This window comes from Microcaecilia unicolor, chromosome 5, assembly GCF_901765095.1.
Source record: "Microcaecilia unicolor chromosome 5, aMicUni1.1, whole genome shotgun sequence".
Lineage (NCBI taxonomy): Eukaryota > Metazoa > Chordata > Amphibia > Gymnophiona > Siphonopidae > Microcaecilia > Microcaecilia unicolor.
This window is the reverse complement of record NC_044035.1, coordinates 267,266,919-267,411,097: the sequence shown is the minus strand read 5'-3', so window position 1 is coordinate 267,411,097 and position 144,179 is coordinate 267,266,919. Positions and strand designations below refer to the sequence as shown.

Here is a 144,179-nt window from a genome sequence, read left to right as displayed (position 1 = left end):
AGCGACCAGAATTGAACACAATATTCGAGGTGTGGTTACACCATGGAGTGATACAAGGGCATTATGATGTCCTCATTTTTGTTTTCCATTCCTTTCCTAATAATACCTAACATTCTATTTGCTTTCTTAGCTGCAGCACCACACTGAGTGGAAGGTTTCAACATATCATCAACGACAACACCTAGATCCCTTTTGGTCAGTGATTCTTAATGTGGAACCTTGCATGACATAGCTATAATTCGGGTTCCTCTTTCCCACATGCATCACTTTGCGCTTGCTCACATTAAACATCATCTGCCATTTAGATGCCCAGTCTCCCAGCCTCGTAAGTTCCTCTTGTAATTTTTCACAATCCTCCAGTGATTTAACGACTTTGAATAACTTTGTGTTGTCAGCAAATGTAATTACCTCACTAGTTACACCCATCTCTAGGTCATTTATAAATATGTTAAAAAGCAGCGGTCCCAGCACAGACCCCTTGGGAGCCCCACTAACAACCCTTCACCATTGAGAATACTGACCATTTAACCCTACTCTCTGTTTTCTATATTTTAACCCGTTTTTAATCCACAATTGGACAGTACCTCCTATTCCATGACTCTCAATTTACTCTGGAGTCTTTCATGAGGTACTTTGTCAAACGCCTTCTGAAAATCCAGATACACAATATCAACCGGCTCACTTTTATCCATCCCTTCAAAGAAATGTAATAGATTGGTGAGGCATGATTTCCCTTCACTAAATCCATGTTGGCTTTGTCTTATTAATCCATGCTTTTGAATATGCTCTGTAATTTTGTTCTTTATAATAGTCTCGCACTGACATCAGACTCACTAGTCTATAATTTCCTGGATCTCCTCTGGAACTTTTTTAAAAAATTGGCGTTACATTGGCCACCCTCCAATCTTCCGGTACCATGCTTGATTTTAAGGATACATTACATATTATTAACAATAGCTCCGCAAGTTCATTTTTCAGTTCCATCAGTACTCTGGGATAAATACCATCTGGTCCAGGAGATTTGCTACTCTTCAATTTTTAGAACTGCCCCATTACATCCTCCAGGTTTATAGAGAATTCATTCAGTTTCTCCGACTCGTCAGCTTCGAATACCATTTCTGGCACCGGTATCTCTCCCAAATCTTCTTCGGTGAAGACCGAAGCAAAGAATTCATTTAATCTCTCCGTTATGTCTTGTCTTCACTGATCACCCCCTTTACCCCTCGGTCATCTAGCGGTCCAACCAATTCTTTTGTTGGTTTCCTTCTTTTAATATACCTAAAAAAAAATTTTACTATTTGTTTTTGCCTCCAACGCAATCTTTTTTTCGAAGTCCCTCTTAGCTTTCTTTATTAGCGCTTTGCATTTGAGTTGACATTCCTTATGCTGTTTTTAACTATTTTCAGTCGATTCCTTCTTCCATTTTCTGAAGGATTTTCTTTTAGCTCTAATAGCTTCTTTCACCTCACTTTTTAACCACGCCAGTTGTCGTTTGGTCTTCCGTCCTCTTTTTTAACACCCAGAATATATTTGGCCTGGGCTTCTAGGATAGTGTTTTTGAATAGCATCCACTCCAAATGTAAATTTTTGACCCTTGCAGTCGCTCCTCTAATTTATTTTCACCGTTCTTCTCATTTTATCATAGTCTCCTTTTATAAAGTTAAACGCTAACGTATTTGATTTCCTATGTATACTTACTTCAAAGCTAATATCAAATCCGATCATATTATGATCACTGTTATCAAGCGGCCCCAGCACCATTACTTCCCGCACCAGATTATGCACTCCTCTAAGGACTAGGTCTAGAATTTTTCCTTCTCTCGTCGGCTCCTGTACCAGCTGCTCCATAAAGCAGTCCTTGATTTCGTCAAGGAATTTGACCTCCCTAGCATGCCCTGATGTTAAATTTACCCAGTCAATATCTGGGTAATTGAAATTACCCATTATTATTATGTTGCCCAGTTTGTTTGCATCCCTAATTTCCTTTAACATTTCTGCATCCGTCTGTTCATCTTGGCCAGGCGGACGGTAGTACAATTCTATCACTATTCTTTTCCCCTTTACACATGGAACTTCAATCCATAGTGATTCCAAAATGTGTTTTGTTTCCTGCTGAATTTTCAATCTATTTGATTCAAGGCTCTCCTTAATATACAATGCTACCCCTCTACCCATTCAATCCACCCTATCACTAAGATATAATTTGTACCCCGGTATGACAGTGTCCCACTGGTTATTATCCTTCCACCAGGTCTCAGAGATGCCAATTATATCTAATTTTTCATTTAGTGCAATATATTCTTACTGTCCCATCTTATTTCTTAGGATCCTGGCATTCACATATAGGCATTTCAAACTATGTTTGTTGTTCCTATTTACAGCATGCTCAGTACTTGACAATATTAATTTGCAATCTTTTGTCTGATTTTTATTTTTATTTAAGAACACCTGATCTACTATGGTCTCTTTTGCAACCTCACTATCAGGATACCTACCCTATCTTCCCTGTTTTGGTGATATCTTTGAAAGATACCTTATCCCGAACCATGCGCTTTTAAGTGACTGTCGGCCTTCCCCCAGTTTCTAGTTTAAAAGCTGCTTTATCTCCTTTTTAAATGCCGATGCCAGCAACCTGGTCCCAACCTGGTTAAGGTGGAACCCATCCTTTCGGAATAGGCTCTCTCTTCCCCAGAATGTTGCCCAGTTCCTAACAAATCTAAAACCCTCTTCCCTGCACCATCATCTCATCCATGCATTGAGACTTCGGAGCTCTGCCTGTCTCTTGGGCCCTGCGCATGGAATGGGTAGCACTTCAGAAAAGGCTACCCTAGAGGTTTTAGATATGAGCTTTCTAACTAAGAGCCTAAATTTGGCTTCCAGAACCTCTCTCTCACATTTTCCTATGTCATTGGTACTCACATATACCAAGACAGATGGCTCCTCCCCAGCACTATCTAAAATCCTATCTAGGTGATGCTTGAGGTCCGCCATCTTCGCCCCAGGCAGGTAAGTCCCAGGATTCATGGTCGACCTGATTGATCTCCCAACCAGAAACAGAACCAGAGCATCACGTACCTACCTAAATCTCCACTATCCTAGCTGCAAAGGTCTCAGATACAAATTAACCTATGCATCTGTTAGCTAATATATTTCTATTCTCTACCAATTACCTATAAGGTAATAAGATAAGAATAAGAATATGTAAGAAAAGGGGGAATTAAATATTATATTTGTTGAATTACATTAACCTGCACTGCAAGGTTTAAAGACATGTGCTCAGAAGATAAAGACCATATATTAAACTTTAAAAATGTTTATTTACAATACAGATCATGTAATAATGTTACAAGAGAGAGAGGCAGTTTTAAGAATCTTTCACATGGGAAATGTGCTTTTCAAGATTAAAAGGTCTGAATTATAAATCATGCTGGATAATGGTAACTCACTTCGATAGATGCTGCTGGGTGGAGTGATGGAGATCCTTGCTGAAATAGAAGTCTTTTCTTTCAGAGTTGTTGTTGTTGGAGCTTGGAGAAAGTCTCATCAGGACAGGAGGCAGATCCCCAGAGCTGGGTATTTTCTAGACTTTTTGTATTTTCTTGCTGGACCCTAGGCTGAAGTCAGGTGGGGTGTGCTTCATCCAATGAAAACTCAGGGATAGCTGAAAACTGGTTTCCAGTGGCGTAGCAATGGGGGGGGGGGGGGGGGCGGGAGGGGCAGTCTGCCCCGGGTGTCAGATCAGGGGGGGTGCTCCCTGCAAGCTCCCCCCCTGGGTGCAGCACGATGACACCCCCCCCCCGACCCAGTGCCTACCCTCCTCCATCCAGCCAGCTCCCTACCTTTAAAAAAATATCGGAATCTGAGGCGAGGCGCAGCGCCTCGCGCCTGCACGTAAAAGAAATGTGGACCGTCTCATCGGACCTTCCCTCACTCTATCTGTCCCGCCCTCCGCTGACGCAACTTCCTATTTCTGCAAGGGCGGGACAGACAGAGCGAGAGAAGGTCCGATGAGATGGTCCACATTTCTTTTATGTGCAGGTGCAAGGTGCTGCGCCTCACCTCGGATTCCGATTTTTTTTTTTAAAGGTAGGGAGCTGGTTGCACGGAGGAGGGTAGGCACTGGGTTGGGAGGGGGGTGTCGATGCGCCGAGGGGGGGTCATCGTGCTGCACCCGGGGGGGGGGGTTCAACGGCGAACCGCCCTGCCCCGGGTGGCAGCCCCCCTTGCTACGCCACTGCTGGTTTCATCTAGTTTTGAGATGGAGCATGGTAACTGGTCACATGTTTAATGACATCATTTGGACATCTGCTGGTCCATTGTCTGAGAGTAAGTTGGCTTCTTTTGTCTGATTAGATAGGTAGATGGACTTTTCAGTCTGTCATTGTCTGAGAATAGGTGGAGTTTCACTGTCTTTGGTTAACTGTAGTCTCTGTGATTGCAGTCCATTTTCAGAGTTTTTGTTCTTTGGAGATGTGTTGATGGGCTTTTCAGTCTGAGTCATTGTCTGAGAATAGGTGGAGTTTAACTGTCTTTGGTTAACTGTAGTCTCTGTGATTACTGCCCATCTTCAGATTTTTGTTCTTTGGAGATGTGTTGATGGACTTAGGTGTCCACCCAGCTAGTTTTTGTTATCAGTAGTTTCCAGGGGGAAGGGGAAAGTAAAGTCTTTGCAGCTGTATATTTTTTTATATTTGTATCTGATCCAGCAAAATCAATAACTCTTACAATTAAACTCATATCATGCTACATATCCAACTTCTCCTACATAAGCACACAATTGTGGAATACACTGCCAAAGACTGTGAAATCAATTTACTACCATCTAAACTTCAGGAGATCATTAAAGACCTACCTATTCAGAAAAGCATTCCCCACCAACCTAACCTAGATGTCTCCAATCTGCAACATAGCAAACCATAAACTGTATTGGATACTATATATTACTTCCTATCTTCGATCCCTAGGCACCAGAATATACTAACTTTACCCGACCCTAACATCAAATTGTATTTGTTTCCATACTGGTCTAGGCGTTCGCCTTATGGTAAGATATAAGCCACATTGAGCCTGCAAATAGGTAGGAAAATGTGGGATACAAATGTAACAAATAAATAAATAAAATAAGTCACCAGGCGATCCTCATGTCCACCAGCCACCCAGCTATCTATATGCCTAATGATCGAATCACCAACTATAACAGCTGACCTAACCCTTGATATGCATTCTTCTTTACAACCTTTAATAGTGGAGAACTGTAAGGATATTAAGATAATTTCTGAAGCAGTGCTGGTCCAAGCACAAGCAACTGTTCAGCAGTCTTCCAAATTGAATATTCTTGAATCTAAAGTTCAGACTTTAGAGGGTTTGAGTTTGGCCTTGGTGAAAGATAAGAATTTTCTTCATCGTTATTTGGAATACCTGCAGAACCAGGTTAGAAGATATAATCTGAGGTTGCTCAATTTCCCTAAGTCACCTTTAATTGCTTCTTTGGATATGGTAAAAAAAAAATATTTGGTAGAGACACTAGGAATGGCTAGCGATTCTTTACCTCCTATAACACGGGCCCAATACATCATAGCCCCAGGAAGATCATCAGGAGAACCCTCTAGTGTCCTAGAGAGGATAATTTGAATCTGATTGCCTTTCTAGAATCCTTGGTGGAAGTTGTTACCCAGAGGACAACGATGGTGGCTGCTTTTGCATTGGAGCCAGACCAGAATGCTGTATTACAACTTTCTTTTAGACACAAATGTGGCATAAGGCTTTCTTAGTCCTTCGTGCTAGGGTACAAGTCATTGGTGACAATTTTGTTTTGCAATTTCCTTGTTTATGTTTTATAGTTCTTGAGGGTAACTCATATCAGTTTTTTGATCCTAAGCAGTTGGAAGATTTTCCTGTAGCTAAAGAAGAAGTTAATGTCATTGTATAACCTTTACGCTGCTGCTAGTCAGAAACTTGGGATGAGGTTGGATAGGGATGCTAGCTTACCAGTGGTTTTTTAAAAATTTCCTTTTAGTTTATTTCCATTATTTTGGATCTGTATTTTTTTTTTTGGGGGGGGGGGTCTATAATAAGGATTTATTACTGTATTTGATATTTTGGATTATAATTTTTCTGAATTTCTGTTTATCTCTTGATATATTATTTGAAAATGTAATAAAGTTAACATTTAAAAAAATAGTTAAAACAGTTAAAATATCTCATCTAAAATCCCACAGCTGTATACTAAAGTGCTTAACAACTTTCTTATCTTTCAGAAAATTTCCCAAACATAACCACAGGATTATCCAACTGAACTCTGTCCCAATCAGTAATATCAGATAAGTATATCCAAATATATTTCCAAACATTACATTCATTTTTAATCTTAAGGATATGTTTCTTTGTGTGTGAATTCTTTTTCCCTGTTTTGTCTCCACAGGTCTGCTCCACTTCAGATAAGTACACTAGTTTCCCAGAATGTGACCCAGTACTCATGTCCCAAACTGGAGGATCCAAGATGGCGTTGAGGGAGGATGTACTTTAGTTGAGTTCCCGTTTTACACCAGAATACCTGAAGAAGTAGGTGCGCTCCCCAGAGAATGGGGAAGAAGAAAGGCAAAGCCGTGGTGTTGCCCTCCTCGAACATGGCTGGGGTTCCCACCACTTCTCAGTCTACTTTGGAGAGATTCGGGGTCATAACGTCGGGGATATCGGTTCGTGCTTCGGGTAACAGCAAGGCTTTATTGCCGAATCTCAGTGTAGAGGGAGTGACTTTGAGTCCCCCTGTTGGCATGACCTCTCCAAGACCCGGAAACAGTGACGCTTCGCTATGGAGGTCGACAGTGGAAACGCCCGAATTGGGTTAGGATTTTCACGCGATCCGAGGAGGTCCTGGCGCAGCATTGACTCCGGATAATAAACCAACTAGGGGATTGGAGAGTGAGCTCTTCCCACCCACCTCCCCGAAGATATCTGGATCAGTTTCTGTGGAGAAATTGGACCTGGTGAAGCCAAACAATGTCACAATGGACGCACTATGGGAAGTGCTGCAGAGTGTGAATAACTCTCTTCTTCAGATGTCAAAAAATTTTTAGGCATAAATATGTGATTATATCAATACTTATCTAACAAAGTGGAAGTCCAAGATAAAAAAATAAAGACTTTGATTTCGGAAATGGTTTCTCAATGAAAATCAGTTAATCTGGTAATGAAGTACAATTTATGTTTCTTGTAAAAAATTGGAACTTCTGGAGAACCAATTAAGGAAAAATAATTTGAGAAAGATAAATTTTCCTAAAATACCCTGTATATAGAGTTATATTATTAGTGACTTTTGCCTTTGATTTAGATAGGAACAATGTTTTGAAATTGTATTTCCGACATATGGCTGATAGTTTTTTTGGGTTCAAAGATAAATATATTTCCTGACATATCAAAGGAATCGCAGACTAGGAGGTGTGAACTCTTGGCTTTTAAGCCAAGAATCATTGCCCTAGGTGGGACCTTCCTAGAGCGATTCCCTTGTAAGTGTTTTATTTACTGATTACTTATTTGTTGAACCCAGGAAATTACAAGAGTTTGTGGAGTTAAAAGAACAGATGACTAACCCTCTGCAGCAACTTCCTCTGCAGCCGGTACCACTGTACCGGCTGCAATTACCGATTAACCTTCCTCCCTCAGAAAATATGAATTGTAAGATTAGCCATTCTGTGTTTTTCTTATTTTCTTTGAGATTGTTTTTCTGATCTTGGATCCCCCAATTGTAGACAATAATGTGGACTAACAAAGATGATATTTTTCCTTAATGTTTGTTTTAATTGATATTTTCTCTTTTCTTTCCCATTTATGTATTAGACATAAATGTAATATAAAATGAATAAATAAAATAATTAAAAAAATAAAAAAGAATGTGACCCAGTACTCAAATAGTGTGAGACCTCCCTCCAAGTAAGTTTATGTCCCTGCAAAAATACAGTCTAATTCCCAGTTCCCCTGGTTTGAGTACTCAGCCAAAAAGAGTTTAAAACCAGGACTTCCTGAGATGGCTGTTTATACTACTACTACTACTATTTAGCATTTCTATAGCGCTACAAGGCATACGCAGCGCTGCACAAACATAGAAGAAAGACAGTCCCTGCTCAAAGAGCTTACAATCTAATAGACAAAAAATAAATAAAGTAAGCAAATCAAATCAATTAATGTGAACGGGAAGGAAGAGAGGAGGGTAGGTGGAGGCGAGTGGTTACGAGTCAAAAGCAATACCTGACACGTTGAGTTTGCTCTGCAGTTTCTTGAGATTTTGCCTCAGTTATGCTGAAGAAGAGGGGTAAGACAGCAGCATGTTAGTCTCAACGGCTTTCCCTCTGCACTATCGGCCCAATGAATTCTTTTGTGAGAAGGGCCCGGATGCCTTCTGGGTCAGAGAGGAGCCTTTTTGAGATGCAGGGAGATGGAGGAGTGACCTTAGCATCTCTTGGGTTGGATATTACCCTTAGCCCTGAATGGAGAGCCCTTCCTCCACAGCCGCAGGGCAGTAGCTGACTGCTAGCAGTAGTGGTAGCACATTAGCTGGGAAGTGCCGGAGTAGCACCCCTGAGAGAGGAAGTGGATTAGCCTAGTGGTGTTTCATGGCTGCTGGTGGTGGCAGACACCCCAAGTGGATTAGCTGCTGCAGAGGTTTCCATTGCTGGAGAAGAAGCGGTGGCTGAAATGGAGCGTTAACTCCTAAGGTAACTGAAATGCTATGCCTTCTTTCCTTCTGATGAAGTCTGCTGGGGTGACCCTGGATTCAGTCTGGCAAGCAGACTTAGGTAAGAAATTATATCTGCAAATTAGTATTAGTACTTAGGAACAGAAAATTTTGGAAGTGAAGGTGAAAGCTGATAAGAATTCCTCTGAACTAATAACCAGACTACCTGTTTTGGACAACTAGAAAAAGATTTAGAAAAGACTAAACTGACTTAGACAACATTTATAAAATATTTATTGAATATAAGAAGTAGATGTGAAGACTTAGAGAATTATGCATGAAGGAACAACCTTCATTTCCTGAATTTTCCCCACATGTTCTCAGTAACCCCCAGAGATATATTGAAACATTATTTGTTGGAAATTTTGAATGTTCCCGAGGAAACACCTTTCTCACAAGTTTATCATTTGCTGTCTAAATCTTCAGAGCTGCGTCAGGGTATTGATCAAAATGTATCCAATTTGGATGTCTCTGCAATATTAGAATCATTGGAATGCCATTAACTGACATTAACTCCAGATGAAGATTGGTTGTTGTAACTCTTTTTTAAGAATAGGGGAAAAATTGGGGGGCTTTAAGATACAACTGTTTCCAGATGTCTTAAGGAAAACTCAACGTCACTGCAAACAATTTTTGTTAATGAAACCAGCAAGCTCATTTTCAAAGCACTTAGCCTCCCAAAGTTCCATAGAAACCTATGGAACTTAGCCTCCCAAAGTGCTTTGAAAATATGCCTCCAGGTGTCCTTCAAATTGGGATTGCTTTCTTTCTAAGATCTCCCTATAAATGTGTTATCAGATACCAATCAGTTAAATATGTATTTTTGATCCATTACACCTGACAACATATTTGGCCACTAACCCTGGGACTCTATACATTGCTCTGAGATTTCCATGCAGAAATTGAAGCATATTCCATAACAATACACATAACTTAATTAGTTAACAAGCTAATCAGTGCTGATAATTGGATGTTAACAACCAATTATCAGCACTAATTGGCATTAATTAGAATTTACACGCACTACTTGCTAAGAGTATTCTGTAACGTGGTGCACGTAAATATGTCACATAGTTGAAAAGTGATTGTGGTTATGGGCATGGAATGGGTGGGTCAGGGGTGTTTCTGAAATCTAAGCATGTTGTTATAGAATACACCCACTCTACGCCTAATTGAGTTGTTGGGATTTACACCAGGTTTTACTTGGCGTAATTGACATGACTAAATGTAGTCGCATGGATCGGCGCACGACTTATTCTATAAACATAGTAACATAGTAAACATAGTAGATGACGGCAGAAAAAGACCTGCACAGTCCATCCAGTCTGCCCAAGAAGATAAATTCATATGTGCTACTTTTTTATTTGTACTGTCCTCTTCAGTGCACAGACCGTATAAGTCTGGCCAGCCCTATCCCCGCCTCCCAACCACCAACCCCACCTCCCAACCACCAGCTCTGGCACAGACCCTATAAGTCTGCCCAGCAGTATCCCCACCTCCCAACCACCAGCTCTGCCACCCATTCTAGGCTAAGCTCCTGAGGATCCCTTCCTTCTGCACAGGATTCCTTTATGTTTATCCCACGCATGTTTGAATTCCGTTACCGCAAGTACACTTAAATTAAAGCGTATTTTATAGAATACATTTTGATTTCTATGCACAAATGTATATAGAATCTAGTCCTAAATGTAGATCTGGGGAACATTATTTATTTATTTATTTATTCTTCCTATTGGTATTAGCTCTCAGTAAAATGTTTTGTTTGCCGGTTGTGTCAGTGATATAATATTTTTCTTTTGTTTGGTTTATTTTTTCTTATATTTTCTCTCCCTTGTCAGTCTTGGATCCAAAATATGAACTTGAATGATAATTTTCCTTTTTTCAGTGTGAAGAGAGAGCAGTAACTAGCAGAAGAAAGGAGGGGTTGATGCCCCTGTACAAGTTGTTGGTGAGGTCCCACCTGGAGCACTGTGTTCAGTTTTGGAGGTCATATCTTGGTAAGAATGTAAAAGGACTTGAAGCGGTGCAAAGAAAAGTTACAAAAAATGGTATGGAATTGCATTACAAGACATACGACGAGAGACTTACTGACCTGAACATGTACACCATAGAGGAAAGGAGAAATAGGGGTGATATGATACAGACGTTCAAATATTTGAAAGGTATTAATCTGCAAACAAACCTTTTTCCGAGATGGGAAGGCAGTAGAACTAGAGGATATGAATCGAGGTTGAAGAGGGGCAGACTCAGGAAAAATGTCAGGAAGTACTTTTTCACAGAGAGGGTGGTGGATACTTGGAATGCCCTCCCACAGGAGGTGGTGGAGATGAAAACGGTAATGGAATTCAAAGATGCGTGGGATAAGCACAAAGGAATCCTGTTCAGAAGGAATGGATCCACCGAAGCTTAGCAGAGAATAGGTGGAAACACCGGTAATTTGGAAGCAAAGCTAGTGTTGGGCAGACTACTATGACCTGGGCCCTGAAAATGGCAAGGGCAAATCAGTGAGGTATACACATAAAGTAGCACATACAATGAGTTTATCTTGTTGGGCACACTGGATGGATTGTACAGGTCTTTATCTGCTGTCATCTACTATGTTACTATGGGGCTCATTTTCAAAGTGCAACTTTGTAAGTCTAAATGCTTTGAAAATATGCCCTTATGTGTATTATATTTGCCTTCTTTGATCTCTTCTTTTATATTACTTTTCTGTATAAGTACTGATTTGCTTGGTTCTAATTTTGAAATGTTCATACATTGAAAAAAAATAAAATAAAAGAAAAAGAATTTAAAACCAAATGTCCTAAAAATTTAGTAAAATGAAAATGTGCACACACAAATCAAAAAGACCAAAACATGTTCCCAGTGCTTTCTTGCTCATTGGGTACCTCTCCTGGACACAGGAACACCCCAGCCATAGTAGTCAGGAACTGGAATCAGGAATCAGCTGGATCAGGATCAGCAACCTCAGCGTCAGATGAAAGTTGGTATACTGTCCTGCTTATAATCGAAATAGAAAAATGCCTATATTGTGACCCAAATCGGGAGATAGACGTTTATCTCACAAAAACGAATAAAGCGGTATAATCGAAAGCCGAATTTGTACGTTTTCAACTGCACTCCGTCGCGGATGCGGACAAAGTTGATGGGGTCATGTCAAAGGCGTGGTGAAGGCGGAACTGGGGCGTGATTATCGGGCGATCAGAGATGGGCGCCTTTCGCCGATAATGGAAAAAAAATGTGCGTTTTTAGCGAGAATTTAGGGCACTTTACCTGGACCCTGTTTTTCCATGAATATGGCCCCAAAAAGTGCCCTAAATGACCAGATGACCACTGGAGGGAATCGGGGATGACCTCCCCTGACTCCCCCAGTGGTCACAAACCCCCTCCCACCACAAAATATGCCGTTTCACAACTTTTTATTTTCACCCTCAAATGTCATACCCACCTCCCTGGCAGCAGTATGCAGGTCACTGGAGCAGTGATTAGGGGGTGCAGTGGACTTCAGGCAGGTTGACCCAGGCCCATTCCCCCCCCCACCTGTTACACGTGCTGGTAAATGGGAGCCCTCCAAACCGCCCCCCCAAACCCACTGTACCCACATGTAGGTGCCCCCCTTCACCCCTTAGGGCTATAGTAATGGTGTAGACTTGTGGGCAGTGGGTTTTGAGGGGGATTTGGGGGCTCAACACCCAAGGGAAGGGTGCTATGCACCTGGGAGCTGTTTTACCTTTTTTTTTTTGTAAAAGTGCCCCCTAGGGTGCCCGGTTGGTGTCCTGGCATGTGAGGGGGAGCAGTGCACTACGAATCCTGGCCCCTCCCACGAATAAATGTCTTGGAGTTATTCGTTTTTGAGCTGGGCGCTTTCGGTTTCCATTATCGCTGAAAAACAAAAACGCCCAGCTCAAAAAAAGATAAACGTCCATGTTTTTTGAAAATACGGTTCGGTCCGCCCCTTCACGGACCCGTTCTCGGAGATAAACGCCCATGGAAATAGACGTTTCCGTTCGATTATGCCCCTTCACGTGTCCCTGTCCTCTGTCCCTGCAACCTTACTTTATAAGTGCAGTTGTTTTTAGTCAGGGCCAGGACTGTTTACTAGATAGACACTACAGCCTAAATTATAAGTGTTATGTTGGTATAACAGAGAAAAGCCCTCAGAAACCGCTGGCAAAAAAATGTCTGCGGTTTAGTGCAAGGTTAAATATAATTTATAACTCTTGCAGCGTTTCTATCATTGGGCAAAAACTCTGTAACAACAGGGCTATATATTTACAAGCCTCAACTGAGATTATACTGACTGACAGCAATAATTTTTAAATTATCAGGCCCCACTCATGACCCGAATCAAATCAGCAAGAAAAGACTTAGCTTTTGGACTGAAATTAAGCACTCGTCTTTGTCCGTTCGACGGAGATCACCGTTTCACCTAAGACCACGGCTTCATCAGGAACGGAGTGCTAATGTGCTGAAATTGGAAGGCGTGAACTTTTCCAAAATGGGCGCCTTAGGTGAAACGGTGATCTCTGTCGAACGGACAAAGACGAGTGCTTAATTTCAGTCCAAAAGCTAAGTCTTTTCTTGCTGATTTGATTCGGGTCATGAGTGGGGCCTGATAATTTAAAAATTATTGCTGTCAGTCAGTATAATCTCAGTTGAGGCTTGTAAATATATAGCCCTGTTGTTACAGAGTTTTTGCCCAATGATAGAAACGCTGCAAGAGTTATAAATTATATTTAACCTTGCACTAAACCGCAGACATTTTTTTGCCAGCGGTTTCTGAGGGCTTTTCTCTGTTATACCAACATAACACTTATAATTTAGGCTGTAGTGTCTATCTAGTATTGTTTCATACGTTTTTGCTACAGCACACTGCATTCTGTTTTGGTTATTCCAGGACTGTTTACCCCAGATTTGTCAGGTTCCACTGCCCCACAGCTTTGACCTGATGACCTCTTGGCCTAATCACACTTAGGCTGTCAAATGCTCAGCCTTGAAATCCAGGCTTCCCAAAGGCACAGCCCTGCCTTTCCCTGACTAAGCTTGACTCATATAACTCCACAGAGCAACGTGAGCAGTGTTATACTACTCAGCAGAATCAGAGATTCTTAAACCCTTCCCTGAAGGAAAAAACATGGAAGATAGCGTAACCCTCTGGTCAAGAGCCCCACCTGAACTCACTCCTTTGAGATCAGGATCCTGATTCTGAAACTTTCCCTTACAACCAGGCCATCCAAAACTCCAGGTATGCTGGATTCTGAATCTGTGTTTTAAAATCACTAGCACTGCAGATTCATTTTTCCTCTTTAAAATCCTTTCAGAGGCTACCTCTGAGCTCAGCCCATCCAAATTTAAACCTCAGCGAAAATTTGAGACGTTACTTAATCACCACTCCAACTTCTAAAACTCCAAAATCCTAACTTTCCTTCTATTCTGTGCTCTTTTAGTACAAAAGAATCTTCTCTGGTGCCAGTTCTTTCAGCAGTAACCCACCAGACCAGTGCCCAACTCCTTCCAATGCCGTTGATGTAACAACGTGCTCCCTGCTAGCATCATCTGACCACCACCAGCCAATCAGCATCTGGCACATGAAGCTTACAGTTTTTCCGGAAGCATGGGATTCATACTTGTACAGTTTTCTACTCCATTTTGAAACCCTGATTTCCTAAAGACTTTAATGGGAGAAGTACAGTTTCCTCAATTTCTCCATTAGTGTTAATGTAAAATACTGCCCATTCGATGAACAGCCTCAGCATAGGAGCCAACTCTGTGGGTGCTGTGGGTGCTTGAGCACCCCCAATATTGAGAAAAGTCCTTGTAGGTGTCCATGGAGGGGTTATTTTCACTGGGTTTAGCACCCCCAATAATTTTGAAAAGTTGGCTCCTATGAGCCTCAGCACATCTATACCAAAGTTTCTATAATTTTAAATTTCAAAAATAAATATTTTCCTGTCCATCACATATTTTCCACACAAAAATACCCAAACCTTACAATAAAATTCCTTGACAGCCACCTGGAAAAGTACAGAAAAGTCCCTCTAAAAACTATAACCAGTGGAACTCCAAAATGCACTTCCCAAAGTCCACCATCTCTCTGCACCTAAAATTTCCACTTCACAGGTAAAAATACAATTTTCCAAGGTCTAGTCCCCTATGGCCCACCTGAAGGGAATCCCTGGAGACTCCACCAACCAAAAATTAAAATTTTCCCTGGAGCCCCAGCCAAAACTGAATGTTAAAATTAAAATAAACGAACCAGAGGCCCAAAGGATCTCTTACCTGACTCCCAAAGTGCTGGAAAGGCCACCCCCATCTTCAAATAAGGTCTGGTTGGACCTTTCCCAACATTGGGGACCAGCTGCCATTAGACATGAGCTCCTCGGGCCTCAAATCTAATCGAGGCCCTGGCTTCAATTGTGGTCTACTGGAGCGCCGGGCCCCTACCGTGCACGCATGAAAATCTGCCCATGAACTGGAGTTCTGGCAACTAGGCCGTGGCAGGTCATTGTCAAAGCAAACCTATTGTAAAAGGGCCCTTAAGAGAGATATTTCCCTTGATTGAGACAGAAGACAGAAAAGATGGAACTGGTGTTCCAAACCAGAGGAGCCTGGTCTTAGAAGAATTAAGATTCAACCAAAATCTATCAGCCCATGATATTTGAGAGATTAACACATTTCTGTTCAGAAATACGGGAGAAGGACAATCTTGTGTGAAGATGTTAAAAAGGAACATCAATTTTCCAAAATGCAATGTCCAAAATATGAATGCCAAAAAAAATGCCTGTATGGAATCATTTGTATAAAAATAGCCACCCAGATGTCCCTGCAGAGCAGAGGAGCTGCCTAGTGCAATGGACTTTATACTGCAATTTACATTAATGTCAAAGCGGTTTACAATTTTGTAAATAATTCTCAATATACAATATCCGCTGGATTCTATATATCGCGCCTAGCGTTCTGCGCCGAAATCCAAGCATATTGTAGAACAACATGCATAACTTAATTGACTTAACAAGCCAATCTGCAATTTTAACAGCACTTAACAAGCAATAATAAGCACTAATTGAAGGGGTGAACAAACATGTGGATAAAGGTGAGCCAGTTGATATTGTGTATCTGGATTTTCAGAAGGCGTTTGACAAAGTACCTCATGAAAGACCCCAGAGGAAATTGGAGAGTCATGAGATAGGAGATAGTGTCCTATTGTGGATTAAAAACTGGTTAAAATATAGAAAACAGAGAGTAGGGTTAAATGATCAGTATTCTCAATGGAGAAGGGTACTTAGTGGGGTTCCCCAGGGGTCTGTGCTGAACACTGCTTTTTAACATATTTATAAATGACCTAGAGATAAGGGTAACTAGTGAGGTAATTAAATTTGCTGGTAACACAAAGTTATTCAAAGTAGTTAAATCGCGGGAGGATTGTGAAAAATTACAAGAGGACATTACGAGGCTGGGAGACTGGGCATCTAAATGGCAGATGACCTTTAATGTGAGCAAGTGCAAAGTGATGCATGTGAGAAAGAGGAATCCGAATTATAGCTACGTCATGCAAGGTTCCACGTTAGGAGTCACTGACCAAGAAAGGGATCTAGGTGTCGTCGTTGATAATACGTTGAAATCTTCTGCTCAGTGTGTTGTGGCAGCTAAGAAACAAATAGAATGTTAGGTATTATTAGGAAAGGAATGGAAAACAAAAATGAGGATGCTATAATGTCTTTGTATCGCTCCATGGTGCGACCGCATCTCGAATATTGTGTTCAATTCTGGTCGCCGCATCTCAAAAATGATATAGTGGAATTAGAAAAGGTGCAGAGAAGGGCGACAAAAATGATAAATGGAATGGGACGACTTCCCTATGAGGAAAGGCTAAAGCGGCTGGGGCTCTTCAGCTTGGAGAAAAGGCGGCTGAGAGGAGATATGATAGAGGTCCATAAAATAATGAGTGGAGTGGAACAGGTAGACGTGAAGCGTTTGTTTACGTTTTCCAAAAATACTAGGACTAGGGTGCATGCGATGAAGCTACAATGTAGTAAATTTAAAATAAATCAGAGAAAATATTTCTTCACTCAGCGTGTAATTCAACTCTGGAATTCATTGCCAGAAAATGTGGTAAAGGCGGTTAGCTTAGCAGAGTTTAAAAAAGGTTTGGACTGCTTCCTAAAGGAAAAGTCCATAGACCGTTATTAAATTGGACTTGGGGAAGATATTTCTGGGATAAGCAGCATAAAATGTTTTGTAATTTTTTTGGGATCTTCCCAGGTATTTGTGACCTGGATTGGCCACTGTTGGAAACAGGATGCTGGGCTTGATAGACCTTTCGTCTGTCCCAGTATGGCAATACTTATGTACTTGATGGACCTTTGGTCTGTCAAAGTATGGCAATACCTATGCACTTATGTAATAATTAGAACTTACGCGCATAACTCACAAAGCGTATTCTGTAATGCACAGCACCTAAATTCTTATGCACGGAGCTAAAAAGGGGTGTGATTATGTATGGAGAAATGGACAGTTTGTGGGCATTCCAAAATTTACGTGCACCGTTATAGAATATGCCTATCTGTGCCTAAATCTACGCAATGGTATTTATGCCACATTTCCCTTGGTATAAATGGATGTGCATAGTTCTAGGGACTGGGATATTAATTAAGTATATTCTACATACTGCACCTAAACCTAGGCACCGCTTATAGAATACGCTTAGGCAGAAATTTATTCTGTGCAGATTTTTCAGGCATCATATATATAGAATCTAGCCCTATATACTTGGAATATATTTTATCTGGGCTTCCAAAATGGTCATGAAAACCTTTGACCATGGCAACTGTTCCTTGTTTTTTTTTTTTCTAATTTCCTAATTTTATAAGAGTCTCCCTTTTAGAAATGAAGTGCCACACCAGTAGTTATTTTTTAGTATCTTTCTTTCAGTGATGACAAATTTAATGACATTGTGGTCACTATTGTATAGTGGTCTCACCATTATTCCTTGCACCAAGTTCAGTGTGCCAGTAAGGGCTAGATCTAAAGTACTTTCCCCTCTCATCAGTTCTGGGGCCAGCTGTTCCATAAAATAGTTATTTATGATAGCTAGAAACTTTGCTTCCCTAATATGCCCCAGTGAGACATTTACCCAATCAATATTTGGGGTAATTGAAATCTTTGCAAATCTGATGTCTATCCCTGTTTCTAAATTCCTTAGGTTTTTAGAAGTTGGTTCTCTACTCCCATCCTCTTTGTGATAGGGAACCTTTCTATAAACTGCTTAAACTGGGGCTGATGGTTATCCTCAGGAAAGTTTCTGTCCCTTTCTATGGAGGATGCAGAGAAGGTACATGACCTGGGGACTCCCTGTCATTTTCTTCCTTTCTTCTCAGCCTCTGGGGTCACATTCTTCACACTGTGTTAATTTTGGCCTCATTTTAAAAGGGCATTTCTCCCTTAGTCTCATTCATTTGAGTCAACACATCAGCATTTACTGCTAGATGCATTACCTAAAACCTATACATCTGTAATGCCAAACACCAATGAGTCAAGCAGACATTAGTATTTTTCATTTGCCCTAGCCATTTAAGTGGGGCATGATCCATGACCAAAAGGAAGACTTGCCCAGTGAGATTAAGGCCTTTTAGCCTATGTAATGGCTAGGCATTCATTTTCTACTGTGGAGTTTCTAATCTCTTGGGGCAATAACTTTCAACTAAGGTACAGCATAGGATGTTCTTCCACCTGATTGCATTTGCAACAGCACAACACCCAACCCACCCAAGAAGGTATCTGTTTGTAGGATGAAGTTGTTTTTGAAATCTACTCCTTTAACACCAGCTCCTGGCATAAACTGTCCTGTAACTTACTAAAAGCTTTTTTAGTCTCTGATGGGGCCCAACCTAACTGTTTGGTGCAGTTTTTATTTAGCATATCTCTATAGGCTTGTGCCTTTACTTCAAAATTAGGGTTACAATGCCAATAATAGCCCACTAGCCCCAGGAAGCTTCACAACTGTTTCTTTGTCCTGGGAACAGGGAATTCCTTCATACTCTGTACTTTGACAATCAGTAGTTTAACCTTTCCTTTTCCAAATAGATAACCCAGATATTTCTTGTTCTAGGTTGCACATTTCCCTTTCGTTAAATAGCTTGTTGTGTATTATGCAACCCGGCTGTTGCATGAGTATATTCAGTTATTTATGGTACAATATGAACTAAACCCAATTCAGCTTTGTGCTTTTCAACCACTCCTAGTTTTCTAATCCCCACTGTATAGCCTTCTGGGAATTGCAGGCCTGCACAACTTTGCATCCCACAATACTATAATGTGTGTTAGAAAAACAGAAATACCCCATATGTCACTGGTGACCTTTGTTCTATTGGCAGAGCTAAGTATCCATTTCTGGTTTGTGAAGGCCAGTGACTCTAAATGTACATACTTTCCATATCATTAGGGTAAACCGGCATAAAATATGTGAATTTCACATGGCAAATCCTATGTTCACTGTAAAGCCCACCTACCTTTGATCCTCCAACACTGCTTTCACTTTTGGTGTACAGCTCACTCAATCTGAGGAAAATATCACAATATCATTCATATGTGTGACAGTGTAGTTCTTATATGGTGGTGTGGGTCCAGAACAGAGCTTTAAATCCAGATATGCTAACTGTTGTAACCACATTCTCCGGCAACGCGTTCTGGAGCTTATCTATTTGTTGAGTGAAAAAATATTTCCTCCTATTTCTTTTAAAAGTATTACCATGTAACTTCATTGAGTGTCTACTAGTCTTTGTACTTTTTAAAAAGTAACAAATCGATTCACTTTTACCCATTCTACACCACTCAAGGTTTTGTAGAAATCTGTCATATCTTCCCTTACCATCTCTTTGCCAAGCTGAAGAGCCCCTAACCTCTTTAGTCTTTTCTAGTATGAGAGGAATTCCATCCCCTTTATTATTTTGGTCACCTTTCTTTGAACCTAACCTATTCATAAAGGCATACCCGGAATGCCTGATCACTGCGACACACAAAACTAAAGTACGTAATGGACATAACTCTTCCGTTGTACGATCCTCTTATTGTGGCTGTGACACATGAACTTTATCCTACCATATCACTTTGTATTTGTTCTCACTGGAGCCGGCAAACACCTCTCCGGTACTATGTAAGCCACATTGAGCCTACAATATGTGGGGAAATGTGGGATACAAATGTAACAAATAAATAAATAAATACTGCTTTTGTTTGGGTAAGGGGAGCCTGGAAAAGGAATTGCTGCTGTTCAGTGGTGAGGGGGGCACAGTGTTGATTAGGGGTGGCCAGTTTTGTTTATAGTTTCAGCCAAAACCTAGCAATAAAATTCAGTCACAGGTTGTTTCAGTTGAAACTAAAAAAAATGGTTTCAGTTGTCCTCTACAGTTGAAGGAGTCCCTCCAAGTGAAATTTGCTGCCGCATGCAGGGTTGTTTATGTTGATGACTGTGTTGATTTGAGTACTGTGCATCGCTGGGCCAACATCACTGTTCCGTCCAAGCTAAATGGGAGTCCTCTACCTACTGTCTTGCCAGTGTGTGGGTGCGGGCATGCAGTTTCACTATTATATTTTCAATAGTGAGGGACAGATAAGCTCTGGAGGACTCCAGGGAACCTGCCTGTTCCTAGTGATTGAAAAAGCATTGTTGTTAGGGGACTTTCGCTCAGCTTAGAGGGATCAGTGATTCCATGCCCCTGGCTAGCGTTTATCAGATTTAAGATACAGTTCTGATAAGGTGGTTCTATCCTTAGGTATCATGGTGTGGTCCATAAGGAGGGACCTACTACACTAAAAATAGCATTACGAGTAGAATCTAAACTATATGTTGAAAAGATGGTACTGTTAATAAGTTTTTATTGATGAGTGCAATGCATGAGAGGAGGAATGTAGTATGAGATAGCAAGATAATGAGATTGATTGACAGATTTGATGAATTTTATATACAGGGGTTAGTATTTTAAATTGTTCATCTTTATTCACTCCAGCAGTGTCATGGCTTGGGGTAGGTGAGCCCTTGTGCCACAGTTTGGTTTATGTTACCCACCTAGCCTGAACTACCAACAGGTGGCAAGCGAGTCACACCCCGGCAAGGATCTGACTGGTGGATGGCTCTTAGGAGAGTCCTCGGGGGCTGACCTGATGGAGTTGAGGCCAGGGAATAGCCCTTAAGAGGGCCCTTGGGGGCCTGGCCTGATGAAGTCAGAACCAGGGAATGCAGAGTCAGAGGGCCCAGAGGCCAGGAACAACAAGACACAATGAAACACAGGCAGAAACAAGACTAGAACAGGACTGGAACACAGGCAGGAACAGGACTGGAACGCTGGAACACAGGCAGGAAAAGGGCTGGAACACAGGCAGGAACAGGACTGGAACACAAGCTGGACACAGGCAGGAACAGGGCTTAAAGACAGGCATAAACAGGAGACAGTCTGAAATAAAGCTGCAACACATATTAGAAACTCTAGGAGACCTGTTGCAAAGGCACTGGCTGGGAGCCAGGAACGTCCTTTTATACTACCAGACAAGAAGTGATGACATCAGCCAGCGCCCTCTTGCAGGGCTATAAAGGAAGTGCTAGGTTTCCAGGAAGTAAACAGATTCTTCTTGGCATGGAATGATAATGGAGAACAGGTGAGGGGCGTGACAAGCTGTGTGCCAGTGTCTTTCTGTGTTGCTTCACCACAACACTGTAAAACTCTTTGTCCCAGAACAAGTTAGTGCTTGGTATCAGTGTCAGGGAACCCTTCTGTCAATCAGATCACCTGAACACTTGGCATAGAATTATATTTAATTCAATTTAATTTAACATGAACATTTATATTCCACCTTACCTTTCAGGTCAAGGTGTACTATAATAATAGCATAGAAAATATCATATTTCACTTCATTTATACAATTTAGAAATTCCTTAAATATCCAACTACATGTCAATTTCAATGTCAATGTGATACTTTTATACCGCTATATCCCCTCACAGGTTCAACGGAATGTACAAACTAAGACATGCTATAACATACAGTTTATAAATTCAAATACATAACATCAAAATTCCATATAAAATACCCCACCCAATTCAGCTCATTAGCAGTTATCAGATAAAAAGATATTCAATTTCTTATGAAAAATAAGTACAACACGCCAATTAGATTCCTTTCAGTGTCGAAACAACAATGAAAGAACATGCACTAGCAAGTAGCTTTGCAAAGCCGCAAAAATGCTATATAAATACCACAGCATTTTTGCAGTTTTGCAAAGCTACATACTTGTGTTTGATTTATTCTTACTGTACACCGCCTTAAGTGAATTCATTCAAAAAAGTGGTAAATAAATCCTAATAAATAAATAAATACATGCTAGTTCTTTCATTGTTGTTCCAAAATTGAAAGGTATCTAATTGACTATATCTGAACATTGCACCTTTTCAGCAGCTGTTCATGTGATCAGACCCCTGACGCAGGCAATCCTTTTGCCAAAACACGGGTCATCAGCATTTTTACTGTGTCTGCTGGTAGGAATAAAGATCACTGGTTCACCAAAGTTTCTCCATTTCCTCACTGAATCTGTTGTTCTTGATCTTCCTTGTGAGGTTTTGGTCATTCTCTTCTGTTTACATATATCCTGGTGCCATTCCATATAAGATTTTAGAAACAAACATTAAGGCCTCCTTTTACTGAGCCACAGTAGTGATTCCCATGTGGCAAATGCGACAAAGTCCATAGGAATTGAATGGGCTTCGTTGCATTTGCCACATCGAGGATCATTGCTGCGGCTTAGTAAAAAGAGCTCTACGACTTTAAATTCTATTTTAGTTTTTATAGGCAATCAATGAGTTTTAACTAAATACAGAGCAGCATGCTCTGTATAACTCCCTCCCTAGATCAATTTCACTGCCACATTCTGCAATACTTGCAACCTAAGGATATTATAAGAGATCTTGTGAAAAGAAGTGGCACATACCTGCAAAATTATCTGGGAATCAAAAAGTAATCAATATTTTGGTTATCTTTTTTGCTGTATAGTATGTGATGATGTCACTGCATATCTGAGATACAGGCCATTCTGGTCCTTTAACTCCTCTTATACCCTTTTTTCTACATATGCACTCTTTTTTTTTTTTTTACCCATAAGAGGTAATAGTCTTATGCAGTAAGAGGTGACTGGCACAGCTCATACTAATTGGTCTTTCTTAGATGCAACTCATTTTTTTCTGTCTCTTATTAGATTGTAAGCTGCCCAGATTGTTTGTCCGATGGGCGGGAAAGAAAGTTCTAAATAATCTTGAAACTTGAAAAGTAAAAGCTCCTAATCATCTCTCTATATAAAAGGCAACCCCAACGTTCTGAAGCCTCCACGGAAGTTGAGGTGCCCGAGATATAAAAGGCAACCCCAACGTTCTGAAGCCTCCACAGAAGTTGAGGCGCCCGAGATATCCGGTGTGCCCTGGAGTGTCTGCACCGCCCTCTCGTCAAAACGTCATGACGACGAGGGCGGAGCTATGACACTTGAGGGCCGAAACGGAAACGCCACAGGCACGGCCAGGAGGCGCAGCAAAAAAAAAAAACCCTCCCCACACACAGCGACGCGAACCCCGAACAAGGCAAGTAGCTCGGAGGGACGGAGGGAGGGGGCCCCTTGCTAGCGCCCATTTCATTGCGCTCAGAAACGGGCATTTTTTCCTAGTTCTATCATAACTTAAAAGATTTTCATTTTAAATTTAAAAAATGCAATGTGCACATAGTAAAAGTGCCTGCATACTTTACATCCATGCAAGGTTAAAATAACATATGTGCATCTGAAAATCAAATATGCATATGCTGTTTCTCTCCCCCAAATTAAATATGCTCACAGGAGCACTACTTAGAGGAAGGCAGTTTTCAGTCAGGCCATTTTACCCAGGTAGTGCCTATTTACTCAGATAAATAAATGGCTATGAAAGTTGTCCTCCCCATGTAGAAAAATTCTGGTTTATTCACTCTGTTCTTTTAAGTGAAGAGTTTTCCTTTACTAGTGAATCATCCACAGACTAATAAGGTTCAAAGTGAAATAAGGTTTCCTTGTAGGCCTGAATTTCTTCCTCCTAATGTCGGAATTCATTCTATTGTCCTTCACCTACTCTAAATTATCCTTTCAATATCTTAACTGCACCAATACAGATCAGCAGTTTATAACACACGATTGAGGCAATTTCAAACAATTACACTTGGTGCAATGTTAAAATGAAACCCCAATAACCATTAGAACTGTGTGCTTCACCTACCAGCTCAATGGATGGACCTGATACTAGTTCATTTTAAGGCTGCATTATGTAATGATTGGCAAGCCCTTAATTTCAGCAGAAGTAGATTTCATGTACCTTTACCAGAGGCAATCGCAGAGTTTTAACATCTCTCTTTAAAGAAGGCATCAGGGTCTCAATTCTGCAAAAATGTGTATATTAAGGTTATACATTGAACTGGCTCAAAAACATCAACTTTTGCTGTAACATGAGGGGGTACAGGGTGTACCATCAGGCTCATTTTCGAAAGAGGTGGATGTCCAAAAAGTGACATGAATCAGCACTTGGACGTCCATCTCTCAGAGACGTCCAAATCGGTATAATCGAAACCTGATTTTGGACGTCTCTATCAGAAGTCCATCACAAGGATGTGCAAATCTGAAGGGGGCTTATTGGAGGCGTGGTGGAGGCGGAACTTGGGTGTTCCTAAGACTTGGACGTCTTTGAGCCATAATGGAAAAACTTGGACGTTTTCACCCGGACCTGTTTTTATTACGAATAAGGCACAAAAAGGTGCCCAAAATGACCTGATGACCACTGGAGGGAATCGGGGATGACCTCCCGTTACTCTCCCAGTGGTCACTAACCCCCTCCCACCCTCAAAAAACATAATTAAAAATATTACTTGCCAGCCTCTATGCCAGCCTCAGATCTCATACTCAGGTCCATGACAGTGCATGCAGGTCCCTGGAGTAGTTTCGTGGTAGGTGCAGTGCACTTCAGATAGGTGGACCCAGGCCCATACCCCCCCTACCTGTTACATTTGTCTGTTACATTTGTGGAGGAAACAGCGAGCCCTCCAAAACCCACCAGAAACCCTCTGTACCCACGTATAGGTGCCCCCCTTCACCCGTAAGGGCTATGGTAGTGGTGTACAGTTGGGGGTAGTGGGTTTTGGGGGGCTCAGCATAGAAGGTAAGGGAGCTGTGTACCTGGGAGCATTTTATGAAGTGCTCTGCAGTGCCCCTTAGGGTGCCTGATTGCCATCCTGGCATGTTAGGGGGACTAGTGTACTACAAATGCTGTCTCATCCCACATCCAAATGGCTTGCATTTGGACATTTTAGACTTGAACGTCTTTAGTTTTGAAAATCGCCGAAAATCAAAGACGTCCAAATCCAGGGACATCGAAATCTAAGGACGCCAATGGTATTTTTGAAACCAAAGACGGACGTCCATCTTTTTTTGAAAATGACCTTCTCCTTGCCTCTGAATTTGGACGTTTTACAAAGACGTCCAAATTCCAACTTAGACGTTTCTTTCGAGAATGCCCCTCCATATCTTCAAATATTCCACCCTGTTAGGAGTTTTGTAGGATTGTGACCTGTGTCCTTGTCCTTTTTGCTACTACTTTCAAAATCTGTCTGAATCCAGGGGACAGTAGATCTGATTGTTCCTTCCTAGAGCTGCCCTGTTTGTAAACCTTCTGGTGTTAATTACTTTTTAACTTGTTTACAGTAACATTCTAATAACAGATTACTTAAATTAAACATGACTCTTGCATGCCACCTATCAGCACACAAGACCATAATCCTGTATTTGTTTGTTTGTTTTTTTATTGTACCCTGCGCTTTCCCACTCATGACAGGCTCAATGCAGCTTAGGTACTTATTTGTACCTGGGGCAATGGAGGGTTAAGTGACTTGCCTAGTGCCTGTGCCTGCAGTGGGAATCGAACCCAGTTCCCCAGGACCAAAGTCCACCACTCCAACCACTAGGCCACTCCTCCACTCCTTGTTTTTTTTTTACTGTATGAAATAAGTAAAATTGCAATACTTTTTTCTTTATGTTTATCAATATATTCAATGTAATTTAGCAAACATCTAATCATAGATTACAATAAAAACACAGATATAGAAGCTAAGCATAAAACTAAAAACCCACACAAAGATAAATTTATGTACAATTATAAAAGCAATCTACATAGAAATAAAGAACAAAAAAACCAGCAACAGCTATTACAGAATATTTTTACCAAAGTGCAGTAAAGTTTGCATTTACTGCACGTTAACCCCCGGATTCTATATTCAGTGCCCAGATTTGGGCATGCTTCAGAGATGTGCATACAACTTTATTGGCTAATGAGCCATTAACAAGCAATAATTGGATGCTAACAATTATTAATATTAATTGGCACAATTATGATTTGTGTGTGCTTCTGGCTGTGTGCTATTCTTTAATGGTGAGTGCTTAGCGGAGATTGGGTGGCAGAGCCAGTGGTGGGAGGTGGGGCTAGTGGTTGGGAGGCCGGGCTAGTGCTGGGCAGATTTCTACGGTCTGCGCCCTGAAAATGGCAGATACAAATCAAGGTCAGATATACACATAAAGTAGCACATATGAGTTTATCTTGTGGGCAGACTGGATGGACCGTACAGGTCTTTCTCTGCCGTCATCTACTATGTTACTATCTAGCTTATTTTCGAAAGGGAAGGACGCCCATCTTCCGACACAAATCGGGAGATGGGCATCCTTCTCTCGAGTTCACCCAAATCGGCATAATCGAAAGCCGATTTTTTTGTGTCCTCAACTGCTTTCCATCGCGAGGATGACCAAAGTTCATGGGGGTGTGTCGGCAGTGTACCAAAGGCGGGATGGGGGTGTGGTTAAGAGATGGGTGTCCTCGGCCGATAATGGAAAAAAGCAGGACGTCCCTCACGAGCACTTGGTCAACTTTACTTGGTCCCTTTTTTTTCACAACCAAGCCTCGAAAAGGTGCCCGAACTGACCAGATGACCACCGGAGGGAATCGGGGATGACCTCCCATTACTCCCCCAGTGGTCACCAACCCCCTCCCAACCTAAAAAAAAATTAAAAAACATTTTTTCCAGCCTCTATGTCAGCGTCAAATGTCATGCCTAGCTCCATCACAGCAGTATGCAGGTCCCTGGAGCAGTTTTTAGTGGGGGCAGTGCACTTCAGGCAGGCAGACCCAGACCCATCCCCCACCACCTGTTACCCTTGTGGTGGTAAATGTGAGCCCTCCAAAACCCACCAGAAACCCACTGTACCCACATGTAGGTGCCCCCCCTTCATCCCTAAGGGCTATGGTAGTGGTGTACAGTTGTGGGAAGTGGGTTTTGGGGGGGGCTCAGTACCCAAGGTAAGGGAGCTATGCACCTGGGAGCAATTTGTGAAGTCCACTGCAGTGCCCCCTAGGGTGCTCGGTTGGTGTCCTGGCATGTCATGTGGACCAGTGCACTACGAATGCTGGCTCCTCCCATGACCAAATGGCTTGGATTTGGTCATTTCTGAGATGGTCGTCCTCGGTTTCCATTATCACCAAAAGCCAGGGACGACCATCTCTAAGGATGACCTAAATGTTGAGATTTGGGCGTCCCCCACCATATTATCGAAACGAAAGATGGATATCCATCTTGTTTCGACAATACGGGTTTCCCAACCCCTTCGCCGGAACGTCCTTAGAGATGGATGACCTTAGAGACGGCCGTCCCCGTTCGATTATGCCCCTCCAAGTATATATATATATATATATATATATATATATATATATATATATATATATATATATATATATGTTGTGTGTATATATATATATATGTGTGTGTGTGTCAGTGTGCGGTGTATCTATCTATCTATCTATCTATCTATCTATCTATCTATCTATCTATCTATCTATCTATCTATCTATCTATCTAGATAGATAGATGTAGATATAGATATATAGATATCCATATCTATCTATCTGTATAACATCACTAAGATAATCCTTTATTCAGCTGAAAATACATTTCTTGACTCGCTTTAAGAAGTTAACTCTCCCTTTCTTAGGTCCAAATAGACTGAGCATGAATGAAAATCACTGAAAATACAAGTGGTTCTCTGAGGACAAGCAGGACATAGGACATTCTCAGAGATGGGTGACATCATTAATGGAGCACCAGTGCAGAAAACTTCTCAGCAACCTTCTAGAAGCTTTTAGAAGATTGCACTGAACACGCACGTGCACCTTCCCGCCAAAATGAGAATGATTATAATGCCTTTGTATCACTCCATGGTGCAACAGCACCTCGAATACTGTGTGCAATTCTGGTCACAGCATCTCAAAAAAGATATTGCAGAATTAGAAAAGATACAGAGAAGAGTGATGAAAATGATAAAGGGGATGTGATGACTTCCCTATAAGGAAAGGCTAAAGTGGCTAGGGCTCTTCAGCTTCGAGAAGAGGTGGCTGAGGGGAGATATGATGGAGGTCTATAAATATTGAGTGCAGTGAAATGGGTAGATGGGAATCGTTTGTTTGTTTCTGAAAATACTAGGACTAGGGGGCATGCAATGAAGCTGCTAAGTAGCACATTTAAAATAAATTGAAGAACATATTTCTTTACTCAATATGTAACTAAACTCAGGAACTCATTACCAGAGAATGTGGCAAAAGCAGTTAGCTAAGTGGGGTTTAACAAAGGTTTGAATAATTTCCTAAAAGAAATGTCCATAAGCAGTGGTGTGCTGGAGACAGCTCACAAGAGCTGGTTGTAACGTTTTCACCAATTTTACAAGCTGGTTGTTGCGCCCTCCAGTGCTAAGCTTGCATGGCAAGAAGAGGAGGAAAGTGACCCGCTGCACAACGGACCACTTCCTCCTTCTATGCTGGCTTACCGTCATCAGGGACATTCTGACCAATGAGTACCAGAAAGAGCTGAAACTCCTCCTCCCTTCCCTTGCTCCTTCATCCAAGGAGGTTTTATGACAGGAGACGACATCAGCATATCTGTCCCATTCTGTGTGCTGAGGCCAGTGGGTGGAGCTTGTCACTATATTATGTGACTGTCACGGCTGTGGTCATGCCTTTATGTCCAGACCTTCTGATTCTCTGTATCTGGCTCTGTGACCCCTCCAGACTCTTTTCCTGCTGTTGATGTTCCTGCTAGCCAAAACTCGCTTTGGTCTCTCTGCTTCCAAGCCTCATTCCCAGTGTAACATCATCAGCCATCTCCTTTATCAGGACCTGGAAAACTTTCCTGGGTTGCCTTTGCAACAGGTCTATTTCCCTTTTCATGTTATTGTTGTAATTGTGTTTGATTCTGAGGGAACTGGTTGTCTTGTTAGCCATGCCTTAGGGCACAGCCTTGAGCTCTGTGTGTGGTTCTGGTTTAAACCTGAATGGATTCCTTTCCTGTAGCTGTGCTCTCTAGAAAAGCCTTGTTCTGTTTCCCCTGTGTGTGTGCTTCTGGTTTGAATCTGAATGGATTCCTTTCCTGTTAGCTTTGCTCTCAAGCAAGTCCTGTTCTGTTTCCCTGTGTGTGTGTGGTTCTTTTTTGAACCTGAATGGACTACGTTCCTGATAGCTTTGCTCTCGAGCAAAACCCTGTTTGCTTCTCTGTGGGTGTGATTCTTGTTTGTACGTGAAAGAACTACTTTTCAGTAACTTTGCTTTGTCTGTGTTGGTTCTGAGAGTCTGTAGAAGCCAGCCTCGTTCTTGATTACTTTGTTTCTGTGCAGCTGTGTCTACTCTCTCTCTCTCTCTCTGCCTGCCTGCCTTCCTTTTCCCTGCCTGGCTGTGTGTGCTGGCTGAGTTCTGGTAAGAACGTTCTTTCTTTGTTTGTTTCCCCTTTTGCTTTATTTAACCCTTTGTCTGCAGTGTTTGTTTTTGGCTCTTGTGAGCTCTGCTTCCTTCTGACTTATGTATTTAGAAGCAGTCTTTTTCTTTAATGCGTGTAACTTAACAAGGTTAACAAGCTAATGAGTACATATAAGTACATAAGTAATGCCACACTGGGAAAGACCAAGGGTCCATCGAGCCCAGCATCTTGTCCATGACAGTGTCCAATCCAGACCAAGGGCACCTGGCAAGATTCCCAAACATACAAACATTCTATACATGTTATTCCCGAAATTGTGGATTTTTCCCAAGTCCATTTAGTAGTGGTTTATGGACTTGTCCTTTAGGAGACCATCTAACCCCTTTTTAAATTCTGCTTAGCTAACCGCCTTCACCACGTTCTCCTATTTGTTTTAAATTTACTACACTGTAGTTTCATCGCATGTCCCCTAGTCCTAGTATTTTTGGAAAGCGTGAATAGACGCTTCACATCCACCTGTTCCATTCCACTCATTATTTTATATACCTCTATCATGACTCCCCTCAGCCATCTCTTCTCCAAGCTGAAAAGCCCTAGCCTCCTTAGTCTTTCTTCATAGGGAAGTCGTCCCATCCCTGCTATCATTTTAGTTGCCCTTCGCTGCACCTTTTCCAATTCTACTATATCTTTCTTGAGATGCGGCTACCAGAATTGAACACAATACTCAAGGTGCGGTCGCACCATGGAGCGATACAATGGCACTATAACATCCTCACACCTGTTTTCTATACCTTTCCTAATAATACCCAACATTCTATTCGCTTTCCTAGCTGCAGCAGCACACTGAGCAGAAGGTTTCAGTGTATTATCGACGACGACACCCAGATTCCTTTCTTGGTCCGTAACTCCTAATGTGGAACCTTGCATGACGTAGCTATAATTCAGGTTCTTTTTTCCCCACATGCATCACCTTGCACTTGCTCACATTAAATGTCATCTGCCATTTAGCTGGCCAGTCTCCCAGTCTCGTAAGGTCCTCTTGTAATTTTTCACAATCCTGTTGCGAGTTAACGACTTTGAATAACTTTGTGTCATCAGCAAATTTAATTACCTCACTAGTTACTCCCATCTCTAAATCATTTATAAATATATTAAAAAGCAGCGGTCCTAGCACAGACCCCTGAGGAACCCCACTAACTACCCTTCTCCATTGTGAATACTGCCCATTTAAGCCCACTCTCTGTTTCCTATCTTTCAACCAGTTTTTAATCCACAATAGGACATTTCCTCCTATCCCATGACCCTCCAATTTCCTCTGTAGCCGATAACAGCACTTAACAAGCAATAATGAGCGTTAATTTGGTACTGATTAGAATTTAGGTGCACAACTGACTAAGTGTATTCTGTAAGGATGTGCACCGAACTTCTAATGGATGCAGGCAAAAAGGGGCGTGGTTATGGGCAGGGAAATGGATGATTCGTGGGCGTTCTAAAATTTACGTACCTAGTTATAGAATATGGCCCAGTGCACCTAAATCTATGCGCTGGGATTTACACTACATTTTCGTTGGTATAAATGGATGCGCGTAGATTGGAGCTTAAATATCAATTAAGCATATTCTATAATCGGTGCCTAAATCTAGGTACCGATTATAGAATATGCTTAGTCAGCACTGATTTCAGCGTTGATTTTATAGGCACCATATATAGAATCTCCCCCTCTGTGTCTATCCCAGGCATGTTTGAATTTTGCCACTGTTTTGGTGGGAACAATGGTGCCATTTATGTCTGGGAAGATGCGGACACGGAGAATAGCACACTATAAGATCAGGGTGAGGAAATTTCCCTCCAGAGGTCTGAGGAGAAGAAGAAGGGGCCCCTTATAACTGCAGTACCTGGTGTAGACATGCTAGTCAAATGGCTCTAAGAATAATAATTCTATCGCCCTCTCAGTAATGATTTTTTTCCCCACATTTTCTAGAATCTCCACAGTGAGTCATTTCTTGACTGGTCTCGCAGCTCCATGTCGGCAGCTTGATTTGGGTGGGGGTTTTCCTTCTCTCTTTCCTGTCCTATCATTGATGGTGTTCTTTTCTGTTCTATTCCAGATTGTACACCACCTTGTGCACCCCCATGTTAGGCAGTATATCAAGCAAGTTGTAAACAATAAACAATTCTTTGAGCTTTCTTCTTTTCCCTTTTAATTCATGACCCCTTGTTTATGAACTTTTGTTTCTATGGAAAATACAATGTTCTGTTACTTTATTGAAGCCTGGTAAATATTTTTAATGTTTGCATCATACTGTATCTCCCTTTCCCCTTCTGTCTTCTTGAGAGTTTAGCTCCTTCAGTCTCTCTGAGTATGGCTGATAGTGCAGCCAGTGCACCATTTTGGTTATGCGTTATAATAGGGTGGGTCACCGAGGCCTTGGCCTGACCAAATTCTTTAGAGCAGCGGGAGCTTGTTCCTTTGCTTCCACTAGCCAACTCTGCTATCAGCAACACAGGTAAGTTTGAAATACAAGAGCAGATAATTCCTGTATCACAAGATACAGGAAGTACCTGCTCATATTTCAACCTGATGGCACATGCCGGCAGCAAAGCCAGCTGAAGACAAGCAGGGCAGAAGAAACAAGCTCCCACTTCTTTGCAGAGGATTGGGGAAAGGGAAATGGGACTTGATATACCACCTTTCTGAAGTTTTTGCACCTACATTCAAAGTGGTTTACATATATTCAGGTACTTTTTTTGTACCAGGGGCAATGGAGAGTTAAGTGACTTGCCCAGAGTCACAAGGAGCTGCAGTGGGAATTGAACTCAGTTCCCCAGGATCAAAGTCCACTGCACTAACCACTAGGCTACTCCTCCACTAGGCTGGCAATAGGTGGGAGAAAGGGGTTGATGTTGGGGGCAGATGAGAGAAGGGACTGATGCGAGGCCATACCCGGCTATTTTGTGAGCAGTCTGGGGGTGGAGTTAGGGGGTAAAGTAGGCTTTTGATTTTGTCAAGAATAGATTATTGTAACATCATTTATGTAGGTTGTCCCATCACCTTGACTGAGAGATTGCATCTTATGCAGAACATGGCAGCACATTTAGTATATTCAGCTTGTAGGTTTGATTCAGCGACATTACTCTTGAAAGAATTACATTGGCTTCCTATAAAAGCTAGGGCTCACTTTAAACTTTGTGTCACTATTTTCAAAATTATACAGGGAGATGCTCCATTGTTCTTGAGTGATTGCACGGAAGTTCTGTCTATAAGACTCAGAATCAAATGCTTCTAGCTTTTCCCACAGCCAGAAAGATTGAGTGTGGAATTCACTGCCTATTCATATTTGGGTTCTCTCAGATTATTGGGTATTTTGTAAAGCGCTTAAGACCTATTATTTAATAAATATGTTCTACTTACAGATTAGACAATCGTGTTTGTAACTTTGTAATTCATGGATTATTGTTGCCCGCATTGAATACATTTTTATATTTTTTGGTAATTGCAGGCTGGAAGATGTGTGCAGAGGCGTAGCCAGGTTTTGATCTGAGGGGGAGCAGACTTTTATAAAATAGGCGCTGGTTGGTGTCAGCTAGACAGAAGTGTTTGTGTTGTTGCTCAAGGGCTGTGGCGGGCAATGATTAATACAGGCTGTCTCTGTTGCATCCTGCCTACAAGGAAACAGTAAGTTACATCAGGAGGCAGGATGCAGAAGAGGTCCCTGGACTGGCCAGAGCAGGCAACCAGTCTTAACTTCAAATAAAAATATTCAAATCGAGACCATCACCTCAGGAATAGCACACCCAGTCCTTCCACTGCTAGACACCTTGTTTAAATCAAGATGGTCTTTTGTTTGTGTGGTGACTCTATAGGATGTGAAGAACACTAGTCTGGAGCATTTTTATTTTGGGTGACAAGGGCCAAAGATGGCCCTTGCCCCAGAGCCTACTTTCAAATAGGGCTAGACACTTTGTGAAATAACACAAACCCCTGCAAAAAGACACCCAAAACCTATACTGAAAACACACCATAGCAGCCCTAACCCACCTATGAAAAGGTAGTGCTATAAATATTACAGTGGGACCTAGAGAAGCGTTTCCATAGGTGGACCTGGAGTACCCCCTTGCCATTCAAGTTTTCAGGCTATCCACAATGAATCTGCATGAAAAGCATTTGCATGTAACGGAGGCAGTATATGCAAATCAATGTCATGCATATTTATTGTGGATATCCTGAAAACCTGATTGACAAGGGGGTACTCCAGGACTGCCTTAGAACACAAAACTTACCACACTATAACAGCCCTAACCCACCTATCAGACGACAGTGCTATATATAGTACACTGGGCTCTGGAGCACCAATATACCTACTATTGGGAAACTGGAACAAGCTGCACCGTTACACATTCCTACACAGATGGTGTAAGGATGGTGAAAGGATAGGACTCGGAGTTCAACCTACTCAGTTTTAAATTAGCAATGTAAGACAGCAGGGCCTTCTATGCATAAAGAAATCATCCCCTTCCAGCTAGTTTCAGCTATCAGGTAAAACCAACATTATAACTGATATTATCATTCAACAAATTATTTTGTGTGGGACTCTGGAGTGAAATCTGGATTCTCAACAGGATCAAATATATTCTCAGCAAAACTCTGCACCTTCTATTATGTATTACAAACTCCATATCCCCCCCCCCCCAAAAAAAAAAAAATAGAGTGGAGCGGAGATGACAACAAATCATACAAATGTATTCAAATTCTGATTTTGCAAATGATGCCTACACATCCATAAAGGCCTGCAGTCAGTCTGTCTACCTCTCTTTTACACATCCTACTTGCCCTCAGCCAACACGCCTATGGAACAATTAAACTATTTAAAGATCCTTCAAGAGGTAGTGTCTCATGATTTAGGCTCTAAAATCCTTTGTGATGTTTTGGTGCCACCTCAGTAAGGCTAACTCACAATCTCTCCACTCTAAAACACTATACACAAACTTGTGCAAAAACACACTGAGAACCTTGCCAAACTCCAAGGACAGGATGAGCTATAACCTTATGCGTGAAATGGCAGCACTGTAAATATTATACCGGGCACTAATACACCAATACACTACCTAGTAAAAAAAACAAAACAAAAAGGACTGCAAATACTACATGCTAGCAGAGTACTGCACCTTGATCACACATGAAAAAAAAAACCACAACACAACAGATATGACACAAGGAACTGGAATTGAAACTTAAATGCAAAATATCACAGATACACATTTCCAAAAGCTGACATATTCCAATTAATAAATTCTGAATAAAATACTTTTCTACCTTTGTTGTCTGAGCATTTAGTTATTCTATTCGCTTTGGTCCCAGTGTCTTCTGTTTTATGCAGTGTCTTCTTTCCATTTGATATTTTTTCTCTCACCATGTCCACCATCCTCCTGTGTCCTTATACGTCCTTTCTACCACCTACAGCCCTGTCTCTATCCTTCCTTCAGTTTCAGCATCTGCCCTCAAAATGTTCTGATCCAGCCCTTAAATTCAGCAGTTTCCCATCTTTGTCTTGCCTTGGCCTGCATTTTCCTCTCTTTTTTTTCCCTATCCCCTGCTGTGATCAGTATTGCCCCTCTTTGTCACTAAGCCCCCTCCCCATCCAGTAGTGCCCCTTTGTGTCCTTATCCCTTTCCCTCCATATCTCACATCTCTTGTTTCCCTGTCACTCTCCTCTCTCTCTTCCCTTCTTCCCCCACCCTGGGGCCAGATATCTCCCTCTTTCATCCCACTCCCCTCCCCCACAGTTCAGTATGTCTCCCTCCTAAGTCTCCAGGGTCTTTTTCCCCCTTCCTTTACCTAGTCAGTCAGCCAGCCAATCAGTCTTTCCCTTGCCCCCACCCTCCAAGTTGATCCAGCATTTATGTATCCCTCTGCCTCTCCCTCTCCCTCCTGCACCTCTTCCTGTCTGTCTCTCCCTCTCCCCTTCCAGCAGAGAAGCACTTAGTTCTTTCTCCCTTTCGCCTGCATTTTCTCCCTTTATCTCTCCCCCCCCCCCCCTCCGTGGTTCCAGAGTCTCTCCCTCCGACCCTCCTACTCTCCTTGGTCCGATGGTGCTTGCTAAGCTGCCTCAATCGCTGCTGGCAGGGGCACTGCAGAATTGAAAGATGCTGCCTGGGTGCCTCGATCTTCTGTGTGATGTGTTCTGTCTTCTCTTATGCAATTTCCTGTTCCGCATGGACAGGACACGTCACAAGGAAGATCGAGGCACCGAGGCAGCTCCTTTCAATCGCTCTGGTGCCTCTCCAACAGCGATTGAGGTAGGTTAGCAAGCACCGTCGGACCGCGGGGAGCTGGAGGGAGGCAGTAGATGGAGGTCATTTTTGCCGTTGGGGAGGCGGGACGGGGCGGCTGGAGGCAGAGCTGCGTCATAGGTTAAGCCCTGCCGCTGCATGCTGGTCCTCTCTCTGACGTGAAGCACACTCTTTGTGCTGGAGGGGGTGGGACTAAGGCCGGCGGCAGAGAGAGAGAGGAGGAGACTTTCATCCTTGCAAAGCATGGTTTCAGGGAGGGAGGAAGCCAAAATAAATATTGCCACGATGCACATAGGCACCATTTTTTAAAATCAGCTGTTTAGGGGAGCGACCGCTCCCCTTGCGCCCCACCTAGCTACGCTTCTGGACGTGTGTAACATAACATAACGTAACATAACCAGCACTTAACTGCCTAAGTTAACTGAACAAATAAGACTGTACAAAACTCAGTCCTATCTTTGGGGTCCTTTTACTAAGCCACGGCAAAAAGTGGCCTTTGGTAGTGTGGGCGCGTGTTTTTGGCATGTGCCAGGCCAATTTTTACTGCGTCTGGGAAAAAGGGCTTTTTGTCAATAGGCGCTGAAACCAGCATGCACCTATTTACGGCTTGACCCCTTAATGCCATCCATTGATCTAGTTGTAAGGGCTCACGTGCTACACATGTGGTGACCGGTCGGTGCACACCAACTACTGGAAAAGCTGCATGCGGTAAGAAATAAAAAAATAATTTGTCCTGACGGTATGGGCGTACGCCAAATTCAAAATTACTGCCAGAGGGATGAGCTAGCCTGGCAGTAGTCTTCTTTAGGCATGCACTGCATGTGCATAAAGTCTACCGCGCCTTTGTAAAAGGGGCCCCAAATCTGGTTTCACTTAGGCGGTTAAGTGCTGAATATTGCACTTAACCTGCTAAGGCAGAGGTTTTCAACCCAGTCCTCAGGGCACACCCAGCCAGTTGGGGTTTTCAGGATATCCCCATTGAATTCCCTAATTGAAGTCAATGGAAATATCCTAAAAACCACGACTGGCTGGGTGTGCCCCGAGGACTGGGGTGAAAACTCCTGGGCTAAGGGATATCCAGCCGTACAAATGTGAATATTCAGTGCTGGTGCCTGGACATGGCATTGAATATCCAGATATAATGCTGGCAGTGGCCAAAAAATGCTGACTGAATATCTACCCCAGTGTTTTACATCTTGCTATATGTACTGTACGATTCAGATTATCCGAATGCTGATCAACTGGATGTCCAATTCTGTGTGAGTGTCTGTAGGCATCATAATTCTTCCCAGTGAGTTAGCTGGTGCAGTGAGGGCTTCTGTGCCACTGCCAGGATAGAAAGAATAGGGTGTAGAGGGAAAGCGGGAAAGGTATGAGAGTCCACAGTGGTCCAATTATGTGTTGATTCGCAGTACTTTGTGTTTTATGTTGGATCCAGGGAGTAGGCCTTCCGGAATACGTTGGTCTTAAGTAATTTCCTAAAGTTGAGATGGTTTTGAGTGGTCTTCACAACTTTTGGCAGCGCATTCCACAATTGGGTGCTAATAAACGAAAAAGAGGAAGCGTAAGTGGATCAATAATTGAGGGGTCCTTTTACAAAGGCGCACTAGCGTTTCTAGTGTGTGCTAAAAATAAGCACGCACTAAATGCTAGAGACACCCATATATTCCTATGGGCGTCTCTAGCATTTAGCAAGCGCTAAAAACACTAATGCACTTTTGTAAAAGGACCCCTGAGTTTATAGTGTTGGGTGATATGTGGCACATTTTGAATGATCCCCTTTATTGTATTGAAATAATTTAAGTTGGACTGTGTATTGATTTATCAAGTGCTACATTTAGGCATGTGCATTTACATGTGCTATTGACATGGCATAAGCGGGTGTGTTTAAATGTTATCACATAAAATGCCGACTTACACTAATATTCTATAATAGAATCTGGATGTCCAGATACTGTAATGGAGTGGAGGAGTAGCCTAGTGGTGAGCACAGTGGACTTTGATCTTGGGGAACTGGGTTCAATTCCCACTGTAGCTCCTTGTAACTCTGGGCAAGTCACCTAACCCTCCATTGCCCCAGGTATAAATAAGTACCTGCATATATTATGTAAACCACTTTGAATGTAGTTGCAAAAACCACAGAAAGGCAGTATTTAGATTGTAAGCTCTTATGAGCAGTGACTGTCTTTTTTTCATGTTCAGTTGTGAAGCGCTGCATACGACTGGTAGCACTATAGAAATGATTTGTAGTAGTAGTAGTAGTATATCAAGTCTCCCCCCATTATAGAATTCAAATGTACTGTATAGCAATGCTGAATATATGAATAATTTGATGCATCTGAATTAAACATTTTCAACTTATTCCCCAGACATTTTACTCGGTTTTTGAACACATGCCTTTCTAAACATAATTCTGGAAATTCAGTGTCAGACCGCTGGATTTAGGTGACAGCTGCAGTGAAGTAGTTTGAAGAAATGAAGAGGCCCAATGACCAGACAACAGCATTAAAGTGAGGATGTTCTCAGTCTGGACACAGCTTTCCAATAAACCTAATCCTTTGTTCAGGGTCTGACAAATAAGTTTGTTTTACTTCTTGACAATAATTTTATTTATTCTTTTTGCTGTCCTCATCTTCAAGCAGAATTCCAGAGTAGAAGCCAGGTTGTCCTTTCAAGAGAGAAGGATAGAGACATGTGTGTGGCCATGATATGTACTGCTTTGAAAAACTGACTGGTGTTATTGGGCTTGACTACAGCAATAAACAACATCAACAACAAAAATTCCATTTGCTTTCCAAACTACTACTCACCCCTAAAAAACATAGGGATTAACACAATCCTTGCAGGTGAAGGATGATTTTGCCAACCACAGAGGGGTTACTAGATTGCACTCCCATTGACACAGATCCAACATTTCTATCCTGTGGGGGGATTGTGATAGCACAACCTTTGATAATTTGTTCCCTTGTGTGTCATCTGCTTATTAATGAAATAAGCAATTACAAAAGTGAGGAGAAGAAAATTGAGGTGGGGGGGGGGGGGGAGGAGGAGGAAGAGATGGGGGTTGACAGTTTAGCTTAACAGATTTACAATGAAATGTAAAGTCTTTTATCTGTGAAATCTTAGGAGCCCTTTTACTAAAGTACAGTAAGTGTTTGCATTTACTGTGCTTTAAAAGCAAAAATTAGCATGTTTCAATGGCAAAGGCTTTGTGGTAATTGTTGGATGCATGCCCAGCATATCCTGTGCCGTTGCCACACTGAAATGTTCTTTATCTCGTATTAAGACTGTATGTAATCAGTTCGGATGCACTAGGGACTAGATTCAGTAAATGGTGCTTAAAAAACGGCAACCACACAAATGAGTAGTGCGACCAGCAAAGGCACTCCCAAGGACAACAGGAAGATGGAGCTACAGTAGAAAAACTTTATTCTTATAATGTGCGACATGACGCCGTGTTTCGGCAAAGTGCCTGCTTCAGGGTCTTAATATGGCTGTTTATAGACTTCAAGTTGACACTGGCTGTCTCTACAAAGGCTCTCAGTGCGAAGAAAAAAAAAACAAAATCAAGGAAAGGGAGCACAATACTGTTTTATAGCAGTTTCCAGTATTGTGCTCCCTTTCCTTGATTTTGTTTTTTTCTTTACACTGAGCGTCTTTCTAAAGACAGCCAGTGTCAACTTCAAGTCTATAAACGTCCATATTAATACCCCTGAAGCAGGCACTTTGCCGAAATACGGTGCCGTGTCGGGCATTATAAGAATAAAGTTTTGCTGCTGTAGCTCCATCTTCCTGTTGTCATTGGGAGTGCCTTGCTGGTCAAACTATTCATTTGTGTCGACTTTTATACGTAGTGGACTACAGTCTCCCATGGGTTTCCCTCTCGCTGAAAACAACAGCGTCAAAACAAAATCTATGCAGGGCGCTATTCTATAAACGATGCTCCGAATTGCACACTGTTTATAGAATAGCACTTAGAGCCGATTTCCGTGCCAAACTTCAGTGCAAGGATTTACATCAACTGAAACCTGGAGTTAATCCTGGCGCATAAGTTAGGCACGGATCTCCAGTATTCAGTAATACTGCGTGCATCTTTGATGAGTGCCACTGAGCTGCCCATGCCCCTTCCATGGCCATGCCTTGCTATGAGATTTGAGTATGGATCTTTATAGAATAGCACTTAGGAAGATGTGCGTGCAAATCTAAATTGTTGCCAATTAACTCCAATAATTTATTGTTAGCACCCAATTATTTGGTGCTAATTGGCTCGTTAGGCAATTTAGTTGCACACACATCTCAGGATAGCGTGTAATTTTGCATGGGGAAATTCACATGCCATTTATAGAATCCAGGGGTTTATTCCTCCAAATTAGGAAGAGATAAATGCACGCATGCTAACTGCACAAGCGACAGTTAGTGTGTGATAAGTACTATGGACACGCGTAAAATATGAAATTACCACCAGGCCACATGGTAGCCGGGTGGTAGTTCAAAATTGATGCGCATAGGATGTGCGTAGGTGCCTTCGCGACTTAGTAAAAGGGCTCCTTTATACGGTGATTCTCCATCCTTCACGTTCAATCTTTTTGAATTTCCGACTTCTAATGGAATTTACTCGTTATGTAATGATTTTTTTCTTCAATTTTCTGAATCCCAGAGTAAAGATATCAATAAGATTATTCAATACATCTTTTACCTATCAAGCTGCAAAATCTTGGAAGGTGTTGCCAGTACAATTGTGAGCTATTATTAGCTATAGATTATTTAGAAAAGCCTTAAAAACCTTCCTATTTGAAAAGTACGTATTTTATTTATTGTGAACATTTATATCCCGCAAAATCCCACCAAGGCAGGCTCTATGCGGCTTACAATGTTAGGTGAAAAGTACAACATAATAGCACTAGTGCAAAGCAGAGAATAAAGTAGATGAGGGGAAGGGAGCGAAACAGCAGGGGAAAGGAAGGCGGAGATGCCTGAAGATCAAGCAGCTGAGGAGAATGATCGATCACATAGGTAGGTCTTCAGGGATTTCTTGAATAGACTGTGATCGGTAGTTTCTTTTAACGTGGATTGCAGAGCGTTCCAATAGCGGGGACACTGGAAGCAAAATGAAGAGGCAAAGAGCAGCTTGTATCTTAAGTTCCTGCAGTTAGGAAAGTGGAGATTGAGATAGGTGGGGGACGACTGCACGGAATTTCTGGGCGGGAGGCCGATCAGGCTGAACATGTAGGCTGGAGTGTCCCTGTATACAAACTTGTTGGTAAGAGCACAGACTTTGAATTCAATCCGTTCTTTGTTCGGGAGCCAGTGGAGCTTCTCACGAAGGGGCGCTGCTGCCTCAAATCGAGATTTGCCAAATAGCAGCCTCGCTGCCGTGTTCTGCGTTGTCTGAAGTTTCTTAAGGGTGTGTTCCTTACAACCGGTGTAAATTCCATTGCAGTAGTCGAAATGGCTCAAGATGAGGGAATGGATTAGTGTCCTGAATAAGGCAAATGATAGGTACTGCTTGATACGCCTAAGGGACCTCATGGACAGGAACATTCGCTTCGTAATTGCCGAGACTTGAAGCTCAAGAGTCAAATGGGGATCCAGAATGACCCCAAGGAGTTTCAAACTTGCTGTGACAGGAATGGAGAAGTTCTGCGCAGTAACCGTGCCCGGTATAGACTTGTTTAACTGGGAGGAGAGGATAAGGCACTGTGTTTTTTCCTGATTAAGCTTAAACTTAAATGTGTTAGCCCAATTGACCATGTGACTGTTCTGAATTTCAGCTGAGATTTCGGCAATGGAAGACCGGAAGGGGATGTAGATAGTCACATCGTCTGCAAAGATGTGTTGAATAATTAAGCCTGTTTGTATATTATTAGATTATGCTTTGCCTATTGTAGCTCCAGGAAGTATGTCCATGTCTCTTTATCTGTGATCTGCGTTGAACTTGTGAAGGTACATGCGGAGTATAAGAACGTATGTTATGCTATGCTGGTTCCCACATCATAAATAGAACCATGGGGAATTCTTTAATTTTGTGTTTCTTGGTCAATTCTCTGCGAATCTCTTGCTATGCCTTTCTGTTATTTCACTGCCACTTACCTCAAGTATCTGTATGGTAGAGGGACAGCAGCGTAAGTTCTCATATGCTGGTCAACTGCATTTTTTAAATTTTCTTTTCATCATGCATATGAAAACTTCTTTTCCAAATGTTTGCAAAAAGCTGTGACCACCTTCCTCAACAAAGAGTCCCTGTTGAGTTCTTTACTCAGAGTGTACAACCTTGAAAAGCTCATAAAATTTAATTTTTTAAAATTAATTTTAAACCATTTTCCTGGTGTTGCTATCCAAAATAGTATACAACATAATAAAAGAATAATAAAAATGACTAGTGTAAGGCCAAAATAAAAGCCTTTTGGCACATTGCAACCTTAAAAATTGATCAACTCATGCTGAAATGGTACTTTACAAACGGTAAATGGGGGAGGTTGAATGAACTGATCCCCGGATTCTATATAGGCCATCCAAATTTGGTCACAGATCCCAGATGCACACATAAACTAATTAGTCAATTAGGCACTAACAATCTATTGGAGATAACTGTAGTTGATTGGCAATTCATTGGCAGTAATTAAGAATTACATGTGCATCTGTCTTTTAACATGCACGTCTTTACTTCATACCACGCATCTCAAAAGGGGGCATGGATATGGAGGGGCATTCCCAGAAATTAGGTGCAAAGTTATTAAAAGTCGTTAACTCACGACAGGATTGTGAAAAATTACAGAAGGACCTTATGAGACTGGGAGACTGGGCGGCTAAATGGCAGATGACATTTAATGTGAGGAAGTGCAAGATGATGCATGTGGGGAAAAAAGAACCTGAATTATAGTTACGTCATGCAAGGTTCCACATTAGGAGTTACAGACCAAGAAAGGGATCTGGATGTCGTCGTCGATAATACACTGAAACCTTCTGCTCAGTGTGCTGCTGCGGCTAGAAAAGCGAATAGAATGATGGGTATTATTAGGAAAGGTATGGAAAACAGGTGTGAGGATGTTATAATGCCGTTGTATCGCTCCATGGTGCGACCGCACCTTGAGTATTGTGTTCAATTCTGGTCGCCGCATCTCAAGAAAGATCTAGTAGAATTGGAAAATGTGCAGCGAAGGGCAACTAAAATGATAGCGGGGATGGGACGACTTTCCTATGAAGAAAGACTAAGGAGGCTAGGACTTTTCACCTTGGAGAAGAGATGGCTGAGGGGAGACATGATAGAGGTATATAAAATAATGAGTGGAGTGGAACAGGTGGATGTGAAGTGTCTGTTCACGCTTTCCAAAAATACTAGGCCTAGGGGGCATGTGATGAAACTACAGTGTAGTAAATTTAAAACAAATCGGAGTAGTAAATTTAAAACAAATCAGAGAAAATGTTTCTTTACCCAACGCATAATTAAACTCTGGAATTTGTTGCCGGAGAACGTGGTGAAGGCGGTTAGCTTAGCAGAGTTTAAAAAGGGGTTAGATGGTTTCCTAAAGAACAAGTCTATAAACCACTACTAAATGGACTTGGGAAAAATCCACAATTCCGGGAATAACATGTATAGAATGTTTGTATGTTTGGGAAGCTCGCCAGGTGCCCTTGGCCTGGATTGGCCGCTGTCGTGGACAGGATGCTGGGCTTGATGGACCCTTGGTCTTTTCTCAGTGTGGCATTACTTATGTACTTATGTAATGTTGTAGGATACTTGGATTTATGCACCCAACTACCATCAGTTGGGCATGAGGATTTACACCTGGTTTCAGTAGGTGTAAGTCCTTGCATCCAAAGTTGGACACGGGAATCTGAGCTAATCACTATTCTATAAAAGTTGCTTAGCGCTAAGGTCCTTATTCTATAAAGGTTATACTCCTAAATTTACGCTTCTAAATTTATGCTTCTAAATTACGAGTATGATCTATTTTGGTGCATGAAGTATGCTCATAATTTAGGGGCATAAATTTAGGAGCGTAAATTTAGGAGCATAACCTTTATAGAATAAGGCCCTAAGTGACCTTTGTAGAATTGGCGCTTAGTGATGTAGGGATCTTAATGGTGTCTAACGTTGGGCACCATTTACTGAATTTGGCCCTTTATGATTCTTCAGTGCAGCTATAGTCAGTGTTTTACTGAAATAACTCACCCTTTACAAAGCCACGCTAGTGGCTGCAAGTGTGGTAAGGCCGACACAGCCCATTCAAAGCGCAAGGGCTTTGTCGGCATTACTGGGCAGCTTTGTAAAAGGGGGTAGCCAGTGATTCCTCTGATAAAACTCTGCAATAACCGATTGAAAATCTTTATTTTGGAGCCCAATCCTTCCCAAAACTAGTTCTGATATATATTTTTTATTAAGTAAATGTTAATGGTGAAATATTAATATTGTGGAAGAGCAGCCTTAGAGCATCAAGCTGACAACCAGCAAAGCCAGGTTCAAATCCCAATGATCTTGGGCAAGTCACTTAACCCTCCATTGCCTCAGTAAATTGTGATCCCTCTGGAGACAGAGAAATACCTAATGTCCCCAAACGTAAATCACTTTGATCTACTACTGAAAAAGGTGTGAACTAAATCTAAATAAATAAAATACAGTGAACTCCAGAAGGAGATTCTTTTTAAAGCAGCCTTTCTAAAAATAGAAAAACTTACATTGTATTATATATCTGTTATTTGAATTTCAGTGCTGTTAAATGTGTATATGTTGGATACTGTTTCATGGTGGTCGTATTATTAGGTTTCAATTTCCTGTTTCCACGTTTACCTCATCTATTGGATTTATGTTTATATTTGGTTATTTTACTATTGTTATGTTGTTAACAAAATTGTAAGTTTTATGTTAAACCGTCCCTGCTGTACACCATCTTGGGTGAATCTCTCATTGACCCCAAACCCCCTCCATCACTGGATCGCTCTGTCCCATTTAGAAATACAGGGAGGAGGTTTTTGGTCAATGATTGCAACAGTCGAGGTATTTTTTCTGATCCCTGTATTTCTAAATAGGTCAGAGCAATCCAGTGACGTCTGAGACCTTTTCCTCCTACCACGAGATATCTCATGGGCCGATGATCAGAAGCAAACGCCGGTGCTAGAGGCTGTTAGCGTCATACTAGCGCCTGGGTTTGCTACTGCCCGATGATCAGAGCCCCCGAGCGCTTGAAACAATGTGCTTGCGGGATCTGAACACAACTAGCATGCAAATGCATGTAAAACAGGACTAAACATTTCATCCCAATGATCAGCAACCAGCGTGCCAAAGATTGGCTTGCTGGCCGCAGCAAACCTTGCGGAGCTGGTGTTAGAGTTTGCAGACCATTGAGGAGGAATGGTGAGCCCTGTCCAGTATGCATTTGCATGCTAGCAGGTCCCCATTCCCCCCAATGCAGCAGCATCTGCAGGAACCCTGAGCCAAGCCGACCAGACCGACGCCCCCCCCCCCCCCCAGCAACAAGGAGCAGGAGGTCCGGTGGAACTCTGGTCCCCCTGACACAGGTTCAGGGGGGGCAGGAGATCCGAGGGGTCTCCAACCCCCTCTAACCCCCCAGGCATTCCTGAAATGTCCCTGGTGGCCCAGTGGGCCACTGTCAATCCCCCCACCCCCTACCTTAAGTTGGAGAATGGAGGTGGCCTCCCTCCTCTTCCATCGGTGCCACCTGCAAAATGGCGGCACCCAGCCCTGCCCAGTGCTTCCTGGGATTAGCTGGGCAGGGCTTTACACCATATAAGGGAGTCTATGAGTTTTTGTAGTAGATAACCTGCAGAAAGCAAGAAAGTTGCATCCCTAAAATGGGGCCTGTTCTCAGGTCTGTCTTTGAACCTACAGAGCAGACCCTATAATGATGACCCTACAACACATACAAATTCTGAAATCTTAATATTCTGCCACTAAAATGATTATGGGGTTGAACTGGAATGCCTTTATTTTTTCTTAACCAGGAAAGCAAGCATATTTCCTAAAAAATACACAAAACCGCATAATAATGTTGGAAAAGTTAAGCAAGAAGTTGTGATTTTTGCATTATAAATAATTGATTGTATTAGTTAGTATATTTTATTACATTTAGAGTGGATTCTTCTTTCCTGCAATAGAAATGGGAAAATGGAGGCTGCTTCAAGAAGATTCATAATTTTCTATTTATGAAGCTCTCTGCTAGTTTACTGATGCACCAGACGGAAGATTTTATGACCAGCATCAGATTTCAATATAAAAACAGGGCAGGAGCTATGCAAATAGGTGGCAGTGTGGGACACTGCATGAATTTCCTTGTTATCCTGCTGTGTAAAACCAGGAAGTCACTCAGTGCAGAATTTACAGTGGCTTCAAGGTGCAAGACCAAACTGATGCATCAGGGTCTAACAACTAAAAACTACCAGAAATTGGATATCCAACTATCTTTTTCATCTGTTAACAGAAGAAATTTACATTGTATCAGAGGGTCCTTTTTACTAGGCTGCAGTAGAATTTGCTATAACTAGTTAAAAATATTTAAAAGCTTATATATATTAAATATAATAAATAGTCATAAATCCCTCCTGGATCCAGTTTTACTCTCTAAAATATTTTTCTTTCTTATAGAAATTCATAGGATTACTAAAAACTACAAGTAAGTATTGCAGATAAACAGTTAACAAGTCTTGCATAAAATTTCCTAATAAAATTGTACTTAACTCCAATTTTCTTTTTTCCTTTAGGAATTACTATTAAGGAAGTATTCATTAATGGTATTACTCTTTTATTATTTCACTCAATCTTTATCAGTTATTCCTTCCTTTCAGACCTCACACACAGATACACCAAGAAGCAGGTATTCTCTCCTCTAGATCTTTCGTTGCTCTCTCACCAACTGCCACTAGTTAGGTCCCTTACTAGAGCAGTGCAGCCAATCAGAAAGCTCCTTTTGGTTTCCGTATTGACATTCCATTGTGCATTTTTAGTTAAAAACAGTATATAAAACCTTCGTTTTTGGATTTTAATTACATAACTCAGGTCATAGCAATGCCCTAACGTTTGTTCTATATAAAATCCCATTAAAATTGACCTCCAAATAGCCAAACTGGAACATCATAAAATCGGACTAATTTGCATAAAATCTATCTAACCCCATAGCAAACAAGTATAAGATCCCAAGACCTGAATTCCACCATTAAAATGCATGCAAACACTTTTCAATTTTATTTTTAATACTATTAAAACTTTCAGGTGTAAGTGCAGGTCTCCTTTAATGGTACTGCGCATGTGCCAGAATTTGCGCCGTTTCAATGTTACCTTGGGAACCAAGACGCTTCCAAACACCCCCTGTACTTCCCATCAGTCTCTGCGGCAAAATTAATTATAAATGTGCCATAGGCATGTGTCTTGTGCATGCGCAATTGCACACAACCCCCGTTTTTGGCGATATCTTTATTTACCATTTCTGAAACCTTCCACAGGTCACAACAAACCCCCTTTTCATATTTTTAATATAACAGTGGTGGTACAATGGTTCCCGATGGTCCAGAACAACTCCAGAGCCATTGGACAGAAATGGGGCACTGCGCATGCGCTGCAGACGTCACTGATGACGTTCGTGCATCTCCCAATGTCTTGCCCTCATCATCAGCGCTCCCTGGGCTCCTGTAAACCTCAAGGAGCCCGGGGCTTTTCCTATTGCCTACCCTGGCTTCCCTCCTCATAAGGGGCGGTTCGGAACTGTGCGGTTTGCTCCGGATGCGAGATCCCGTGACGGACCCACCCAGACACACCCACAACCTCCTGGAGCCACCCCTGCAGCTCCCAGGGTTCAGATAATCAATAAAAAATATTTTTTATTCATACTGGTTACATAATGCTTTTCTGATGTTAATTCGAGTGTTCAAACAGTTTAGAGCAATAAAGGAAGTAAATTTGGTGCTCATTTACAAAGCACTTAGGGCCCTGTTTTCTCTGGTGCATTAGCGTTTTTAACATGCCTACAATTAGCATACGTGCTAACCGTGTAGGCACCTACAGGGATATTGTAGGCGCGTACACAGTTAACGCGTGTACATGGTTAATGTGCGTTAAAAATGCTAATGCGCCTAAAAAGTGGCTTAGAATACAGGGCCCTTAGACTTACAAAGTTGCATAGTAGTGTATGGAACTTTGGAAGTCTATGAGGCTCATTTTCAAAGCACTTAGCCTCCCAAAGTTCCATAGAAACCTATGGAACTTAGCCTCCCAAAGTGCTTTGAAAATATGCCTCTACGTGCTTTGAAAATGAGCCTTGTAGGACCAATCGGTTCTGAAAAAAAGAACTGTAAGCACTATTCTGTAAACAGTGCTTAAAGGTAAGCACCATTTATAGAATACTGCTTAGTGCTGGGAATTGTGACTACATTTAGGTGCGACCGTTCCCCATGCCTAAATTAGGCGCGGATCCCCTTTATTCTATAATAATGCATGTAAATTAAAGGAATACCCCTGATCTGTCCATGACCCTTCCAAGGCCATGCCCCCTTTTTGGACCGGCACATAAAATTTACATGTGTAAATTTTAATTATTTCTAATTAGCACCAATAATTGCTTTTGAAAATCTCAACTGGCGCCAATTGGCTCATTATTTAATTAGATTGCACTTGCAAATTGGGCGTAGGTCTAAATTTGCATACACAGTTTTTAGCACTTTTTATAGAATTTGGGGGATAGTGTTGATGGCATTTATGAAAGCAAATATAGAAGAAAGTCTGAAGTTTTACTTGCGGATGTCAGCATGTAATCTTAGATTTGTAACCTCAAGTGTCTAGGCATTAAATAAATCAGTTTTAATGGACATAATTTCACTTGAAACATAACAAATTAGGGAATAAGCTGTGATAATTTCTACATTACTATGATAATAATTTTCAAAAGCATTTCCGCTGATAAAACATTGCTTTACTTGTGGAAATGAGTTGTTATAAATTGCCTGCCTGAAAATCAGGTAAACTGATTCACGTACAGCCTTTATATATGCAAGGTTACGCAGACTGAAGCTCATAAATTTACATGGATACCTATGCACATAAAGTTTTTTAAAATTTGATTTTATTATATTTTGAAAATGCTATATAATAAGAATCAAATCACATTACAATTAAATGTACCATCATAACCATAATGGAAGGGAAAAAAAGTCAATTCACCACATTACAGAAGCTAACCCTAACGCAGGAAAAAGAGGAGAAAATTACAAAACAAATTAGGGTGATGTGAGTTGACTTATATAACTCCCCCTATACCCCTATACCCATCTTCCTCAAGAAAATAACAAAGGAGAAACTATATTCCTATGCACATAAATTAACCTTGACCATGTGCATATGTGCCAAAAAGCTCTCTGTAAATATGCAGGCATAGCTTCCATGGGGTAATTCTCAAAGTGAAAGTACATGTGTACCTCTGCTCTGAAAACCTGTCCAAGTCTGCACAGAAAAAGTGATCTGCGTGCTTTAGACATGTGTATAATTGAAATTACTCACAGAGGGATTATTTTAATTTCCGGGGGTAAAATAGTGTTTTACAGAGACATGTGCATAAGTTCATCTGATCTGTGTAGAGGCATCCCTGGGGTAGAATTTGGACTTATATGAACACACATAAAATAAACTTAGATTTGTGAGTGGCAAAGAGCAAGTGTAAACATGTACATGTATGTTCCAGAGGGTAATTTTCAAAAGGAAAGTAGGCACATGTTTTCTCTTAGAAAATTTGTTTAGCTTATATGCTGTAAGGTCTCCACCACCAAAAGTCTCCTGCACCGGGAGACTCTTGAGTCCCTTGGCCCTTTAGCTGAGTTGTGTGCTGTAATCCACTGCTAAAGAGCACACGGCAATCCACAAGGTCAGATCATTATACTTTATTGTAATCCCTATTGTGTCAGCTGCTCCTCCAAAGGTAGTTCCCACCACAGCATTTCTCAAGAAGCATAACAGTTCAACAGCATAGTATTCAAAACAAAACAAAACAAAAAAAATACCCAAAAGGTTCCAAAATCTCAGCAGTTCATATAAAGCAGTTATGCAAAGCAATTCTTCAAACAAAGTAGCTCAAAAAAGGCTCAAACTCCCAGCAGGTATGCAAATTAATTCTCCAAACACGGTAGCTCCAGAAAGGGTTCAAACCCTCCCCAGCAGTTCATGTCAGCAGTTAGGCAAAACAATTCCCCAAACACAGCAGTTCAGAAAGGGTTCAAACTCCCAGCAGTTCATGTATAGCAATTATGCCCAAAACCACCACTCCTCCTTTCTCCCTTTCAAAAGAAATCAACCTAGGGTGAGTGGCAAGGGTCCCTCCCCAACTAGGCCAGCATTATACCCTGACCACCACCCACATGACCCTTCAGTGGTAAACCTGTTCTCTCAGCTCCCCTCGTGGGATAGCCACCTTTTCCCTTCTTCTACCAGGCTCTCCTCCTGAGCAGCCCTCTCCTGTTTCACCTCCTTTCCTTCCAGTTTAGTAAGAGCCTGTTGTATAATTATCCTCAGGTCTACAAAATCCTGAGTGGTGTAGAACAAGTAGAAGTAAATCGATTTTTACTTGTTCCAAAAGTACAGACTAAGGGACTCTTAACAGAAGTTATATGGAAATACATTTAAAACAAATAGGAGGAAATATTTTTCACTCAGTGATTAGTTAAGCTCTGGAACTCTTTGGCAGAGGATGTGGTAATAGTAATTAGCATATCTGTGTTTAAAAATGGTTTGGACAAATTCATGGAGGAAAAGTCCATAGTCTGCTTATCACAAAACGCCCAGCCACCCGCCTGGGGTTACCCCACGGCTACTTAGAGGGTCTATCCCTAGCACAGCTCAGGTCTGCCTGCACCTGCCGCTTGTGCTCTACACTAGCACCTTTCTCCTACCGACTGAGTCACAACCACCTCTGGGCGAGTCTCTCACTTTCCAATTATCCCCAGTAATTTCTAGGTTACTGGAGCCACATTCCCAGTGGTCCCACAGTTCCTAGAAAACACTCACAGACCCAACACACAAACCACCAGGATTCTTTATCAGTCTAGACAGGCAGAACAAACTATTATGTTTATTCTCAGAACTTGGAACAGGAGATTAAAATGTGCAATTGGCAAACAATAACAGGTAACTGAAATATGGATCAATTATAACTCTAATCATCTATATACTGTCTAAACAGTACCTGGAAAGATCAGGACATATAATTCACCGAGACTCAGTGAAGAGATCAGTCTCTCTTTCTTCCTGGCTAAGACTGAAGCAACAGTCAGCGCTACTGGGTAATTTCTAACTCCAGGCCAATGAGAGCCCAGTCAACAGGTTTTAAACGTATACTGCTGCTTGCTTCCTTCTTGTGTTAAAGAAAAAGAACACTCAAGGGGTCTTTTATTAAAGATTAGCTCGAGTTATCTGCAGCAGGGCCCATAGGAATAAAATGGGACCTGCTGCAGATAACTCGAGCTAACCTTTAGTAAAAGACCCCCTCAGTTCCCTATAACAGCTTTACAGCAAAGAAACACCACCTGCTGGCCAAATAGGAGAAGTATACTTCAGGACATAATTAAAATAGGAAAATATCTATTACATTTTACAGGCTTAAAACATACTGTTTCTTCACACAGCTATTGAAACAGACATGGGGAAGCAACTTCTACTCTTCTATCATCATTAGTTACCTCCCGTCTTGACTATTGTAATATCATCTTAGCAGGTCTTCCCAAAATTTCACTCTCCTGTTTCAGGTAGTCCAAAACACTGTAGTCCATTTGCTTAGTCATGCCTATAGATCCGATCATGTCTTTCCCCTTCTTGCCCACCACTGCTGGCTCTCTATATTCTTCTGTATCCAACTTAAGCTCCTCACGTTGGCATTTAAGGCCCTGCACTCTGGTACTCCTTCTTATCTCACTGCCCTCATCTCTCCTTACACCCCTTCCCGCTCTCCACTCGCTTCTTCCCATCTTTCTGTCCCTCCGGTCCATTTGTCCCATTTGGAATCTACACACCACTCTGCTTTCTTTTACATGGCCCCTTCTCTCTGGAATGCCCTACAATTACCCCTCCATTCTGAGCAATTATTCACCCATTTTAACGCCCTACTGAAATCACACTTTTTAAAAATAGATTTTCCTTTTGTTGCCACCCCTTGGGATCCTGGATTGGAGCTGCAGTTTACCTAATTTAGGGGCCCTTTTACAAAGGTGCATAGGTGCCTACGCGCATCCAACGTGCGTAAAATTGGAACTACCGACTGGCTACTGTGTACCCCAGGCGATAATTCCATTTTTGACGCGTGTCCAAAACACGCGGTAGAAAATACTTTCAATTTTCTACCACGTGGCGCTTACCCGGCGGTAATCAGCAGTTTATGTGTACTGATGATTACTGCCTGGTTAGCGTGTGAGACCTTACCGTTAACTCAATGGGTGGCGGTAAGGTCTCAAGCTGAAAATGGACAAACGCTAGTTTTAATTTTGCCGCACCTCCATTTTCGGCCACAAAAAAGGGCCTTTTTTCCAGGCGCACTGAAAATTGGACCAAAGTGCATCCAAAACATGCATCTACACCAGCAGAGGCCATTTTTTGGTGCGCCTTAGTAAAAGGGCCCCTTAATTCCTTAAACTATTCTGATTGAATTTAGTTTTTAACTCTCCTCTTTTCTAATTTTTGTCCTTTTTTCTCAGAAATTATAGTTCCTTTCCTTCTGGTTTTAAATGATTATTGTACACCAATCTGATGTGATTGTGAAAAGTGGTATATCAAATTTTTAATAAACTAAACTAATTAAACTACCCCCAGGACCAGGTTTGAGAAGCCCTGGAGTAGGGTTTTAACTCATGCATGTAACTAAGATTAGTGCCAGTTAATGCTAGTTATGGCCAATTATTGACAGTGATCACCAATTAAGTTCTATTCAAAGGCCAATTAAGTAATTATATTATGGGCCAGATTCTATATATGGCACATTTCTGCCTAAGCGTATTCTATAAGATTTAGGCGCAGTATATAGAATTTGCTTAGTTGATATTCCAGTGCCTAAAACTAAGCGCCTCCATTTACCCCAATAAAAATGTGCCATAAATCCCTTCACGTAGATTTATGCGCACTGGGCCATATTCTATAACTATACGCGTAAATTTTGGAACGTCCACGAAGTGTCCATTTCCCAACCCATGACCATGCCCTTTTGAACTGCAGCCATTAGAATGTAGGCGTAGTCCACTACAGAATAAGCTTAGCGAGTTCTGCGCATAAATTCTAATTATTGCCAATTAGTGCTAATTATTGCTTGTTAGGTGCTGTTATCAACACTGATTAGCTTGTTAAGTCAATTAAGTTACTTTCTTTCTTATGGAATATGCTTAGATTTCAGCACAGAAAGCTAGGTGCGCTATATAGAATCTGAGGGTATATGCATGAGTGGTATTCTATAACTATATGCGCAGTTGTTTGAAACTGTGTGTGCCACTTATAGAATTAGAGGATATGATACTAAGAACACAAGGCTGTATCCTTCCTTCCTTGCTCTCTCTCTCTTTCTAAACAGCTCCCGCCATCCTCCGCCCCATGCCCCGCCCCTGCCACCCCTCCTGAGGTCATCGCCGCCACTCCCCCCTCCACCGGGCCCCCCCTCCGTCTTACCGGGCCCTCGCAGCTCCTCTCACCTCTGTGTGAAGGCTGCGAGGGCAAGAACAGCTGATCCTCTTCGCTGAAGAATCTTTGGACATCCCTCCTTCCCTCCTTCCTCTGACTGACTGGGTGTATCCCGAGGACTGGGTTGAAAATCACTGCTATAAGGTAATGGCTATTCTGAGAACCTTTTGAGTTTAGAACGTGTTTAAATAAAGAAGAATAACAAATTTTACAACTTTTTTTGTTCAAAGCCATGTGTTGCAAGGAAAGAACTCCACAGAGATTTGTTAAAAGTGCAAAAATCTGTTTGGTGGGTAAAATGGTTCAAAAACATAGTAACACAGTAGTAGACAGCAGATAAAGACTAGAATGGTTCACCTGGTCTGCCCAGCATGGTGGCCAGAGTCGTACCTGCAGTTCTGTGCAGATCATGCAGGTTACCTCCTCTGTGCCTTTGTTTAGTTTTGTACTTGTTGCTCTGTGCAGTTTCACCCCTCTTTGTCATTTGTTTTACTTTGATCTCATCCTCTTGCTACATAGGGATCCTCTGTTTTTATCCCATGCCTTTTTGAATTCTGTCACTGGCCGAACCGCTTCCACCAGGATGACGTTCAATCTTCCACCGTTCATTCTGGAAAAAGTATTTCCTGATGTTGCTTTTAAGCTTACCTTCTTGCAGTTTCATTTTATATCCTTTAGATCTATAACTTTCCTGATTTTGAATAAAGATTTGTTTGTTCATTAATACTTTTCAAGTATTTAAAATGTCTGTATCATATCACTTCTAGAGCCCAACTGAAACCAGGATCTTCGGTTTCAACTGAAACCAAATCTGCAACCAAAATTGGCTGCCTGGTTTTGGCCGAAACCAAATATGAAAATGAAACTGGCACTCCCCCTTCCCACTGAACCAAAAAGGGCCCCTCTCCTAGACCCTCTCCCACCCAACGGCAGCCCCTTCCTGGGCCTACCGTGCTGATGGTGGGTAGTGGGCACAGGAACAATCCCCACTCCTGCATATGGCCTGCTCTACCTTCAAAATGACTTCCAAGGATTCCAGCGGCAGTCTCGGCAGCCATATTTAGATTGGAGCCAACATAAGCAGGAACACTCTCAATGCTGCTTATGCTGGTTCCAATTACAACTCTGAAAACTTACTCTTACCAAACAGCTTTTGAAATATAACATTAATTGAGTAGGAAGACCACACAGGTATGAAAAATGCTTTACACTATACAATGAGACATAAATCATTAGAAATTGTGTATGAGTAATGCAATGATTATCTATGTTATTATCTTCAGTATGGAAGTTCTGTCTGTGCTGTCCTATCATATAATGGATTTCCTAGCTTAAACTACATTGTATGTTAATGTACATTGTTGACGTGTAAACCGTTCTGGCTTGCTATGTAATAAGTGATGGTATAGTAAACAAATAAACAATAACTGCAGGAGATCCCGGTGGCCATATCAAGATTGGAACCAGCATAAGCAGGAATGATTGGAGATTGATTCTGCTTATACTGGTTCCAATCTCAATATGGCTTCTGGGACTTCCCAAGGCAGTCTTGCAAGGCAGCCACGGGAAGTCCCAGAAGCCATTTTGAAGGAGTGGCACTGGTCAGAAATGAGTGGGCTTTGTTCCTACTGCCAAAAAGGCCACTAGATGTCACGACTGTGACTATATTCCATGCCGGACTTGCTTTAGGTTTCCTCTAGCCAAGCCAAGCCTGCTGGAAGATCCTGAAGCCTGGGTGAAAATCCTGAATCCCATTCCAGTCAAACCAAATTCGTTCCTGGATCCTGTTCTTGCCAAGCCGTGCTCTGCTGTTCCTGCAAGCAAGCCTCATCCTTATTCGTGACCTCAACTGGGACTGCCTTTATCAAGCATCTGGGAACTTTCTGGTTTGCCTTTGCAACAGAGGTCGTCTGATGAGCTTCACATCGGTGAGTGTTGTTGCAGTGCTACCCTGTTACTTCTTATCCTGTCTTTGACCCGGCCTGTTTTCTGGAGTATTCTACTGTTTGCTGCCTCCCTTTGACCCTGCTTGGTTCTTGGAGTATTCTACTGTTACTGCCTGCCTCTGTTCCTGCTTTTTTCCTGGGCTATGTGACTGTTTGTTGGCCTCCTGCTGGACCCTGCAGTTCTGGTTTTCCCTTCTGTCCTGTAAGTCCTGCCGGCTACCCGCACCTAGGGGCTCAACCCCTGGGAAATGGCAGTCAAGTGTAGGTGAAGTCTGTTCTAGTCCTGAGTTCCAGTCCGAGTGTGTTTAGTCCAGAGTGTTCCTGCTACTTTTGTACATCTGCAGTCCCTGCCTTGTTTGTGTGCTAGCCCAGTGCTGCTTTGGGTGGTTCTCCTGCTGCTACCACTCCTTGGCAGTGGCCCAAGGGCTCATAAATCCGGATTTTCCTCGAGAGTCTGATACTAGACCATCAGGGTTTCTTAAGATAGGCCTGGGGGGGCCTACAGGTGGTCAGCAGCCTGGGGGGAGGGGCAGCGGATAGTGATCACAGGGGATGGGGTGGGGGAGTTTCAGTTTCTACCAAAAATGAAGTATCATTTTTGGCCAAAATCTGAACCCAGATTATGGGCCGGTTTCGGTGTCGAAATCGAAATTTGGCCAGCCTCTAATCACCCCTGTCTGTCCTTTCCTCTAGAATATAAATATTCAGGTCTTCAAGTCTCTTTTCATATATTTTCTGGAGCAGACCCCATACCATTTTGGTTGCCTTCCTCTGATACACTTAGTTTAAAAAAAAATAGGATTAGAAATATATGACCTCTAGTATATTCCAAGTGGACCTCATTAACAACTTGAACGGGACATTATCACTTCCTCCCTTCTGCTGGTTATGCTTTTCTCTATACAACCTGGCATCCTCTGGCTTTGGCCACCATTTTGTCACACTGTTTTGCCACCTTGAGATCCTCAGACACTATCATCCTCACAGTGGATCCTACCTCTCCTTCCAACTATCGCCCCATCTCCCTCCTTCTTTTCTTATCCAAGTTACTAGAACGTGCTGTCCACCATCGCTGCCTCGACTTTCTTTCTTCTCAACCTATTCTTGATCTGCTCCAATCTGGCTTTCGTCCCCTTCATTCAACTGAAACAGCACTTACTAAAGTCTCCAATGATCTATTCCTGGCTAAATCCAAAGGGCTCTACTCTATCCTCCTCCTTCTCGATCTTTCTGCTGCCTTTGATACTGTTGATCACAGCCTACTCCTTGACACACTGTCCTCACTTGGATTTAGGAATTCTGCTCTCTCCTGGTTCTCTTCTTATCTCTCACAGCGTACTTTTAGTGTATACTCTGGTGGTTCCTCCTCTTCCTCTATCCCGCTGTCAGTGGGTGTACCTCAAGGATCTGTTCTAGGATCTCTCCTTTTCTCCATCTATACTTCCTGCCTTGGTGCTTTGATCTCATCACACGGCTTTCAGTATCACCTTTATGCTGATGACTCCCAAATCTACCTCTCCATACCAGTAATCTTGGCAGAAATCCAGTCCAAGGTATCTACCTGCCTCTCTGACATTGCTACCTGGATGTTTCACCGCCACCTGAAACTCAATATGTCCAAAACTGAACTCCTTATTTTCCCTCCTAAACCAACCTCTCCCCTTCCCCCATTCTCTATTTCTGTTGACAACACGCTCAGTCTTCCTGTCTCGTCTGTTTGCAACCTTGGGGTCATCTTCTACTCCTCCCTCTCCTTCTCGGCCCATATTCAACAGATTGCTAAAACCTGTCGTTTCTTCTTTTATAACATCGCCAAAATTCGCCCTTTCCTTTCTGAACACGCTATCAGAACCCTCATCCACACTCTCATCACCTCTCGCTTAGACTACTGCAACTTGCCTTCCACTCAGCTATCTCTCTCCTCTTCAATCTGTTCAAAACTCTGCCGCACGACTAATATTTCACCAAAGTCGTTATGCCCATATCACCCCTCTCCTGAAATCACTTCATTGGCTCCCTATCCGTTTCCGTATACAATTCAAGCTCCTCTTGTTGACCTATAAGTGCATTCACTCTGCAGCCCCTCACTACCTCTCCACCCTCATCTCTCCCTACACTCCTTCCCTAAAACTCCGTTCACTGGGCAAATCTTTCCTAATTGCACCCTTCTCCTCCATCGCTAACTCCAGACTCCGTTCCTTCTATCTCGCCGCACCTTATGCCTGGAATAGGCTTCCTGAGCCATTACGTCTAGCTCCATCCCTTGCAGCCTTCAAATCCGGGCTAAATGCCTACCTGCTTGATGCTGCTTTCGACTCCTGACTTGTAACTTTCATCTTATCCTTATGTGTCCTTCTGTCTGTCCTTCCCTTATCCTTTTTGGTCCTGTCTGTTTGTCCTGATTTAGATTGTAAGCTCTTTTGAGCAGGGACTGTCTTTCTTCTTCATGTTCAATTGTAAAGCGCTGCGTATGACTGGTAGCACTATAAAAGTGATTTATAGTAGTAGTAGTAGGGTGGAAACTAGCACCCTAAATATTGCCTTGTCTCCCCCCCCCCCTTTGCCACCTAACCTAGAACCAGGCAATCCTAAACTGGTTTGGCTGGGGCTGCAGTACCAGCAATGGGTTGCATGGCAACTTCTTCTTCTGACAAGGGCCAGGCCACATGATTCAATCCCACTTTGTTTGAACTGCGTAGGTCTCCCTAGATGGGAGTTTTCATATGAGGTATGAATGGGGGGGGGGTGTTTAATGGGTTTGGAATATGAGTGAGCATAGGCCCCCCGTATAAGAGGCTTGGGGAGGCTAAGCCTCCCCAGCCAAATCGTGGACTTCCTTGGTTGCTGGCCAAGGTGGGGCGCAGGGGGAGCGGTCGCTCCCCCAAACAGATGACCGGTCTCTGCCTCCCCCCACCCCCGCCGCTCTCACCCATCCGCGTTCTCCCTCGCTCCGACGCCGCGATTCACATAGAAGCAGCCAGCCCTAATCTGCTTGTGTCGGAGCCTCTCCCTCAGACGCGTCCCGCCTCCTGTAATACAACTTCCTGTCTTACACAGAGGTGGGACGCGTCTGAGGGAGAGGCTCCGATGCAAGCAGATTAGGGCTGGCTGCTTCTATGTGAATCGCGGCGTCGGAGCGAGGGAGAACGTGGTCCCAATTGTAAAAGCCATTGGATTAGGCCTGGGTCTCATCCTGTGGGCTTCTGTCAACCTGCTAACTGGCTGGGCAAGCTCAAGGTAAACACTCTGCAACCATCACGTTCACTGAAATTTCCATTGTAAAATAAAACAAACAAACCTTGTGTCACCAAAGACAGTTGTATTTCTGGTATCTGTGTCTGTGGAGTAAGACAGTAAACATAGACTGGTAGTAAGAACATCACTACTTTGATGTAATGTTACCTGTAAAGTAAACAAACCAAATTTTAAGCAAAAAATATTTTTCACAATAAATCTATTTATTTAGAATAGATTTATTGTGAAAAACATTTTTTCATCGCTAGAACAGCTAACAATACTGGCAGCACATTAAGGGACCAATGTACTAAACTGCAGTTAAGTTTTACACTTAAGGTGCAGTAAGTACTAAGTCCTAAGATGCAGTAATTATAGAAGGTGTGTGCCCAGACAGCAGAGACATTGGATGCAGGCCCCAATGCAAATGTGAAAAAGAAAGATGCTAGAATGGAGGCATAGGATGAGTGCACATCCCCCTCCCCCCATCAAAGCTTCCCACAGACAGAAGCACTCCCCCATAGTACCCAAGCCCCAACAAGAATCCTCTCCCCATGATCAGACTCCTCCCTTAACAAAAGCCCTTCCATCCAGAGGACCCCTCCAATCACCAAACCAGGGACCCTTCTCCCATCTTCCATGTCTCCGGTAGTCAGGAGCGGAGGGAGACCATATCTGCCCTGTCCATGAAACTACCAGTGTGACTCCCAAATCAGTCTTGGGGATGAGGGAGAGTCCCAGTATGGGTTAGAGCGGATGGAAAAGACAGGACCCCGGGGGGTGGGGAGCGAAAGCTACGGATGGCTGGGGGGGCAGGGGAGAGAAGAGTCGCTGGTGGGCAGGGAGGGCTCAGGGCAGGGGGGAGAGGAGGGCTGCTGGACATGGGAGGATGGAGGGGAGGGCAGGGGGAGAGGAGGGTTGCTGGACATGGGTGGATGGAGGGGAGGGTTGCTGCGTAAGTGGGTGGGTGGATGGGTGGATGGAGGGGAGGGCAGGGGAGAGAAGGGTTGCTGGACATGGGTGGGTGGATGGAGAGGAGGGTTGCATTACATGGATGGAGGAGAGGGAAGGGAGAGAGAAGAAGAAATGCTGGACATGGAAGGAGGGGGAGGGAGGAGTGAGGAAGGAGATGAGATGAGGGAAAAGGAAGAGAGTAGAAAAACTGCACATGGATGAAGAAAATAGGCAGAAGCTGGATCCACTGGACAGTCAAGTCTGCGGAGGACCCAGCTTTTACTTACGGATGTAGGACAAGAATTGAAGAAGAATGGCGGAAAGTAAACAAATAAATGGAAAGGAAGCCCTGGAAACGGAGTTAAGAGGACAGATAGCAGCAGAATCGAGGACTGGACCAGCATGATCAGAAAAACAAAGTCACCAGACAACAAAGGTAGAAAAGATCATTTTATTTTCATTATAGTGTTTGGAATATGTCCACTTTGAGAATCAGGTGCTCAGCATTAAAAGTTTATATTTATTTACTTATTTATGGCATTTATGGCATTTTATCCCACATTAAACATGAATTGTGGTGTTTTGTGGCTCTACATGAGAATTGTGATGATATGATTTCTTGTTTCATATTGTTGACGGTCTGCATTTTCCGTATGGGTGGTATATTGGTGTATTAGATTCTGCCCAGTGTAATATTTATGGTACAGTAAGGTTCTGAGTGTGTTTTTGCACAAAGTTGTGCATAGTGTTTTGGAGCTGAGCGATTGTGGTTAGTATATGCTTTGAGCAACCACTTTATTCTTTGACATATGATACATATCTAATGTCTAAATTTAATAAAAGGTATTAATTGTGACTTTTATTTTTATTTATTTATTTTTTCTGTGTGTTATCAGACAATTATGGATTTAAGCTCCACCCCTGGCCCCACCCCTAACCCCGCCCCCTTTAGCCTCCCCAAACAGTTGGGCCACCGACCGCCTAGGTGAGTGAGCATGTGAAATAGCAGTACCATATATACTCATGTATAGGTAGAGGGTAGTTTTGAGACTCAACCTATACACAGCTCATAAATGCTGTGACTCATGTAAAAACTGAAGCTCCCCTCCACCTCTGGCTCCAACATTGCTTCCCCTCCATCCTTCCCTTCCATTATCGTTTATAGCTTATTGAAGTTTGAAATACCCTCAAGCCTAACTGGCAGATCTAGGCGATTTACATAGGTGCAAAATCTTCTCAAAAATGAAAAGAACTACAATATTCAATAGAAAAGGGAAGGATAGCAGGCATACAAGAAGCTAATCACACACAGGACAGGGAAAAGAAGGGTGGAGGATTGGGGAGGGAAAGCCAGATGAGAGAATTAGAGTAGGTAAACTGAAAGGAAAGGGGGGAAGAAGCAGCATAGGGGAAGGGGGTGGAGAAACAGCATCTAATCCAAGGTAGATATACACTAGGTTGGATAGAAGGCCTGAGTGAAAAGCCAGGCCTTTAATCCTGCTTTAAAATTCTTAAAGTATGGCTCTGTTCAATTATGTACAGGGATGGAATCCCAATGGGAGAGAGCTGCAAAAAAGAATGCACAATGGCTAGTGGACTTGAACTGGGCTAGCTTAGGGGCACAGTTAGGACCACACAATGATTGCAGCGATATATCTAGGTCGCCTGCATAGGTCGCCTGCATTCTGCTCTGGAATGACCCTATGACTCAATTTCCTGTTTCTGCATGGATGAGATAGGTCAGTGGAAGGACTCCAGAGCAGGATGCTCGCAGCCTAGATATATCGCTGCACTGCCTCTGCTCTATAGAAGCCAAGATTGAAGGTAAAAGGAGGTGGGGAAAGGGATTGAGATGCCAAACTGCAAGCTGGCAGAGGAAAGCAAGTGGAGGGAAAGATGCCGGATTATGCTGCTGGTGGGGGAGGGGAGGTTCAATTAATTTTATTTGCTGCTAGGAGGAATAACTCATAGATAAGATGACCCTGCATTTAAGGCATTCTGAAGTTAAAATTTCTTGACTTATACACAAGTATACATGGTAAAAGAATGGGGATGAAGTGAGGGGAGAAGTTGAGAGTTAGTATGAATGACATGGAGGAGGGGAGAGGCACTGAAAGGGATAGAGTACTGTGGAGGGGTATGAAAGAAGAAGAAGGAGATAGGTCTCTGAAGGAGCTGAGAGGATGAAAATGGGGTTAAAAATAGAAAGAAAGAGGGGATAGGTTAGAAAGTTTAAAAAAATGGCTTGGAGGCAAGGGAAGGCAGGAGAGACAGGGATGAAACTGGGGCTGGTGAGGGAATAAGAAGCAGTGGAGGGTAGATGAGAGCTGGGAGGGTGAGTTCAGAGGATGGAAATGGGGTATAAAGACTAAGTGAAAAATAGAGGGGGATGGGAGATGGGGAAGGAGAGAGACAGAGGGGACAATGGGAGTGCTGGAGAGGGGATGAGGGAAGTAGAAAAAGCTGGTAAGCAGACAAAGGTAGAAAAGAAAAAGGGGTTGATATTCAACTGACAGCGCTCAGCATTTTGGTAACCGCCGCCAGCGTTATGGCCAGAAATTCAATGTCGGGCAATGTCCGGACTCCAGCATTGAACTTCTGTTTCTGGAGCCGCTAAACCATAGCTGGCTAAATGCAATATTCAGCACTTAACTGCCTATGGGTACTGCATAAAGATATGACTGATTTTTATGCAATCCTATTTATGCAGTTACCTTGGCTGAATATCAGCACTTAACTGACCAAGTGCCAACACCACCCCTAGAATGACACTGAAATAGCCGGTTTTGTTTTATTTATTTAACACATTTATATCCCACATTTTCCCACTTAGTTGTAGGCTCAATGTGGCTTACACAACACCGTAGCGGTAGGCTCCGGTTCAATAATATAAGTACATAGTAAATTCATAGGCATGTAATAACATTAGTATAGGCAACAAAGAGATAATGAGGGGATGGTGATAGAAGTCTAGTACAGTCCATATTTTCCTGTGTCGCAGAAGTAGAGGATTAGTTTGGGTCTTGGGGGCAGGCCTTCTTAAACAAGTTGGTTTTCAGTAATTTCCTGAAGTTAAGATGGTTGTGGATAGATCTCACGGTTTTGGGCAAAGCGTTCCACAGTTATGTACTTATGTACGAAAAGCTGGATGCATAAGTTGATTTGTATCTAAGTCCATTGCAATCTGGGTAATGCAGATTTAAATAAGTTTGGGATAAGATGGTACTGTTTCTGGGTAGAAGTTTTATGAAGTTCAAGATGTATCCAGGAACTTCACCTTAAATAATCCTGTGTACAAGAGTGCAAACCTTGAAGGCAATTCGTTCTTTGGTGGGAAGCCAATGCAGTTTTTCGCGAAGGGGTTTGGCACTTTCAAATTTTGGTTTTCCGAATATCTGGCTGTTGTATTCTGTGCAGTCTGAAGTTTCTTGGTTAGTTGTTCTTTACAACCTGCATAGATTCCATTGCAATAATCTAACTAGCTTAGTACCATTGATTGTATTAGGTTGCGAAATACATCTGGAGGGAAGAAATGTTTTATACGTTTAAGTTTCCACATTGAGTTGAACATTTTCTTTGTAGCTAAATTTACTTGACTTTCAAGTGTCAGATTGCGGTCAATTATGATGCCAAGCAGTTTTAAACTATCCGAGATTGGGAGAGAGTGGTTTGGGAAGTTTAAGGTTGAAGGCTTATACTTATTGTGTTGAGATGAAAGTATGAGACAGTGTGTCTTTTCGGAATTTAGTTTCAGTTGGAATGAATTTGCCCAAGCATCCAATGTGTTCAAACCAATCTTAATTGTGTTGGTGATTTCTGTCAAATCGTGTCTGAAAGGTGTATAAATTGTAACATCATCAGCATAAATAAATGGATTAAGGCCTAAATTGGACAAGGATTTGGCCAGTGGGATCATCATTATGTTGAAGAGTGTTGGTGAAAGTGGTGAACCCTGAGGGACTCCACACACTGCTTTCCAGGAATATGATATATTTGAATTCGCTTTTACTTGGTATGATCTAGAGGATAAGAAACCTTTAATCCATCTGAGTACATTTCCGCCAATCCCATAGTAATCAAGGAGATTTAATAAAATATCATGGTTAACCATGTCAAATGCACTGGACATGTCAAATTGGAGGAAAAGTATACTTTTTCCTGTGGCTATTTCTTGCTTAAATTTGGCCAGAAGAGTAACTAAAACAGTTTCAGTACTATATAGGGAGCGGAATCCTGACTGCGAGTCGTGTAGTATAGAAAACTTGGCTAAGTAATTCGTGAGTTTTAGGCATTAACTGGTCATTTTCAATGGCACTAATTGGTTAAGTGCTGCTGAAAATGACCCACAACATGGAGTACCCCTATTTGGTACTTTCCTCACAGTCTAGGGCAGAACTTTCCAGGTCTTAGAAAACTGACAGCATGTCAGTGGTGTGCGGTCAGGACAAGGAGGTTTAATGACAGGAGGTGGCATGAGCCTATCTGGCTCATTATCTGGGCTGATGGCAGTAGGTGGAACTTGTCTTTATATTGATCAGAACAAAACAGTAGCAATCGCTATTGAAAACAATTGCAAACTTGTGAGGTTTATATTTTTTATTTATTTGAAAGCTTCCCATATGTAAATATATATTATGAAATAAAATTGAAAATCACCAAAACAGTATTAAAAATTATTATAGCTGGTAGAAACAGCAGTAATAAACTCTCTGTGGGACTTTTACAAAGGTGCGCTAGCGTTTTTAGCGCACACTAAATGCTAGAGACATCCATATATTCCTATGGGTGTCTCTAGCATTGTCACGGTTGTGCCCCTGTTTCATGCTCTCATTCATCTCGCCACCTGGTGGTCAGACCTGGTTGCTGCGATGGACTGTCTGTTTGCTGTTTCCCATGTTCCAGAAGTCATGCCGGTCCGGTCCGGATCTTCCAGCCTTCCAGACTGGCTTGGGATTTTTGGAACTTAGCAGCATCCTTACCTGGTGAACTCCCTTGTATATGGCCTTTATTAAGCACCTGGGAACTTTCAGACTTTGCCTTGGCAACAGAGGTCTTCAGTCCTGTTCTTGTCGGTCTGTTGCGATTCCTGCCCTGAAAGCTTGTTTTGCCTGTTTTTGACCTTGCTGGTTTCCTGGTTTATTCTACTGTCTGCTGCCTGCCCAAGTCTTCTTGTTTCCTGGTTTGTTCTACTGTCTGCTGCCTGCCCAAGACTGCTTGATTCCTGATTTACTATTGATTGCTGCCAGCCTACAGACTTCGTGTGGTTCCTGGTTTCCCTGCTGCTTGACTGCCTGCCGGTAAGACTCTGCGTGATTCATGGACTATTCTCCTGCTTCTGCTTAGTGCTTCTGCTCCAGTCCAGCTGGTCCAGTCCAGTCTGTGCCCGTCTGTCTGTGGTCTGCCTTGCCTCCTGTTTGGGTGATTTGCCTGCCGCTGCTGCTCCTCGGCAGTGGCCCAAGGGCTCACTTTTCCTCACCAGCGTGACAAGCATTTAGGGCATGCTTATTTTTAGCACATGCTAAAAACACTAGCGCACCTTTGTAAAAGGACCCCTCTGTATTTTGTGTTCATTTTTCTATACTGTTTCATACATGGCCAAATCTCCGTGGGAATATCCTGTTTCCTGATGGGTTCATCTTAACTGTTGTTGTAATTTGCCTTGGGAAGCCTGGTGTTTAAAATGGAATAAATTGAAATTAAACGGAAGTAAAATTAAAATCTTCTTTCATTGGGGTACATGGAATCACATCTTCACTTCATCTTTTTTGTAGAGGTTTGCATTTTAGATACACAAATGGATTTTTCTGATTTGAGAATGTTTCATGGACAAGTGGTTTTATAAGTGAAAATAATAAAAAATAAATATTTGGTTTCATGCAGATCTTTCATTTGCTGAAACATAACTAAATGGGCTACAGTCCATTGGTTTTCTGATATTTTGATCTTGTGATGACTTATATTGTGCCAAAACTGAAAACTCCTATCTCTTCTTTCTGGATAATAATAACATCAAGGGAGCAAGTCGATGGATATGTTGGAAACATTTAACAATGCTGAGATTAGCATATATACTGTAAGCCCACAGGTGTGCTCTCAGGTGTGCAGCAGCCCTCTAGTGGCTCCTGCCTGGCCTCACCAGCCTTTTGCTTCAGTGAACAACCTTGAAGCTAGACTTCTCTGTGACTCCGGTGACTTGGGCCTCTATGTTTGGGCCCCTCTTCCCCTCAGGGTGACCTCTTCATTAACCTCTGGTCCGAGACCTGCCTTCCCGCTGTATCTCCTGGTAACCGACCCCCTTACCAGTTCTTCTGGTGGGGCCCCCTGGTCACCCTTCTCTGGAAGATAGCACGGATTCCACTGCTTTCAGAAATATGCAAATTAGCTGAGTAAATGTAAATTCCATTTATTAGAGCTAGGCTTCAGTCATGTGGGAACCTTTCTTTCCAACTATTATTCGTTTACTACAAATTCACTCCCTGAGCCCATTTACTGTGGGACACCTGGGTCTCAGGGTATAACAGCCACCACCCCTGGATAGGACCTTCTTTACTCTCATTAACCTTACGGTCCTATCCTCCACTCCACGGCTGTTTGTTCATTTCAAACACTTCACAGTTCCAACATCAATACTTTGGGATCTTTCCTTACCCCAGGACATCCAGCCTGCCTCAGCTTCTCACACACACAGTTCCAACCTCTGTGGACTTCTTACCCCAGGGTTTTCAGCCTGCTTCTCAGTACTTGGGACACACAGTCCTGGGACACACAATCTCCCCTCCTCAGTACTTGGGACACACAGTCCAGGGACACACAATCCCCCCTCCTCAGTACTTGGGACACACAGTCCAGGCTTCATGTCTCCAGGTTCCCATCTCTTCTCCTTCAGGCAAAACTCCCGCCTCTACTGAGAGGAAGCTATTTATGAGGTGTCCAATAAACCTCCCCACCTCTTGAGACCTCGCCCCTCTGGTTCCAGAAAGATCTGGGTCTAGAAGTCTCTTTTTACTCCCCCCAGCTATCTCCCTGGAGCTCCCTCTACTGGCCCACGCAAGTCAACACTCAGCTAGATCCCTGGAGCTCCCCCTAGGGACCAGAATGGGCATTTTCCTGGTTTTCAGTGGGAGAGCGCCCTCTGGCGGCCTCCTCAAGTAAGGGCAGACACTGTGTTTATCACAATACCCAACCAGACATTCAGTGCTGAAATGAATTTTGCCTAAGCACATTCTCAAAAGTATGCCTTAATTTAGGCATATTTAATGGAGGGACCCTTTTACTAAACCGTGTAGGCATCTACACGCGCCCAGTGTGTGTCAATTTGGAGTTACCACCCAGCTACCATGTGGCCCTTGCAGTAATTTCATTTTTGATGTGCGTCCGCTATGCACGCCGGAAAATAATTTTTATTTTCTGGTGCGCAGCAGAAACTGGGCAGTAATTGTCATTCTACGTGTGCAGACAATTACTGCACTGTTAACAAATGAGACCTTACCGCTAAGTCAATGGCTGGTGGTAAGGTCTCAGACCCAAAATGGCCACGCAACAATTTTTATTTTGACGCACGTCCATTTTCAGAAAAAAGGGCCTTTTTTACAGGTGCGCTGAAAAATGGATCTGCAGGCACCCAAAACGCACCAACACTAGCACACCCCATTTTTCAGCACACCTTAGTAAAAGGACCCCAGAATAAGCCTAAATTTCCATGTGGTTTAGTCGTGGGCAGTTATGCCAAGTAAACCTTGTAATAAATGCCAATGCCTAAATTATGTGGAGACCAGGTGTATTTTACAACCACTTGCATAGATTTTAGAAATGCCCACTTCACCCTCTCCCAAGTCCAGCATTTCCCCTACTCTCTTCCCTCTATCCCACCTGTACAGCACCACCCCCTCTCTCTACCTCATCAGAATTGCCCCTTACATAAGTACATAAGTAATGCCATACTGGAAAAAGACCAAAAGCCCAGCATCCTGTCCCCGACAGCGGCCAATCCAGGTCAAGGGCACCTGGCAGCTTCCCAAACGTACAAACATTCTATATATGTTATTCCTGAAATTGTGGATTTTTCCCAAGTCCATTTAGTAGCGGTCTATGGATTTGTCCTTTAGGAAACCGTCCAAACCCTTTTTAAACTCTGCCAAGATAATTGCCTTCACCACGTTCTCCGGCAACGAATTCCAGAGTTTAATTACGCGTTGTGTGAAGAAATATTTTCTCCTATTTGTTTTAAATGTACTACACTGTAGTTTCATCGCATGCCCCCTAGTCCTACTATTTTTGGAAAGCGTGAATAGACGCTTCACATCCACCTGTTCCACTCCACTCATTATTTTATATACCTCTATCATGTCACCCCTCAGCCATCTCTTCTCCAAGCTGAAAAGCCCTAGCTTCCTTAGTCTTTCCTCATAGGGAAGTCTTCCCATCCCCGCTATCATTTTAGTCGCCCTTCGCTGCACCTTTTCCAATTCTACTATATCTTTCTTGAGATGCGGCAACCAGAATTGGACACAATACTCAAGGTGCGGTCGCACCATAGAATAATACAACGGCATTATAACATCCTCACACCTGTTTTCTATACCTTTCCTAATAATAACCAGCATTCTATTCGCTTTCCTAGCCGCAGCAGCACACTGAGCAGAAGGTTTCAGTGTATTATCGACAACGACACCCAGATCCCTTTCTTGGTCCGTAACTCCTAACGTGGAACCTTGCATGACGTAGCTATAATTCGGGTTCTTTTTTCCCACATGCATCACCTTACACTTGCTCACATTAAACGTCATCTGCCATTTAGTCGCCCAGTCTCCCAGTCTCGTTAGGTCCTTCTGTAATTTTTCACAATCCTCTCGTGAATTAACAACTTTGAATAACTTTGTGTCATCAGCAAATTTAATTACCTCGCTAGTTACTCCCATCTCTAAATCATTTATAAATATATTAAAGGGCAGGGGTCCTAGCAGTGACCCCTGAGGAACCCCACTAACTACCCTTCTCCATTGTGAATACTGCCCATTTAATCCCACTCAATGTTTCCTATCCTTCAACCAGTTTTTAATCCACAATAGGACATTACTCCTATCCCACGACCCTCCAATTTCCTTCTCTCTTCTCTTCCCTCCCACCCACCTATCCAGCATCACCTCCTCTGTTTGTCCCTCCCCAGGTCCAGCATTGTCCCTTCTCTCTTCTGTCTGCTTCTACCCACCTATTTAGCATCACTGCCTCTCTCTCCCACTCTCTTGCCCAGTTCAGCATTTCCCCTCAAATCTCCCTACACCCCTTCTGCTGCTAGTTTTAGGCTCACAGTATCAGTGAGCAGAGCAACCATGATAAATACTGGGGAGCCTTCAAGTCCATGGACTCACAAAGGCCTTGTTGGTCCCCAAGTCTGATGTGTACAGAAAGCATTAGAGGGAGTGGGACTATTAGGGCCTTCATGAGTGCATATGCTCAAAAGTTCCACGGTACGTATTGTGGTTGCTTCATGGATTATTGCTGAAGGTCCACAAGCAGCAGCAGAAGGGTGTGTATGTGTGTGTGCGTGTGTGTATGGGGGGTTGGCATGGGTCCTGTGATGTGATGTCTCGCCTACTGTTCCTGAACAATAGTCATCACAGCTTTTGATGCCCCAAACATTGGTGTCCCCCGTCCTGCTGTTCTTACCGGGTTGCGCCGACCTTGATTACAACTCCTCCCCATGGCTTTCCATGTAGGGAACTGGCTAGAGAATTCCTCAGATAGGTTATGCACCATGCTGATGTGGTGGCAGATTGTATCTCTGCAAGCTAAGGGTTTCTTTTACCAAGCTGCGGGAAAAATGGCCCTGCGCTAGCGGCGGGAGCCGTTTTTCCTGTGTGCCAGGGCCCTTTTTACCGCAGTGGGTAAAAAAGTCGCCAGCACACATGGCTATATGGTAAGAGAACTCTTACCGCATGGCCATGCTGCAGGGACCCTTTACTGCCACCCACTGAGGTGGCGATACGGCTCCCACTCTAACCCAGCGGTAACCAGGTAGCAGGCGTGAATGCCTGATTACCGCCGGGCAAGCCATTTCCGGGGTGGCATGTGCTTGGGGCGGGACTACTGCCGGGGACCGGATTGGGCCGGCGGTAGTCCCAGAAGAGCAAGCGGTAAGCCTATGTTAGGTTTACCACCGCTCTGTGAAAGGGCCCTGAAATTACTACATATACTGTATTGCACTATGGGAACATATTGGAATAACTGAGGGAGTTTTTTTTTCCTTTTTTTTAACAGCAGTTGTGGACATAATCAAAAACATGGATGCTAGGCAACTCATGACCCTGGAGTCACACATACAAATAAGCCAGGTAGAAAAATAATGCATGGGAAATTCCACACTTTGAAATTTTGTCTCAAACAAATTTCGCACATAGTTTATCTATGTGCTAATAGCTAACGAGCTGCTTTGCATGATTTTGACTCTCAACAGCTCATTAACTATTGATATAAATACAATTTCACCCATTTAAATTTATGCATGATATTTTACTTTTTCCAAAGGTGGAAAAACTTTGCAAAAATGACTGTGTGCCAAAAAGGTTTTACAATGCATGATGTCGCAAATAACACACGTGGTCTGTGATTTGTCTGGCTGCTCTGTCGATTTTATGTCTTATTTTATATTACTGTAAACCACTTTGATGTGCTTTGGTTCAGAAGAACATAAGAATAGCCATACTCAGACCAATGGTCCATCTAAGCCAGTATCCTGCTTCCAACAGTGGCCAATCCAGGTCACAAATACCTAGTAGAAACCCAATTAATAGCAACATTCCATGCTACAATCCTGGGGCAAGCAGTGGCTTCCCCCATGTCCATTTCAATAACAGACTAGTTCCTCCAGGAACCTGTCCAAACCTTTTTTAAACCCAGATATGCTAACCACGGTTACCACATCCTCTGGCAGCAAGTTCCAGAGCTTAAATATTCTTTGAGTGAAAAAAATATTTCCTCCTATTTGTTTTAAAAGTATTTCTGTGTAATTTTATTGAGCGTCCCCTGGTCTTTGTACTTTTTGAAAGAATGAAAAATCAATTCACTTCTACCCATTCAAAGGGTGGTCAAGTTAAATTTATAAAAATTAATTCCCATTTTAGTATGCAAAGTCATTTTTGTGAAGGTTTACTCCATGTAGTACTTTGGCCTCTGGGTTTACTAGGCTGGTATCAATTCTTTAAAATTTATATTTTTTTAAATATATTTTACCTGTTTTCTTTGTGTCCATCCCTTATTATTCTGATCTTAGCTCTTGCACTGACTCCCAGCTCCCTGTCAGCAGAGAGATTGCTGCTCAGCCTGAGAGTCCCCAGCTGTGAGATGCTCCTGTGTGGTGCTGGGTGGGTGAGTGGCACCGAATTGAGCATGCTTGGAACTGCTCAGTGGCTGAAATACTGTAGCATCAAGGCTGGCCCTACTATTGAGCAACTATGAGTCCAATGTTCAGCTGTTGGCAATCAGCATTTTCTTGACCACCACCGGTGTTATACCCAGAAATTCAATGCCAGGTCACGTCCAGGCTCCGGCATTGAATTTCTGGGTATACAGAGCTGGCAAAAACATAGCAAGATAAAGTGCAATATTCATCATTTAACCGACTATGAAGAACCATATAAAGACTGGATTGAGTTTTCTGCAGTCCTATTTAAGCAGTTATCTTTGCCGGTTCAGTTCTGAATATTGGCATTTACCCAGCTAAGTGCCAACTCTGCCCTGGAATGCCCCCAAAACAGCTGAGTTTGACTTGAGTGCTAACCAGGCATTTTTCAGTGGCACTATCCCCCAGATTCCATATAACACACCTAGATATCCGCATCGAAATCCAAGCATATTCTACAGCAGTGTGCGTAACTTAATTGGCTTAACAAGCTAATCAGCATTGATAACAGCTCTTAACAAACAATAATGAGCACTAATTGGCAATAATTTGAAATTTACGCGCACAAATGCATTGCACCTAACTTCTAACATGCACAGGTATAAAGGGGTATGGTTATGGGCAGGGAAATAGGTGTTTTCTGGGCGTTCCAAAATTTATGCGTGTAGTTATAGAATATGGCCCAGTGCGCCTAAATCTACATGCAGGGATATACGCCACATTTTTGTTGGTGTAAATGGAGGCGTGTAGTTTTAGGTGCTGAGATACCAACTAAGGGTTCTGTTTACTAAGGTGCGCTAGCGTTTTTAGCGCATGCACAGAATTAGCATGCGCTGTGTAGGTGCCCATAGGAATATTGTGGGTGCCTAAACAGTGCTTGCTAATGGTTAGTGTGTGCTAAAAGCACTAACGCACCTCTAGCCCAGCTTAGTAAATGGGACCCTAAGTGTATTCTATATACTGCACCTAAATCTAGGCGTCACTTATAGAATATGCTTAGTCGGCATTGATTTCCATGCCGATTCTTTAGGCGCCATATATAGAATCTATATATGACGCCTTTACGGTTAAGTGCCTCTGAAAATGCTGGGTTAGTCCTGGGCAGGTGATTTAAACAGCCAGGAGTCTCCCCTGGACATTTAAAACCTTTTGGATATAGGGCCCCATGTATTTTGCATATGACCTCATTTTTCTGCCCTGCTTTTCAGCCCTTGCTGACTTGCAAATGAGGCCCCACAGTAAGTCTCCGCACATGGCCCTGTATCTTCCATGGACCACCCCTGCTGGCAGTAATTATTGAGATCATTTCTGCAATGTTTCATTATGAAACAGAAACAATTCTGTATACACTTATGATTAGGGTTACCATATTTTGTCCCCCCAAAAGTAGGACACATGCCCGACCCCCACCACACACTCCGCCACACCCCCTCTCACACCCTGCCCCACCCATTTCACGCCCTTGCTCCGCCCTCCCTGTCACACACCCCGTCACACCCCCTCCCCATTACCCCCCTCCCCTTAGCTTACTACTGCCCTGGTGGTCTGGTGACCTCTTCTACCTTTGGGGCAGGAAAGAGCCCCCTCTTTCCTGCCTGGAGCGCTGCCCTGCATGCATCCTTCCTGTTCCTGATCTCGGCGCCGATTCAAAATGGCCGCCAAGAGTTGAAGTCTCGCAAGGTCACTTCAACTCTCGGCGGCCATTTTGAATCAGCGCCAAGATCAGGAACAGGAAGGATGCATGCAGGGCAGCACTCCGGGCAGGAAAGAGGGGGCTCTTTCCTGCCCCGAAGGCGGAAGAGGTCACTACTACTACTACTACTACTACTACTACTTAACATTTCTAGAGCGCTACTAGAGTTACGCAGCACTGTACAGTTTAACAAAGAAGGACAGTTCCTGCTCAAAGGAGCTTACAATCTAAAGGACGAAATGTCAAGTTGGGGCAGTCTAGATTTCCTGAATAGAGGTAAAGTGGTTAGGTGCCGAAGGTGACGTTGAAGAGGTGGGCTTTCAGCAAGGATTTGAAGATGGGCCGGGAGGGGGCCTGGCGTATGGGCTCAGGGAGTTTATTCCAAGCATGTGGTGAGGCGAGGCAGAAAGGGCGGAGCCTGGAGTTGGCGGTGGTGGAGAAGGGTACTGAAAGGAGTGATTTGTCTTGAGAGCGGAGGTTACGGGTAGGAACGTAAGGGGAGATGAGGGTAGAGAGGTAAGGACGGGTTGCAGATTGAGTGCATTTGTAAGTTAGTAGGAGAAGCTTGAACTGTATGCGGTACCTGATCGGAAGCCAGTGAAGTGACTTGAGGAGAGGGGTGATATGAGTATATTGGTCCTGGCGGAAGATAAGAAGTGCAGCAGAGTTCTGAATGGATTGGAGGGGGGATAGATTGGTAAGTGGGAGGCCAGTGAGGAGTAGGTTGCAGTAGTCAAGGCGAGAGGTAATAAGAGAGTGGATGAGAGTCACTAGACCACCAGCAGGGCCGTGCCTAGGGTCTCTGGCGCCCCCCTGCAGCCTATCAGTTGGCGCCCCCCCTGCAGACTATCAGTTGCCGGCGGCGGCGGCGCCCCCCCCCCCCCGTGAAAATGATCGCTCATCACACTGACAGGAATTGTCAGCAATATTCTTAGAAAGAAATTACTATACATTGCAAAATAAGATAGCAGATGTAAATTCTCAAAGTGGACATATTCCAAACACTAAAATGAAAATAAAATGATTTTTTTTCTACCTTTGTTGTCTGGTGACTTTCTTTTTCTGATCATGCTGGCCCAGTATCTGATTCTGCTGCTATCTGTCCTCTTAACTCCGTTTCCAGGGCTTCCTTTCCATTTATTTCTTTCCTTTCCTCCTTTCTTCTTCATTTCTGGTCCTCGGCTTCTGCCTATTTTCTTCATCCATGTGCAGTTTTTCTCCTCTCTTCCTTTTCCCTCATTTCATCTCCTTCATCTCTCTTCCCTCCCCTCTATGTCCAGCAATTTCTCCTCTCTCCCTGAGCCCTGCCCTCCCAATCCATGCCCATCCATGCTCCTCTGTCCCCTGCCCCCTCCATTCATCCTTTTCCAGCAATTCCCCTCTCTCCCTGAGCCCTGCCCTCCCAATCCATGCCCATCCATGCTCCTCTGTCCCCTGCCCCCTCCATTCATCCCTTTCCAGCAATTCCCCTCTCTCCCTGAGCCCTGCCCTCCCAATCCATGCCCATCCATGCTCCTCTGTCCCCTGCCCCCTCCATTCATCCTTTTCCAGCAATTCCCCTCTCTCCCTTCCATGACCCCCCCTCGCATCCATGCTCCTCTCTTTCCCATGTCCCAGCCTGGCCCGCCCTCTTCTCCCCCCCCTTTGTATCCATGCCCCCCCTTCGCATCCATGCTGTCGTTTATCCCCTGCCCTCCCGCTCCCATTGTTCAACTGCCCACCCTCTTCTCTCCCCCCAACATCCCTTTTCTTTTTTTTTTCTTTTTAAATTTACCTCCATGGCGGTTCTGGCAGCGCAGCGTCAGGGAAGGAGGCGGCGCTCCCGAAGTCTAGCCTTCCCTTCGCTGTGTTCTGCCTTCTTCTGACGCCATCCTTGATGTCAGAAGAAGGCGGAACACAGCGAAGGGAAGGCTAGAGACGTCGGGAGCGCCGCCTCCTTCCCTGACGCTGCACTGCCGGAACCGCCACCACGGAGGTAAATTTAAAAAGAAAAAAAAAGAAAAGGGATGTTGCGGGAGGGCGAGCGAGGTGAGCATGGTGCGGCGGCGCCCCCCAGAGGGAAGCGCCCCCATGCCATGCTTACCTCGCTTACCGGGTTAGCACGGCCCTGACCACCAGGGCAGTAGTAAGTAAGGGGAGGGGAGGCTAGCAATCTGCCCATTTGCCCGGATTTCTGGACAAACGTGCAGGCTGGTTGGCAGCCCGCTCACCAGCCTGCTCATTTGTCCAGAAATCCGGACAAACGGGCAGATTGGCAAAACCCGCCCGGTTCCCTGGACATGTCCTCGTCCGGGTAAATCCGGACATATGGTAACCCTACTTATGATACATAGATCAGAGGTTCTCCATCCATTGAATTCAATGGGGATATCCTGAAAACCCAGATTGGCTAGGTGTGCCCTGAGGACTAGGTCTAAAGCCTCTGACATGGATGGATTTTCCAGTGCACTTCTGGATAATTTTTGAATTATTATCTTTCAGTACCTGTGAATCAAATGGAGTGCCACCGAGGAGGTGGTTAGATCCTACACAGTTCTGTTTATGAGGAGATATTAACAGTTAAAAAAAAAATTGGAAAATGCTTTTGAGTTTTCCATCTTCACCACCTAAACGTAGAAGAATCAGTAGGTACTGCTGGGTTGGGTTTCATCAGGACCATAGACATACATTACCCCAAAACATGTATAGTATGATACCAGCAGAAATATTACATTAATTGGGGAGATTAAAAACAAAAACAAAAAACCCCAGAAATGATGGTTATAATCAAAAACATGTATTTCAAAAACATACAGATTAAAGAGATAAAATGAATATGACAAAGAAAGAAAGAAAGAAAGAAAGAAAGAAAGAAAGAAAGAAAGAAAGAAAGAAAGAAAGAAAGAAAGAAAGAAAGATTAAAGGAGGCTACAGCAGAGTCAACAGGTAAATTTATATTTCAAAAACTTAGCAAGCATAGGGCTGCAGTTCAACTAAAATTTGTTCCTGCCCCCACTAGCCACCAACGAAACAGCAGGCCCAGGAGGGGGCTGCTGGCTGATGGGTCCGGGAAGGGAGCTCTTTTTGGTTTAGGGGGAGGAAGGAGGGCATGAGGGCTGCACACAGTTTCAGTTTCAGTTCCAGTTGTAAATGCATAGCCATTTTCAGCTAAAATCGAAACAAGGCCAAACACAAATTTCAGGACGGTTTTGGCTGGCCTCTATTGCTTAGCTGGCCTCTATTGCTAATAAGACGTAATTAGCTAATTAAGTTATATGCATAAATGATCCAGGCATGCCCAATTTTTAGTGCCCTTTATAGAATTTGGGCGTGTAGACCTCTCTGGATCCCCTGTCATTGATAGGCAGGATTATGTGAGAGCCAACTGGATGTAAACTGCCTCCCTGTATCCTGTCAGCACCCCAAGACTGCTTACCTCCAAACACTTATATTATTGAGGCATGTTAAACATCCTTGCAGAGATAATGTATCTTTTGGCCAGAGAATCATGCTGTCTTCAGGGCATGGGCTGTTTGCTAGTAACAGAGAATCCAGTGCAGTAGATGGTGCTATATGTACACAATACAAGTCCTGTTGCTAAAATATGTGAGCAGCATAAGACATGTAAGAGTAAGACTGTTGATAGAATGAAGCAGTCAGGTGGGCTTGGCTGGTATTACTTGAGGCCTATGTGCTGCGTGTGAAAAGAAATCATGTAAAAATTAGAAAAAAAGAAACCAAAAGCTTCTCTGTATTTGTCTTTTGCATGTGTCTCAGGGATGTTATAGGATAGTAGTGACTTTTTTGCTATTTGGCGTTAAATGCCTCTTCCCAGGATCACGAGTCCTGGCTGAAATAATGTCACATTAACTATAAAGGGAAATTTTTTTAACCCAGAGTACAATTACTTAATATATCCACCAGGTACTCACTGTTCCTTAATTAAACACTCAACTATTCAAATAGCTTTTATTTCTCTAATCCATAGATATGAACAATTCTACAATCTAACACAAAGTGCCCACAGTATTCCAAAAGACCCCTCCCCCTCTTTTTTTCACTCACACTCATGCACAACCGGTATTGTTATTATTATCATATTGCCAAACATTTCATTAAGAAACCCTAACAACAACTATATATCATCTGAACTCAATTATATTGGAAGAACCACTGGGTTCCCCCGTTTAAATGTTCATCACAATGTCCATGACCATATGCAAATTTTCTTAAAGGCACTTATCCCAAGTCCAGATTTACAAGCTTCATAAACCAATGATGAACCTTTTTGTTGGTTAGTTTTTCAGGTTGTAGACCTCTGCATGTGGTGAGCGTCATGCGGGGTTAGGGCCTGGCTGCTGAAGGCACCATCAGCGCGTCCGCATACAAACAATCACAACAGTTCTTGGTTCTCTATGCGAGACCGCATTTCATTCCTATCTTCCTCAGGAGAACCACGTTCCACAACCTGAAAACATACAAACATCGCATTCCTATTTGTCCATATCTACCTTTCTTCCACATCTCCATATAAACAAATCTAACAGAATGTATCTATCACTTAATAAGTTCTCTGGCAGCTTACCCATAGGGCTGTTTTCCAAACCTACGCAGTCAGGAAATGACGACACCCATTCAGCAACCCCACTCTATCCCACCTCAAATACCCGCACTGGCCACGCCCCCACTTCACGTCATACCCTTACAACCACTCAACCTCCAAATTTACAACCTGAAAAACTAACCAACAAAAAGGTTCATCGTTGGTTTATGAAGCTTGTAAATCTGGACTAGAGATAAGTGCCTTTAAGAAAATTTGGCATAGGGTCATGGACATTGTGATGAACATTTAAACGGGGGAACCCAGTGGTTCTTCCAATATAATTGAGTTCAGATGATATATAATTGCTGTTAGGGTTTCTTAAGGAAATTTATGGCAATATGATAATAGTAACAATACCGGTTGTGCATTAGTGTGAGTGAAAAAAAGAGGGGGAGGGGTCTTTTGGAATACTGTGGGCACTTTGTGTTAGATTGTAGAATTGTTCATATCTATGGATTAGAGAAATAAAAGCTGTTTGTATAGTTGAGTGTTTAATTAAGGAACAGTGAGTACCTGGTGAAATAATGTCACACCAGAGCAAACAACTTATTCCAATGTTTTCAGTAACACTCTGACCCCTTGACTAGGTTTTGACCCCCCCCCCCCCCCATCTGTATTTGTGCTAGAGGTAAGTCTGTAATCACAGAAGCCACCCTTGACGTAAATTGCAATCTTTAAGGTGGAGGTGGTTAACTTGTTGCTAGGGTGAATGTGTTGAAGCCTAATTTGTTAAATCTGCAGTTAGGATTGTTGGCAGTGGCCAATTGGCTACAGGAACATAGGTTGATTTTGAATATTGAAAAAAACCAACAGACTTTGTTGGACTACTGAATGGTTGCAACTTCTCAAGCCTGTTTTGTTTGGTAAGGGGATGACCCCAGTGTGCAGTTTTAAATAACTGGGGGTCATTGTGGATGCTAATTTAAGCTTTGAAGAGCAAATATCAAGTGTGAGAAAGGGCTTTTATGCCCTTAGGCAACTAAGATCAGTGAAACAGCATTTGGATGAACGCACATTGCACACATTAATCCATTCATTTGTAGTTTCTAGGTTAGATTATGCAAAGGTAGTGTATGAAGGATTTTCTCAGGCAAATCTGAAGAGACTTCAAACACTACAAAATATGGCTATTAGGCTGTTAGGTAACCTTAAGAAATATGATATTACACCTTTATATAAAAGTTATATCATTGGTTACCTATAGTTCAAAGAATTAAGTTGAAGATGTTGAAGTTGGTGCATACTGCATACTATTATTACCAGCATCTTATTTGCACACATTGGCATTGCCATATATTCCCAGGAGGGCATTAAGGTCTGCACAAGACCATAGAATGCACATGCCTCACCAAACTAGGGGGTCCTTTTACTAAGGTGTGCTGAAAAATTGCCTGCGCTAGTTTAGGCACGTCTTTTGGATGCGCACAGATCCATTTTTCAGCACACCTGTAAAAAAGGCCTTGACATGCGGAAATTGGCACACATCTATTTTGAGACCTTACCGCCACCCACTGACTTAGCGGTAAGGTCTCACGCGTTAACCGGGCGGTAACTGTCAGCGTGTGTACAATGCCGATTACTGTCCGGTTAGCGCCGCACGTTAGAAAATAAAGAAATTGTTGCAGTCACATTGTTATGTGTGTGTGTGTGTGCTGTGTTTTGTCTCTCCTCTGTCAGATTGACTGATTGTTCTACAATGTCTGACTGCTTTCCTATTATTTTATGGTGGTCTTCTCTAATTTCCAGTTTTTATATTTTATTGTAAAGCATTTCGACTTGGTTCAGTGAGAAGCAGCATATCAAACTTAATAAACAATAAACGATAAATGATGAAGCTGCAGTAAATGACAATCAGGCTGATGTAATAAAACTGCTTTAAAAATAAGTATTAGATTTTTAACCCAAGGTTTTTAAAATTCCACATCAATTTTTTACTTTACTTCTGATGAACTAAAGTAATGATATGCAAAAAGTGCCAAAAAATATCAAAACTAAACTGGAAGTAAAGTAAAAAAAAGTGTGCTACAATAGCAGTAAAGTTAGCTTTAGAAGTTAACTTTACACATTTTTGAACTTCAGAGGTTTGCTGCTTCAGACCCAAATGTTCCAGTCCCAAATGCCCCCATCCCTCTGAAACAGAGACTCTGACAGGTGGATTTTCGAAAGAGAAGGGCGCCCATCTTCTGACACAAATTGGGAGATGGGCGTCCTTCTCGCAAGGTCGCCCAAATCGGCAAAATCGAAACCCAATTTTGGGCGCCCTCAATTGCTTTCCGTCGAGGGGACGACCAAAGTTCACTGGGGCATGTCAACAGTGTAGCGAAGGCGGGACTGGGGCGTGCTTAGGAGATGGGCATCCTCGGCCAGTAATGGAAAGAAGAAGGGTGTCCCTGACGAACACTTGGGCGACTTTACTTGGCCCATTTTTTTTCACGACCAAGCATCAAAAAGGTGCCCAAACTGACCAGATGACTTCCAGAGGGAATCGGGGATGACCTCCCCTTACTCCCCCAGTGGTCACTAACCCCCTCCCACCCTCAAAAAACTTTTAAAAAAATATTTTTCCAGCCTCTATGCCAGCCTCAAATATCATACGAAGCTCCATGACAGCAGTATGCAGGTCCCAGGAGCAGTTTTAGGGGGTACTGCACTGCACTTCAGGCAGGTGGACCCAGGCCCATCCCCCCCTACACTTGTGGTGGTAAATGGGAGTCCTTCAAAACCCACCAGAAACCCACTGTACCCACATGTAGGTGCCCCCCTTCATCCCTAAGGGCTATGGTAGTGGTGTACAGTTGTGGGGAGTGGGTTTGGGGGGGTTTGGGGGGGCTCATCACCCAAGGTAAGGGAGCTATGCACCTGGGACCTTTTTCTGAAGTCCACTGCAGTGCCCCCTAGGGTGCCCGGTTGGTGTCCTGGCATGTCAGGGGAACCAGTGCACTACGAATGCTGGCTCCTCTCATGACCAAATGGCTTGGATTTGGTCGTTGTTGAGATGGGCGTCCTCGGTTTCCATTATCGTCGTAAACCGGGGATGACCATCTCAAAAACAACCTAAGGACGACCATCTCTAAGGTCAACCTAAATTTCATGATTTGGGCGTCCCCGACCGTATTATCGAAATGAAAGATGGATGCCCATCTTTTTTCGATAATACAGGTTGCCCCGCCCCTTTACAGGGCTGTCCTGCGAGGACGCTCTCATGAAAACTTGGGCGCCCCGTTCGATTATGCCCCTCTGAGTGTCCTTGGATCAGAGAGCCCCCAGCAATAGCTACCCAGTCACTAACAAACTCCCCCCTATACCTACTTAACTATCAACATCTCAACCTACCCATCTATCTACCTATCCCCCCACCTACCTATGTGCCCGCCCACCTACCTTTCACGCTTCCTAGATTATCCCTACTCCCAAGGAAATGTCCTCCTGCAATATCTGCTCCTGCCAGTCACCATTTTTAACAATGGCAGACAGCACGAGCAGATGCTGAAGGACATCTTCTCTAGCATAAGCGTCAACATTTCAAAAAGCTTTGTAGACCCATCAATCTACACCTAGCAAAACTCTACTGAAAAGCTTTCCAGGTGACAGTAGGATGACCTTTTCTCAGGAAACATATATGACCGTGACAAAGATCAGTAAATACTGCAGGATGTATGAAAAAGAAATCTCACGAGGTAGTTTCTAAAAACCAGTATACGCTAAGACTGTACATCTCTAGAACCAATAGAGGCCTCCGAAGAGCAGTGCTGACTAGTCCCAACCAGTTTAGCCAGGTGCAGAGGGATGATTGAATGAGAAGGGATGGAGGGGCCACAGCTGGATTCCCAGTACCCTTCACAGCTGTTGCTCTCCCTTTGTGGTTGGGGCCAGGTTGCACCGTGACCCTCCTTTCTAGGGGTCTAGCAACTTGATGGCAGTCTATGAGCATGAAAGAGAAAGGCAGTTGCGAGTTGCATGGTCCAGATGGTCACATCACATAGATTGCCCCAGAGATTTCTGTCTTGTGAGTGCCCCAGCACATCATCACCTCATGTTTCTGTACCTCAAATGGACACATCCCCATGCTAGGCAGCTGCCATCTGTACAGCAACACAAACATGGGTAGAGATTGATGGCAATCAGGATGCTCAAATACAAAACTGGTGGAAATTCCCGTGCCTAATAGAGCCATGAATCAGGTGTGTTCAGTAACAGTGTGTGCAAATTCTTAGAAGGCCCATGCCCCTCCCCTAGTGGTTAGGGTGGTGGACTCTGGTCCTGGGGAACTGAGGAACTGAGTTCAATTCCCACTTTAGGTACAGGCAGCTCCTTGTGACTCTGGGCAAGTCACTTAACCCTCCATTGCCCCAGGTACAAATAAGTACCTGTATATAACATGTAAGCCACATTGAGCCTGCCATGAGTGGGAAAGCACGGGGTACAAATGTAATAAAAATAAAAAATAAAAAATTTTCATATCCGCACAATAGAATTTAAATGCACATCTTTATAGAATATGCCTAGTAAGATGCACATATACATTCTAATTGTTGCCAATTAGCATCAATAATTGATTATTAACACCCAATTATTGCTGCTAATTGGTTTGTTATTTAAACTGTGCACAGAAATTGGGTACATGCCGAAATTTCCATGCACAGTTTTGAACACCATATATAGAACCCAGGGGTAAGCATGTAAGTAGTTAGAATACTATCCATGTAAGTACTAGCAAGGTGTCTAAGTGCTATTCTGCTAATATTTGCTTAACTTGCATAGTGTGTATTTGAAAGGAGGTATACACGGGGGCTGAGCATGGGTGGAACATAGGCACAGCTCCCACTTATACACATAACTTACAGAATGCTGTAAGTTACATGCATTCCTGCCGCATTTAGGCACCTGTACTTAGTTCAGGTGTTCTATGGCTAGTGTAAGTGTGGGCACCTAAATGGTATGCACACTGATACTAGATTACTCTTGTACTCCATAATTGAACCTAGGCACCTACATTCTATTGTAGAATAGGAGCCTACCATGTGGCCTCAGGACATTTATATGGAGGTGCCCAGTTCTAGAATTGTCCCCATTGTCCATGAAAAACAAAGTGAAATGATGGCAAAGTGCATCAAACGTTCTCACACTATTTATAGTCCTTGAACATCTTTGTGAAGTGCTATCTTCTCTATTACCCTGCATCTCCTGTACTCCTTTCACTAGTGGATGGCGTTTGAACCCTATCTGCTTCTTGGTAGGCACTTTTCACTTTAGGGATTTCTGACAGCTCCAATCTCCTCTCAGTTTGTCTTGTCACATACAGTCACTCCTCAAATTCTTCAGTCTCCCAGAGTTTGTGTAAAGTCTCTTCTTTCCTCGTTAGGACTCGGTTCCCTTCCCTCCTCATCACATGCTCAGCCTCTCTGGATTTGGCAAGTAGGGTAAACCCATGGCATGGGTCCTGCCTCCTTTATTTAATTTTTCTGTGTTCTTTGGGGACACTTATAGAGGAATCTGAGATTAGCTTCCATTTTCATACTGATATTCTGTTGCTTTTCTACACTTTGCTTACTAACTCTGATCTTACACCACTCCAGTCCTGTCCTGTTTGAATTTGGTTCCCCATGGGTTAACAGACCACCACTTTAAGCTTAATTGCTCAAAGATGATGGTATGCTGGCTAACCGGTGATCTAGGATGCCCTACTCTTACTCCCTTCCTATTTGGATCCTCTCTTATAGCGGTCGACACATATAGGGGTGATGATAGATTCTGCTTTGTCTTTTGGCCCTCACATTTCAAGTGTGATCAGGATTTTTTGCTCTAAGCCAGTTGTGGACTGTACGTGGTTACTTTAACTGTGACTCTATGCGCATATTATTCCATGCTTTTTTGCTTTTGAAAATAGATAACTGCAACATAGATTATGCAAATGTTACTGCATACTGGTTAAAAGGCCTACAAATCTTGCAAAATACTGCTGCACGATTTTTCTGCCGGGCCCGACAGAATGACCATGCCCAACCTCTTGTACATCATCTACATTGGTTGACTATCATTTATTGTTTTCAATTTAAATTTTTGCTGCTAGTCTTTAGGACCTTGCCTGACAAAATACTTAATTACATGCCATTTCTGATTGCTCTTTACTAGCCTTCCTGCAACTTGCACTCATCTTGTGAACATCATCTGGTTCTCCCCACACCCAGTCTTGGCATACCTTAACATCACAAGGTGGAATGCATTTTTCTTTCTGGACCCCTGGTTATGGAATGCTCTCCCTAGAGACGTGTGCTTAGGAGTACCTAGTAGATTTCGATCATTATTGAAAACCCATTATTTTTCTCTCCTTTTGAGCGAATGGAGAAGGAGGGCCTGGCAGTAGTCATGAACATCTTTATTCTCTCTCTTCTTCTTTGCTTTATGGAAAGCATTTTTAAAAAATTATGATTCATTGTAGTTTCTTTCATATTTCTTTGCTTGTTATTGTAAACCCAGTGTTGTATGGTAACTAAGTAAATGTAACTAGTTACTGTACTTAAGTGAAAGTTTTGTTACTTTTCTTTCTAAAGAAGTGAAGGAAAAATTAGTTACTTTTACTGTTACCAAAGTAATAATTTTACCAATTTTTACTACCTTTACCTAGTTACTTCTTATGCTTGCAGTTAAAAGTAGAAGTGACAGAGAGACCTAAACAATGATTCCTTAGTAAACCAAATGAAACAGCAAAACCTAGAACAGGATTTTACAATTGTAAACCTCGTCACACAAACAGTAGAATTGCCCGTGCTTGTTGAACTGGTTACTAGTCTCCATCCAAACAGAATAGTGATTAGTTCGGTCACTTTGAAGCAGAGATGAAGCTAAAGCTGGTTGCAGTTCTTGGTGAACAGACATATGTCTGTATCACAACAGACTGCTGGATATCCCTTGGAAAATTTTACATTGGCGTGACAGTCCACTGGATTGATAATCTGCTTGTTTTGCTCTAAGACTGAAGAGTTTCCATACATATGACATTTATTTATTTATTTGTTACATTTGTATCCCACATTTTCCCACCTATTTGCAGGCTCAATGTGGCTTACATAGTACTGTAAATGTGTTCGCCATGTCCAGTAGAGAAAGAAATACATGGTGATGTTGTGGTCAATTAAGGTTCAGGCACAATGGGGATCGAAGAGAGGAGAAGTTATATGGTGTCCATTATGAGCTTTGGTTTTGCTGTGTTGCAGAGTGTAGGCATTTATGTTGGGTTGGTAGGCTATGCCTTTTTGAACAGGTTGGTTTTTAGTGATTTCCTGAAGTTTAGATGGTCGTAGGTTGTTTTCACAGCTTTTGGCAGTGGGTTCCATAGTTGTGTGCTTATATAGGAGAAGCTGAATGCGTAGGTTGCTTTGTATTTGAGTCCTTTGCAGTTTGGGTAGTGGAGATTTAGGTATGTTCATGATGATCTGGTTGTGTCTCTGGTTGGTAGATGTATGAGGTCTGTCATGTAGCCCGGGACTTCGCTGTAGATAATTTTGTGGACCAGGGTGCAGATTTTGACGGTAATACGTTCTTTGATTGGGAGCCAATGCAGTTTTTCTCAGAGGGGTTTGGCACTTTCGAATTGTGTTTTACCAAATATCAACCTGGCTGCTGTGTTTTGAGTGGTCTGGAGTTTCTTTGTGAGTTGTTCTTTACATCCCGCATAGATTCCATTGCAATAGTCTGCATGGCTTAGTATCATTGATTGTATTAGGTTACGGAATATTTCCCTCGGGAAGAAAGGTTTTACGCGTTTAATTTTCCACATTGAGTGGAACATTTTCTTTGTTGTGGAGTTCACTTGGCTCTCAAGTGTAAGGTTGCGGTCGATTGTAACGCCGAGTATTTTCAGGCTATCTGAGATAGGGAGGGTGTGGTCTGGGGTGTTTAAGGTTGTGGGTTTGTACATATTGTGTTGAGATGAGATGAGAGAATGAGGCAGTGTGTTTTGTCAGTGTTCAGTTTCAGTTGAAATGAGTTTGCCCATGAGTCCATAGTGCATTCTTGAAGATATTCAAAGTTTCTCATCAGATGAAAAATAGGACAACAACAGACAATGATTTCAACTTTGTGAAAGCCTTCTCTGTAAATGGACAGGATGACAATGATAACAAAGATGAAGATGCAAGTGATGAATCAGCATTACTACTAAAGCAGATGATAATGACAATGATGACGATAAAGCATTCTTTACTATAAGGAAGTCAAGTATTTCAGGCAGAGATTTCTTTGATCAATGCATGCAGACCCAGTTAAAAGGCATCTGTAATATTGCGGCCTGGCTTGATTTGAAGGAAATTTTTAACAGACTGAACAATCCACTTCCTGATAGTGTAGTTGTTGAACACCTTTTTAGCTGTGACTCACAAGTGCACTCACATGAGTGGCAGTCATTTTCAAAATTTAGTTTTACTAAAAGTGAAGTAGATTGAATTGAAGAGCAATAAAATTGTTGGAATAAAAATGTTTGCAATAGTTGCATTCACTGTAGTTATGGTATTTTTACTTGTTACTCAAAAAGTATTGTATTAGGCAGTAACTTTTTAACTTTCACTTATGTAATTTTTTTAATGTGTTCTTCATTGTACTTTTACTTAAGTATTAAAATATACATTTATTTTTACTTTTACTTAAGTACTTTGAACTAGTACTTTTGAACAACACTGTGTAAACTGCCTTGGTCTGCAAATCAGTGAATCAAAAAAGATAACCTAGCCTATTACACAGGCTTCCAGCATTTACTCACAATGGTTGCAGCTTTTCTTGTTTCTCCTTGAGGGTAGAAAGGATCTCTCTGATGACCCCTCCTTTCCCCTCCATAAGGCACCTTCAGGCTTATTTTCGAAAGAGAAGGACACCCATCTTTCGACACAAATCGGAAGATGGGCGTCCTTCTCACAGGATCGCCTAAATCGTCATATTTGAAAGCCGATTTTGGGCATCCCCAACTGCTTTCCATTGTGCGGACGACCAAAGTTCATGGGGGCATGTCAGAGGCATAGTGAAGGCGAGACTTGGGCGTGCCTAACACATGAGCGTCCTCGACCCATAATGGAAAAAAAGGGTGTCCCTGACAAGCACTTGGATGACTTTACCTGGTCCTGTTTTTCTTACGACCAAGCCACAAAAAGGTGCCCGAACTGACCAGATGACCACCAGAGAGAATCGGAGATCACTTCCCCTTGCTCCCCCCAGTGGTTACTAACCCCCTCCCACCCTAAAAAAAAATCTTTAAAAATATTCCACGGCAGCCTCTAGGCCAGCCTCAAATGTCATACTCAGGTCCATCACAGCAGTATGCAGGTCCCAGGAGCAGTTTTAGTGGGTGCAGTGCACTTCAGGCAGGTGGACCCAGGCCCATCCCCCCCTACCTGTTACACTTGTGGTGGTAAATGTGAGTCCTCCAAAACCCAGAAACCCACTGTACCCACATCTAAGTGCCCCCCTTCACCTGTAAGGGCTATGGTAGTGGTGGGTAGTGAGTTTTTTTTTGGGGGGGGGGGTTGAGGGGCTCAGCACACAAGGTAAGGGAGCTATGTTCCTGGGAGCAATTTCTGAAGTCCACTGCAGTGCCCCCTAGGGTGCCCAGTTGGTGTTCTGGCATGTCAGGGGGACAGGTGCACTATGAATGCTGGCTCCTCCCACGACCAAAGGGCTTGCATTTGGTCGTTTCTGAGATGGGTGTCCTTAGTTTCCATTATGGCCAAAAATCAAGTCTAGGGACGACCATCTCTAAGGATGACCTAAATGTCAAGATTTGGTCGTCCCTGACCGTATTATTGAAACGAAAGATGGACATCCATTTTGTTTCAATAATACGGGTTTCCCCGCCCCTCCACCGGGATGTTTTGTGAGGACGTCCTCAGCAAAACTTGGGCTTCCCTTTCGAATATGCCCCTCCTCGTGTCCTGGAGTTTTGCTGTAGCTCAGACTTTTAACCCTCTCCTTCTTACAGGAGCTGACCCTATTTCTGGACTTTCTCTCTACTTTAATTCTTTTCCTTAACATCTTGAATAGAAGACTTAGGTCCTGATGGGCCCCAAGGCAGAACACTCACCACTCTTCCTACTACATTTTGGTTTTGGTGACTTCCCCTGTGGCAAGGAATGGAACAAGCCCTTTTCTCCTCTCTACTAGACTCCCTCTAGTGGGGGAAGATGTCCCTCCATAAACTTCCTTTTTTATATACTTTTCTTCAAATATTGAGAATCTGCTGCTAGTGGGTTTTTGTCCCAGATTAGACTGCCCTTCATTAGTTTGATTGACACCTAATCTGGAACAGGGACCCAGAAAATTCCTGCTTCCACTGCACAGGAAGGTGCGTTGTGGCATCCTGCCTCATAAGTATATTTAGTGCCACAGTATATGGGGCTAATTCTATTAGTAGGCACCTTCTTTTAGGCACTCCAATGTCATGTAGTGAGAGCTTATTCTATAATGCCATTATAGAATGCTATCATAACCCAGTATTGTCATGCCTTACATTTAGGCACCAATAGTTACACCACTGCAGGTACCTAAATGCAGCAAGGGTACATGTAACTTACTGTATTCTGTAAGTTGCATGCACAAGTGGTAGTCCTTCTCATGCCCCTCCCATTTACGTTCTATACCAGTTATTTGTTCCTTTACAGAATAACGCTTAGGTGTTTTGCTGCCACTTACATGTACAAGTGTACCTTTTATACTCAGTATTCTACGCCTCTCCTGCTCAATTAGATCCTTTTGAATATCAGGCCCTAATTTTTTAATAGACCACCCAACTTGTGTGGCAAATATGCACACAGGTAATGCCAGCCAGTGGCATACCTAGCTTGGTTGCCACCCGGAGGGGGGAGCACCCCCTACTCCAGCCATATCACTCCCTGCCACTGCCGCAGCCTCCTGCCCTCCCTCCAAGCAGTAAAGGGGTGCACTGAGCAGTCACACAGCCCATCTTCAAATCCTTGCTCAAAGCCCACCTCTTCAATGTCGCCTTCGGCACCTAACCATTATACCTCTATTCAGGAAATCTAGACTGCCCTAATTTGTTTGACTGCACATTTTGTCCATTAGATTATAAGCTCCTTTGAGCAGGGACTATCCTTCTTTGTTAAACTGTACAGCGCTGCGTAACCCTAGTAGCGCTTTAGAAGTGTTAAGTAGTAGTAGTCAGCTTTGCGTGTCCCCTGCCCCTCTCTGCCATCAACTTCCTGTTCCGGGGCAGGGGACCAGCAGAGCTGCCCTTGGTATTCTACTAATGCCAGCTTTCAAAGTGAAGTATGCACATAATTTCTTTTTGAAAATTACTGCATAAAAAATACATGCACAGATTGATATCTTTTATAAAGTATGCATAACTTTCATGGCGTATTTTATTTGCATGTATGTACATTTTATCATGTCTGTGTAGAAATGCTATTCCCTCCCCAATTGTGCCTCCAGGAATGTGCCTGCTTAATTTGGATAAACAAACGTACATACAAGTTGCATGTATCGATTTTTACCCCCAAACTGGACAATTCTGTAAAGTATGCACTCACAGTAATGTGCAGAGTACATGAATATTTCATTAGAATAATGATATATGCATATGTATGCACAAATATGCCCAAATTCTGCCTAAGCGCTATTCTGTAATGATGCCTGTGTCTTACATTGCATATACTATCATATGTGCAATGTAATATAAAGGGGGGGGGGGGGGATAGGATTTGAAATACCACCTTTCTGTAGTTACAATCAAAGCAGTTTACATATTATATACAGGTACTTATTTTGTACCTAGGGCAATGGAGGGTAAAGTGACTTGCCACCAGTCACAGGGAGCTGCAGTGGGAATTGAACCCAGTTCCCAAGGTTCTCAGGCCACTGCACTAACCAGTAGGCAAGTCCTCCACTTACATCCATATCTCCAGCACTTGGCTGCACAAACGTATGTCAGCTCTCTAGCAGGTGCATATTTTGACAATTACATTTGTATTCTATAAAGGAAAGTAGGTGCTAACGTTTCTTTACAGAATATGCTCCTGCAAGATACTTAGTTATAAAATTACCCCGATATTGTCTGGACAGTTTTAAAAGAAGCCACTTCTGTGCTTAAAATCTATTCTATTCTTTTTTTTTTACTTCTAACTTTTGACATTTTTCGTTTAAATATTTGTTCCACAGTTATTGCATTAGTACATTTCCTTCTTACGTAATTGCACATTATTTCTTTTCTAATAAAAATAAAGAGCTGACATTCTTATTTTGAGGCTTCTGTTGTGTGCTGGTGTTGTATATCAGGTGCTGTGTGTTAAGATTCTTGAAAATAAAGATAAATTTGTGTCGATCTTCAGTGTGAGTTTTACCCTCTAGCCCGACTTCCTTTCCCTAGGGGAGGCATTCCTGTCTATTCTGTGAACCAAATGTCTTTTTAAAAATTACCCCAAATTAAGTTTACATCGTATAAACCTAATCCAAATCCTATCCCCTACTATCACTAAGGGATAAGACAAGTTACAACAATAAATAAAAGGTTAAGAATATAGTCAGATTCTAAATACAATTCATAAAACAATTGCAATCAGTTAATAAGCTGCTCAATAGTATCAAATTATCTGCAACCCACCTAAATAACTGTCACAGTTCCAGTTCTCTGGTAACTCCTGAAGGGGCAGACCCTTAGGTTTGCTCGTTTCGGAGTGTGGTAACCTGATCGACAGACAGGCATGGAAACCTCACAGGCAGATTTCAGTATAAAGTCAAAAGAAATTTTTATTGATGGAAAATATGTAATTAAAGCAAGACTGTCTGTTCTTCTCACAGGATCACTTTCTTCTTGGCAACTATCACTATTGCTCCCTTCTTTCTTAACATTTTTAGCTTCCTCAGTACAGTTTCAACTACTCATCCATAGGTCCAGGCCTGGTTCTTGCTTGGATGCTCAGGACCCGGGTCTTCACAGCAAATAAAGACACACTTTTACCTTTTGCAGTCTTTAGTTCCTCTTTCATGCACCCCCTGGGCTTCTATATGGTGCAAACCTCTGAGCTAAGGCCTGGGACTCTCCCCTGCAGGTACTACAGCCCAGACACGCTTTAGGGAGGGTTCCTTCCCTTGGAGCCTCCCTCCAGGAGATCTCTCTCTCTCTCTCTCTCTTTCTCTCTCTCTCTTTCTCTCTCCTGGCCGTACTCCTAGAGACCTCTTGCCTCGGGGCCTCGCTGATCCACTCTGCTCCAGGGTATTTAACCACCTCCCGGCCTGAGCCCTACCCCTTTGACTCAGTCTCTGACATGGCAGGTTTAGTGCCACCTGATGCAAGGTGGCTAACCTGCAATCTCAGTGAGGGAGTGTTCTTAGGAACACCTGCCATTATACCAGTCACTCCCTCACAGGGAGCAATACACCAGAAGTGAGGGATCAGGACCTGAGGCAATGAAGGTTTAAGGGATTTGTACAAGATTTGCTCTAATCACTAAGCTACTCCTTTACTCAGCTATGAAATATTGGCTAGGTGCCAGATACTGGAATAACTGAAGACTTCTGTAGCAGGTTAGAACAGGGCACAGTCCTAGGCCATTTCCAGCTTCCATGTGATCTCTACAAGTGAAAGCAGCCTTCTTTCCCCACCAGTGTATAGGGATGGGGGAAGGGAAGAGGGAGGGGCTTACTTAAGTTACTCCCCTGATGACATCAGCATGCAACATCAAGTGATATTATAAGGAGTATTAGGTCTGTTCTCTAGCTTCTACAAGCTGAGAAGTATTTCAGATGCCAGAAACAGCAACATATAGAAGCATGGCAGATTAACTTGTGTGTGGGAAAAGCTCTGCAGTGTATTTGGCCCTAAATATTGCCATGAAGATGTATGAAACAGCAGGTATCTTTATTCTGCTGCAGCCATGCTGTTCTAGGTGTAAGAACTACTTGTTTTATGAGATGTACAAATTTAATTTTAATATAAAATTAATATTTTGCTTTGTGCAGAGGAACTGCTACAAAAGTATTATAAACATAAAGCAGAAGCAATCTTACAGAATAATAAAATACAAAACTTGCTCTCAATAGCCCTTGACTCCCTTATAACATAAACAAGTTACTACATAATTAAAATGGCAAACAGTGGAATAATATCAATAAAACATGTGGAGGGTAATTTTATAACAGGGTGGCTAGGTTAATAGAGCAGGAAAGTGTCTATTTTTAGCCTACTTTATAAAGACATATGAAGGGGGAATCTAGAATTTATTTGCCATCTTATGTGTATAAATTTATAGAATCGTAGCACTTTCATGCATAAGTGTATACTTACAGTGGAACCCCAATATAATGTTATGAGAAGCTTAGTCGAGATCGGGAGGCGGGGCTGGTGGTTGGGAGGCGGGGATAGTGCTGGGCAGACTTATACGGTCTGTGCCAGAGCCGGTGGTGGGAGGCAGGGATAGTGCTGGGCAGACTTATACGGTCTGTGCCAGTGCCGGTGGTGGGAGGCGGGGATAGTGTTGGGCAGACTTATATGGTCTGTGCCAGAGCCGGTGGTTGGGAGATGGAGCTGGTGGTTGGGAGGCGGGGATAGTGCTGGGCAGACTTATACGGTCTGTGCCCTGAAGAGCACAGGTACAAATCAAAGTAGGGTATACACAAAAAGTAGCACATATGAGTTGTCTTGTTGGGCAGACTGGATGGACCGTGCAGGTCTTTTTCTGCCGTCATCTACTATGTTACTATGATTAGGATCCATCAAATATCAATGAGTTAAATGTGGGGTTGCGTTATAAAGGGGTCAATAGAACACAAACACAATTGAACAAAAAATTGATCTCTTGCAAAAGGAGCTGTATGTAAAAAAAGTGGAGACAAAACATGATCGTGTTATCCCTGGATTCTATATAGTCCGGACTTACGTTGCATGTGCAAATCCAGTTATATTCTGGATTTGCGCATACAACTTAATTACCTAACAAACCAATCAGTGCAGATAATTGCCACTTGAGCAATTATTGACACTAATTGGCATTAATTAGAATTTACACGCAGAACTTTCTGTGTACTTTATAAGGTAATGCACATAATTTCTAGGATGCATAGTTGAAAAGGGGCATGGCCACGAGCGTGGAATGGGCAGGTCATGGGCATTTCTAAAATCTATACATGTTGTTATAGCATACACCCAGTCCATGTGTAATTTAGATGCCCGCAACTAAATTTAGTCACATGGACGGGAGCTCGGCGTATTTTATAAACTGTGTGGAAATGTAGGCGTACTTTTTTAGGCATGATATATAGAATCTAATCCTATAGGTCTTTGTCTGCCATCATTTACTATGTTATGTATGTATGCTACTATATGCAGGTTCATGTTATTGCGTGGTGCAATATATTGGGATTCCCCTGTAGCTGCATAACTGCCAGCGGGGCACCTAGCATATCCTGTACACATAACTTACATAGTGCACAAATGCAATGGTGGCATACACATGGGCAGGGCATGGGCAACACTCCCAGTTATGCATGTTAACTTACATAGGTAATACATACTTGCTCATTAAGACATTGAGAATATGAAAAGAAACTTGCCACAGAGGCTAAAACTCACAGTAACAACTTCTTCAGGAGCATCAGAAGCAGAAAGCCTGCAAAGGAATCCATGGGACTGTTAGATCATGAAGGAGCAAACGGGGCACTCAGGGAGGACAAAGAAGCATGATCAAAATGATAATGGGGATGGAACTCCTTTCATATGAGGAAAGGCTAAAGACATTAGGGCTCGCTTTTTTACTTGTTCTGAAAGTACAAAGACTAGGGGACACTCAAGGAAGTTACATAGAAATACTTTTAAAACAAATAGGAGGAAATATTTTTCACTCAACAAATAGTTAAGCTCTGAAACTCTTTGCCAGAGCATGTAGTAACAGTGGTTAGCGTATTTGAGCTTAAAAAAGGTTTGGACAAGTTCCTGAAGGAAATGTCCATAGTTTGCTATTGAGACAGACATGGGGAAGCTACTACTTGTCCTGAGATTGGTAGCATGGAATGTTGCTACTAACTGGTTTTCTGCCAGGTACTTGTGACTTGGCATGGCCACTGTTGGAAATAGGATAGTAGGCTAGATGGACCATTGGTCTGACCCAGTATGGCTTTTTTTATGTTCTTAATATAAACTCAGGAAGACTCAAATTACTGTAAGCATATGAACAACAAGGAGGAAAAAGCCTCAAGAAGTTCCTCTTCTGCTTACTGTTGCATTAAGAGGGCTAGGACTTCTTCATCATGGGCAAAAAACCTCCTGATTAAAGTATGTTAATGTAGCTTGCCTTATTCATGCAAAATTCTAAAGGCAACAATTTCAATAGGTACTTAGCTTAAGAATGAAGCCTGCCGCTCTCCTGTCTCTTCCTGTTATCTTGACTTTGGTCAACGTTGGCCCCCGTTTCGCCAATGCTGCTTCAGAAAAACAGGTCAACTTTTAGACTGTAACGAGAAGGAAACAAAGTGGTTAGCTTTAAGCAGCACCTCTTCTTATGCTATTTTAACGGCAAGATAATCGGTTTGCTTACATCCTGTTCAGTATGCCGACGGATGCAGGAAGGGCAGCAAATATAAAAAATGGAGGCTATTTCAATTTTTCATGACATCACACGCTGTTGATCTGCTAACCAATCACAGCACAATGATTCATAGCTACTCCTGGTGTCCGCTAACTAAGCGGGTGCCTGTCATTCTTACAAAAAATAGCTCCACTCTATTTTACCATTTAAACCCAGAGGAGCTAATGTATTTAGGCGTAAAATCCATTGCTGCTTCTTTCTTAGGAGTACCAGACGATGGTCTGTACCTCTCTGACTGGTGACAATCTGTTGCAGAACCACACATTTTAATGACTCAAAACAATGTAACTGGTCAGTGCAATGGACAGCTAAGGGTGAGGTCGTTTTCTTGGTGTTGATCACACTCTTATGCTCAACTAGCCTCAAATAGAGCTGATGGGAAGTTTGACCTATGTAGAGCTTTGCACAAGGGCAGATAATGCAATAAATAACACCCTCCGATTTGCACGAAGTATTAACGTGCAGGGCGAATTTGTGTCCAGTGGAAGGGTCTGTAAATTCCATGGTCTCTACCATCAAGGGACACACCTGGCAGTGACCACAGCTTTTATGGCCATTATAATCATGATGAAGAAGTCCTAGCCCTCTTAATGCAACAGTAAGCAGAAGAGGATCTTCTTAAGGCTTTTTCCTCCTTGTTGTTCATATGCTTACAGTAATTTGAGTCTTCCTGAGTTTGTATTAAGTGGATATCATTGAAGAGGATACTCTTTCCCTTATAGAAGTTTTAGTTTTTCTTATGCTCTAACATTCCTTTCCTTTGCAATTATTGCAAAATAATTCAAAGAGGATTCAGATACCCTGTAGCAGTTAAGTAACAGAGATTTGGGGTACAGCATACTATGAGCCACAGTGAAGCATAGCTGTTTCGTAGAAAGAAATGGGGACAGTAGTATGGTAGAAAACAACCTCCTCCACCAACTGAGTGGAGGAGTGGCCTAGTGGTTAGGGTGGTGGACTTTGGTCCTAAGGATCTGAGTTCAATTGCCGGCACAGGCAGCTGCTTGTGACTCTGGGCCTGCCACATTGAGCCTGCCATGAGTGGGAAAGTGCAGGGTACAAATGTAACAAACAAAAAAAAAAACCTCATCTTTAAACTAACAACTGCAAAAATGAGTGCAAGGTAAAATAATATAACTTTTTAAAAACTTTATTTTACTTAGGTAGTAAAAATATGCAGAAAATAATGTTCCACATGATCTGATTGACCTAACTAAAAAGTGAACTTCTTATTGCTGTTCTGGTGATTAAATGATAAACTTTGGTGAAGCAACTAGTAGAAATGTGATTGTTGCTTTTACTGTAGTATTTGACACATCATCATTGTGTGTTTGGCGAACAAAACAAGTGGATATGTGAACATGTCATGATGACTTGTTTCCTTTTTAGGAACAGAAATTTCTGCATAGTTTATGATAACATTCATTGTGGGAATTTCTCTGTAATGAGTACCTCATTAAATGTTACAGACATTTTTCCCTGTAGGAAAACAGGCAAGAAGTGGGCACTAATCCAATCGCAAGACAGCTTCAAAAATGCTTCAGGACATCACAACATGTTCTGACCTCTTTGGGATTTCAACTGAACTAAGCTGGACTGATCCTTATAGGAAATTGAAAAAAAAAAAAGCTAGGGATTCTTACTATATTCTACTTTCCCTCCCCTACCCCAGAATCAGGCTGTACAACACATCAGGGTGTTGTGGGCATATGAAAAATATAAGCTGGAGACAGATGATGATTTGCTCTCTGTGGCACAAATCTGAGTGAAATTGGATGAACAGTCCTAAAGTTATTGGGACATATTCCTAGACACAATGAGAATGTTTCTCTACAGGTCCCCTAAAGTTAGGGGTCGGGATGAAACACAGTAACCACAAATTCTATAAATTGACAATTATGAGTATAAAATATGTTATAGAACACTAGTGTAAGTTCGCAGTCATGAGGCTAACTTTAGGAGCATAATAACAAATAAATGCCAGCAGACTAATCACTTTCTCTTGTCTTTAAATGGATCTTCAGATATTATGGCAAATGTACTGCATTGAACATTTCTTATGTGTACTGCCCATTCTTCATTGATCCATTAAAAAAAACAACAACACTTTTTTTTAAAAAGGCATATGCAGTATATAACTAAAAACATAATTTAGCTACTTAGCTTTTTCAAAAATGGAGTCTCTGCCAACTTGGCCAGGTTTCGACTACTTCCTCAGGATAGAGGTCCGAGATATTCTTTACAAGTTCACTCTGTTAATAATAATTTGACTTGATAAGCGTCAAATTGTGTGTGCAAGTTTATAGAGTTAGGGGGAATAGAAACCAAACAAAGAAAAATATATTCCTTATTTTTTTCTCCATAAAAATAAGTGAACACTAGAGGCCAGTCTGGTGCCACTTATTGATCTACAAACTTTATCTTCTGTGATGTGAAAAGCTGCAAAAGTCAAGAGATTCAGACTGTGCCAGTGGATCCGGTTCTATGCTGTAGTTGCAGGTTTGGATATGTCAGCTATGAATCTGTTCAAACATTTCCAGGCTTCTGATAATTTCTGCATATGGATCACACTGAATATCTGCATGGTTTTATGGGGACAAGTGACCATAAAACAGACTTTAAACCATGGCTTTAAATAACTGACCAATTTCAGCAGTGGTTCCTAGTTCTTTCCTAGTAATCCCGCAGCCAGTTGGGTTTTCAAGATATTCACCAAGATTTCTCATGAGACTTGCATGAATCTTTCCTCTTTGTTTCCTCCTGGAATACTAGGCAGTTATCTCTTTTCTCCTTTTCTCTTTTCCATATAGCTGAGCACCAGTGAATAGTCACCTCTTAAATTCAGCACACCTCCCTATCTTAGGGAAAGCCAGCTACTTAAATGTGGAAATGCCAAAATCACCATCACAGGGACTGTGGATGACTGCACCCTCTGCAGAAAGACAGCAGGCTTATTTCCTCCCTCTTCAGCTCCCTTCTCAAACTAAGAAACAGAAGACTGACCTTCTCCCCCTCCCAGCCTTTCCTTTAAGAACATAAGTATAGTCATACTGGGTCATGCCAATGGTCCATCTAGCCCAGTATCTCTTTTTCCAATAGTGGCCACTCCAGGTCACAAGTACCTGGCAAAAACCCAAAGAGTAGCAACATGCTACCAATCTCAAGGCAAGAAGTGGTGTCCCCATGTCTATCTCAATAACAGACTATGGACTTTTCCTCCAGGAAATTGTCCAAACCTTTTTTAAGCCCAGATATACTAACCGCTGTTATCACATTCTCTAGCAATGAGTTCCAGAACTTAACTATTCTTTGAGTGAAAAAAATATTTCCTTCTACTTGTTTTAAAAGTATTTCCATGTAACTTCATTGAATATCCCCTAGTCTTTGTACTTTTTGAAAGAGTAAAAAATTGATTCACTTCTACACCACTCAGGATATTGTAGACCTTAATCATACCCCCCTTAGCCGTCTCTTTTTCCAAGCTGAAGAGCCCTAACCTCTTTACCTTTTCCTCATATGAGGCATTGCATCCCCTTTATCATTTTGGTTGCTTTCCTTTGAACCTTTTCTAATTCTGCTATATCTTTTTTGAGATATGGCAATCAGAAATGAATGAATCTATCAAAACTTGCTCTAGAAGCTAACAGTAACCCAAGAGATGACAAGCTCTTGATTAGTTAAAAAAAGAAACCTCAATAGCCTAGAGAGCCTACATTGATGGTCTGCCCTTATATAGGAACTCATCACAGGTTTTAATCAAAACTCTGGAAACAACCCTCAGTGGAAAACAACTCCAACTGGAGAAAAAAAACACTGAGACCAAAAAAATAGAGTGAGAAAAGCTGAAAAGATCTCTAGGATTAGTGTTAGAACTCCATTCAAACAAACAACTGAAACAATGTCCAAAACCTAGTGCACGTGCATAGGAAAAAATAACTACTTAGCTTCTCCACCCGGGTGGTTACAACAGCATCATAATGGTTTCTGTCATCCACTGGGTTCATCTCAAAAAGTAGTCTCTCCGTAGCAACCAGCAGCTCCCCGACAAGGAACCCCCTTGTTTCGCTTCTGCTTCAGGAGGAAACGACCAGGACAGCAACTTTCCCAGCCATGCAACCAAGCACAAAGATGGAGAAGCTCCAAATAAAATGCCTTCAGCAGAGAACGCCCCCTTAGTGACCTCATCAGGAAAAAGACCAATGAGGAAACGCTAAACATGAAAAAATCTGCTTAAACAAAATCGCAGGTTAATAAAATGTTTCCCATTCTAAAGGGCCATTTAGTTCCCTTGGAGTAACAATCTGTAAGGTGTATATCCATCTATGTTCTTTTTGATGTAGACAAAGAGAAATATCTCCTCTCTGTCCATTATCAATTATTTGTTCAATAGCCATACATTTTAGTTGTTCAAATGTATGGTGAAATTCTATACAATGCTTTACCAGAGGCATATTCGTTTTTTCCGCATTAATGCAGTGTTTATGTTCAATCAATCTCGTCTTGAACACACGTTTGGTTTGACCAATATCCTGTAAACAACAGGGACACTCAATAAGATAAATCACAGCTGTGGAAGTACAGTTTGTGGCACATCTAATGGAAATCCATCTCTCTTTGACTTTGTTCCAAAACTGGCCGTTTTCTTTAGTAACCCCACAAATCATACAGTGGCCACATTTAGAGTGACCTGGAGTTTGAACAAATTTATCAGTCCAAATGTCTGATTGACAAAAAAGATCAGCTAAATTGGCTCTCCTTATGAGACCAATCAACGTTTTTGAGAAAAAAAACCTCATGAGTGGATAATATGTTCCAATTCTTCTGAATAATGCTAGCAATGTTAGGCAATAAATAGGTGTATTGCAATATACAAGAAAAGTTTTCTGATGAGCTTCTTGGATTTTGGTCTGTTAGTAAAACTTCACGGTGGTTATAAAATGCATGTTTAATCATTTTCATAGGATATCCAATCAGAATTGAATGCAGTACTCAAGATAAAACACATATTTTAATTTTAAAACAGTGCATAATAATAATTCTATTACTGCTAACTAGTAAAAAAGGCCCGTTTCTGACACAAATGAAACGGGCGGTAGCAAGGTTTTCCTCAGAGTGTGTATGTTTGAGAGAGTGTGTGTGAGAGTGACTGTGTGTGAGAGAGAGAGAGAGAGAGAGAGTGAATGTGCGAGTGTGTGTGTGTGTGTGACAGAGAGTGTGGGTGCGAGTGTGTCTATGAGAGAGAGAGTGTGTGTGTGTGTGTGTGTGTGTGTGTGTGAGAATGAGAGTGTGTACGAGTGCGTATGTGAGCCACAGTGAATGTGAGAGAGTGTGTTTCACACAGATACAGTGTGTGTGAGAGTGTGTGTGAAACAGAGTATGAGAGTATGTGTGCGATACACAGATTCTCTGTGAGACCGAGAGAGTGTATGAGATCGAGAGAGTGTTTGAGAGTGACTGTGTGACACATAGAGAGTGAATGTGATACAGTGTGAGACATAGAGTGTGTGAGAGACAGTGTGTGAGAGTGAGAGAGAGAAAGACACTGACTGTGAGAGAGAGAGAGAGAGAGAGAGAGAGAGAGAGAGTGTGTGTGAGAGAGAGAGTGTGTGTGTGACAGAGATACCATCCCCCCGTCCCTCTCTGGTCTCAGGACCCCCTCCCTCCTTCCCTCTCTGGTCTCAGGACCCCTCCATCCCCCTGTCTGGTCTCAGGACCCCCTCCCCCTCTCTGGCAGCGGCCACTACAAAAACAAAAAGAGCTAATTAAACCACCAGAAATGTTTTTAAAAAGCAAGCGCGACACCTGCAGGCAGCCATCAAGCATTCACTGTCGGCTCTGCAGCCGCTCCTCTCGCCTCTCACGTCGCTGCGCTCCTCTGGGGTTCTTCTCCGGGGCAGTGACGTGAGAGGCGAGAGGAGTGGCTGCAGAGCCGACAGCCAATGCCTGATGGCTGCCTGCGGTGCCGCACCTGCTTTTTAAAAACATTTCTGGTGGTTTAATTAGCTCTTTTTGTTTTTGTAGCGGCCGCTGCTGCTCAACAGGAGAAGCAGCAGTGGCCGGAAATGGGAGTTGGCGCTGCTTGTTTCGCGGGAGACTTGGCATGTCTGTGTTGGGTGGGTGGGCCTGGATGGGAAGTGGCTGGGCCTGGGCCTGTCCAGGCCCGCCCATGGCTAAGCCCCTGCGAGGGGGCCTGGCCCGGTGGCGGATGGAAGGGGGGAGCGGTGGCGACCTTGGGGGGGTGGAGGGGGAGCAGTGGCTGCAGCGACCTCGGGGGGTGGAGGGGGGAGCGGTGGCGACCTTGAGGGGTGGAGGGGTGAGCGGCGGTGGTGGCAACCTCAGGGAAGCATGGCGGCGAGGGCAGCAGGGGCAGGGCCCTGGGCCCCTGGGGGCGGCCTTGCTCCGGATCCGGCCCAGTTTCTCGGTGGCCCTGGGTGGAGATGTTGGTACGTGTAGAGGAAGGGCTGAAGCTGCTCCTGCAACGTTCCAATGTCTCTCACTGCGTTCGTAACCATCTCCTGACGTCGTGCACGCAGGGTTCTACTGTGGGAGAGTGATGTCAGGAGATGGTTACGAACGCAGCCAGAGACATTGGAATGTTGGAGGAGCAAATTATTATATTAGATTTGATCATAATGGAGGATCTGCATAAGAATAGCCATACTGGGCCAGACCAATGGTCCATCTAGCAAAGTATCCTGCTTCCAACAGTGACCAATCCAGGTCACAAATACCTGGCAGAAATCCAAATAGTAGGAACATTCCATGCCACTAATCCCAGGGCAAGCAGTGGCTTCTCCCATGTCCATCTCAATAACAGACTATGGGCTTTTCCTCCGGGAACTTGTCCGAAAACTTTTAAAATCCAGATACCCTAACTGCTGTTACTACATCCTCTGCGAACAAGAGGGGAATTCATACATCCAGGTAAAGATGTGTGGCATTCCCATTTTATTTCACTAGATGCTCTAGCAAGCATAAAGCTTCTTGTAAAATAGGAGCAGAGGGCTGCATGTTCTAACTCCTCCATGACCAAAGAAAGCAGTGATTTTAGAAAGCTACACTTGGGGAAGAAAGCATACATCTCTCCCCCCCCCCCCCCCCCCCTCACACACATGTATATTCGTTGTGGAGATCTTGGGGGCCTGATTGGGTTGCTGTGATTGACCATGCCTGCACTACATTATAGTCCCAGAGGAGAGAATTCAGGGCTTGAAGGACCTCATCTGTCTAAAGTGTTTGCCTGCCATTGATGTATTGGTATCTGTGGGGGGCATAAAGCACATTTGGTTCTGCCAATGATAATCAGCTACATTGATTGGAGAGCTTAGTCTCCAGGCTAAAAGCTCTGTCATGTGTTGGATGAAGATGTTTTCTTCAGTAATTTTTAACATTTTAAGGAGTAAAAGAAGAGGATGCAACACTGAGGCACAATGATACTTATAACATGTGTTTCCTTAGAATTATTTTTAAAAATGAGTCAAATTACATTGCATTGCAGTAGTTGATTCATATTTCTCACATTAATATTACAGGGGGAAGTCAAACTGTTATTTAAGTACCTAGTACCTTGTAGTTCTGTGAAAGATGTCAGGAGAAACTCATGGTATCAGGCAGAGGTACATTGGAAGGGAATGTGACAGTAGGCATACTTGTCCCTGGAAGAGTCACTCATTGCAACAGCTTACATCTGAATATATGTGGAAGAAGCATTCTAAAAATCACCACTCTCTCTACTAAGGGTCCTGATCCTAGCATCGATAGCCCCCATCTGATGCGAGGTTCCCACCCCTGATCAGAGGCCTCCTGAAGCAACTCCTACTCATACCAAACAGATCTCCCAAGGCAGACCCTCTTAAATGGCACCCAACCCTCTGATCAGATCTCCCTGTAGAAACATCTGACTCCCAATTAGTTCCCCTCCAGCAGCACCTGATCCCCAATTGGGTACCCCCAGTGGCACCTGATTCCAAAATCGTACCTCCCTTGTGGCAGTCAAATCTCTCCCGAGTAGACTCCCATGGTGGGGGAGGTCCCTATTTGTGGGCAAGATCCTGATTTGTTACATACTCCCTGGGGTAAATCTCCTTGGGCCCAAGGACTTCAAACAACCCTCTTCATGTAGGTCTCCTTTACTCCCCCAACCCACACCCTGGACTTACCAGGGATCTCTGTTGTCTAGTGGGGTGGAAGTGATGCTCACTTACTCCTACTTTATGAGACATCTGAATCCAATATGGCCAGCAAGACCTCTAGTGCTAATATTATGGTATTACTACTAGGGGTAAGGCTTAATACCATGAGAGTACTGCTCATATGTTTATCAGCTCGAAATGCTGTCCTGGAGTCTAACCATTTTCTAATTCTTTACTGTCCAGATCCATCAAGTGTAGTATATAAGAAATTTTTATCAAGTTCATTTGCTTATCAAGTGGCCAGGAAGTGGAATGAGCTATCTAAAAAGTAGAGCTCAAAACAACTATATTTTGTAAACTACTGAAGACCTTTTTATTTAGATAGTATTTGGATATAAATCATTAATCTGTATATCAGTTGATGTATGTTTTCTATTGGTTTGTTTCTTTTCTGGGTCTTGCACTGTTCTTTTTAAGTATGTAAGTCACACTGAACTTTTGATGGTATGTGTGTGATATAAATGTCTTGTAATAATAATAATAATAATAATAGAAGTCTTGGTAGCTATATCGGTTTGGGCCAAGACACAAGGAAGAAGTATGGGCATCAGTTCCATTCCACTTGACACTAGGACTTCCAGGAAGTGAGGGATGGGAAGGCATGCTAGAGGAGGGTGATTGTGGGCCGTTGGGCTTGGATAGCTATAATGGGGAAAGAGGCCACATGTTGGACTCTTTCCCACATGTGGGCACTTTCTCTACTTTAATGTTGCAAGAGGGAGGTATGAATGCAGGAGATGGGTGCTACTGGGGGGCCTGATTGAGGGATCAGGTGATACCATGGAGGAGTGGTGGTGCCAGATGAGCAGGCTGATTGGGGGGTCTGTGGGCCACAAAGGAGGTTACATGGAGAGAGTCTCTAACAGGAGGGGAGCTGGCATCATGGTGGTGGTTTGATTGGGAGAATGCTGGCATCAAAAGGACCCCAGACTTCGCTGGATACAGCTGCCCCTACAACAGGTGTAAATATTGACCTTTGGGTTCCTAAAACAGATGTGGTTTCCTATGTGAAATAGAAAATGCATATCTGGGTTGTAGGCCTACCCTAAGTACTCTCTCTCTCCCCACCTTCCCCATGGCCCCTTGCAATCATGACATAATCAGCTTCCCCATGTGTGAAATGACATTTAAAAATCTGGGCTTCTCCAGACATTTAAATGCAGCCAAGTACGCCTGAGGATGCATCTAAAATAACCACCTTTGTGTTTATTATAGGGACCAGGCTGTCAGAAAAAGGTAGGATGCCTGTATGATAACTTTGCCCTCCTGATATTTTGGTGGTGGAGTGGTAATACTTTATGTATGACCTTGTAATTATGAAATAATGTGTTTAGTTAGCCCTGGGGTGTGAGTTGTTATTAATAAGATTAGATGCTCAAGAAGCTATTGAGTTGATCTTTGTTTATTGGCCACCTGGGATGAGTAATGATGGTTTGGAATTGTGTTGGAGTGCATAACACAGGGGCATTGCAATTTACCAAACTCCTGATAGTCAGTGATTCTAACCTACAGTGCCTTTCAGAAATCATCACAGCCTTTTACATTTTTCATATTCTCTTGTCTAAAAACTAAAATTCAAAATGCACTGAAGTAGTTTGTTTCATTAATCCATACAACATATTCTACATACTCTACATTTTCAACACGAAAGAACTATAATAGAACCATTTGCAAAGTAACTTAGAATTAAAAACAAAACAAAAAACAAGTCTTGACTTCTTAAGAATTCACATCCCTTGACTCAGTACTTGATGGAAGTGTTATGATTGGGGTCTGAACCCCTCTCAAACTTACCTCTTTCCTGGGGGTCAGCTTCTTAGCTGGCTTCTGTTTCTTTTCTCTGTCCTTTCTGAGCTGGCTCTGTCTCTCTGTGCTGGCAGCTTCCAGCAGCATGGCTCTAATTGTTTCACTATACTGCACCTGTGTGTGTGTTGCCTGAGTTGCTCTACCTCTCTTTGGGTGTACTGGCTTCAAGTGCTTCATGGTTTTGCATTGGTGTGGGTTGGGCCTCTCTGGGTCAGTGTGCTGTTGCCTGGGGCTAGGGAGTGTGACATCATCAGGGTGGGCCTTGATAAGGAAGTGGTGTTGTTTCCTTCAGGGCCTTTGCAACAGTGGTGTTTGCTTTAGGTAGGGTGGTGCAGTGTGCACTTCTGACTTTGTGTCTAGTTTCCCTGCTTGCTTTTGCTAATGGCCAGGTTAGTGTGAGTGCAGTGTGCACTGGTGACTGTGTGTTTAGCGTTCCTGCTTTTCCTTTGGTTCCCCTGCTGTTCCCTCTTGGTTTTGGAAGCATTGCTGTGTGTAGGGCTTTGGAAGCTCTGTTGTTGATAGAAGTACTTCAGGGTTTGGTGTTGTTAGGAACACTGCAGAGTTTGCTGTTAGAAGTACTTCTGGGTTTGTGCTATTGGGAGCATTGCAGTCTTTGCTGTTGGTGTTTTGTGCTTTAGAAGCACTTTTGGCTTATGTGTTAGCTTCCCTGCTTTTTCCTTGTGCCTCCCCTGTCTTCCCTTTTAGTGCTAGGAGCTCTTCTGGTTGCTTGCCAGAGTAGTGCTTGGGAAGCATCTTGTTAGTTGTATCTAGCTTGCTAGAGCAGTGCTTAGGTAGCTTGTTAGTTTTGTGTTTAGCTTATTAGTGTAGAGCTCTGCTTGTAGCTTGGTGCTTAGTAGCACCTGTGTTAGCTTTGTGTTTAGTTCCCTGCTCTGTTAGTTTAGGGCTTAGGAAGTCCCTTTCTTGAGCAGGGCTTAGGAGCTCCTGTTTAGTATAGGGCTTAGGAAGTCCTTTTGTCAGTTTACTGTTAGGAACACTCCTGCTGGTTTAGGGCTTGGGAGCACGTAGATCAGTTTAGGTTTAGGAGCACTTCTGTTTCCAGTCCTGGTCCCTATGTCATCCGGTATCCAGTAAGTCCTGTCGGCTACTCGAACCCAGGAGCTCAACTTCTGGGGGGCTTAGTAGCTAAGTGCAGGTGAAGCTGTGTGGACCAGTCCAGTGTGCTCCAGTCCCGTGTTCCAGTCCTGTGTCCTCCAGTCCGGGGGACCAATCCAGTGTGCTCCAGTCCAGTGTGTTCCGGTCCAGTGGGCAGTGCCTGCAGTCCCTGCCGGTGTGCTTACCCAGTGTTGGTTGGTGGGTTTTGCCTGCTGCTGTCGCTCCTCATCAGCAGCCCAAGGGCTCACGTTTGCTCCAGAGCCCAGTCCCGCGGGCTCTGAACCTGAGAACCTGACAGGAAGCCCCTTTTGCAGCAGTAACAGCCATGAGTCATTCAGGATAAGTGTCTACCAACTTTGCACAGTGGGATGGTGCCATTTTTGCCCATTTTTTTCTTTAGTTGGCAGAATAGTGCAAGCTCTCAAGTTGACTAGGGATTGTCTGTGAACTTTAGGTCTTTCTTATTGAATTCAGATCTGGGCGTTGACTAGACCACTCGATTACTATCACTTTCTCCTTGCTTCAGTTGCTCTATTGTTGCTTTTAGTTTGCATTTAGGATGATTGTCCTGCTGAAAGCTAAATATTCTTGCTAATTAAAGGTCTGTTGCAGACTTGTCGGGGGCTAACCAGGTATATTCATTGTCATTGAGCCAAGAGTGATAGTCAGGCAATGTCCCTATGGGATTCCAGAAGCCCAGCAGCAAGCTGTGGCGAAAGAGGTTGCTGAAATGCTAAAACTGGGCATCATCGAGAAGTCAACCTGTAACTGGTCATCTCCCATTGTGCTGGTGCCATAGCTGGATGGAAGTATCCAATTTTGTATTGATTTCCAGAAAATAAATGCTGTCTCCAAACCAGAGGCCTATTCAATGCCGAGGGTAGATTAACTCATTGAGTGACTGGGAAGAGCCCAATTTATCTCAGTGTTGGACCTGAACAAGGGGTATTGGCAGGTACCTCTCACTCTGGCTGCCAAGAAGAAGACAGCCTTTTCCACACCCCAGGAATTTTTCAGTTTATGGTATTGCTGTTTGGCCTTCATGGGGCTTCAGCTATCTTCTAGTGCCTTGTGGACTGCTTACTCAAACTGCATGGAGACTACTTGGCTGATTACCTAGACAACATTGTCATCTACAGTAAGGATTGGAGGACTCATCTCAAGTAGAAGTAGTACTGGATAATCTACAGATCACTGGGCTAATGAGAATCCTAAAAAGTGCTTCTTGGGAGGACAAGAAGTCTAGTATCTGGGGTACTCGGTCTGGAAAGGACAAGTGAGATCCCAGATCCAGAAGGTAGAGGCAATCTCCAAGGTGCCAGTACCCCAGATGAAGAAACAAGAGTGAGCCTTCCTTGACCTCAGTTAATACCGCAGGTTTATTCCAGAGTTCACTGAGAAAGCAGAACCACTAACTGGCCTCCTACAAAAGAAGGCTCCAGAATGGATACATTGAACCAAAGAGCTAGATGTGACCTTAAAAACCCTGAAGAAGGACATTTGCTCAGAGCCAGTGCTGATCAGCCCAGATTTCAACTGGCCTTTCTTCATGCAGACCAATGCGTCAGAGGTTGGTCTTGGGGCTGCTCTGGCCCAGGAAGTGGATGGGGAAGAGCACCTAGTGGCCTGCTTTAGCTGCAAGGTGTTCCTGAGAGAGAATAATTATGTGGTGATTGAAAAGGATGCTCTGGCAGTCAAGTGGGCCCTGGAAACGTTCAAATATTATCTATTGGGGAGACACTTCCTGCTGGTCACTGACCATCAACCCCTTCAGTGGATGGCTCAACATAAAGATACAAATGTGAGTATCATGCACTGGTTCCTCAGCTATTGGGTGAGACACCGGGCGGGCCGAGACCATGCCAACGCAGATTTTTTTGTCTTGGAAGATGGACCTTGATATGGCTTGTGCTCAACTGGGCAGGATTGAGCTGAGGGGGAGGGTATATGAGGAGTTATACAAAACACTGCCCCTCACCTTTAAGGAGAGTCCCTTAGGCAGCCTGGTCCACTTTAAACCCATAAGTCCCACCCAGGGAGGAAGTGATACGGGAGAGATGGAGCCGAAGGTACAGGAAACAGGAAGTATAAAAGGTAGAGCTAGACTGGGGTTGAGGAGGCCCAGAGAATAAGAAAGGAAGTCCCACCATATACCTCTACAACTTATGTCTAGTGACCGTGACTTGGCTGAGGTAAGCCGCTTTTGATTTGAGACTTGTAAGCCTTGCCGTGAGGTCTTGCTAAAAAAGAGAAGAGCTTACAGACTGTGTTTGGACCCTGTCAGCCACAGGCCCTGGTTAAGACTGTATTCATTAAACCAAAGAGACTTTTCACCTTTTGTTTCTGGTCCTGTGACGTAACAGGCTTAGAACATAAGAGTAGCCTTACTGGTTCAGAACAATGGTCCATCTAGCCCAGTATTCTGTTTTCCAAACAGTGGCCAAGCCAGGTCACAAGTACCTGGCAGAAACCCAAATCATGGCAACACTCCATACTACAAATCCCAGGGCAAGCAGTTGCTTCCCATGTCTGTCTCGATAGCAGACTATATACTTTTCCTCCAGGAATTTGTCTAAACCTTTTCTAAACCTAGATACGCTAACCGCTGTTACCACCTCCTCTGGCAAAGAGTTCTAGAGCTTAACTATTCTTTGAGTGAAAAATATTTCCTCCTATTTGTGTTAAAAGTATTTCCATGTAACTTCCTCGAGTGTCCCCTAGTCTTTGTACTTTTGAGGTCGGATTTTCTGTTAATAAAGCACAAGTTTCATTTTTACACATTGTCCAGCTGTGTTATTTTACAGGCCCACCCTCTATCCTTGCTGGCGGTTTCACATGCACTGTAAGATTTGCATGCAGATCTTTGCAGAATAATGCCTAGCAAGGTGCGTGCACAAATCCAAATTGTTGCCAATTAACACCAATTGATTATTAGCACCCAAGCATTGGCATTAATTGGTTCATTGCGCATACATCTCAGGATAGCGTGCAATTTTGCATACGGAAATATGGGCTATTTATAGTGTGGAAATGTGTGCACAAGATTATAGATTAGGGGGCATATGTCTTTTCATAAGCAGTGGCTTCCTTTTTGCTGCCCTGTTATACAGTCCATTTTGTAGAGTAAAACTGAAATTGTTGACTATTTGACGTTTTCCCCTAGTCTCAGACAGAGACCTCTGTAGTCCTTTTAAAATATACTTTGGGCTTGGAGTGACTTTCCTCATTAACCCATGGCTACTAATTTTGGAGGAATAGCCTGACTGAGGCATTATAGGAGTGGAGGAGTGGCCTAGTGGTGGACTCTGGTCCTGGGGAACTGAGTTCAATTCCCACTTCAGGCACGGGTAGCTCCTTGTGACTCTGGGCAAGTCACTTAACCCTCCATTGCCCCAGGTACAAATAAGTACCTGTATATGTAAGCCACATTGAGCCTGTCATGACTGGGAAAGCATGGGGTACAAATATATATATATATATATATTGTGAGCACTCTGGAGGGCTGGTGCGAGGGAAAGGGGATAATGGGTCTTTCAGCCGGCATCATACCCGTTCATTCAGTCCAGCTAGGAGAACAGGGCGCCATCTAGGGATCAAACTGCCAGGGAAAGCTGTAATGCAGGAAAAAAACTACACTCCCCAGAAGCCAGTGCAGGGTCAGCTGAACTCCCAGGAGGGGGAGGGTGGAGTGACTGATTGGGAGATGAGGTCTGATCCTGGAGATGGGGAACGGCTGGTGGAGCTTGGGGAGGAGGAGATGGAGTGGAATAAAGAGGAGGTAGAAGGAGAAGGTAAAGAGGAGTGCATGGAGGTTGGAGGGTTTGCTCAAACTTCCTCAGGAAAGGTAAAGGCTCTGGTGGCGGGAGTGGGGCCCAAGCTGTGCATACTTGGAGAGGATAAAATAATCCAGTGGGGAAGCCACTGGTGGAAGAAACTAACCCATAAACTATCTAAGGGTAGAAGATAGTGCTGATGAGGGGAAGCTACAATTGAGAGCAAGACAAAGGTTTGCTGGGTGTGATATTCTGAGTTAAGATTGGACTGTGTTAATAAGCTGAATGTGGAAAAACTGAACTGACTCTTGCATTCTTGATGAAGAAACTGCTTGAAGATTAAAGCTGTATTAAAAGATGCTGAGAAAATAAAGACCTGTGGTTTTCAAGAACTATAAGACTGCTGGAGTTTTGTGTGTCCCAGTTGTGAGCTGATCCTGGGCGCAGGTCAGCTGGGCAGCAGTAAAACTAGGACAAGCAGTGCAGCAAGGCGGTGGTTGCAGCTCGTATGGGGGAAAAGCTAGCCAAGCTAAGCAGGGTTGACCCCGGTTCTCGCCTGGAAGGGTGACCTGGTTACAGAGTGGTGGCAGTGCTGGGATTGTCTGAACAACCCGCCGGCGAAAGAAGCGTGCGTTGCTCCGAGTTCCGGTAAGTATATATGGGACTCGGGTAACCAGGAGGAGGGGGATATAGAGGGCCGGAGCTGTGTAATACCGCACTTGGAGAGTGTTCTTTGTTGTTCCCTTACTCTCAGGTACCGGTGGCTAAGGCGACATGGAGTCGAAGGAGCTGCTGTCTTTTATGGCCCACCAGTTCCAAAAGCAGCAGGAAATGGCTCAGAGACTTCTAGAGGATTCCTTGGCTGCTTCTCGAGCACAGATACAACCGATGCTGGAGGTGGTGCAGGAATTGTTACGGGCAGTCCCCCTACCGAGGAAAGAGAGCACCTCATTGGAGGCTACAGACACTGGAGCTGTGCCTGGAAGCCTGGAGCCTGGACGGGTTAATTGGCTGCCTTGGGGCAAATTAACAGAGCAGGACGACATTGAGGATTATCTGGGGACTTTTGAGCGGGTAGCATTGGCGGCCGCCTGGCCTCAAGAACAATGGACCATCAGACTGGCTCCCGCCCTGTCCGGGGAAGCCCTGGCAGCTTTTCGGAGCCTGTTGCCAGGGGATGTGGTGGATTATCAAAAGCTGAAAATGGCTATTTTGGACCGGTATGGGGTAAGCAGACAAACTTATCGCAGGCGCTTCCGGAGTTGGAGGTGGAGGGAGGGGGAGACTCCGAAGGCCTTGGCCCAGAAGCTGATGGACTTGGCTATCAAATGGTTAGAGCCTGATAAGAGGGCAGTGACTCAGTTAATGCAGGATCTGGTGCTGGAGCAGTTTTTAGAGGCTCTACCGGAGAGTATCAGGGTTAATTTGATCAGGAAGGGATGTGAGACTCTGGAAGAAGCTAACAAAGGCTTTGAATACTTTCTGGAGTCACAATACTCCGAGGGGGGAGAGGGTGTCTGGCGGGGTGGTCGGGGTAAAATGTTCAAAGGATCTGGGTGGAGGGAGGAAGGTCCTAAGGAGGATGATAGTGTGTGCTACTGATGTGGGAAGTCGGGACATCTGAGGAGGGACTGTAGGGCCAAGTTGGGGCTCTAAGGAACCCCAGTTTACGCATTGGGTTAAGATAGGAGGGGTCCCGGTGGAAGGACTTTTAGACTCAGGAGCGGACCAATGTGCTCCCAGAAGTTGTGGGGGCATATTGCCCGGAAAGGGGGTCAGCAGGGTAGGAAGAGAGACCGGTCCGTGGCTATTCAGTGCATACACGGAGCCTCCTCAAGGTATCCGGTCTGGCTAGTAGACATACAGGACCAGGAGGGGCTTCAGTGGGTGTGGGTGGCTGTACTTCCTAGGCTTCCTCAGGATCTCTTTTTGGGATGGGATTGGGCTCCATTCACATACTGCCTTGGGGGTAAGCAAGCCTTGGTATCTACCCGGGCCCAGGAGAGGCAGGAGAAGGAGCAGGAATTGTCCCTGGCACAAGTATTTCCATTCCAGGGAGAGGTTATGGGGCGGCTGGGGAAGACAAGGAAAGGCTCTCAGCAAAAGAAACGAGGTCAGGAGCAAAGGCGGCAGCATTGCCAAGAGCTCCTTCATCAGGGGAGGTTCCCAGGGGATACGGAACAGGTGTTAGAGAGATTCCCTGATTTTCCCAAAGAGCAAAAAGATGACCAGACATTGCAATATGCGTGGGAGCGGGTAGATCAAGAGGGAGAAACCAGCTTCCCTCGGTTTGTTAGTGACAAGGGGTTGCTATATCAGCTGTCCTGTTTAGCAGGGGGGAAGGAACCTCAGAAACAGTTAGTAGTACCGAGGGGGTTTAGGGACCTGGTGTTACGGGTATCTCATGATCATATCTTGGGGGGACACAAGGGGGCTCAGAATACTCTCCGGCAGGTATTAAACAGATTTTACTGGCCCGGGGTGTATAAAGAGGTGGAACAATTTTGCAGCTCCTGTAGTCAGTGTCAGAGGGTATCAAAGCAAATACCGAGCAGAGTGCCCCTACGACCCCTTCCCCGTATAGGGACTCCTATTACCCGTATGGCAATGGATATGATCGGGGCCCATTGATAAGTCCCGAAGGGGGTATTCCTATATTCTAGTGATCATGGATCTGGCCACAAGGTATCCCTGGGCCGTGCCGCTTCGTACCACCTCAGCTAAAGTTATTGCGGCCCAGCTAATTCGGATCTTTTGTGAGGTGGGGTTTCCTATGGAAATGATTACCGACCGGGGGACCAATTTCATGTCACGAGCCCTGGCCCAAGGTGTGGGAGGCCTTCGGGATACAGCATATTCGGACCGCAGTTTACCATCCTCAGACTAATGGTCTGGTGGAGAGATTCAATAAAACCTTGAAAATGTTGTTGAGGAAAGGGTTAGGTTCCTCCCATGAGGAATGGGATCTATTGTTACCATTTGTTTTGGATGTGTGTAGGGAGAATGTTCAGGCCTCTCTGGGCGTATCACCATTTGAATTGATGTATGGGAGATCACCCCGGGGAGTGTTGGACGTGTTAAGGGAGCAGTGGGTTCCTCCGGAAGAGGAGGATCGGGATGTAGTGAACTATCTAGTGAAGCTGAAGGAACGGTTGCATAAATTGAGCCGCGGGGCTCAGCAACACTGGGAGAGGAGTCAGGATTACCAGAAAGCCTATTATGACTGGAAAGGGGTGGAGAGGGCATTGGAGGTGGAGGACAAAGTCTTGATCACGGTTTCAGACTCACCTCATAAGTTCGTGGGACGCTGGAGGGGTCCTGCGGTCATAGAAAAGAAGTTAGGTCCAGTCACCTACTTAGTAAGGAATGAGCAGGGCCGGGAGCAGACCTATCATATAAATATGCTTAAACCTTGGCAGGAGCGAAGGGGACTATTTGGTCAGGCTAGGGTGGAAGCTGAGGAAGAATTAGGACCACAGATCACGGAGATATTTAAGGCAGGAGAACCGCAGATTGCAACTACATTGCTAGGGAGTCAGCAGAAAGAGGTTCAGGCACTTGTGGAGGAGTTTTGGGATGTCCTGACTCCTTGCCCAGGGGAAACCCACCTTATCATGCATGATATCATCTCGGAGCCGGGCCGGGTGGTCAGACAGAGACCTTACTGTCTCTCACCCCCAAAGAAACAAGAGGTGGTCCGACAGGTACAGGAGATGCTGGATTTTGGGGTCATTGAGGAATCTGTCAGTCCATGGTCGAGTCCTGTGGTGTTAGTGCCCAAGTCCGATGGTACGTGGCGGTTTTGCATCGACTTTAGGCAAGTTAATGCGCTCTCAGATTCCGATGCCTATCCGATGCCACGTATTGATGAGCTTTTGGATCGGTTGGGTACTGCCCGATATCTGTCCACCCTGGACTTGACAAAAGGGTATTGGCAGATCCCTCTGACTCAGGAGGCCAAGCCTAAGACAGCCTTCTCTACACCCATGGGGCTCTATCAATTTAAACGCATGCCGTTTGGTCTTAATTCCGCGGCAGCTTCCTGCCAGCGGTTGTTAGATCAGGTGTTAAGACCACATCAGCAATATGCGGCGGCTTACCTGGACGATGTTATCATTCAGAGTGAGGATTGGCCCTCGCATATTATAAGGGTGAGGGCGGTATTAGAGGCTTTCCGTCAAGCAGGTTTGACTTTGAACCCGCAAAAGTGTTGCTTTGGGCAGCAGAAGGTTAAATATTTGGGATACTGGGTGGGGAATGGTCAGATAACTCCGCTCTGGGATAAGGTAGCGAGTATCCAGGACTTTCCATGCCCCAAAAATAAGAAGCAGTTAAGGAGCTTTTTGGGCCTAGTGGGGTACTATAGGAGGTTCATACCCCACTTTGCCTCCATTGCTACACCCCTCACTAATAAACTTCAGAAGGGGTCCCCCAACAGTCTACAATGGGAGGAGGAAGGGCTGCGGGTGTTCAATGAATTGAGAGTGGCCCTGTGTCAGGAACCCCTGCTGAGAGCCGTGGATTTTGATAAGCCCTTTGTACTGCAAGCTGATGCCTCGGGGGTAGGTTTGGGGGCCATGTTGTCTCAGGTACACGAGGGGCAGGAACATCCCCTGATGTACCTGAGCCGGAAACTGCTCCCCCATGAGGTCAGGTACTCAACCATAGAGAGAGAATGTTTAGCGATAAAATGGGCAGTGCAGATGTGCCATTACTATTTAGATGGATGGAAATTTACTCTGGTTACGGATCATGCGCCTTTGAGGTGGTTGGGCCAGATGAAAAATAGTAATGGTCCTCTCACAAGGTGGTATCTGGCTTTACAGCCCTATCAATTCAAGGTGGAGCATAGATCAGGCAAATTTCTGACAAACGCAGATGTTCTTTCGCGAATTGCCAGTGCAGGACAGGAGAAGACTGGCAATCGTTTGAGCAGGGGTGTGTGTGAGCACTCTGGAGGGCTGGTGCGAGGGAAAGGGGATAGTGGGTCTTTCAGCCGGCATCATCCCCGTTCATTCAGTCCAGCTAGGAGAACAGGGCGCCATCTAGGGATCAAACTGCCAGGGAAAGCTATAATGCAGGAAAAAAACTACTCTCCCCAGAAGCCAGTGCAGGGTCAGCTGAACTCCCAGGAGGGGGAGGGTGGAGTGACTGATTGGGAGATGAGGTCTGATCCTGGAGATGGGGAACGGCTGGTGGAGCTTGGGGAGGAGGAGATGGAGTGGAATAAAGAGGAGGTAGAAGGAGAAGGTAAAGAGGAGTGCATGGAGGTTGGAGGGTTTGCTCAAACTTCCTCAGGAAAGGTAAAGGCACTGGTGGCGGGAGTGGGGCCCAAGCTGTGCATACTTGGAGAGGATAAAATAATCCAGTGGGGAAGCCACTGGTGGAAGAAACTAACCCATAAACTATCTAAGGGTAGAAGATAGTGCTGATGAGGGGAGGCTACAATTGGGAGCAAGACAAAGGTTTGCTGGGTGTGATATTCTGAGTTAAGATTGGACTGTGTTAATAAGCTGAATGTGGAAAAACTGAACTGACTCTTGCATTGTTGATGAGGAAATTGTTGAAGATTAAGACTGTATTAAAAGGTGCTGAGAAAATAAAGACCTGTGGTTTTCAAGAACTATAAGACTGCTGGAGTTTTGTGTGTCCCAGTCGTGAGCTGATCCTGGGCGCAGGTCAGCTGGGCAGCAGTTAAACTAGGACAAGCAGTGCAGCAAGGTGGTGGTTGCAGCTCGTATGGGGGAAAAGCTAGCCAAGCTAAGCAGGGTTGACCCCGGTTCTCGCCTGGAAGGGTGATCTGGTTACAATATATATATATATATATTAGTGGTGCCAAACTGTTTTCACTTTATAATGATGGACCTGTCAGACTTTTGATTAATAATTCCTGGTTTTCTGCTGAACTTTTTACCTTTAGGAAAATTTTGCATCAGACAGACCACGGAGGAAAAATTCTTCAGTGCTGAACCTTGACTCATACAAAAGTTTGCTACTTAGCTATAAAACAATTATAAAGCATGGCAAACTCATATATACCTCTGGTCTTATTCATTTGCAGAAGAGTTATTCTGAACAGCTTTATCACATCATGCAAGAATTATCTCCTCGAGCATTCTTACATGTGTACCCCTGAGATAATACCTGGCCACTTTGCTAGATTTTTGACAAATAAAATCTTAAGCAGTCCATTTCTATCATTAGAAACTTTGCCCCCCTACCATTACCTGGCCATCTGATACTGATTCTTTATAGATATCTGTCAACGTACCTTTTCCTGCTTTTCTGCCTTGTCAGAGTTCCACCTTGGGAAGCCCTTTCCTTCAGTGCACTCCTCCACTACTTAAAAATGACATTTATCCTAAATTACTTAAGGAGTATTGATCTTCTTTTTCTACAATATTTTTTTACGACAAACCAGAGGGCAACAACAATGGTTGAACAACAAAAAGAATGCTGTCAGCCACCGGAAGAGGAACGGGAGACAATGGAGCTCATTTTCGAAAGAGAAAAATGTCCAAAAAACGCACAAAGTGGCAGATGGACATTTTTCTTGCAAAAACATCCAAATCACTATTTTTGAAACACATTTTTAGACTTTTTTTTTTCTAAGTCCAAATCACAATGTGTTGGAGGCGAGATTTGGGCACTCCTAACACTTTAGACGTTTTGGGCTAGACCTGTTTTAATAATGACAAGTCACAAAAAGGTGCCCCAAATGACCACTGGAGGGATTAAGGCATGCCCCTCCCCCTTACTCCCCCATTAGTCACTGACCCCCTCCCACCACCTAAAGATGTAAAAGAAACAGTACATACCAGCCTCTATGACAGCTTCAGATGTTATGGCCAGTCCTATTAGAGCAGCAAGCAGGACCCTGGAGTAGCCTAGTGATTGGTGCAGTGAACTGCAGAGAAAGGAACCCAGGCCCACATCCCACTCTAGCTGGTACACTTGTGATGAAAAGTGTAAGCCCTCCAAAACCCACCAAAAACCTACTATACTCGCATATAGGTGACACCTGTAGGCATAAGGGTTATTGTAGTTGTGTACAGTTGGGTACAGTAGGTTTTTGGTTTTGGAGGGCTCACAATACGATATAAGGGAGTAATGGTGAGATGAATACCTGGGAGCTTTTATGTGAAGTCCACTGCAGTGTTCCTTAGGGTGTCCCATGGCTATGCTGGGATGTCTGTGTGGTCAGTCTGCTAAGAATGCTGGCTCCTCCTACATCCCCAGTGCTTTGATTTTGTGCGTTTTTCACTTGGATTTTTCTTTTTTCAAAAATGGTCAAAAAAGATAGACACGCTGAGCATAACAACATCTAGCAAATGGCTATTTTCAAAAAAAAGATAAGACTTTTTCAGGTTTGAAAATGGCCATGTTCGTTACTGGATGTTTAGAGTTTTCTGCAACATTTCCAAAGTTGGATTTAGATGTGGGTATAACAGTGGCCAGATGTGGGTATAACAGAACAATTAGTTTACACAATAACAGGAAAAAAAACATTGGCAGGCATTAATGCTTGTGCCCCAAGTTAGGTGTGAAAATGCATGATAACCTACCCAGTGGCGTACCAAGGGGGGGGGGGGCGGTGGGGGCGGTCCGCCCCGGGTGCCAGTGGGTGGGGGGTGCTCCGCTCCCGCCGCCTCCCGTGGCCATTCCCGCGGCGCCACACATTAAAAAAACCGGCGAAGCAGCGTCGCAGGCAGCACCTCGCGCCCTGCTTGTAAAAAAAAAAAAAAAAATCAAATCTCCTTCCTTCTCCTCCTCGTCTTGACGTCGACTCGGGCCTTCCAATCAATTTGATCAATCAATTTGATTGGAAGGCCCGAGTCGACGTCAAGACGTCAAGACGGAGGAGAAGGAAGGAGATTTGATTTTTTTCTTTTTACAAGCAGGGCACGAGGCGCTGCCTGAGACGCTGCTTCGCCGGTTTTAACGGGACTGAGGTGGGGAAGGAGAGGAGCGAAAGGGACTCGGGTGGGGGTGTTCAGAGGGGAGAAGGGGACTGGGGTGGGGGTCTCAGACAGGGGAGGGGAGAAGGGGACTGGGGTGGGGATCTCAGAGGGGAGAAGGGGAGGGGAGAAGGGGACTGGGGTGGGGATCTCAGACAGGGGAGGGGAGAAGGGGACTGGGTGGGGATCTCAGAGGGGAGAAGGGGACTGAGGTGGGGATCTCAGAGGGGAGAAGGGAAGGGGAGGGGAGAAGGGGACTGGGGTGGGGGTGTTCAGAGGAGAGAAGGGGACTGGGGTGGGGGTCTCAGACAGGGGAGGGGAGAAGGGGACTGTGGTGGGGGTCTCAGACAGGAGAAGGGGAGGGGAGAAGGGGACTGGGGTGGGGGTGTTCAGAGGGGAGAAGGGGGCTGGAACTGGGGGCTGAAAAAAGGGGCAGAGAGAGAGAGAGAGGGGACAGATCCTAGATGGAAGGGGGAGCGAGAGGGAGGGCAGACCCTGGATGGATGGGAGAGGGAGGGCAAATGGTGGATTGAAGGGGCAGAGAGAAAGGGCACGCAGTGGATGGAAGGGACGGCAGAGAGGGCAGACACTGGATGGCAGAGAGAGAGAGAGAGAGAGAGAGAGAGAGAGAGAGAGAGAGAGAGTGAAGACAGATGCTGGATGGAAGGAAGACGGTGAAAAGAAGATGAGGAAAGCAGAAACCAGAGACAACAAACTGTAAATAAAATATATTTTTTTATTTTTTTTGCTTTAGGATAAAGTATTGTAGATGTGTTAAATGTTTATAATAGAACATGTAAATAAGGTAATCTTTTTATTGGACTAATTTTAATACATTTTGACTAATGTTCAGAGAACAAAACCCCCTTCCTCAGGTCAGGATAGGATACTGTAACAGCACTATACTGTACTGACCCGAGGACGGAGGTTTTGGCCTCTGAAAGCTAAATGTATTAGTCCAATAAAATGGTATTATTTTACTTTCTATATTTGTTTTATTTCTATTTGTTAATTTGTAAAGTGGTGATTGGTACTTGTTAGTTTTTTTCAAATTTACATCTGTTGTCTTTATATTTTGCACAGTACTAGGGGACAGTTTCTGTTTCTGTGGTGTTGCATTGTATGCAGAGTCTGGCATTGGGGGTTCAGTTTAATTTTTGTCTAAATAGAAGTTTATGATTACTTATTCTATAGTGGATTAGGGTGTATCTGTGTTTGTGAAAAAGACATGGCTTTCAGTTGGCATTGACTGTGCAGGATCTACGATCTGTACTATTCTGTCTGGTTTCGTTTTACAATAGGTGAATTGATGTTCTAGTGCTCACTGTAGTGTTTAAGATGCTTTCCTTTTCCTTGTGTGACTCGTAGAAATGACTGCTTATGGTATGGTAGAATTGCTCTATAGGTCCTGAGTGTTTTGTATTCTCGGCATGCCTAGTACTGGATTTGGGGGGGGGGGGGGGGTGTTAAAAAATGACCGGCCCCGGGTGTCAACTACCCTAGGTACGCCACTGAACCTACCCTCCCCCCCCTGTTTCTGTGCCACACAGCAATGCCGACACAGCCCATTCAAAGTGCTGTCATTCTCTGTTTTATATCTCTTGTCCTTTGTTGCTAATATTGTTCAAAGTTCAGCTGCTATTGTTTTTTTGTTATAATGCCTGACTTTGGATGTCTGGTCTGGCTGTTTAAATCACATGTGCAGGGCTATCTGGGGTTATTCAGTAGCACTTATCTGGATAGTAGTGCTGAATATCCCTTCTTACTAGACACTTACTACCTCTGGCTGAATATGGACCCCTTTATAAATATAATCCCCTAAGAGGCAGAGTGTGTCAGACCAAAAGGAAAGAGCGGGAACTTACTAGGGTCTTTACTTACCTGCCCCCCCCCCCCCCCCCCCCCCAACAAGACCTGATGTGTTGAAGGGAAGTCCCGGACACGGTGTTGAGGTGGTGATAGCAAACATTAAAGGACATCTCTGCTACAGAGAAGAGGTGCTGGAGGAAAAGGAGCTTGTTTGCCAAATTAGGGAGATCAGGAGTTTGTTACCCAGTAGGAAAAGACACCCTGGGGAGAAAAGAGTGGGAATAAGGAGAACCTCCCTCTTTGTGCTGGAGTGAATGAAAGAATAACAGGATATATGGTCCTAAGAAGGTCTGAATAGGGAAGAATTGAGAGGGGCCTTGTGCAGACTTGTTTTGGACAGTCCACCTGATCCGGGATGGGGCTGACTCAATACTATTGCAATTTAAGAGAATGACTTTCTGTTCACACTGAATTAAGTGGCGACATCATTTCTTTCTGGAAACATTGGACAGTTTTGAAATTCTTCAAGTTTATACTTATTTGACAGTTGTTTTACATGATTCAGTAAAAGTTGTTGAAGTTCACTCTTGTGTGTGTGGATCCTCATTTCTGTCATGGTGATATAGACCCGAGGAGTGGGTGGGATTACGGGAATAACCCTCCAGTTTACCAGAGACAACTCTATCCTCAGCCTGCACCCTGAACTGAAAGAGATGTTTTGAAGCGTGGCCATGGGCATACTCTGCTGCAGAGGAGACTGGCATCTGGGACATTAAATAAGTACATAAGAAAAAAGAAGTATTGCCATACTGGGACAGACTGAAGGTCCATCCAGCCCAGCATCCTGTTTCCAACAGTGGCCAATCCAGGTCACAAGTACCTGGCAAGATCCCAAAAAAGTACAATACATTTTATGCTTCTTATCGTAGAAATAAGCAGTGGATTTTCCCCAAGTCCATTTTAATAATGGACCAGGGTTACATCAATAACTAATATAAATAAATATATTCTGCTTGTGTGCAGGAGTAAAGTAGCTTCTTAGCAGCTATGTAGAACATGGGAAATTTATGCAGAATGCTCTCCATCAGAGTTGTGCAGTGGTAAAATTTTTCTATTGTATTTCATTTTGCTTTGCTTTTATTTTCATTTCAATATGTACAAAATTCCCTTTTTATGCGTGCTTAACTAAAATGAAATAAAGTAAATGTACATCTCTGCTCAGTATGCCTCCAAACTGCTGAAGCTAACATTTTCAAATGATGAATTCCTTCCTAAACATTAACCTTCAAAATCTTTCATCATTACCAACCTGTTTTCCTTCCTGCAGTGCCTGACATCAGAATTCAAAAGGTCATTCTGATGCATTCCTTGTGGGTCCATCCTGTAATTTAGAAGAGCAAGAGGCAGCCTATTTATTTGTTGTATTTTTCTTTTTAATAAATGACTGTTCCATTTTCAGTTCAGCATGCCCACTTGTGGTAATCCAATAGCTGGCAGTGAGTAGCTAGACCAGGGCAGTGGTTAACAGGAAGGCTTATAATTAGCTTGCTTGGAAGTATCAGGATTTTCTTATACAGTTAACAGCCATGCAAAGTGACAATGATTTTGTTCCCTCTCTGGCAGGGGGATGATCAGAAGCAAATGCCGGCGCTAGAGGCTGTTAGCGCCGTACTAGCGCCGGTGTTTGCTAACGCCCCATGATCAGAGTCCTCGAGCATGTGAAACAACACGCTCGAGGGCTCTGAATGCAACTAGCATGCAAATGCATGCTAAACAGGGCTAAACATAATCATCCCCAATGATCAGTGGCCAGCGCGCCAAAGATTGAGTCGCTGGCTGTGGCAAACCCTACGCCAGCTCTGAGCTGGCGTTAGGGTTTGCAGATCATTGGGGAGGAATGATTAGCTCTGTCCAGCATGCATTTGCATGATGGCAGGCCCCCATTCTGCCCAACAGCAAACCTGCCAGCTGACCTCCGGTCCTCCCCAGGTTCAGGGAGGGCTGGAGATCCGGTGGGTCTCCAGCCCCCCCTAACTCCCCCAGCAAAAGGTCCCTGGTGGCCTAGTGGGTGACCAACCAACCCCCTCCCCCAGCAACAGGGGGGCTGGAGGTCCGCTGGACCTCCGGTCCATCCCCCAACAATCCCCCCCAGGTTCAGGGAGGGCTGGAGATCCGGTGAGTCTCCAGCCCCCCTAACTGCCCCAGCAAAGGGTCCCTGGTGGCCTAGTGGGTGACCAACCAACCCCCTCCCCCAGAAACAGGGGGGCTGGAGGTCCGCTGGACCTCCGGTCCATCCCCCGACGATCCCCCCCAGGTTCAGGGAGGGCTGGAGATCCGGTGGGTCTCCAGCCCCCTTAACTGCCCCAGCAAAGGGTCCCTGGTGGCCTAGTAAGTGACCAACCAACCCCCCTCCCCAGCGACAGGGGGGCTGGAGGTCCGCTGGACCTCCGGTCCCCCCGACGATCACCCTCCAGGTTCAGGGAGGGCTGGAGATCTGGTGGGTCTCCAGCCCCGCCTAGTCCCCCAGCAAGGGTTCCCTGGTGGTCCAGACCCCCTACCTTGTGTGTTGGAGAAGGGAGGGTAGCCTGCCTCCCTCCTCTTCCTGCAACGTTGCAGAATGGCGGCGCCCAGCCCTGCCCAGTGTATCCTAGGATGCGCTTGGTGGGGCTATACACCATATAAGGGAGTTTCCCTTATATGGTGTATAGCCCCGCCCAGCGCATCCCAGGATACACTGGGCAGGACTGGGCGCAGGAAGAATAGGGAGGCAGGCTACCCTCCTTCCTCCAACACGCAAGGTAGGGGGGTAGGGGGGGCTGAACCACCAGGGACCCCTTGCTGGGGAACTAGGGGGGGGCTGGAGACCCACCAGATCGCCAGCCCTCCCTGAACCTGTGGGGAATTGTCGGGGGGGGGGGAACCTGAGGTCCAGCGGACCTCCAGCCCCCCCTGTCGCTGGGGAGGGGTTTGGTTGGTTGCCCACTAGGCCACCAGGGACCCTTTGCTTGGGGAGTTAGGGGGGGCTAGAGACCCACCAGATCTCCAGCCCTCCCTGAACCTGGGGGAGGGATCGTCGGGGGGACCGGAAGTCTGCCAGACCTTCAGCCCCCGTTGTTCGGGGCAGGGGTAGTTGGGGCCTGGTGGTCCCATGCACCTCTAGCCCCTGTGTTTGACAGGTTTGGGCTTTTGACAGCTCAGACCTGTCCAGTGCCGTAGCGAGGGCTAATGGCACCCGGGGTGGGTCGCCACTGCGCACCCCCCCCCCGGTGCAGCACAGCGCGACCCCCCCTCTGCGGCGCACCTCCCGGAGCGCAAACCCCCCCGGACCGCATTCTTACCTGCGGGAGGGCCGATCTGCCCCGAGTGCACGTCACTCGGAGCTGCGTCGGCCCCGCTGGTTCCCTGCTCTCTCTGCCCCGGAACAGGAAGTAACCTGTTCCGGGGCAGAGAGAGCAGGGAACCAGCGGGGCCGGCACCCCCCCGAGCGCGTGCACCCGGGGCGGACCGCCCTTCCCGCCCCCCCTTCCTATGCCACTGGACCTGTCAAACAAGTGCAGGAGGATTGTGCTGAGCGCATGCTCAGGCACAATTCTCCTGCACTTCTACCGCATGATTAGAGATCAGTGACCAGTCGCTAGCTGTGGCAAACCATACGCCAGCTCTGAGCTGGCGTTAGGGTTTGCAGATCATTGGGGAGGAATGATGAGCTCTGTCCAGCATGCATTTGCATGATGGCAGGCCCCCATTCTGCCCAACAGCAAACCTGCCAGCTGACCTCCGGTCCTCCCCAGGTTCAGGGAGGGCTGGAGAACCGGTGGGTCTCCAGCCCCCCCTAACTCCCCCAGCAAAAGGTCCCTGGTGACCTAGTGGGCGACCAACCAACCCCCTCCCCCAGCAACAGGGGGGCTGGAGGTCCGCTGGACCTCCAGTCCCTCCCCCGACGATCCCCCCCAGGTTCAGGGAGGGCTGGAGATCCGGTGAGTCTCCAGCCCCCCTAACTGCCCCAGCAAAGGGTCCCTGGTGGCCTAGTGGGCAACCAACCAACCCCCTCCCCCAGAAACAGGGGAGCTGGAGGTCTGCTGGACCTCCGGTCCATCCCCCGATGATCCCCCCCAGGTTCAGGGATGGCTGGAGATCCGGTGGGTCTCCAGCCCCCTTAACTGCCCCAGCAAAGGGTCCCTGGTGGCCTAGTGGGTGACCAACCAACCCCCCTCCCCAGCGACAGGGGGGCTGGAGGTCCGCTGGACCTCCGGTCCCCCCGACGATCACCCACCAGGTTCAGGGAGGGCTGGAGATCTGGTGGGTCTCCAGCCCCGCCTAGTCCCCCAGCAAGGGTTCCCTGGTGGTTCAGACCCCCTACCTTGTGTGTTGGAGGAGGAAGGGTAGCTTGCCTCCCTCCTCTTCCTGCGACGTCGCAGAATGGCGGCGCCCAGCCCTGCCCAGTGTATCCTAGGATGCGCTGGGCGGGGCTATACACCATATAAGGGAGTTTCCCTTATGTGGTGTATAGCCCCGCCCAGCGCATCCCAGGATACACTGGGCAGGACTGGGCGCAGGAAGAATAGGGAGGCAGGCTACCCTCCTTCCTCCAACACACAAGGTAGGGGGGTAGGGGGGGCTGAACCACCAGGGACCCCTTGCTGGGGGACTAGGGGGGGCTGGAGACCCACCAGATCTCCAGCCCTCCCTGAACCTGGGGGGAATTGTCGGGGGGGGGGGAGGGAACCTGAGGTCCAGCGGACCTCCAGCCCCCCTGTCGCTGGGGAGGGGTTTGGTTGGTTGCCCACTAGGCCACCAGGGACCCTTTGCTGGGGGAGTTAGGGGGGGCTAGAGACCCACCAGATCTCCAGCCCTCCCTGAACCTGGGGGAGGGATCGTCGGGGGGACCGGAAGTCTGCCAGACCTTCAGCCCCCGTTGTTCGGGGCAGGGGTAGTTGGGGCCTGGTGGTCCCATGCACCTCTAGCCCCTGTGTTTGACAGGTTTGGGCTTTTGACAGCTCAGACCTGTCCAGTGCCGTAGCAAGGGCTAATGGCACCCGGGGTGGGTCGCCGCTGCGCACACACCCCCCCGGTGCAGCACAGCGCGACCCACCCTCTGCGGCGCACCTCCCGGAGCGCAAACCCCCCCCGGACCGCATTCTTACCTGCAGGAGGGCCGATCCGCCCCGAGTGCACGTCACTCGGAGCTGCATCGGCCCCGCTGGTTCCCTGCTCTCTCTGCCCCGGAACAGGAAGTAACCTGTTCCGGGGCAGAGAGAGCAGGGAACCAGCGGGGCCGGCAACCCCCCCCGAGCGCGTGCACCTGGGGCGGACCGCCCTTCCCGCCCCCCCTTCCTACGCCACTGGACCTGTCAAACAAGTGCAAGAGGATTGTGCTGAGCGCATGCTCAGGCACAATTCTCCCGCACTTCTACCGCATGATTAGATATAATTGCGTGCTTAAATGTGCACGCAATTATTTCTGATCATAGGTCTAATAACGCCCTGTGCTGTTCCAGCGCTATTTTTGGAGCTCTGTTTGGAACAGCACGGGGTTTTGATCATCTGTCTGTGAGCATACTCTTTGGAGAAAAGACAGTTTAGAACTTACAAAGCTCAGGTCACGTGATGTGAGCATTCCGGCTGTGGGCATGTGGCTAACCTTCAGAGGAAAAAGATTCTTTCCCAGCCCCTAGTATGTGAGGGTCCCAGGCTTCTCTTCTTTCCTTTTACAGGTATCTTGCTGCACAGTGTGCAGCAGATTTTATTTTATTTTTAGTGGATAACTATTGAAATGAGCAAACTGTGTTGAATATATTTACAGGGAATCTGGAGTGAAGACAGACTCATCGGAGAATTATAGCATACTTTACTGTAAACTGTAGGCAGTAAAGGGACCAATATTTTAATATGTTTGCCTTCTCTCACATCCACCACTGATTTCCACAGTCTTGCTAATAAGGACTGCTGTTTGAATAAGGCCTTTCTTAAATTTTGGCATAGAACAAACTCTCTCAGGTTTTCATGCCAGGGCCTATCAACACTGCAGGTGCTACAGGAAACCTGTAACAATCAAGACTTTAGTGAGCTCATTCTGGACCTAATCAGTAAGGCTCCATCGATGTTAGTAACTTTGGTGATGTGTGTGTGTGTGTGTTGGGGGGAGGGGGGGGGGGGTGAGTAAGAATGAACTGAAGAATGAGATTTGAGACTCACACACTTTTTCCAAAACTAGGCTCAGTTTTACAAGCCAAAGGAACTTGTATGGTTTGCCTTCGTCCTCGGTTCTTAGCTGGTCAGCTGGATGCCTCACAGTCTCAAGATCACAACCTGAAATCTCTTTCATGCATGAGGATGTTTCTTTTTCTTGTTCAACTATTGTTATTTTGAAGGTCATTTTTTGTCAGGTGAAAAGTGTGTTTGCAATTAGAGCCTATTACAGTAGAGTAACTCTTTCAAAAAGCAAAGTCATCGTCCTTGACACAGTTTTTCACTCCCTCTGTCTTTCTGTTCTCAGGTTATTACTGCAGTCTGTAACACAGAGCTATGAGAGAAGAAAGAAGAAAGAAAGAAGAAAAAGACCATTCAGCCTATTCAATCTGTCCATCTACACCAACTGCTTAGCTTTAGAATCCCTTCCTCTTCCTCACAAATTAATACCCTGTACTTTCTTGAATTCAGATACTGCCTTTGTTTCCATCACCTCAACAGGGAGACTGTTCCACACCCCCTCTACTCTTTCTTTATAGAAATATTTTATTACCCCATCATCTACCTCCTTTCACCTTCATCCTATGAACCGTTCATTCCTGTCAGAGGAAAGAGTCTTATCTCCTGTGCACTATACCTTGGCACTATAATAAATAAGAGCTCTCTTTGCTGAGTGATATTAACATATTAAATGCACATTAATATACTAATGTGCATTAATTCGAGTTAAGTGTACCATTAGCATTATTCAATGTGCATTAAATCACATTAATAGTCATTAATGTCCCTCAACACATGTTAACACATTAGTGCTGCTAAATCTGAATCTCTACTGTGCCATATGAAACAAGACAGGAAAGAGGCAACCTTAAAACTTGGTGAAACTTAAATAATTTTAATTCACTTCTGAATTTTAGAAACCCAATAGATCTTTTTGGGTGCCACCTGCCATCATATCAACATTTCACCCAGTCCATATGTGCTTCAACAGGCTTTTGCTCTACCACAAACCTTTGTTTGCCATTTAAATTGTAAGTTGTTTCATTTTGTAAATGGTTTCTCTGGTGGACCTGTACTAAGGTAAGAGCATTTTGGAAAGCAATTCAAGGTAGACTCCAGAAATGGTTTTCAAAATCTATTAAGTGGTCACCGGAATTTTTCTTGTTCCCTGGTACTCCTCCAGGTCTAACCACATCTCAGGGAATTTTGGTCCACCATGTTATGTCAGCTGCTAAAGTTACTCTAGCTGCTCATTGGAAGTATTCAAAAGTTCCTTCTTTGATATCAAGGTTGAATAAGCTGTGGTATATTTATGAAATGGAAAGTTGTGGGCTATCAGTCATCATATTTTCACTAAGTGGGAGAAAATTTGGGAGCCTTTTATCAGTCATTGTTCCTTTTAAGATGTGGGGATTTGAAGGGGTGAGAGGGAGAGGGAGTTTTTTTTGGGGGGGGGGGGTATGCGTAGGGGAGTACCTTTTAACAATCAAAAAATTAGAAGTTTCTTTTCAGGTATATTTGGCTACTTATAAGAGATTTTCACCTTGTTCATTTTTCACCATGTTCTGTGTTCCTGGAATGTGATATTATAGGGATATCCTGTCATATTTGTTTGTGATGCTGTATTTCTCAGCGTTTCTGATTTTGGAAATTCTCTTATTATTCAATAAATACTTCTTTAAATTTCAAAAAACGGCCATCTCATTTCTTTGGGATTTCATTCATTTCTTTTCCTTTTTTTATTAATAGTGAAAAATATCAGGCTTTAGCATGTGTGGACTGACCATTGGGACCATTGGGACTATAAGGCAGTGCTCAAGAGCCCACAGCAATAGGGGCCCATTTCTCCCTAGCTTCCATCTAGTTTAATCATTTTTGATAGGTGGTTATAGGCCCATGACCCTTAGTGGCCAGGGGCCCAGATCAGTCAGTCCATCCCTTGGCGTTATAGACATGTGGCCATTAAATTATCCTTTTGTAGTTAAAGAACATTGTTCATGAAGTCCTTTTAAATATGGGATGAGGTACTCTGGATCTTTGGTTAATGGTCTTGAATTGGGGGATATTTATAAAACTTTGTATTTGTGCTTTTCTTTCTTGTTACTTAATAATTTTCAATAAATTATTAATTACAAAAAAAGAAAAAAGAAATACCCAAACTAAATTAATCACAAGTGAAACTTGTTTTGCTTTGCACTGGGCTCTGAAGCAATGTTTGCTATCTTATTTTTTTAATGGATTTAATGCTATGCCAGGGCTGTAACAAAGTTGAAAAATGATGGCAGGGAGCTGTTTGAATGACTGATGATCACCTTGCTAAATAATATTTCCTAAATGACTCAGAGTCCATCAGTTTACAAACTGTCCGTCCCAGTATTGGTGATTACTTTAGAGCATCACAAATCTTTGTGCTTACATGGGAAGGGAGAGTTGCTGGGCATGAACTAAATGGAAGGGACATATTAGTTAGAGGAATGGGCTGAGAACCAGAGTCCAAATGCTACTTCTTCCATGGACACTTCTTGGGAAAGTCACTTATATCTTTTATTGCCTCAGGTATCCACTAGCAACCCAATATTCAAAGCAATTTTACCAGGCACGAGAGGCTCCTGCCCAGTTAAATTGCCTGTAGCCACCTAACCACTGATATTCAGTGGCACTTAAGTGGGCAGTGCCACTGAATATCACCACAAACTGTTCCTGCACTGTCCAGTTAGTGCCATAGTGTTCTGTAGGCGCAGCTTGGGTGTAGCCTTGGAGAAGCCAGTACTTAACTGGCTAGCGGTGATATTCAGACCACTAACTGCTTAAGTATGTGACTAAAAGTTGGACAGCAAAAAGGCTGTCCTAACTTTAGCTGCCCAGCTAACCAGACAATAGTCTAAATATTGGCTGGTACAAGTGAACTTCCAGGTAACAGCTTCAGGGCTTCTGGGTCCCCCTAGTCCTGATCCCCCTCCCTCCTGACCCCCCTGAGAAGACAGATACAGCCTCAGCCCAAGCTTCCACCTGCACTGTGGTAACCCCTCCCCCCGAGCCTTCCTTGAATGTCCCTTATGATCTAGTGGGGGTGACTACTCATGTCCATTGCAGCTCTGGCCTTCAAATAGCTACTGCACCCCCTAGTAGCAGTCACACAACACTCATGAGTATTTTGAGAATGCCACTATGGGGCACAGCTGTCATTTTGACACTGGGCCCGCAATGGGCAGGAGTGAGTGAGCATTCCTCCTGCTCTTATGACCGCCCCTAGACCACCAGGGACACTTGAGGTAGGCCTGGATCTAAAATTGAATCCAGAAATATCCAAGGCCCTCTTATTTGTCAACCCATCCAACACAACTCTTATCACTCCACTTCTATTTCATAACATACAAGTTCCACTGGTTCCTTTGAAACTTCTTGGCATCTTAATTGACCATGATCTTAATTTCTAACCCCACATTTAAACTTTGATCCAGTGCTGCTTCTTTAAGCTCCACCTGATCAGATCAATTAAAGCACTTCTACACCTTCCCACTCTTCAGATACTAGTACATTCCCTTGTCTTGTGGCAAATGGGTTATTGTAACCCACTATATAAAGGCCTATGACTGAATGACCTACACCAGTAGTTCCCAAACCTGGTCCTGGAGGCACCCCAGCTAGTCAGGTTTTCAGGATACCCACAATGAATATTCATAAGAGAGATTTCCATGATTTGCATATATTAGATTTGTAAGCTGTTCAGATATTGCTTGACATGCGAGATATTAAGTGCTAAATAAACTTGGAAATTTAGGGGGTGGGAGCTTGGGCTAAAGCTGCATCTGTTTTCAGGGAGAAGGGGGCGGGAAGGGGGAATTAGAACACTGGCATTTTCTTATGCGGGTCCTGGGTCCCACATAAGTGTCTTATGCGGGTCCCAGCTGATTATCAGCTGAGACCTGAATAAACTCTGGTGGCCAGTGCCGTTCCAATTAGCCCCTGATATTCAGTGCCAGTCCTCAAGAGCTAATTGAAACTGCACTGGTCACCAGAGTTTATTCAGGTCTCGGCTGATAATCAACTGGGACCCGCATAAGATGTGCACCTCAGAATCATTGAGTTATCAGCTCAGGGCCAACCTATGCCTGACAACTACTGAGGGTTTGGTATTTTGGGGACTCTGTTTCTTATATTCAAATTATTCTTCAGGCTGGGGGTGTGGGGGTTGGATTAGATTATTGCTACATGGGTAGGATTTTATTTATTGTAGTTATCTGAGCAGCTTACAAATCTAATATATAAGAGATATGTAATAATAAAAAAAGAAATAGAAAGGGAAGGAGGAGGGGGGTAGCAGTATAGGGAGGGGGGAAATGGAAATGATAGGAAAGAAAGGATAGAAGATAATAATAGGTAGGGATAGTTACAGTGGCAAGCAGGGTCATATCAGGGGGCAGCCCCAAGTTCAGCAAAGTCATCAATTATTGGAAAAGGCATCATCAAAGAGGAAAGTTTTAAGATCAATTAAAATTTTTCTCAATGAGGACATGGCCCAGCATTAAATATCTGGGGTTAATTCTGCCCACGACGATCAACATTCAAAAAAACGCTGACCACTGCAGGCTGCATATTGACCAGATAGGTTCTAAATTCTTTTTTAAAGGACATATCATACCTGGAAAAACTGGACCAGTCTCTAAATTTATTTTTGTTCATTATTATTATTATTAGCATTTGTATAGCGCTACCAGATGCACACAGCGCTGAACACCTGATACAAAGAGACAGTCCCTGCTCAAAAGAGCTTACAATCTAAATACAGACAGACAAGACAGTTATGGGTGAGGGAAGTAATGGGAGCTAAAAAAACAGCAGTTAAAAGGTGGGTGCCCAAAATGGTAAAATACAAATGAAAGATAATGAAAACTGCTCTGAATAAGGAGCAAAATGTTACAAGCAGTTATGCCCTATGATTGGAATTTGGAATACATTCTTGGCAGTGTACATGGGAATCACTGGGCATCTGAAAGGGATGATTGAGCTTTTCTTGCCCTCATTTACTACATTACTGAGGCAACTAAGGGGTCCTTTTACCAAGCTGCGGTAAAAAGGGCCCTGTGGTACCTGAGTGGGCCATTTTTGCGATGCACCAGGGACCTTTTTACCACAGCAGGTAAAAAGCCCCTAAAAAAGTCATGACCATGCAGAAAGATTATTCTTACCGCCACCCACTGAAGTGGCAGTAAAGGCTCCTGCAGTAACCTGGTGGTAACTGGGCAATGTGCAGCACTGCCCGATTACTGTCAGGTTAGCACCGACCTAAAAATTGTAGAATAATTTTCCATAGCACCAGAAATGGCACATGCTCAAGATGGAACTACCACCAGTGGATGCATTGGGCCGGCGGTAATTCCGGGTTACTGTGCGGCAACCCTTTAGTAAAAGGGCCCCTAAGTAAAAATATACCTGGAAGGGTATGGAAAAAGAGGGAACCGTTATGACGATACTTCTATCTATTTCTATATTACCTAAAATCACTAATAAGTGGATAAAAATGGTCATTATACATTTTTTTTATGCTGCCATTGATTTGCTGAGCAAATGAGTAATTGTGTCCAACTTTTCCCTCCTTGCTATGTCAAATTAAAGGTTGCTAATTCTATTTATTGAAAGCAACAACTTCCTTGGGGAAATTAAAAAGTTAACAGCATAAATTCAAGTGGCAGAAATCTTTCCATTGAGTTTCCTATGTGATTTCTTGCTGCTTGTTTTGCTTTAATATTTTGCAGGGGACTCCCGACTAGAATGTAGGCAGGATGGGGACGCTATGGATAGGGTCCTTCCAAGTCTTACTGCTGGCAAAATCTACTACTATTGACTAGGAACTGAGTCAGGAAAACTGTGTTATGGCTAGTTTATTGAACAAGAAACAATGAACCAGCAGGAGGAAGGACCAGTGGGAGAAAGACCAATTTGGGATGGCCTCTGCAGAAACATTCAGCACATGACACAGTCAGCAATGAGGGGCTGAAATACTATCCCCAAGGACACCAAGTATCTCTCTTTAGGAGAAATGCACCTCAGAATCATTGGGTCATCAGCTCAGGGCCACCCTATGCCTGACAACTACTGAGGGTTTGGCATTTTGGGGACTCTGTTTCTTATATTCAATTATTCAGGCTGGGGGTTGGATTCAATTATTGCTACATAGGTGGGTAGGATTTTATTTATTGTAGTTATTTTTAACATCTCAAGGTACCACTTTCTCAAGGGGTACATGATATCAGTGTTAACTTATAACTCAACCTTCTCCACTTAACTTCCTGCTCATACTTCACTGAGGCCTCTATCATGTATGGAGTCTATGATAACTTGTTAGAGACACACATATTCTTTCATTTTTGTTCACGTACATCAGGGGTTCTCAATCTGGTCCTCAGGACACACTCAGCTAGTCAGGTTTTCAGGATATCTACAATAAATAGGCATGAGAGATATTTGCATGCATTGCCTCAAACGTATGCAAAACTATCTCATACATATTCATTGTGCATTCCCTGAAATACCCGACTGGCAGGATATACTCTGAGGACTGGGTTGAGACCCACTGACCTACATAGAGGTAAGGGCTCCCTCCCTCCTCTTTGCAAATAGTGTACACTCTTTGCGAAAAGTTTACACTGTTCTGGAAGAGTACACTCTGTTGGTGGCAAATGAATAACATGAAATTTTGTGTTTTTCTACTCATTTTCTTTTAAAAAATGACATCAAATGACATGAGTTACTCGTTGACATTTCTCATGTCGTTTCAAACGAATGCACAACCCTACAGTAAAATATGAATCAGCATGTACTAGTTTCCTCCCAGGTTTGATATTACTACTTGATACCCATATCTATATGCCTTATCTGCAACCCATTGCAGAGAAGAAAGAAGGCTGTTTTCAATAAAGAGAGTAGTTGGAGTTATAGAAAGAGATGATGCAATCTAGGAGTCGGTAAATTAAAATACTTGGATGAACCCAGGGGAGTGTTTGGCAGATGGTTCTGTCCACTAGCCTGCTCTTCAATGCTCCATACATCATATGCTCTGTGAACCAGAGACACCACAATGCCCACAGGTAGAAAATAAGTAACTGTATATAATATTTAAACCGCTTAGATTGTAATCACAGAATGGTGGTATATCAAATCTCATCCGCTATTCCCCTATCCCTATCAGGGCTGCCGAGAGACTGGGCTGGGCCCGGGGCAAGTTGCCCCCGGGGCCCTGCCGCCACCCCTGCTGCCGCCTCCCGAGGTTGTTGTCGTCGTCGCCACCCCCTCCACCTGCCCCCCTATGTCCACCACCGGGCCGGGCCCCCCTGAATTAAAATCATAGCGCCTCACCTCGACCTCGCTTCGTGTGAAAGAAGCGCAGCTGCGGCAGTCTGCAGATTGCCTCCCTTTGGGCCTTCCCTCCCTGTGTCCTGCCCTCACACAAGTTACGTCAGACAAGGGCGGGACACAGGGAGGGAAGACCCGAAGGGAGGCGATCTGCAGACTGCTGCTGCTGCGCTTCTTTCACATGGAGCGAGGTCGAGGTGAGGCGCTATGATTTTAATTCAGGGGGGCCCGACCCGGTGGTGGATGGAGGGGGGCGGGTGGAGGGGACTGCAGCGCTGGGCCCCCCTTGGAGTCCCGGGCCCGGGGAATTTTGTCCCCCTGCCCCCCCCCCTCTCGGCGGCCCTGATCCCTATTAATGGATTCTTAACATTGAATTTTTTGTCATGTCCAAATGGATAGTTCTAAAAGCTCAGTATGGTCACACTTGGATGAGTTTCCATGTTTCCAAAATGGATGCAAAGATTTTAGCTTTGCCTCAGACAGATATCTGAGAGAGAAAATGCATCAACAGACCTAGTCATCATTTACTTATGTATCTGCACCACATGCACTGCTGGAGAAAACGTTGAAGATCTTGCATATTAGGAATAGGCAGAGTAATTTTCAAAGCTAGTTCCACAGGCAAGACAGTGTTTTAGTCATGGACATGGGCATTTCTAAAATCTATGGGTGAAAATAAGCATGAGGTGCCTTTTTGTATGCACTTATAGCTGCTGCGGGAGCTGGGACAGGATTTGGAAATCAATATACTTTTGAACTTTCAAAAGTATGCATGCATTTTTAATCAGAAACAGCATCTGCTTAAGTTATCAAGTACAAATGTGCGTGGGTACTTTTCCTGGGATAATTTTCAAAGTGAAAACATGGGCTTTTAATTTAAAATTCTGCATAGTTCATGAAGTGAAAAGTATTCACTATTTTTCACCAATTTGGACAGTTATAAGATTACTCCTCCAACAAATACCTTGGTGAGCAGTCAAAACACGTGATGATCACCATTATGGTGGCATAGCCATAACAATAAATTATCACAGGATAATATGATGCTTTGGCATGGTTTAGAGCATACAGCAGAAGCAGGAGTGGCAGCAACTGACCTCTTGCAAGTATCTCTCCTCGTGCAAGCCAAACCATCTTATGAAGGCATCATGATCAATGTACTGTCACATGCTTGCACCAGCATTCTAGAGCCAGGCAAGCAGAAAATTATTAATATCTTCAGCAAGTGTGGCTAGGATCAGAAGCCAGATTGGAATTTTTCCATTTCTAGACAAATATTAATGCAACTGAAAAGATGTCATTGTGTCTGCCAGGAAACATTAGAAATTGGGCTATAATTGACCATAATGTCTGAGCCTAGCAGTGTTCTTTAATGTAATCCCTTTTTTTTTTTTACTGTCCTTTACTCTGGAAATAACCACTTTAGTTGCAGTACTTACAAATATGATAAAAGACCAGCAGACCATTATCTTTTCATGGCAGTCTCATTACCAACCACACTGCAAAGTGATTTATTCTCTGCAGCAGTATATATAATAGCCACTGGTCTTGGCCAATCCCATTAACCACAATGTTGTCACAGTACAATGCAACAGTCATAATCATGGATTTTTTTTTAAACTCATACGGTTCCCTCTAAGCTGAGCAGGAGTCCTCCACATACAGTCCTGCCAGTGGGTGGTGCTGTTTCACTATCCCATGTTCAGTAGTGAGAGGCAGGCAATCTCTGCAGGACTCCAGGGAACTTGCCTGTCCCTAGCAATTGAGTAATTGATTTTATTAATTTTGTTATCCTGCTCTGAACCCTGGTTTGGGTAAAAAGTGGGTCATAAAAGCTTAACATGACATAACATAACATACCAAGTTTCATCTAGGTTAGATACTGTGGAAATTGAATATAGTTCCTTTGAACAACTTCATGCGATTATGATTAAAGATTTGGAGTTTCTAAGAAATGAGATGGAAAATTTAGATAATGCCATCAGGAGCAGGAATTTCAGATTTGTAAATTGTCCATGTGTTTTGACTTTTTCTCCTTGAGAGATGTTTAAAAAATTTATCAGTGATGTTTTGGAAATTCCTACTGATAAAATGCCTCCATCATGCACTATAAATTCCTGGTAGGACTGATTTATATTCTACTTTAGGTGCTGATAATATGTCTCCATCTGAGATGGGTGATGTTACAGCAATATTGGAGATTTCAGATACAGATTCTGAAACACCAGCTACTCTGTTGGTGATGCTTGCTTTGAGATCTGGTAATGACTGGTTATTGAGAATGTATTTTCATAATCAACACAAATTGTTTTATAATCTGAAAGTTTGAGCTTAAGGAGACACAGAAAAGTAGAAGCAATTCCTACTTGCAACCAGGAGGGTTGCAGCTGGGGGCTGTCTTGTACCTAAAATTCCCCTGTAAGTGTGTGGTCAAATATCAGTCCCAGAAGTATGTCTTTTTTTGTACCTTCCCAATTATCAGCTTTTTTGGCTACTAAGAGAGTGTCTGTTAGTTTGCCAGACTTGGCCCCTGTTAGTATCTCTAAGTGAAAGGCTCAATGTATAAAGGGGCATTTTTGATATGACGTCTAAATTTGATTTTGGATGTTTTGGTGAAAATGTCCAAAAATCAAGGGCAAACATGACAAAAAATGTTTCAAAAATGATCATTTCTTAGATGTTTTATATACGTTTTCTGCTCAGTGCGTAAGCCACTAGGATATATGGAGGGTCAGCATTCTTAGTAGATTGACACCACAGACATCCCAACAGAGCAGTGGAGCACCCTAGGGGGCACTGCAGTGGACTTCACATAAAAGGTCCCAGGTACACATCTCACTATATTACCCTCTTATATTGTATGGTGAGCCCACCAAAAACCTTCTGCACCCAACTGTACACCACAACAATAGCCCTTATGTCTGCAGGTGTCACCTGTATGTGGGTTCAGTAGGTTTTTGGTGAGTTTTGGAGGGCTCACACATTCCACCATAAGTGTAATAGTTAGATTGGGATATGGGTCTGGGTCCCATTCTCCACAGTGCACTACACTGACCACTAGGCTACTCCAGAGACCTGCTTGATGCTGTAATAGGACTGGCCATAACTTCTGAAGCTGTCACAGAGGCTGGTTTGTACTGTTTCATTCACATCTTTGGGGAGTGGGAGGAGGTCAGTGATCACTGGGGGAGTAAAGGAGATCATGTTTTAATCCCTCCAGTGGACCTCTGATCATTTAGAGCACCTTTTTGTGACTTAGTTGTGATTGAAATAGGTGTAGACCAAAACATCTAACTTTTAGCCCTGGACATTTTTGCTTTGCTCCATTGTGGCAGAAAAGTGTCCCAAGTTGTGGGAACGCCCAAATCCCACTCCCAACATGCCCCCAACTCACCCTCTTGTGATTTGGATGCACTGCAGATGAACTGCATAAAAAAAACTTGTTAAAAATGGGTTTCAAAAATAGCAATTTGAAAGTCAATCTGCCACTTGCTGCTGCTTTTTGGATGTTTTTTTTTTTTTTTTTTCCGAATATGATCCCCATAATCTCCTGTGTCTAAGTTTTCAGTTTAGCAGTCATCTTGCACTTTGTTACTATTTATATTTTCCTTGTTATTTCTCTGTTTATTACCCTCCTGTCACCTACCAACACCCATCCTGTTAGAATATCAGTGAAATGCTTTAATGTCCCCATGCATACCCCCACCCTCCCACTCTGTCAGACTGTCAAAGTGATGCTTTGATGTTTCTCTTATATATACTATCTGCCAACACATTTGCTTATTTCTGATCTGACGAAGAAGGGCAACCTTCGAAAGCTAATCAAGAAATGTATTAAGTTATGTCCAATAAAAAAGGAATCTTATTTTCTTTTCCATGTTTTATTTTGTTTGATTTCTATTGATAACCTTTAAGAGTGGACTAACACGGCTACCACACCTCTCTACTAAAGGTTCGTGTAACTCTCTTTAAATTGTAGACATTGGTAGTTTTTTTTCTTACATGTGAATTTTGTTCATATTTCTTTATTTTTGAAGTCTTGAAATTATGTTCTCCCTTACTGTATAAATGTATTGCTCAGTTAATAACTATAAGTTGCATACATCAAAAATGTAAAAAAAAAAAAAAACCTCATTCTGTGTTAGTATTATTATGTGCACTTGCTAATTGCATGGCATTTATTTTTTCTTTTTTTGAGGGGGCATCAAGGGCAGTGAACGTGCACGGAAGTGCTATTCAGCTAGCATGCTGACATTACCATCACATGAACTGGCTAGCATGTCCATAATGTGAGGGCCCATAGTGCCTTCTAAATAGGAGGCAGTGAGTGCTCCCATGTTAATTTTTTAAACGGGTGTGCACTAATGGTAACAGTAGCACACAGTCGGAAATTCAACAAATAGAAGAATGCCTATATTACAGGCCGTACTGGGCTTAGCATGTAGGAAAGTTCCATATTAGAACAAGCCAAACCCATTTACTAGTGCAGATTAGTAAAAGGACGCCTAAGCCTTCAATCTATAGGGAACGGTTTCCAAATATTGTTCTAGCACTATTATGTCCAATATTTGTATCATTGCCTTGCCTCTTGGCTTCATTATCTACACAGGCGATTCTTAATGCTTTGGGCCAATGCTCTAGCTTGGTTCCTGTTGGTCCCCAGTGGCCTAAAGGATAAGGTACTGACCTTTTAAACCTGGGATTGTGGGGTCAAGTCACATCTGGGGTGTGGCCTACTATGAGAAGTTTTGGGGGTTTATGCCAGGTACTTGTGACCTGGCTTGGCCACTGTTTGGAAAACAGGATACTGGGCTAGGTGGGCTATTGGTCTGACCCAGTATGGCTACTCTTATGTTCTGAGAGCAATTCTCAAAAACCTAAACAGGAATGTTGAGTCTAGTGCTAGTACAAGCATACATCTGACTTCCTTTCTTACTGAAAGTTTGCCTTAAATTGACCTCTGCCATTAAGGTGTTCAAGGATTTTGGGGCGTGCATAATCCTTTCAATATCTTGGTTGTCTTCTTTGCTAGAACTGCCTCAATATACCAGTTTGTTGAATTTTTTTTTTTTTACACATTCAGCTACATGAACACAGCAACCATATTAGTATAGTCATATACTTGCCACTAGATGTCACTGTTGCCCATTGTTTAGCACTCAATCCAACCAGAATGTTTATAGAACTTGAGAATTATAAATGAAATCAGAGACTGCAAGCTTATTGGCTCTGGTACAGCAGGAAAAGTCTTTGTGATATTCTGTTTATGAAAAATATCCAGGGCAGTCACACCTACCTTTTTCCAATGAGAAAATACATTTGAATAAATCCTAATTATGTTTTTTTCTGGACTATATCCTATGGATAACTGAACCTCATTTAATCCGGTTCAAATCCTTACCTGGCTTAATCCCTATTGCTAAATTGCAGATGGGCAAAGATGGACTCAGGAAGGATGACAAGATCCTGTGATGGAGGTTGCTGTCCAGGAGCCTGGAGAATGAGGCAATTGTTTGTGCACCTAGGTTATGGGGGGGGGGGGGGGGGGTCAATATTCAGCTGACAGCACTCAGCGTTTTGCTGATCATCACCAGGATTATGCCAGGAAATTCACTGCTAGAAAATTGAATGCCAGGCCATGTCCGGGTTTACAGAGCGGGATACACCATAGCCAGTTAATACTAGGACTAGGGGGCATGCGATGAAGCTACAATGTAGTAAATTTAAAATGAATCAGAGAAAATGTTTCTTCACTCAACGTGTAATTAAACTCTGGAATTCATTGCCAAAGAATGTGGTAAAGGCGGTTAGCTTAGCGGAGTTTAAAAAAGGTTTAGACGGCTTCCTAAAGGAAAAGTCCATAGACCGTTATCAAATGGACTTGGGGGAAATCCACTATTTCTGGGATAAGCAGTATAAAATGTTTTGTACATTTTTGGGATCTTGCCAGGTATTTGTGACCTGGATTGGCCACTGTTGGAAACACGATGCTGGACTCCATGGACCTTTGGTCTTTCCCAGTATGGCAATACTTATGTACTTATGTTCTTAAGTGTGATATTCAGCATTTAGGGGGTCTTTTACTAAAGATTATCTGCAGTAGGGCCCATTTTATTCCTATGGGACCTGCTGCAGATAACTCGAGCTAACCTTTAGTAAAAGATCCCCTTAACTGGCTATGGGGCACGCACCGCATGAAGAAAGGATTGACTTCTATGCGGTTATCTTGGCCAGTTCTTTGCTGAATATTAGTGGGAATGAGGCTAGAATTTCAATGGGACAGTTCACTTCTGGAGTGGGAGAGGAATTTCTGTAGGCTATATTCTAAAACTTGGGGGGGAGGGGGAGACGACGTACCAGTCCTTTTTGCACTAAATTTCTTTTGAATGAGCGTTTGCCATGCTTTGCTTAGGATGAACCCTTTTTCTCCATTGAAGTTATTAGGGTGTCTTACTGTCTCTGTTGCCGCTTTGATTCTTCTCAACCACCAACAATCTTCTTTCTCCAAGAATTTTGTGTCCTCAAATCTAATTGTATGACCAGTTGCCTTAGCATGAAGGGCTACAGCTGATTTTACCACGTTGCAGAGATTTTGCCAATGTATCCTTATGCTCTTGTACCCTTTCCTCTATGGTGTATCCGGTTTTGCCAATGTACGATCAGCCATAACTCCAGGGGTCTATAGCAGAGGCAGCTGGTCTTTCACGTATGTAAGTGTAGATGCCACACAGAAGCTGGCATCCTGACACATAGGATGGTGTACATTTTGGCAGCCAGAGTGAAACAGTCAGGTCCTGCTCCAATTACATCATCTAGCTATGAAGGCAGCAGACAGATGATGTCACTGGAGCACCCAAGGAAGTGTGATTTTCAGGGAGTTTTGGGGTTATAAGCAGAAACCTCAAATTTCCCATCAGGGGTTTTCAGTTTCTGATCTGAAAAAGAAGATATTGCCTTTGAAAGCTAATAAAAAAAGAAGGCATCATCTTATTTCTTTTCTTTGTTTTATTTCTGATTATTATGGTTATAACCTAAAATCAGAAGCCCTGCTTAATAATCTAAGTTGTACTTGAGACAATGGAGGGTATTGTCACTTTCTCAAAGTCATAAAGAGTATTAGCAGAAGAAGGATTTGCCTGTTTCTCAGCTTGCTGATCTAAACACTAGGTTATTCCTCTGCTCCTTCAGTCCTGAAAGAGATCCAAATTGATACTTTTAGTATCTCAATAGAGACTGAATCTGTGAGTACGAAAGGGAAATGCTTCTATAGTGCAAACTTTGATATACAAAAGTTATACTGCATTATACCCTGTGAGAGACGGCAACATTTATAGGGAACAAATCAACAAATCATTTTCTTGGGAAGCCAAGGAAAGAAGTGGCATAATTTAAAACCCTGGAACTTTACTCTGAGTAGTTAACATTTTTTAAATAAATAAATATATGAATTCTCTGAATTTGGAGTAAAATAATTAGTGATTTGTCTATTAAATCAAATTACTTTGCCAGGCAGGTAAAGAAAAGCAAACAACAAAGTAGGGTGTGGACCAACCAGCATATATTAAAAAACTAAAGAGAATCACCAAAGATGTGTAAAAAGAGCCAAGGTTTATTGACATAAAAACAAAAAAAAGTCTACAAGGGCAACTTGGATGTTATTGTACTGTTGTATTTCTAGGGTTATGTCCTACTTCTTTTAATGTGAGCCACATTTATGGTATTTACAGCATATAGGTATTGGATGTCATGTAATGGGTCCCAAACACACACTCTCATCAAAAAAGGAGACTTATTGATAGTTGTTGAGCAGAAGGACTCAACACAGTGTAATCACTTGTGTCAGGAGTTACATTGGTGCATGTATTTCTAGGTTTGGGGGGGAGGGGTGATATGATAGCCAAAGTGGGGCATAGCTAGGTGGGGCCACGGGGGCATGGGCCCCCACAGATTTAGTCCTGGCCCCCTCTACTTTCGCCCCCCCCTGCCGACCCTCCCTTGCCACTTTCAACCTCCCCCCACCGTCACTGCTGCAAGGCAAGGCGCCTTTGCTGGTGGGGGTCCCCAACCCCCGCCAGCCTTAGTCTTCTTCAACACCGGTCTTCGGCGCGTTCGCTGATTTGTGCTTTGAGTCCTGACATTCTGAACATCAGGACTCACAGCACAGATCAGTGAATGTGCTGGAGACCGGCGCTGAAGAACGCTAAGGCTGGTGGGGGTTAGGGACCCCCGCCAGCAGAGGTACCTTGCTGCGGTGGCAGCGGAGGGGGGGGGTCAAAAGTGGCAAGGGAGGGTCGGCAGCTCAGGGAGGCAGGCTAAAATGTGCACCCCCACCTTGGGCTCTGGACCCCCCTCCCGCCGAGGTCTTGCTACGCCCCTGGCAAAAACCTTGACTGTGTCCTGAAAAGTTGGTAAACACTGATTAAGGATAGGATAAGGGAGAGTTGGGGAAGTGGGGTTTGGAAAATGAATAGCTTCACATTTCTGGGAGTTGAGATAAAGAGAATGATTCTGAAGCTAGGCGGAGACTGGTTATCATATGCCTGCTACAGCTGCCAAACGAGAGCAGTGCAGTCATGCGTTTATTCTGCTGTTGAAGCGTGCTGCTATGAAAAGTGTGATTTTGTTTAATTGTAGTAAATATGCCATTTAATGAGACAAGTGTTCTGCTAACTAATCAAGTCAAAAGTCAAAAATAAAGAATGGGCTAAAGAAGTGATTTATTCAGAGAGCTTTCCTGTCATGTCTACAAAGTCAAAGACAAATGACAAAGCAAACAAAAATATTGAGTAATGTCAAGCAATGTTTACCTTTACAAGTGTTTGGTTTGTCTCTTGGATATATTTAATCAGTATGCTTTCTTCAAGGCCACACTCAGAAATATGATGAAGACTGAAAACATAGTTAAAAATAAGCTTGAAAAATGAGAAAGCCAAACCTTGTAAAAGAAAAAGATCTGAAATCATTACAAAATGCATTAATAATGTCACAAGCAAGGGCAGGTGGGCCCCAGCCCCAGCCACAATCGCAACCCCCCCCCCCCCTTCCATCTTCCCTGTTTTTCCACTTTGGCTGTCATGTCACCCCTCCCCCCCAAAGCTAGAAATACATTATTCTGATAATAAGTGGTTTATTATAGCAACAGCCAAATTGTCAATCATTATTATCACTCTGTATATATTCCCAGAGTTGGTACTCTCCTCCAGGGGCGTATCTGGACTCTGGCGGTAGGGGGGGCCAGAGCCAGAGGGAGGGGGCACATTTTAGCCCCCCCCCGGCGCCACCGATCCCCCCCGCCATTTCCGGACCCCCCCGCCACTGCCAGACCCCCCCTCGCCACCAATGACACTCTCCACCCCCTCCCGCCGCCGCCAACCCTCCCCCGCTGCTGTCACTTACCTTTGCTGGTGGGGGACCCCAACCCCCCGCCAGCCGAGGTCCTCTCTTCCATGCAGGCTGCAAGTTGCAATGCGTCCTGTTCTTCTGAGTCTGACGTCCTGCACGTACAACGCGCAGGACGTCAGACTGAGTTCCAAATTCTGAGTCTGACGCCCTGCACGTTGTACGTGCAGGATGTCAGACTCAGAAGAACAGGAAGCGTTGCAACTTGCATCCTGCACGGAAGAGAGAACTTCGGCTGGCGGGGGCTTGGGGTCCCCCGCCAGCAAAGATCGGCGACGGGTTGGTGGCGGGCGTGCGGGAGGGAGGGGGAGGTGGAGAGGGTCGATGGTAGGGGGGTCCAGGGCGAAATCTGCGGGGGCCCAGGCCCCTGTGGCCCCACGCAGATACGCCCCTGCTCTCCTCTCCGGAACCTGTAAGCCACATTGAGCCTACTGCTATGCGGGAAAATGTGGGATACAAATATAATAAATAAATAAATAAAATATAATACATTACAGGTTAGTATCAATTACAAAATTTACAAAGTCATGTTGACTTACTTAACATAATACCATAATGATACATCTTTTACCGAGGCAGCTAGCTAAGTCTGTACAGTGTCCCACACATGACCACAAACTGATACTTGTCTGTTACAGATGGTCAGGGTCCCAGTACCAAGTTATGCCACCTCTGCGGAGTTGCTGTCAAAGCACTCCACTTCTACATACTAATGCTGCCATCATTGTTTTACTGTCACACTTCTTTACCTATTTTGCATAAATCTGGGTGACTTCTTGCAAATTAGAGGCTGGCTGAATTTGATTTTCAGTTTTGATTATGTGCCCAAACTGACCCCAAATCTTTTTTCTGCTCCAAAATCCTCTTTCTGCCTCATTTTGGTTTTGGCCGAAAGGCTACAGCTATGGTTTTAGTTTTGGCCAAAACGGGCTGTGTGTTTTTGGTGGAAGCTGAAAATTTCTGCTTTGTCCTGTTTGTCTCCCTCTCTTCTCTTCCCCTCGGAACAGGAGTTGCCTCTTCCCCCTCCTGTCGACCTGTAGATGCCCCCCTTGGGCCTATCTTACAGTCCCCGAGGTCTAGGGGTATAGTCATGGAAGAGTGATCCCCATGACCAATCTCGTGAGATTGTCGCAAGAAGTCACAGCAGCTATTCTGAGAGTAGAGCTAACATGGGCAAGAGTGACTAGGGATTACTCCTGACCTGATTACACCACTAGACCACAACGGATTGTAAGGTAGTCTGGTGGGGGGGGGGGGGGGGGGGAGAGGCTATCTTTGCATTCTTTGTGTGTGTGTGTGTGTGTGTGTGTGTGTGTGTGTGTGTGTGTGTAATGTGATTGATGTACATAAAAACGTAAGAATAGCCATACTGGGTCAGATCAATGGTCCATCTAGCCCAGTATCCAGTTTTCAAAAGTGGCCAATCCAGGTCACAAGTACTTGGCAGAAACCCAAATAATAGCAACATTCCATGCTACCAATCCCAAGGCAAGCAGTGGCTTCCCCATGTTTGTCTCAATAGCAGACTATGGACGTTTTCTCCAGGAACTTGTCCAAATCGTTTTAAACCCAGAAACATTAACTGCTGTTACTACAGCTTCCGGCAAAGAGTTCCAGAGCTTAACTATTCGTTGAATGAAAAAAAATATTTCCTCCTATTTATTTCAAAAGTATTTTATGTAACTTCATTAAGTGTCCCCTAGTCTTTGTACTTTTTGAAACAGTAAAAAATCGATTCACTTCTACTCATTTTACACCACTCAGGATTTTATAGACTTCAATCATATTTCCCCTCAGCCGTCTGTTTACCAAGCTGAAGAGCCCTAAGCTTTTTAGCATTTCCTCATATGAGAGGAGTTCCATCCCCTTTATCATTCTGGTCGCTCTTCTTTGAATCTTTTCTAATTCTGTCATAACTTTTTTTTAAATATGATGACCAGAACCGAACGGAATACTCAAGGTGAGGTCGCACCATGGAGAACTTAAACATACTGGTTTATTTTTCAACATTTATTGTGCACAATAACCTGCTCTACTCTGTGCCCAGCCCAATAAGGTGACCTCTCCACATCCCCTCTTGCCTCCAGCCCACTTGCATCTGACTCCTCCTACCCAATCCCCCCTCTCTTTTCTTAAATTTTAACCCATTCTTCCCCTGATAGCTATGAATCACTGACCTCCGTCCCTTTCTTGTGTTCCTTAAAACCCTCCTACTTCTTTTCTTGCATTTTCCCTGTCAGCCCCTGTGCTCCCACCCGCTTGTGGAAGTTCACCTTAGGTGACTTGCCTGGCACTTTTTTGAACACATGGGTTCCTTGGATTGCTAACAAAGATCCTAAGAAATGGAACCCCTCCCCCAACAATTCAAGTTCTTAAAAAGTCAGAGAGAAATCAGCAAGTGAATTAGAACACCACTACTACTACTACTGCTACTATTTAACATTTCTAAAGCGCTACTAGGGTTACGCAGCGCTGTACAATTTAACATAAAGGACAGTCCCTGTTCAAAGAGCTTACACCCCCCTCAAATCAGGACCCAAGAGGACTGTATGCTCATAAACTAGGAGCTCTAGTTAATGGAGTACCCAGAATTCCCAGGAAAAGTTCTGCATCGGTGAATAAGGAGGTATACATGGCTTTTGTGTTTCAAAAATAAAAATAATACAAAAAAAAACAAAACAACAACTAAAAGAA

The 144,179-nt window shown here is 43.8% G+C and overlaps 1 long non-coding RNA gene across 1 annotated transcript; it reads left to right on the top strand.

Moving 5' to 3' along the window:
* The first annotated feature begins 58,523 nt into the window (after positions 1–58,523).
* On the top strand, positions 58,524–126,052 carry LOC115471407. Its single transcript, XR_003942323.1, has 3 exons — positions 58,524–58,689; positions 69,898–69,971; positions 125,041–126,052. It is a non-coding gene; the product is annotated as an uncharacterized LOC115471407 (long non-coding RNA).
* The last annotated feature ends 18,127 nt before the right edge of the window (positions 126,053–144,179 follow it).